The sequence below is a fragment of the Mizuhopecten yessoensis genome, unplaced genomic scaffold (assembly GCF_002113885.1).
Source record: "Mizuhopecten yessoensis strain PY_sf001 unplaced genomic scaffold, ASM211388v2 scaffold10765, whole genome shotgun sequence".
Classification (NCBI taxonomy): domain Eukaryota; kingdom Metazoa; phylum Mollusca; class Bivalvia; order Pectinida; family Pectinidae; genus Mizuhopecten; species Mizuhopecten yessoensis.
In genome coordinates this window covers 205,993-322,563 of record NW_018408710.1, presented here as the reverse complement: position 1 = coordinate 322,563, position 116,571 = coordinate 205,993, and the positions used below count along the sequence as shown (strand labels likewise).

The 116,571-nt window shown below is 36.4% G+C and overlaps 4 protein-coding genes across 7 annotated transcripts; 3 read left to right on the top strand and 1 right to left on the bottom strand.

The window, feature by feature from the left end:
- The first annotated feature begins 5,393 nt into the window (after window positions 1-5,393).
- Window positions 5,394-90,217, top strand: LOC110462259 (ankyrin repeat domain-containing protein 26-like). Of its 4 annotated transcripts, XM_021516157.1 has the most exons (54): window positions 5,394-5,702; window positions 10,780-10,894; window positions 15,603-15,776; window positions 16,227-16,336; window positions 16,783-16,877; window positions 17,321-17,539; window positions 18,521-18,630; window positions 19,202-19,225; window positions 21,329-21,373; window positions 22,903-22,987; window positions 23,513-23,551; window positions 25,477-25,673; window positions 26,615-26,707; window positions 27,282-27,360; window positions 28,355-28,384; window positions 30,035-30,052; window positions 31,517-31,764; window positions 32,107-32,163; window positions 32,901-32,966; window positions 35,698-35,757; window positions 36,013-36,273; window positions 43,250-43,420; window positions 43,715-44,086; window positions 44,373-44,459; window positions 45,965-46,021; window positions 50,055-50,281; window positions 60,199-60,408; window positions 63,896-64,080; window positions 64,404-64,536; window positions 64,668-64,847; window positions 65,367-65,451; window positions 65,626-65,766; window positions 66,442-66,537; window positions 66,927-67,166; window positions 67,437-67,516; window positions 68,191-68,332; window positions 68,976-69,095; window positions 69,792-69,838; window positions 70,259-70,400; window positions 70,773-70,961; window positions 71,915-72,130; window positions 73,723-73,842; window positions 74,454-74,525; window positions 76,460-76,477; window positions 77,631-77,729; window positions 78,302-78,352; window positions 78,819-78,892; window positions 79,242-79,311; window positions 80,850-80,948; window positions 81,317-81,487; window positions 83,923-84,126; window positions 84,743-84,921; window positions 86,730-86,905; window positions 87,431-90,217. In XM_021516157.1, the coding sequence occupies exons 1-54, from the start codon at window positions 5,482-5,484 to the stop codon at window positions 87,547-87,549; spliced, it is 6,918 nt and encodes a 2,305-aa protein (XP_021371832.1). In that variant the 5' UTR covers window positions 5,394-5,481; the 3' UTR covers window positions 87,550-90,217. The 4 variants fall into 4 exon arrangements, with proteins under 4 accessions (XP_021371832.1, XP_021371834.1, XP_021371833.1 ...); XM_021516159.1 differs by lacking the exon at window positions 21,329-21,373 and having other exon boundaries at window positions 5,395-5,702; XM_021516158.1 differs by lacking the exon at window positions 23,513-23,551 and having other exon boundaries at window positions 5,395-5,702.
- A 4,942-nt stretch (window positions 90,218-95,159) lies between these two features.
- Window positions 95,160-96,950, top strand: LOC110462232. The gene is made up of 3 exons (XM_021516107.1): window positions 95,160-95,208; window positions 95,698-95,996; window positions 96,393-96,950. The coding sequence occupies exons 1-3, from the start codon at window positions 95,160-95,162 to the stop codon at window positions 96,930-96,932; spliced, it is 888 nt and encodes a 295-aa protein (XP_021371782.1). The 3' UTR covers window positions 96,933-96,950.
- Window positions 96,951-99,375: 2,425 nt separating this feature from the next.
- On the bottom strand, window positions 99,376-108,233 carry LOC110462230 (ras-related protein Rab-7L1-like). The gene is made up of 6 exons (XM_021516104.1): window positions 108,097-108,233; window positions 102,812-103,119; window positions 101,260-101,331; window positions 100,738-100,919; window positions 99,854-99,975; window positions 99,376-99,532 (listed from the first exon to the last, which is right to left on the bottom strand). The coding sequence occupies exons 2-6, from the start codon at window positions 102,927-102,929 to the stop codon at window positions 99,391-99,393; spliced, it is 636 nt and encodes a 211-aa protein (XP_021371779.1). The 5' UTR covers window positions 102,930-103,119; window positions 108,097-108,233; the 3' UTR covers window positions 99,376-99,390.
- Window positions 108,234-109,983: 1,750 nt separating this feature from the next.
- On the top strand, window positions 109,984-115,907 carry LOC110462228 (transmembrane protein 115-like). Its single transcript, XM_021516102.1, has 3 exons — window positions 109,984-110,975; window positions 111,541-111,711; window positions 112,645-115,907. Exons 1-3 carry the CDS (start codon window positions 110,257-110,259, stop codon window positions 112,853-112,855), a joined length of 1,101 nt encoding a protein of 366 aa, XP_021371777.1. The 5' UTR covers window positions 109,984-110,256; the 3' UTR covers window positions 112,856-115,907.
- The last annotated feature ends 664 nt before the right edge of the window (window positions 115,908-116,571 follow it).

The window sequence follows — 116,571 nt, the reverse complement described above, 5'->3', positions numbered from 1 at the left end:
ATGGGATCATATATAGAGTACTAACAGACATAAAATTACATACTGGTCTCTGTCATTAACAATCAGATGGGTTCATCGCGTTATTTGGGTCCTAATTGGCCCATTTGGAAGTAAGGGAAAGATATTTATCATTTTTCATCCGGAATGTATAGCAATATATAATTATGAGATTTACATAAACGTCAGGGAATAACTGCCTTACGTAAAGTCTGTGTATACTGACGTAGTAGCACGGTCAAATCTAATTCCGTGGTAGTAGATATGTCTACCATATACTTTAGTAGCCATCACTTGATGACAAAATCCACTAAAACAGATATCTATAACTAAAAATATCTCGCAGATTAGTAAACAATAACGTTACAATGACCATATTTTACTGAGTATTCATACTGAACACCGCGTAGAAGGATGCGGTAATTAAATAGCTCTCTCGGTTACGTAATATATACATCAGGGTGCATATGAAGATACATTCTCATATTCACATTAACAAAAGTTCATAATTGTTAAAGATGTTTCAGGGTTGTAGCCTATGTACCAGGGAACGTGTTAGCCCAAAGACGTAAAATATAACAGCTAGGGGGTCACCCAGAGACGTCAAATATATATACCAGTGTGTTCACCCAGAGACGTATAATATATACCAGTGTGTTCACCCAGAGACGTATAATATATACCAGTGTGTTCATCAAGAGACGTATAATATATAGAGAATAATACATGTCTTTTTCCATATCACACCCAGTATCAACCCGAGACTGCAATATCAGCCCGCGAGGGCCGAAGGCCCGATGGCTGATATTGGTCGAGGGTTGATACTGGGTGTGATACGGAAAAGGGCATTTTTTTATTCTGTTTATTACATACTTACTAATAAAGGCTAGTTTCTTATGATCTATTTTTGTTTTGAAATATTGAAAAACGAAAAAAATCCAAAAGGGGTGTGATACGGGTTTTGCGGGCTGATACGGGTTTTGGTGTGTGATACGGCGGGGATTGATACGGGTTTTGGGATGTGATACGGCGAGGGCTGATATGGGTTAATATTTACATTCTGTATGCTTAGACCCATTGACAAAAATTACATTCATAAATGCATAACACAGGTGTTCATAGAATCTCAGCACGTGGGAACTGATAGTAACCTGATCACACTGCGTAGTAATACACTACAAAAACTACTCACTCGGAACGACCGACCTAGATGCTTAATTCTTACATCTTAAAATATTATTGAACTGTGCTTTGTGAAATATCCACGTATTCACGTGTCCTGTGCTACAAATAAACATTGAATATGGAACTACATTTTGTTGTGTTATTGTTGTTGACGGTTGCTAAGATCTCTCACGATAGTGTCACATTTCCCCGCGAAAAAACACTGTTCTCGCCACTGCGTTGCACCCGTGTATAAGCAGGAACAAACCCTGTTTATTTGTTTTATTCGTTGTTATATCGATCCACTGAAAGGATTCGTCAATGTAAATATAAGGAATGATATTTATTTTTTCAACATTTATGAGGTCATAACAACAATGGGTTTTTGGACATATTTTACATGAATCGCTAACGCGATTCATTCAATATGTCCATAAACCCATTGTTGTTATGACCTCATAAATGTTGAAAAAATAAAAATCATTCCTTAAATAATAACATTCTGTATGCTTAGACCCATTGACAAAAATTACATTCATAAATGCATAACACAGGTGTTCATAGAATCTCAGCACGTGGGAACTGATAGTAACCTGATCACACTGCGTAGTAATACACTACAAAAACTACTCACTCGGAACGACCGACCTAGATGCTTAATTCTTACATCTTAAAATATTATTGAACTGTGCTTTGTGAAATATCCACGTATTCACGTGTCCTGTGCTACAAATAAACATTGAATATGGAACTACATTTTGTTGTGTTATTGTTGTTGACGGTTGCTAAGATCTCTCACGATAGTGTCACATTTCCCCGCGAAAAAACACTGTTCTCGCCACTGCGTTGCACCCGTGTATAAGCAGGAACAAACCCTGTTTATTTGTTTTATTCGTTGTTATATCGATCCACTGAAAGGATTCGTCAATGTAAATATAAGGAATGATATTTATTTTTTCAACATTTATGAGGTCATAACAACAATGGGTTTTTGGACATATTTTACATGAATCGCTAACGCGATTCATTCAATATGTCCATAAACCCATTGTTGTTATGACCTCATAAATGTTGAAAAAATAAAAATCATTCCTTAAGAGCAATTGTGTCGTATCGCATATACAAAAAACACGTATTTATTGGTAAGTATGTAATAAGATACCAGGATGTTCACCCAGAGACGTATAATATATACCAGGGTATATGGCAAGCCAAGTTGTCATTTATTCATGGAGCAATGTCGATCCAGTACTTAACCAAATTATAATTATATAAGATATCTTATATAATTTGGTTAAGTACTGGATCAACATTGCTCCATGAATAAATGACAACTTGGCTTGCCATAAGGATATTCACCAAGAGACGGATAATATATACCATGGTGCTAGCCCAGAGAGTGTTCGTTAGTATAAAGTCATCTAATTATATAATATTTACCAATGTGCTACAGATCCTGTATCAACCATCACAAATCATACAGCATTACATTTAAAGGAACAATTTAGTTGGTTGGTTGGTTGGTTTACGTGTTTCGCGCCTACATGAATCCGCCCTTACGGGTTTCATCTCATTGACGGAAGTCAGTGTTCTGTCGGCGTGAGGAAGTTGCCTTCCCTCGGGGGGTGGTTTGGAGTCGCCTGTTCTATCCTATCTTTATCGTGTGATGTAATTTGGAGACGACTCCTTGGTCCGAAATGGCTTGTCGCGCCGGATGATGCAGCTTTGGTTGTTTGAGGGGGTTCGAAATTGGCCAATATGGCTTATATTAATGTATATATGTACATCAAAAAATAAAATTATTTGTGTATTTTGAAAGTGTATTTATTGCATATATTCCTGTTCTTATAGGGAGGTATATATATATTATATTTGTTATGTACCTCGGGTCTCTAACTGCCGGTTGTGCCCGACAATAGGGAAACGTCTCTGCTTCCGTTAGGTACAGTACTTTGTTTCCTTGTCAGGTTTGGTCGGAGTCTGAGATTATCCGAGGGGTCCCTATGATGTATGCGGATATTTACCCTTAATTCTTTGTTGTATGTCTATTTAAGAAAAGAAAAATAATTGTTTGTTAGTAGATGGTCTTATGGGGCGTCTATAAGTTGTTGAGCGTATAATATATGTATCTTATTGGGATTTTTATTATATATATAAAAAAGGGGAAATCACCGATCGTATCATATCATGGCGTTGGTCTAGGAGGAGGGCGTACCGTATCCAGGCTGTCCTTTACTAATATGTTCCTATATTTTGGAAGTCCGTCGAATCATCTAAAAATATGTTATCTAATCTAACCCTGTCCTCTGTGCCGGCGTTAACACGCCTACTCTTTCGACAATACACAGAGGGATTTTCGGCAGTTTCTAACTGCAGATGCATGCAAGATTTTGGTGCATTCATTTTTTACCTCTTGGTTGGATTATCTGACAAACTAGCTAGTCGTCTGCAGAGGATCCAGAACACTGCAGCACGGCTAGAGTTACTCGTGCTCGAAAGAGAGAGCACATCACACCTGCGCTTTATTCGTTGCACTGGTTACCTGTACGATACAGGTCGCAGTACAAAATTCTGGTATACACATACAAGGCACTGAATGGAACAGCTCCTCAGTACCTACAGGAGCTTGTTACCTTGTATCAGCCGTCAAGATCACTGCGGTCGGAGTCAGAATCTTTGTTGTGTGTCCCATAATCTCGTCCTGTGACCTACGGAAACAGATGCTTTGGGAAGGTATCGGCTACGTTGTGGAATAGCTTATTTAATTACCATCTGCTATTAGGAAGTCAAATACCCTGACCAAGTTCAAGAGGGACATAAAAACTCACCTCTTCACGTCTGTATTTTAGAATCTTTGCGAAGACGTCATGTAAATACCACCCTTTTATTTGTTCAATTATGTGCACATTGCTAGTTAAATGTATTAAAGTGATTGCAAGCCTTTGTTGTTTGTTTTCACAATTATAACCATTACTATCATCCATATGTCGTAAAGTGCCTTAGAGTTATTTTACAAATTATATAGGGCGCTATATAAATGTTGTATATTATTTATTATTATTTATTTATTATTATTATTGTTTATTACAGGTACAAAGTATACCTGGCTCTGGGTGATGTACAGGTTCCCCTAACTAACAGTTTATTGTTTATTACAGGTACAAAATATACCTGGCTCTGGGTGATGTACAGGTTCCCTAACTAACAGTTTATTGTTTATTACAGGTACAAAGTATACCTGGCTCTGGGTGATGTACAGATTTCCCTAAATAACAGTCCAATTACAAATATCTTATATATATTACGTGACTTGGGTTGTGTACAGGTTTCTTTAAATAACAACCCAATTACAAATATCTTATATAATACAGGTGTAAGTACAACCGGGCTTTGATGATATATAGGTAATGTTCCCTAACTAACACTCCATGCTCAACTAGGCTGTACAGTATACAAGTTCCTCTAACCACGGACTAACCAGAGTGTTATACTACTGGCTTTATATGTGTCTCTGGACTTACTAACTATCTCGCTTGTATACATCATGATCATCAAATGTCACCAACCGTTCTCTCCTCACTGTACAGTATGACAGAAACCGGGGGCGGGGGTCGAGCTCACTTGCCATTATTATTTTTAAATGCAGCTACGTACCTGACTACTCTTTATGACGTCGCGTGTCCCTCTCTGGATTGGAGTTCCCCTCTCTACAGTAATCCTTCTTTTTAAATTATCAATTGATAAACTTCATTGTACATTGTCAGCTGAAAGATTTCAAACCTGATCGGTAACTATTGAGAAATATTGTGGTTCAAAAGGATTCCAGTAGGTCAGAAAGTAAGTCTCTGAGTAGGTATAAATCCAGACACCGAAAAATATTTCGGACTGAAGTCTTGACTTTTTTCTGATGACAGTCAGATGCTATAGAAATGATCAATTTTATACACGTTTTTATGAATGCAGAGGTAAAAAAATAATCTCAATAGCCCCAGAGACGTATAAAGCGGTCTCTGATAGGCCTAAAAGTTGAAAACATAGCAAACAATAAACAGCGTAAGTGAGTATTTATAACCATTGTATAAAGCCCTGTTGTTGTTTGTTATAAATAACTAGATAAAAGATTACTTCTACAATCACGTATTCATGTTTATGTCTCAATTAATATCATATACAAATAACTTGACAAATATTGCGTGTGAAACTTTTTTACCAGAAGGAGTTATTTCCCTTGTATCATACCTGCCCGTATCAAACCGAGGCTGTCAAACCATGGCGGATGTTCGAACAAGTAACAGTCGATAGCGTTATTAGTTACCAACAATGAAGAAGTTTTTCAAGAAAATAACAAAAACTCCAAGCAGAGAAGCTGCTCCGCCTGGATCCCCAAGTTTAGGTGCTGGTGCTCAACCGATACCAGAGCTTGGATATGATGTTCGTGAAAAGGATTTACCAAAACTACACAAGGCAGCATGGACAGGGGACATAGCGAAAGTGAAGCAATATGTGAAAAAAGACTCCAGTGCTCCTGATAAGGAAAATAGGTATGAGCTTTTTACTTCCATTCGTTAAGCATTGTATGTAATAGTAAATTTATTTGTTTCTATGTTCATACTTTCTGTGGAATATCAACATTTCTAGGTTAGACACTGACAGCTCCTCGAATCATTCAGACATGACCTGACAGGTATGCTTATATGATCGTCCTTATGTTTTTGTTTACAAAATTTCCATGTGCATGCACTGCATATTTAGTAGAAGTAGACTATTCGAAATGTTTATGACAAGATGAATATTACTTTTATAAATGTAGATTTTGCATTTAAAATATGTAAACACTGCTGACATCGCTCACATTCCAGTCATGCATGATTGAGTAAATATTGATCAGTAACAGTACGGTAGGCGGCATTCTTGGTGTTTTATTATCATGTGTGTATAGGAAAACATCAATAAGTTATGGAAAGCATAAATAATCGATTAATAAATACTGGTTATCATAGAATGTTACTGGATTTTTTTCTTGATCGAGGCATCCATATGGTGTGGAAATACAATTTGTTTACATCTAACAGGGACATGTCTTCTCTATACTACATCAGCAAAACAGGTGCCAGGTTTGACACTCTGTGAGACCTTTGTGGAAACTGCTGAGGCTCCAATCTAAGGGTTGGTCGGAGTACTGGTGTAACTTTGAGTATACGTACTGCCCCATGGATATGTCCTTCTGTGACTGTGAAATTTGAGTTTCGAAATGTCTTAATTTGTAAGAAATTTACGTGTCCAGGTGAGATAATAAAACCTCTTGGAAGGCTTTAACGACAGTGTCCATGTGGCTGGATAAAGTCTCCTATATAAACCTTCCATGACCAGAATTATGTGCATGTTACTGCAACCGATGCGCTAGAAAATTGGCGCACCTTATTCCTACGTACTGTCGTATCCCCACGACAGTGCATGTGCCAACACTATGATTGGCTGATCAGATCTTACTGGGTCAACCTGTAATTCCACCCCTGACTTAAACTGCTGACAAGACAAATGATTTCCACTATTACTTCGAAACACAGGAATATTTTGATAAACATTACAGAACAGTACTAATATAGCTTTTAAATTGATACAATATGATGTATCACAACTGAACCTACTGATCATACCCTTTGTATCTCAATCTCCCAATGTAGAATGATATTCAAGGTTGGACAATTACTTGACAAAAACACTAGGCTGGTAGTCCTGGACTAGTACTACGGGTAGTAGATTTCAGCAAGGACTAGTGAATCACCTAACCTAACTGGTCCTTTTGACTTGTGAAAAATATAATTATAAAATAAGAATATTTCTTGTTAAAATTTAGATAACAGCTTATTAATATATATTGAACAATAATAATATATATTGCATGATCATTGTCAAAATTTTCCTGAAACTTCACCATATTTTAACGGCAGTAATTATTTTAAGTCCCCTACAGTCGATTGCTTTTGATGTTAGATGCTGCTATCAGGAAATCTTGGACTAGTTACAATGACGAAGGACTAGTAAATAATCTATTCAACTAGTCCTGTGGACTACCAAGCAGAAAAAGTTAGTGTCAAACCCTGGGTAAAATAAATGTTACTCTACATCTACTCTACCATATATATACCCAATATCAATTTTTGAACCATCTTTTTTTCTGCTATTTTGTTAACAACCAGGAAATGCACAGATCGTTCATTGTTAATTCAACTTCACAACAAGATAATTTGGAATTTGAATCTTCATCAATGATTTTTGTATATATATGTAAAAAATGTGCATTGATAAGGTTTGCCATACAAGCGTCAGCTGTAGGAAATTTACCTTTAACTTAGCGGTAGAGCATCGATCGGGCTGGATAGCCAAGGGTCGCAGGTTCGAGTCCCAGCGTGGGCACTTTCTATTTCGCCATTCCTTGTCCTACTACAAACTGGTGCCGTTGACCCTCTCCGTTCAAAGTAGGAGAATCCTTGACGGGGAGTCAAAGAACCTGGTTTGGTGTTTGATAAAAGAGGAAATAGTGTAAAAGATGTGCAATGATTAGGTTGTCTTACAAGCATCAGCTGTAGGGAATTTTCCTTTAACTCACAGCAGTAGAGCATTGGGCTGGATAGCCAAGGGTTGTGGGTTCGAGCCCCAGCAACGGCACTATCTTTATCACTATTCCTTGTCCTACTACATATTTATGTATATAAATTAATCGATCAAGTTTTTGTGAATAATGGGATTTGAATCTTCATCAACGATTTTTGTATATATATATATGTAAAAAATTTGCATTGATAAGGTTTGCCTTACAAGCGTCAGCTGTAGGTAATTAACCTTTAACTCGGCGGTAGAGCATCGATCGGGCTGGATAGTCAAGGGTCGCGGGTTCGAGTCCCATTTCCATTACCATTTCCCATATATGATGTTTATGAATTCCAAACTACCATGAAATGCAGATCAATAAAAAAGTAATGTCTATGAATGGAAATTTGTTTGAGGTTTTCTTATACCGGTACTATTTGTAATGAATTTGAAATGTTATTTATAATCTAGAATTATTAATAGATTTTGCTAGAACAACAAGTAATTAGCATTGTCATGTGCATGTTTTATCTGACGTGAAGATCAGGTTGTGTATTGTACAATCAAGAAGGAAGTTTATCAAATTCAATCCAACCCAAGTAAATTATCAAGTAGTTTGAGTGTTGTGAATTGGTGTTTAGCAATATCAACACTTAACACGTGATTTAAATGCCAAACATTCAAATCTTCTGCAGTATGATAGGCTTGGGATAGTGGTTTCATTAAGTTGATAGTAATACACCATTACCTGGGCATGTGACTGGGAGTGTATAGCACCCGATAAATCTTAAAATGGTATTCAGAGCATTTACTGAAATGTTACATACTGGTGTTAGATTAAATACTTGACCGAGTTGTGTATTACCTGTGTGTGGAACCAGGTGTAATGGAATTTGAAGCCCAATAGCTTTTCCAATCCATGCGTGTGTTTACACACCTTGCTGATCAATCTCAATGCACAGAGATTACCGACTATCAAAAGGCTGTTGGTATGCAGCCATTTGTCTGCCTGTTAATTGAGGAACCCATATAATGATATATTGGATATTTGTTTTTGGGTTTGTATGGCCCATTTAGTGTTCTAAAATTAACCTTTGGAGAGAACAATATAATTGAAACGTAAAGTTATGGTAAAGTTTGAATAGACAACTAAACAAAAAATAGATCTATAAGAATGTAGACACACAAAAAATATGGAACATTCTCTTGATTTATTGATTTTTCTGAATTGAATATAATGCCACAAGTGTTTTTGGCTATCGTTTCTATCGTATATAGCACCTATAGGACAATTGTGTCCACTGCCACTTCATATTTCTATTGTAGGTGAAGTCTTTGTGATCAACAGGTAGTTTCTGTTCGGGAAACAATAATTTTTGCATTATTAGGATACAAATCTATACTGAGAAAAGGCAGTTTGTTCTGGTAATTGTAAGGACAGTAAAAAATGAAGAAAAACGTCTTAGGAGTTAAGATATACATGTAATGAATTTCACAATGTAAATATCAAGAATATCTATTATTTCCCTTTCTTATGAAATGAATTAATAAAACAAGTGCAGAAGTTTTCATTTTAGCGATTCAGTGTGTCTATTGCGAGTTTAAAGGTTTGAGGAAAAGTTTGAATAAATTATGAAATACACACAAATTAAAGACCCAATAAATCACATTACAATCACTCTGCAAATATTTGTAAAAAGAGTGATATTTTTTGGTAAATATTTTTACTATCATCTGGTCTTCTATGTTGTTAATGTTATCTGAATTGTATGTCTGTTGTCTGCAATTGGATGATAATACAGGGGAGTTCTACACAAACATGTTGCATAGGTGTACTCACTTATCATTGCATAACTCTGTAGTCATGACAACAGGTTTTATATCATCTTTAAAACATCCACAGACTTATTTTAAGCGTAAGTATGATTGTACCCTGGGATTGTGGATGGTTTAAAGTGACATAAACACAACTTCCAACTACAATGCTAACAGGAACTTTGTTTCTTTGTAATGCGGTGTTTACACAGTTCCAATTATGGCTCTCGTTTGAGATCAGACAGCGCTACAACACGAAAAGCGAAAAAATAGAATTACTATCCTCAATGATCTGGAATGTCCTATCATTGTCTGAATGCAGTCGTATACGTTCGTAACAGAGTCCTACGGATCAGGATGGTCCGGAGAGGTCGGCCAAGCACTCCCGACAGTTAGGCGCGTCCCGTAACATTCGGGAAACTCAGCCGATTTTGTCTAGTCGGATTACAATCGTGACTATGTCGTGACAGATTCTGCTGTATCGGATCAAAATCGTAACACTGTCCTGTGGATCGGGACGCTGTCATGATGAACGGGCATGATTTGGAGAAATTGTTCTTTTCTGCTTATTGTCGATTGAGTCCAGATTGTGTCCATATCTTGCCGAATGCGTCGGTTCACTGTCCGGTCACTGTCTGATATCTGTCTGATCGCATTTGGGAGAATCCAGACGCTGTCGGGACAGTTAATGTTTATTTCAGGAAATAGATCATAGACATCACATGTAACATGACAGTTGACATACATATTACAGTACAACATACATATATTACTAAAAATATTAAACAGAATATCACAGGTTTTTGGAGCAGTCCAAGGAGCATGTGATTGGGCATCCCCTTCCTACAAGCTCTCCGGACGCTCAAATACTAATGAACCTACATGATTTGAATTATCGTCAGTAATAAAACATTGTATTATCTTAAAATATTATATATAAAACTAAAATATATGAAACAAGATACAAATCGGATCAGATTCGGATGGAGAACGGGAGAATCAGGACGCTTCCTGAACAATATCTGATTGTTGTCGTGGTTAAATAAATGTTTTTATAAATTTGTGGATTGTATGCCACGAACCACAGGATCTTGACCAGACTTTTGACAAATTTTGATCCTATCAAGGACGGCAGTAAAAATCCTGAATGTGTGACTGAGGCTTATATAGTATGCTTAGATCTAGATAATGTGAACTTGTTTGTATTTTCAGGACTGCTCTCCATTTGGCATGTGCACAGGGGCACTCTGGTGTAGTACAGGAATTGCTCGAATGGCATGCCAAGACCAACATAGGCGACAACGACACTAAAACCCCGCTCATCAAGGTACATGTATACACTGTAGTGTAGCTCTCCTGGACTGTTCTTCCTCACTTAATATATATGTGTGTCTTTATAGATCTATAGATTTAAGTCTTTTTAGGCCGAGGAACATGAAGGGCCTTTACTGTATTTTTACATCTGCAGCCACAGTTTCTGGGTTCCATATTTTCATATTTCTCCAAGACGCATGGATATTCATCATTAAAAATCTCTGGGACTACACCATATACTGGATGGACAACTTGTCTCCAATTCTCTTGGACCACGTTGTTGTTTCTCATATATATCCAACACATGTCCATTTCATCTGCTTGATGGGAAATATGTATATGTTTCTGTTCATGGTGTCTTCATGTGATATATGTACTTGTCAGGGCTTTTTCTGGGTGAATTGGGGAATCTAGGCCCCTGGTGTCAATTGTGAAAAAGTCATAGATGTATCTGCTCAATGTGTGTCATGCTGACATGTCACAAAAGATTACCACTTGTTGTGTTGCCTGCAACGCGAGGCGACATATACAGGTATTACAGTCGGCGGCGTCGGTGGCATCATCTGAATCAAGGGTTCTGTGCGATAACTTTAGTTCTCTTGGGTAGATTAAACTCAAACTTGGTACACATATTGCATATCAATATAACTCGAAAAAATTTGCTTTTCAGAAGTTTACGTTTATTTTTGGTGGAGTTATGTCCCTTTTACTGCCAAATAAGGGCATTATGTAGTAAATGCAAGAACTTTTTTTATTTTTTAATCAATTCCTTTCAAATTTTGTAAAGTTATGCTAGAAGCAATATTGTACGACGCATATTACGGGGTTTTCTGTCGAGTTTCAGCTTTCAGTGACACATCCCCTCCCGTGGAATTCTTGTTTTAAAAAATATTCAAAGTAAGCTGTATGGCCCTATTTAGATAATTTCTTTACAAAATATCACTAGAACACTAAGACATAATTCTAATATTACATTAAGTTATGACATATTGCATTCATAGCCATCTCAATACAAGAAAAAAAATTATTGAAAAAAAACCCAAACAAGATTGGCAAATTAAACAAAAATATGAAAGATAGCACATTTTCCATTGGGAACTGGACCTTATTTTTGCCCCAAAATTGCCTGAGAAACTGCCCTGCTTATAACTTTGATATGATCTGTCCAAGACACTAAGACATATATATTTGTTGATGAAGACCTGTATCATATTTTTAGCTCACCTGGCCCGAAGGGCCAAGTGAGCTTATGGCATGGTGCGCTTAATAATCGCAAGGCCTAGGGTGATGGTATTTGGCCAGAAGCAAACTGGGATGAAGGGCTAAAAAATTTGTTCAAATAAATGACCTTCACCTATTTTCAAGGTCACAGGGGTCAAATATGTGAAAAACTTTAAAAAACTTCTTCTGAATAACCAAAACGCCCAGGGTTATGATATTTGGCCAGTAGCATGCTTGGATAAAGGGCTACCAAGTTTGTTCAAAAGAATGGCCTTCATCCATTTTCAAGATCACAGGGGTCAATTGTCTTAAAAAACCTTTATTCAACTACCTCTGAATAACTAAGAGGCCTAGGATAATGATATTTGGCAAGTAACATGCTGGAATGAAGGGCTACCAAGTTTGTTCAAATGAATGACCTTGACTGATATTCCAGGTCACAGGGTTCAAATATGTTTAAAACCTTGAAACAACTTCCTCTCAATAACCACAAGTCCTAGGATAATGATATTTTGCCAGTAGCATGCTGGGATGAAGGGCTACCAAGTTTGTTCAAATGAATGACTTTGACAAATATTCAAGGTCACAGGGGTCAAATATGATTAAAACCTTTAAACAACTGTTCCTGAATAACCAAGAGGCATAGGATGATGATATTTGGCAAGTAGCATGCTGGGATAAAGGTCTACCAAGTTTGTTCAAATGAATGACCTTTACTTATATTCAAGGTCACAGGGGTCAAATATGTTAAAAACCTTTGAAAAACTTCTTCTCAATAACCAAAAGGCCTATGGTGATTATATTTTTCCAGTAGCATGCTGGGATGAAGGGCTACCAAGTTTGTTCAAATAAATGACTTTGACAAATATTTAAGGTCACAGGGGTCAAACATGTTTGAAACCTTTATACAACTTCTTCTAAATAACTAAGAGTCCTAGGTTTATGATATTTGGCAAGTAACATGCTGGGATGAAGGGCTACCAAGTTTGTTCAAATGAATGACCTTAACTTATATTCAAGGTCACAGGGGTCAAATATGTTTGAAACCTTTATACAACCTCTTCTTAATAACCAAGAGGCCTAGGGTTATGATATTTGTCAAGTAGCATGCTAGGATGAAGGGCTACCAAGTTTGTTCAAATGAATGACCTTAAAGTATATCCAATGTCACAGGGGTCAAATATGTTAAAAAAAATTTGAACGACTTCTCAATTAGCAAAAGGCCAAGGGTGATGATATTTGGCCATTAACAGTCTGGGATGAAGGGCTACCGAATTTTAGTCCACGTTTAAGATTACAAGTGTGAGATTAATACCAGGTGAGCGATTCAAGCCCATTGGGCCTCTTGTTTATTTTTGTGTGTAAAGCATCTGTTTCTGTGATCTATACTGTAATAACATTAAATTAATGTTGCAATGCCAATTTAATTGAAAAGGATGAAAAACTTGTACGGAACTTAGAAACGGGGAGTCACTATATAATCATATTGAAAAAAGAAAAATACAAATGCTGGATGAATATTACATGATAGCAGCAAAACCAATTGGCTAGAATGGCAGCACTTGCATATCTAAAACCCGATTACAGTATTGTTCACTGCTGATTACAGGTAAACCTGTGTTAACTACTGTACATGAAAACACCAGTAAGATTAACACAGCAAGTACATTTGTCATGAATCAGCATCGTTTGAAGACAATGTGGAAGGTTGGTTTTGAAAAGTTCTTTGTTAGAGAGATGTATCCGTGACTACGTAAAACTACCTTAAGATGTAAAATGGCACACACGCTACCTGTTAATTATGGCTCAGAATCACCTTAGTACCACAACATCCCCTGCTACATCTGTGATCTACAGATCAATATGTCTTCACAATCAGACCATCTGCTGCCCGGCATGAGGAGTTGTTTTCAAGTCTTAATTAAGAATAATATTGATCTTGGTCCATGCCATTGTATCTGATAAGGTCTATAGAACCGTTTGTTGTTTTCGACTTGTCTTCTATGTTCTCACATTTAATCAGAATACCCTGTATTGATTCCATAAGGGATATTTTCAACTATTGCAGTAAAAGATTGTATGTCATTAATTTCATAAAAATTAGGGCACAACTTGTATGTACATTAACATTTACAACTAAAAATAAATATCTTAATATTTCCTTTTTTTAGAGCACTTTTATATTTTTGAAAATAATTCTCAGGAATATTTCTTTTCATAAAAACATTTTAAATCTGATAATTGACATGAAATTAAAATTTATTTAAAAGTAAATGTTTATTTCTAATACAATACAATGCAGCTACCAACCAACCAAACTTGCCCATTACTGGGTACCCAGTATTTATTACTTGAAAACACTACAATATATTATGACTCATTTAAAATGTATCAACATAGGGCCAAAAAACAAGATACAATATGTGTGTATCAATCAGACATGTATGTAAAAATATATTTACAGCATCCCTTTTTTTTCACTGAATTTCTAGATTCTTTACTGATGTTTGTATGACAGATGTACAGTAGTTGTTGCTAGATGACTAAGCATAAAAATCTGTCCCCATTCATTATTTGTCCTAATGACATTATTGTTTGTCATTTCCTAAAACATCCAGACATTGTCAGTATCTTTTACTGACTAAATATTTAAATTTGTCCCCAGTCATTGTTTATTCAGATTCATGACAAAGTCCCAATTTTATTTTGTTGTCAAAACTGACACTGTTTGTCTTTCTTAAATTTAGCAACGTCTGCACTACATGTCAGACAAAGTAATAATTTATTGTTCTTGCTGACAAAATTCCCAATTGTTTTTTTATCTCTTTGTCCCGACAAATCTTTTGATCTTATGCTCACATGCATTCCTCAGGTTTTGTTTGTTTTAACTGAAAAATGTCTACAAAGAGAAATTTTTCGTTCCTACTGACCCTTCTAACAAAATCCCAAATGATTTTTTCGCTCTATGCTGTTATATACACTAATTTATCACCACTAACAAAGTTTCCAGTTCTTGTTTGTCCTACTGACAAAGTCCATGGTTTGTTTGTCCTACTGACAAAGTCCATGGTTTGATTGTCCTACTGACAAAGTCCATGGTTTGTTTGTCCTACTTACAAAGTCCATGGTTTGTTTGTCCTACTGACAAAGTCCATGGTTTGATTGTTCTACTGGCAAAGTCCATGGTTTGTTTGTCCTACTGACAAAGTCCATGGTTTGTTTGTCCTACTTACAAAGTCCATGGTTGGTTTGTCCTACTGCCAAAGTTCTGTATCATTGTGTGTCTTTGCTGAAAAAGTCCCAAATTGTCTTAAAATCTGGAGAGAAAAAAAATTCCAAATTTATATCTATCTCTATGTGACAATGAAAACATTTCATATTAATTGTACCAGGCCAACATTTATTGTACGTACTTACAAAGCCTTTATTTTTGTTTGTCTCTGCTGACAAAGACATTGTTTGGTGTCGCTATTGATGTCCTTATCATTGTTTGTCTGAAGGCGGTGGAGTGTAACCGAGAGGAATGTGTGATGCTGCTACTGGAGCACCGTGGCGACGTGGATGCTACAGACCGTGACGGTGACACAAGCCTCCATATTGCTGTCCGCAATGGCTACACCAACATCGTCAAGGTGCTCCTCCGCAATGGTGGAACTATCGACAAAAAGAACAAGGTTTGATCTTTCCTTCAAAAATAATAAATTCTTCAGAATTCAGCATTTTCAGACTGACTGAGTATTAAAATTAGTTCAGCTAAGAGTTTATTATAATGGTTTACGGGTTTGACTTTTGCCATCTTAACTGATTTGTAGTGAAGTTCTTAAATCATACAAAATAACAATATGAAAAATGTTTTTTTTGGCTTTCTTCTTTTGAATGAACACTGTCCCTTTTGCTGTAAAAATAAAAGATGAAACAAAATAACCCATTATCGGTATAATGTGACCAAATAGAATGTCATTACCATAACATCCTTCCAGGTAAGGACGTTTCAGATCAGAAGGATTTAAAAGTGGCCCCATCATCTGTAAGCACTATTTTATGAGTTTAGTTGTTATGAGGATGCAAAGCTCTATAAAGACATATCTACATAGGTACTAATGAGTCTTCTGTTTTGTCCACAGGAGGGCTGTACACCACTACACATCGCATGTAAGGGCAAGAAGCCAGAGATTATAAGGATACTACTGTTTGACAGCAAGGCTTCTGTAGATGTGTCGGACATCAATGGCAGGTAGGTATAGCACCACATACCTGGTACTGTACAGCATCTTTTGCAAATGTGGTAATTCCACTGACTTGCCTTTTTGCAATGATTAAATCTGGCAGCTGCTGAGAAATGATTGTTTGTGGTTTAATGTCAACGCAACAGCCAGGGTCATATGAGGACGGTACTGATAAGTGAAGGTTTCACAGGGGTTATTAAATGAAACCCAAGGAAAGTTATGTGTACTAAATCCTGAGTGAGTAATTATTTGAATGTCTTGGACAAGGAGCATGAACATTTACATCTTGCCAGAAAACCATTCAGAATAATTCCACAAACAAGTCTTCACAAACTCTCATCACTATGTGTGAATTGTTATTTCAAAAATGTGTATTAAAAGCCTGAAACCTCCCAAAGCTTGTCTGGTTATCCTTGTTTTGTGGCTTCCTGATTTAGCTGTTATGCTTTGACAGAACTCCCCTGATGCTGGCCAGCTATGAGGGATCTGTAACTGCTGTCCAGCTTCTCCTCCAGTGTAACGCCAACACCATGATCAAAGACACCAAAGGTATGCATTCTCTTGCTGAACATTAATTAACAAGTTTTATCAGGCGGCAAGCATAAATGCAATAAGGGTACTTCAGCAGAGATTGCATCTAACTAAAGATGCGTTAGGATCATCTGTCAATGTAATTTGCATACAACTAACGGTGCTGAGAGGATAAACTTTGTGTGATCAGTCAACCCTTAGGTTAGTTATTTAACCAATCTTTATGAGAAGTGAGTTGAATGAAAAGTCAGTTTTTCTATAATCTGTCAAAACATTTGTATTTAGTTGTAAGTTTTTTTCATCAGGCTTTATATTAATTTGCTTAAATTAGTTAATATTTTTTAGTGATAATTAATTGTTGCCTATTATTTACACATTGAATTATTTTGTTAAATTCAATTAATTGTTAAAACTTCAAAAAGAAATAAGGTTACTGTATTGTGTGGTTTTACTCTTGACAGGTTTCACAGCAGAAGACATCGCAATGATGACTGCCCAGCACGGATGTTCTCAGTTGATCCGAGACTATAACGTGAAGTTACGTCGATCTGTTAGCGGGGCCAGCAGCACCAACACTACCCCGCGCTCATCCATGGGCTTACCCACGAGTGCCACGCCCACACCGCGTGACAACACAATCACCCCCGACTTTGGACTACCAATACAGCAACAGTCTGATGGTACGTAGGGCTGATTGGCCTTTCATCAGATGTGTCAAGTTTTAATTTTAAAATGCTTAGCTCTAAGCAAATCTGGTGTTAGAGGTATGCAGTGTGGTTGGATCAATACTATAGACTCTATGCTGGGGTCAGGAATCAGTGGAGTATCTATTAGTGTGTGTAATTCATTAAGTATTAACACAGGGTAAGTTTGTGATGATCCCAACTCACAGTAATCAAAGCAAGGGAATGTTTTATGATCTCCATACACACACTATGACAAAGTGTAGAGTGGTCAGCTCAAGATGCAAACTTGTGAGTGGTACGTCACTCAGACATGAACTGGTATTGTCACTCGGGTGGTGTGGTCACTTATCTTGTATCTGGTTGGGGGTTACTCATGCATTAACTAGCTAGATGAAGATGTCACTCAGAAATCAACTGGTGGTGCGATCACTCAAGCATGAACTAGCATTGTCACTTAAATGTGAACAGGTGGTGTAGTCACTATAAATGAAATAGCCTTGTCACTCATTTGAACTGGTGATGCGGTCACTCATCCTGTGTCACTGGTGGCGTGGTCACTCGGGCATGAACTAGTGGGAGGTCACTCAGTTTTGAAATGGTGGTGAGGTCATTCAGGTGTGAACTGGTTAGATGTCAGACTTGAACTGGTAGAAGCACATTCAGATTGTAACTGGTGGAATATCACTCAGGCTCTTGTAACTTGTTGAAATCCAACACCCTCTGTGTTTGAGCTATGATTGGCACTATCATGAACTCAAAACATCAACCTTTTCAAAAAATCATTTCTTTTAAAATAACCTTTGTTAAATTCACCATTGTCTATGCAAAGATGTTATCATCGCAGGTTTATATTGACTGTGGGGGAGTTTTTGTTCTTTTGAGTATAACTTATAATGTAAACAAACTACTTGGTTGTAGATCTTTTCTTTTAAGTTTAAGGCATTGTATAACTATAAACGTACAATTTGGTTGTAGATGAATCGGGAGATGAGGACGTTAGCAAGCTGTCGACTGGTGGAGACTTTGATCACTCGTGGGGAGACGACACAGACATGAGCCTGTCTGTAGGGGACAAGAAAGGCAAGGTGAGTGTTTGACAGGTCCTATCAAGGCTTTACAAGGTGAGTATTTGACAGGTCCTATCAAGGCTTTACAAGGTACAGTTTACACGATTCATTATATATAGCCATTTACACTTGAATCTTGAGAACAGAAAATGTGCCCCCAAGGTAATTATTTATGGAGAAGCTCCTAATCAAGTCTGGGATGACCCACAAAGCTAGTTGTCTGGATGTCTGTATGGTGACCCAGGAACAGAGGAACTAAGTTGAAGGCAATTTGTGAACCTTTTTCTTACTGGTGTATGAAAACAATATAGATCAATATGTCAAAGAAGTTTGTATATTTTCGAAGTTAATTGTCATTTGTCAGGCAAAGTGGAGATTCCAGACATTGTATTATGAACTGAGAATTTAACAAGAGATGAATGAGCTGAAATGTTAGAAGTTAGGAACATAAATGTACATTGTATATAATATTTGACATCAATCACTTCCATTGAAATCCTACATTCCATTTAAGTGTTTGTATAAAGAAAAGAAAAAAACATGTTGAATAAGAGGTTAAATAAGGCACATTGGTTTATTTTCCGAGCAGGGATTGGCGGGCCAGCGGAAACTAGTAAGTTATATTCTGTGGCTGGTGTAACATTGCCAGAGATCTGTGTTTGCTAGCTTTCTACATGGTTTGTCAGAGGATTTCATTTTCACTAACCCTTATTCACACACAAACACATTTCCTTTTCAGAATTTATTCCTGTTGTGCCTGTCACTTCATTACATGATCACAGGTGATATCGTGTCACATGATCACTGGTGGTAATGTCACATGATCACTATATAGAGTTTTCATCACAGATGATGTTGTGTCACATGATCACTGGTGGTGTTGTATCCCATGATCACTGGTGTTACTGTCACATGATCACTATATAGAGTTTTCATATATTCTCAGATGATGTTGTGTCACATGATCACAGGTGGTGTTGCATCACATGACTATAGGTGGATTTGTGTCACATGATCACTGGTGATGGTATGTCACATGATCATGATATGAACATTTCAAAGGAATATTGAAATTTAAGGACAAAGATGTTCGCAGAAGCCATAATTGAGGATTATTTTTCAATCCTATGATGTAATGTTATGGTTTTTAATAGCAAGTTGTACATTGTTGTGAAAGTCTCTAGTGCTAACAAATGATTACTCTCTTTCATAGCAATGTACTGAGCTGATAATGTATTTACATAGTTGAAGACATTCTCCATATAATCATTTGCTTTAACCTAGGCTAAGTTTGATTGAAACTAATACAGATGTGCTGCCTAGTTATAGTACATGTATATATACGTACCAGGTATTAGCTAGGTTTTGTAATGATTGTTTGGCACTAAAAAGGTGCTAGTCTTTACCATCTGTTTTAATTTAATCATTTGTGTCACCATATAACATGGAAATACAAATTGTGAAACATTTGTGTCACACCTATCATCATCAACACCTGTCACACCTATTATCATCTGTATATATCTGTACACCTGCAGCATCCACATATATATATATATATATGTAACACTTGTAACATCTACATACAAATTAAAGCATTAGACATACATGTTTATCCGTGTGTATCAGGAGCGAAAAAATGCACGCTCAGTCCAGGGTTTGAACCCGCGACTCTCCGAACTCTAGACCGATGCTCTACCAGTTGAGCTACCTGGTCGCCGACAATTTACTCAGTCGAGTTCCGATACACATGTTTGGAAAATTGAAACAATATGCAACAGACTATGTGACTTGTATTACAAAAACATTAAATCACGATACATATAGCTAATTGTTAATATATTATGGTATGCTAGTAAATCTGTGTTAATCAGTTACCTGTAGATACCTTGAAGTGCCTATTTATGTAATCAGTTGTTGCTGTGTTATCAAAACATGTCTTTGGTATTATTGATATCTAAGCCTGGACACTGTGTTCTAGTACTCCTGGTACAATTAAGATGTCTTTGGTATTATTGATATCTAAGCCTGGACACTGTGTTCTGGTACTCCTGGTACAATTAAGATGTCTTTGGTTTATTGATATCTAAGCCTGGACACAGTGTTCTGGTACTCCTGGTACAATTAAGATGCATATATGCATTTATAGCATATTAATATTATAACAGTTCCCATGAATTGTGGGTAATTGCATACAATAAAGAGAGCAAGTGTTTATGACCATTATACCTGTTATATCATTAATTATGTTAATATCACACTATAACATTGGTGTGTGAAATATAAACCAAAATCTATTGTTAAAGATTTATAGATTTTCAGTACATATGTGGTTTGGTAGACTGGCCACCGTCTCTAGAATATTGAATAATTGAGAAAAAAAATAACTCTAATAATTTTGATCACTTGGATGTCTGATTCTAGGTTCTAAACTAGGGGGAGATAAGCTAGTAGTAAAATGCAGTCGAGAAATTCTTCATAAAAACTTAGGGGCTGGTGGCCAGTCTAGTGGTTTGGTAGTTACCTTCAATTTCACAAATAAATTACATTCATAAACATTCATAACTCGACCAGGATTAATTCACGTATGTTTATTGTTTAAGGCAGAATCCTTTCCAAGCAATATATAAATGATAAAGTGATTGAGATGATTGAGTGTTTGCAGGAGTAATTCATATAAGCCGTAGCCTGTCTATACAATCTGTTATCTATGTAGGACAGGGATGATTCTGACCTAGATGCTGACTCTGACATGGAGCAGGTGACTTAACATTGCGTGCTGTGTTTATGTAATACTTGTAGTGCCACCCCTAAGATGGCTGTTGTGATGTATACAAATCTCAGTATCTTAGCTCAAACATGAAATTTATTTGTGTTGACCCCCTTGGAATAAATGAGGGGTAGGTGGGGTGTGTGTGTGTGAATATATAGCAAATCATGCAGGATGTCTGTCCGTCTGTTTACATTTACAAAGATCAAGGTCACTGTTACTGAAAAGATTTTCACAGAACAACTGATCATGACTTGTCTGGATGCCAACTTCAAAATGAATGATAAACCCTGAAATGTTGATTGTCCTAGGGAATTAAGAGGACACTTCAGGTTTTCAGACAGTTGATAAGTCAAGGGTCAACGTCACTTGGGGGCGGGGGTTCTGTCAATGTGTTGCCCCCAGCTCTCTCATTGTATTTGGAGATAAGGTTCTCTTAAAACAACTTAAAAAAATGTGCTCTGCATCGATATCTTCAGCTGACTGGCTGTGCTTCAGAATTTGATCTGTGTTTCAGCTTTTAAATCTCAGCTTATCAGTATTATCTTTTGTTGTGATACATTTATTGTAAACTGACTCCTCACTTTTACAAATGAATCTCTTTTTTACTTTTCTTTGATATACTATCTCTATTTTCATTGATTGTGATAGATTTGTTTTTACTCTGCACTTACCAGGGTACGTACAGTAGTTAGATTAAATGTAGGGTCTGGTAAATCATGAAGCTTAACAGAAGATTGAACAAAAGATCTGTCTGACAGTTAAGCCATGAATTGTGACCATAGCCATTAAAGAAAAAAGAAATATGGTAAAACAAAATCTAGGTACCAGTTCTCATTGTACCTTTAAATTTATTCATACAAAGATTGGTTTCTGATTTCCGACACTCAATCAATGCTCCTACGTACAGTACCAGGGGGTATGTCTTTATTTAGCAGCACTTAACTGATACTCATAATGCTTTTCAACGGTTTATGTAGATAACCGTTTTTTAAGTATAAATATGTTTAAGTTGATACATTGTAGTTTTTATTAGAAGTGAGTGTTTAAAGCTTGTCTTTATGTATCCTGCTCGACCATCTCCAGATATCAGCCAAATTATAGTCGAACTGAAATCTTTCACTAAATTGAATATAAATGACAAATCTACGATCATAATTTGATCTAGATACTTAAAAAAGGTGACTTAATTTATCTAGATTCTTAAAAAATAGGTAACTTATTTTTGTTTATGCAGATAACGCCATACAAATTAAAAGATGTACTTGTATAGTATAGGGAAAGAAAAGGTATAAAATACACAATGCACTTTAAAACAATCTTAATTTAATTGATACTTTACGTTGTTTTAATAAAGTTAGTTTGGAAGTGAATCCTTTTATTGCAGCAATGTTTCAGCTTCTCTGGAGTTTTCCTATACGATTCTATTGTCCTACAGGATTATATGTTGGGAGGTTATTTCAGATGTAATTAGGTTGAATTAAGGATTTTGTAAACTAAAATTTATGTTGCCGTTTCAGGATCTGCCCAAGATAAACCTGGCTCAGGCTTTGACTAAGTCCGTACCACCGGACAATGTCAGCGATGATGGTGGAGGGGAGGATGGTAGGTTGGCCGATAGTCTGGAAAGCTTAACTCTATGTCTACACATATCAAAACTAGCTCTATATCTACTTCATTCAGTACATTTGTTGTGTGAATGGTATTTGACATGTAAATATGTTTTCTGTTCATTTCATTGAAAACATTTTTTGTGTGAAAAGCAATTTTTTTAAAATAAGAAATAGACAACACTTGGATGACAGGACTGCATGTTTGTGCCTAGGATTGGGTCGTAGAATGGATTTGGTATGGACATGCTATTGAATCCAATAAAAGCAAAAATAACCACAAACTGTTTTATACTAGAGGCATGACATTTCAATGCATTCTTGTATACATCTATTGTAAATCTGTGACATGTCTGGTAATACACTGTGGTTTGTGTATGGTGTATGTTTGTGTGTCTGTTGTAAGTCTGTATGAGTTTTAGCTTGACACTGCTGTTAATCTGTAATGCGTATCCATATGTCTGTTGTTAATGACACTCTGTTTTATATGTAATGTTCCTTGTTTCATCACTCTCAATAGAACTACGTTCCTGTCTAAAACAGTCAAGTTTGTATGCAGGTATTACCTCCCTTGAAGTGGTGCCACAGTTCTGGGTGTTCCCTCCTAGACTAGTACTCATGTCCCTGTGTTTGACCTGTAAAACACATGGACTATCTATTTCTAGACTCACATCTGTCACTGAAATTTAGGGATCACTTTGATAAAGTGTTGGTACATTATAACCATCAACTTGTCCATTTAATATTTAGCTGTGAATTATTTATATTGTGCATTTTAAAATTTGTGAGGAGGCTAGGGTTGACAGCAAAATCAAATACCTTACAAAAGTTAATGCAGGCAAATGTGAAAATAATTAATCAATAACTGTTTGTTTCATGAATTTTAAATTCCTAGAGTGCAACAGGAAAATAAATATTTCACTGTAATTAAGAATAGCACATGTTCGAGTCTGGTAAATAGTATATTCCTTGTATTTTCAGGTCTATTTTCATCCCTAAACTAATTTATTTTTCATGATCACATTGTCATCCAAATTTAACTGAGTTTTTTTCCAGCAAAATGTTTTCAGCTTTTTATGTGTTTGTAGTGGGTATGGTAAAAGTACTAAAACATGAGTAACTCTAAAATTAACCTGTCATTCCATGCTGATATCTAACCCATCTGGTAGGTTGGTTTGCTTCCAAAACAAAGTTTGGGGTGAACTTTACTAGTACATTGTAGCATGGCATATTTTGGGGGTCAGTATTAACTATTTAGTTGACCATGTGATACAGGAAAGCTTTTGGGGGACCATTCCTGATAATAACTCTAAATATATACAGAATAACATTTATCAGTTTGGTATGAATGATAAGGGCGAAGTTCATTATGAACACAAACAGGAATTGAAAACTTATCTTGCAAGCTTGCGAAAACATCCGTTTCCTTTGTCAAGCAAAGAGTGCAAATGACCGGTGTCTCCACTCTAAATTGCTGAAAACAGCTCACTAAGCCACAGATCACCGAATCAGTAAAGTCAGCTGTCAAAAATGATAGAGACATGTCGCCCAATAGCACTCTAATATTGCAGGCAGTCTGGGGGACAGGTAACATGTTTGCCCATTCTGCCCCTTAATGGATGTTTAAAATGGGGTCATAAAGACGACTCCTCCGGTGGCCCAGCGGTTGTTTCTGTTCATCGAATCCCCTTCCCTCCTAACCCAGATTCAACTGAGGGAACTGTTCTCTTGATAGTGTAATGGCCTGTTCCGAGGGAGCTGTACTTCTGGTAACTAATTATAACACTGTAGTGAACTGGCCTTTAACTCTTTTGACATCATGCAAATTATAAATCATAAGTCCCTATCAAGAAACATTGTCATCAATGAGATGTTCCTGGAGTCAAGAATAGCCTTTTGGAGTCAAGGGCACTGCAACTGTACTTAATAGAACTTCCAATGTTCACCAATCCTGATCCTGGAAATTAACATGTGATGTACTAAATTTCCAATAACATAAGTGGGTATATTTTGATTGTCAGTAGTGACTGTTTGGTTGACCTTGTAATACAGTTTGTGGTGGACATTTCCCTGTAAAGATGTCTCAATAATATGGTTATGATATAATTTCAATGTTGGAAGCCAGGTGGAATTGTTTGTCATACTCATTCATTGACTGTGTATTAACTCAAGATAATAATTATGTAAATTGTTCCTATATTGAATATTAACATTTGTTTTTAAACCATTCAGTATCTAAATTCTGTATTAAATATTATGATATGAACTTCTTCAAAGACAGAATGGAATGTCTTTGGAATAAATCAGAAAACAACTAATGGTCTAATGAATTTTGTTTCAAAGATTCTTTAAAATGTATTAATTCAATTTTGAGAATTTTAATCAAGAAAAACATGAGTTATATGTTTACAGTATATTTAGGAATGATTGGGATTAAATGAAGATCACTGGTGAAAGTGCTGATACTGTGATGTTTGTTTACAGAGGGTGGTGCCCGAGGCCGTCCATCGCCTCGCACTCCTGTGTCCAAACAGGACTCCAATAAGTCACTTCACTCCCAAACCTCCATTGAGGACAACTGGTCAGATGACGAGGAAATGTCACAAAACCTCAGTCGCAAATCAAACACTCCCCGCGTCACCTGGAAGGAGGGCAACCAGCTGTCAGAGATGCATGTGATTGTGAGTGACACATATAGGTGTTGGACAATGTACCGAGTCTCATAAAAGTTTGAAAATCCTGCTTTAGTCATTGTTTCTCTCCATAAATGTTTATATACAATCACACTGAACAACTTAATAAAGTCATATCTGTGTCTTCTGGCAAAAATTTGTCTCTGGAATATTGAACTGTAAAACGAATTATAGATCAATATCATTATAATTTATTATGTCTCCTTTGATTCAATATAAACTTCTATAGTTAAAGTGATAAAATGTACAGTTACTTCCAGTCATTTTCCCATGAAAAGCATCAGCATAATATTGGGTTGTCTGGCCTTGTCAGAATACGAGAATATGTGGTCTGGTCAGAATATCAGGATGTCTGGCCATGTCTGTGTATCAGAATATTGGGCCTCATAAGGATATCTGTAAATCTACATATCTGGCTTTGTCAATATATCTAGATTTGTGGCTTTGTCAGAGTATCCTATGTGGCCTTCTCTGTATATGAGGATATGTGGCTTTGTCAGAATATCATATGAGGCCTTGTCCGTATATGAGGATATCTGGCTTTGTCAGAATATCATGATATGTGGCTTTGTCAATATATCTAGATATGTGGCTTTATTTGTAAATCTAGATATCTGGCTTTGTCAGAATATCATGATATGTGGCTTTGTCAGAATATCATGATATGAAGCTTTGTCCATATATCTGGATATCTGGCTTTGTCAGAATATGAAGATGTCTGACCTTGTCAGAATATGAGGATATCTAGCTTTGTCAGAATATCAGAATATCCAGCTTCATCAAAATATCTTACCTCGTCATAATGTCAATGTCTGGCCAAATCATTATATCAGAATTTCTGGCCTTGTCATAACATCAGGATGTTTTTTGATGAAATATATGAAATGTATATTTTGGTTTGATATCTAATGATGCCTGTTTACTTACAGACAGGGGATGAGGCGGAGACAACAGATGATGACGACTACAAAACAATGGCAAAGCGTCAAAAGATGGACCAAGGTGGCCATGCACAAACACAGGTAAGCTGTGTTACATTTTCTGCTAAAGTAGCTTAGTTGGCTTTTTTTATTAATATTTAGTTGCATTATTATTGCGGGTTAACCTCGTAAGAACCGCAACAGAAATGAAAACTATAATGAGAAGTGGATGAAAAAATTATAACATGTTGTTTGTGGGGACAAAAAGAAAGTGTCTTCAAAGAGTGACACCATATGATCTAGAATGGCCCTTACACTTCATCAACATGATGTACAAAATTATACGTCATAGACTTTTGTACGTCATTTCCCCGTCCCATTCGAAGAAGCAAGATGGACGTTACTTGAATCCATCATTGACATGCGCCCTTGAAGAAGAAGATCAGAAGGGTGAAATATTGGGACCGAGAGTCACAATTGTTTGAAATCTATCTTTTTTTTCCCCTATGGAAATCAACTGTTGTTTATCATAAATTTTCTGTTGACAATTCTATGAAATTTCTGTACACTGCAAGTGACCCATCCAAATTGTATTTTCACTGCATATTGTTGCTATCATAATGCTTACTTCCCATATATATCACTAGTAAAAATGTAATGAAATTAAATTTTCCAGGATATGGGACAGGGGTACAGCCCCACAGTAATTGTGTCGGACAAACCCAGCGCGCCTATCACCCCAGAGCAGCACAAAGGTAGGTCCTCATTCAGTCAAGTAATGGGCATCTTGATTTGCATATTGCATCCTGCCTGTATGTAACCTGACAAACTGTATGTCTGTGGTCCATCGGTAGTAGTACACAAATAAATCTGTAACGTCATAACTGGGATGTTTCATGTATATTCTTGTGGTCATTAGCCCTAGCACTATATCCATATAATTGTCTTGAATGCCAATGGTCATAGTCGTGAAATTCCACTAGCCCAACACCCAGGGGTAGTAGATTTATGCTAGGGTTTGTGAAAATGTTCATTATTTACTATGAAATTATGGGTCAGGCTAGTAGAATTGTTCAGAATCTGCCTGTGGGTTAGTACTCTAAATATGACCCCCCCCCCCCCCCCCCCTGCATTCCATGAACAAATCATTGAGCTGGTTATTCCAATTGAATCCTTCTAACGTAGAAATAAGAACACACAAACCACTAACTTTACCTGTCCACAGTTGAGATATGACAAAGGAAAATTCCTATTAAAAAATCATTTTATTAATATCCACTTCCACCGTCTAGATAATAACATAGGATAATAAAATTAGTTTTCTTATGAAAGAATGATATGCATGCATTTACACAGCAAATAGATTTTACTAACAGTGTCATAGTGAAGGATAAGGTGTTTCCTCCATTATCTTGCAACATCAAATTGAAAGAAAAAAACAAAACAAACCCAACTCCAAAGTGCAGAACTGTTGGAATACTACCACAGGTGGACCATACAGACAATAGCGACCCAGAATCTTATCATGATTCAGCACTAGTACCAAATGGCATGTTACATACTATTTATTTCTTTTACAATACCCAAATACATTTGATATAATCTTAAATATGATTGGTTAATCAATAACAATGTATTAACTTGAATATTCCTCCTATTGGATATATACTTATTATGCATGTTTAGTGTCAGAAATTGGTAACCATGGTAACTAATGATTGCTTTGGTGTATTTGTTTGTCCTTTGAAGAAGCTGGAGACTTGAGAGCCTCGAAAGCGGGTAATTGTACTTTGTTTTTGCTGTTTATCTTTTGATTGCTTCCTTGCTGTTGATTTTTTTCTGGGCTAGATTTTTTTATTATTTAGAATCTTACACGTGTTCACTGTTCATCTAATAAGCCATTTGTCGTTTAAGAAAAAGTGTTGTTGTGCCTTGAGCATTTTTTATTAGCGAATTGGATAATTTTGAAAAACTTGAATGACTTACAAAAAATTGATGCATTTTCATGATACAGTACTTCATCTTGTGGAATTTCAATAAGTCAGCATGTTGTTTAAGATTTACCATCGCTATGTCGATGTTAGCTATCTGTACATTAAATAAAGTCTTCTGACAAGAGAGTTTCAATAATCATCCATTGTTTGTTGTCGTATTAGATGTACACAAGTGTGAGATTCTGCTTATCATATGATATCAACTTTTTTAGCTTTCTATTAAAAAGTCGACAAGAAAGAAAAAAAACACTTCAAAAGTTTGAGCTTTCATTTCCCTTACAAAAGATATAGCACAAATGTTTCGATTATTACAACTGTCTGGCCAGTAAAAAATTGTCTTGTAATTCATATACCAGATATAGATCGATGTTAAGTGTAACCTGAACTATTTCATATAAATGTATTAGCAGATATAAAAGTGTCATTTCAGGTAGAGATATTTAATGAAACTTGTAGATAATGAATAATAATGATGCAATAACGAAGAAATCATATGATAAACCTTTTTTTCTGTATGGTGCACTCGATCTACTTCAATTTTGCATTTTGACTTTTGACCTATGATGATGATGCAAAATTGAATCAGATCCAGTGTGTGTGTTGACCTTTTGTCGTCCATACTTCACTACTTCCTTTATAGTTACCCAACACTTCGAGTGTGTACTTGTTGTGTAACACGCTGTGACAGTGTTTACCTTATCCCAAAAACTGAAAATCACCGTTATTTCACATAGAACTTAGTACATCACAGTCACTACAATTAAGACATCATTTGACTTAAGGGGGCTTGTGTGTGCCATTTTTAAGGGAGAGGAACACTTGTTGGGATGAATGATATCTCATAAACATTTCACCTTGTAAATGAAGTGTATAAATGACTGTTCCTTTGGCTTTTGTAAATTTCAGATTCAAACTGTTAATTTACATTTTGTAACAGTGTTCAGTCTTTATGCCAATGTATGTTAAAAAGGGGGGGCTTAAGAGAGCTTAGCACTTGTTACATAGCTTTGGATGTTGTTACACTTTTCTGTGTAAATGAGTGATGAGTGTTTGATGGTTTGCTGTGTTATAACTAGACAAACTTATAAAGTAAGTTTTATACAAAGTGTCTTTACCAGGCACTGTATAGAAATAGATAATAATGATTTTTTTTGGACTAAATCACTGTCTTGGCACAGTATTATAAAAAATCATCATACATGCAAATAAAAAAAAAATCTGTTGAAATCCATTTCAACATTTGACAAGCCAAAACCTTGGACGAGTGTTGACAGTTTTGATATCTATTTCATATCCTGTATTTCTGATATACAGTCTTAATGTTTATACTAAAATATTTAAAGTTGAAATTGTTATTTTGGTGCATGAAAACTTTCTGCATTTACTGTTCTATAGCCTTCAATTTCACTGTTTTGCCTGCTGTGTTTGTTTTCAGTGCCTGAAGTCAAAGGGGGTAATTATGACCCTTCGTGGGTTGTCATCACTTTTGTCTCATTAGACTTTTAATACCAGTAGTTTTGCTGTCTTTGTTTAACTTTCAGTCCTGAGCTATACTCTTAGATTGTAGTAATATCAATAACATACCTGTTATATTTTCACCTGTGTCACCACAAAACACATACATTAGTGTTGCAGTAAGTCTTCGTTCATACAAATTCTTTTCACTAAAGGAATCATACATGATGACATGCTCTCTAGTTCATTCCGTATGCAGCCCTTTTGCAAATTCAGATGTTATTGCTCCTTTAAACTATTTGTCTTTCGGTAGGAAATATATTCTTCGAGCAGGTTTTCACTGTACAAATTAAACATTGAATTTAATTAAGTTTATTAAGATTCTCTCCAATAATAAGATTGTTACATTTAAAAAAATCTTTTTATTTTGTCTTTTCTCCAAGAAGAATCCTATGGGATTAACCTCAAGATTTAGAAGTACAATTTCAAATCTGAAAAAAAAAAAAAAAAAAAAGGGATAATTATGTGGTGCTATTTCTGTACAACATAACCTGTCACACAATTACAATTATTTGATTACAAGCTAAATATTAAACTGTTTTGAATATGTCAACAACAAAGTTAGATATTTTTCAAAGTGATACAACTTTCATTGTAATTAGTAAATACTGTTTGTATCAGTTTGAATATGAAATCAGTTATCTGTCAGAGCACAGAGTAATTGTACATAGGATTTCCTTCCATTAATTTACACAGACTAAGATATCTGTGGTGAGGTTTGTTGTAGCCTTACACCTCCAGCTGTATATCTGTATGGCCTCTTCATACACATTTTAAACATGTTAAATAGCCCTAAATATCAAAATACATGCATTGCTACCTTGTTTTTCTTTCCTGGGGTCATCACACTACAAACCAGTTGCTATATCTGTTAACAAAGTGGAATCTATCAAACTATTCTGTATAACTAAGCAGACGATTCTTCGATTATACCATAATTATACCTTATATCATTTTAGCTAGTATTCATAGCAGTGTAGAAATGTATTCAGTGAATTTGTATAGCTCTGATTTTCTGTCTGGACTAAAATTGAAGAAATATTAGAAAGGGAAAAATATTGTTTGGTAGTGTATTGATTCTGTTTTATTAACAGGAGTTAAACGTTTGTATAAATTGGAACTATTTTCAAAGGATTAATCATATTTTATTAAATGGTTTCCTCAGTACACCTAACTTGTTTTCTGAAAAGCAAATTTGCTAAGTGAACACTTTTCATCAGCAGTTCAGTTAGCTATGCATCTGTAATTATTTTTCATTTCATTTTTTTATTGAGTTGATGCATTTTGTAAGCTATTGTTATTGAGACATGGGATTACATTATTGAGGATTTATTACTTTAAAGTTGTTTGTACCAGCTAATTGAGGCCCTGAGTCTAATTGAAGTTTTCCTATTATTGGTAGCCCTGATGCAGGACCTGGGTCTGAGTGACGTGTCGGAGACAGACAGTGAGGATGACGTGGAGTTCCCCAGCGAGGTGTCAGACCATCTGATGGACAACAAAGTCACGACTCATCAGCAGGTGAAGGCCACACCTGTGAAACAGGCGGAGGTGGAGGAGGAGGAGGACGACGAGGAGGGGGAACCTGATTCCATGGCTAACTCAGAACACCTCACTCCTCGTCCAGGAATCTTGAAAAATTGGAAACAGGTTAGAATCTTAAACTAGATTACATATAGATAGTAAGTAAATTGGTCAGACTTGGTGCTTACAAGTCTCTATAATGCAAATGAATATTAGGTTCAATCAAGTTCTGCTCTGAAGAAAGTAATTTTAAAGAAAACCTTGGCTAACAATTTCTGTAAAGAGTAATGTTTTTGCCATTTTGTCCATGTTGAATTTGCCCTGTCATTCAAGGGCAGAAGTCGAGGAAAAAACCCCAATTTAATTTGATATAACAGTGATATTTTTTTACCTATTATTTCAAGTATATTGATGCAAATATATTAGATAATCGGGGTTAATAAATAAAAACTGTTTCGACCTACACAGCACAGTAAAGAACAGGTTGAGCAGAACAAGGCACAGTTGTCACAGAGGTCCGATGATGTAAGTACACCGGGCACTCAATGTTAGCTACCTAGTGCATCGCCTAATAGCTAGATAGTAAATCAATATATTACCAGGTATATTCCAATGTTATTTTTGTAACAATTTCTTGCACATATAAAATGGATAAGTGAACAATTTGTTGCAGTAATTAATTCAATTATTTGCTAGTGCTTCAGTATTTTACTTTGAATTTCAGAAAAGAAATGTCAGTTAAATTATATCTATAAGAAAAAAAATAGAAAAATGTTCAAAGTATTGAATATACTTTTGCACAAAAATTCTGTTACTGATACTTTAAAATTTGTAATGTCTAGTACATATTAGTATGTAGTTGTTTTAGTTGTGACTATGTGACCATGTTGTGTTTTGTTGGCTATCCAATTAGCTATTGTGCACTAGATTTTATAACATCTTACCAAATTCTTTATACTCTACTTTGATGAGCGCATTTAAAAGTGTTAACAATAAAAATCTAGTATGCATTGTCCTTTCAGCTATCTTTACTGCTAAGCTATGGTTACTTGACAAACATTTTTCTTTGCGATGCTTAAATTTCCTTTTTTTTTTTTTTTTTTTTTACCTTTTTCATTATTTTTCTTTTAATGGAGATTTTTTTATTTAAATGAAATACCCAAAGGTGGGTTTCTCCAGTCTGGTGGAAATTGATACCCAAAGGTGGGTTTCTCCAGTCTCGTGGAAATTGATAAAGTTGAGTGTTCTAACAATATCCACAGGTCTCGGAGTGGGACAGCGATTTGGAAAATGAATTGGACCCTGAAAAATCTATATCTGGAAACGAGGTAAAATGTAACATTACCTTAGAAAGCTTATATATGTTGCTGTCAAGGACAGACCTTGGATTAGTTTATAACAATTTTACATTGAATTGGCGTACCTTATGACTTTGATCAGAAAGAAACTGATGATGTCCAAATTATCTTGGATTGGACAGAGTTGAACAAATTATCTTGGATTAGACAGACTTGAACAAAATATCTTGGATTAGACAGACTTGAACAGATAATCTTTTATAGGACAGACTTGAACAAATTATCTTTGAATGGACAGACTTGAACAAATGATCTTTTATAGGACAGACTTGAACAAATTATTATGGATTGGACAGACTTGAGCAAATTATCTTGGATTAGACAGACTTTGACAAATAATCTTGGATTGGAGAAGGCAGTTTTCTTTGTTTTTATAAATGGCCATGGATGAGGTTAGCTGTAATCTTAGATCTTGTACCTGACGGACCATAAAGCTAACAGTAATCCATAACACTGATGTCATTCAGTCAGACCATATCAGGGACTGTTAACGTAAATAAAGGTGTACCCGGTTACAATTTCACTGACATGGACCTTTTCATGTAATTAATTAAGTAAGCTATTACATACAGATACTAGACAGATTGATTATTGACCGAGATCTGTAACGAAGGATACACAAGTAGAGCATGCCTGTAGAAGTAGTCACATTTATACAAACAAAAAAGAAAATTAATGCTTTATAACTTTAAATCTAACATAAGCTGCTTTATAGCCTGTAGTAATTGTAGATTGAGTAAAGAGCTGGCCACTTGAGGCTAATGATAAAACTAAAATTTTGACATGTATTGGTGATTGGTGTAGGAGTTAGACACTGTGGTGGAACCACAGCCGTCACAGAAACAGGAAGGGGAAGACATCCAGGAACAAACACACGGACATGTCATAGAGGATCAAAATACCTCTGGAAGTCCTGATGTGGATAGCCAGAGAGAGGAGGAAGTTGTTAGTGATGAAGAGGATGTTTTAGAGGTCAGGAGGGATGGTGTTTTGTTGAAGACTGGTGATTCTCCCAGACACATGGAATATATAGAGAGCTCAGACGAGGATAGGGAAGATTACAGCAATGGGGCAGAACAAGAAGGTTCTGGACCACTGGAGTCTGACATAGAAATGGAGGAGACAAATGAAGATATGGAGGAAGTAGAGGCTGAGGAGGAAGTCAAGCAAAGGTCTTTAGTCGACCTAGTACAGGGTCCTGATGATGACATTGATGATGATGAGATGACGGACCAAGAGGTGGCACGCGTTTTAGCTGTGGAGGAACACTCTGGCTCCTCGCGCATGTGCTCCTCCCGTGCGGAGAGCCAGGTCCAAGCGATGCTGCGCAGTGCGTCTGCTGATACACTGGAGATGCTGCGGTCAGACGAGGATGAGGTGCCTTGTTTGTAGATCTGTCCTCACCCACTGTCCCACCCTATCACCGTGTGCCGTGTCTAAGACACGTAACATTTCTTTTCAGCACCTTTGGTATCTTGCTTCTAAAATGTGAATCCACTGACTGCGTGAATGTGTGAACTTGTTAAAATGTTGGCTTGTAGAGTCGTAGTTATCACACATAATGATACACTTCCACACAGTCTCCCGCAACTTGTAGATTACACCACGTAAGAGTTTAGAGTTTTACTCTATGTAGTTCTCTGTTGGAATTCACAAAACTTTGTTTCGTTTTAGATAAGAACACACTCATTAGATACTTTCACAAAGATTCCTTTAACAACATGTTATTTACACACACTTTCAGGTTTACCTGGACAAGTTTTCTTTTTTACCTTGGCAGAAGGTGGGCTCCATTTGTCTCAGACTCAAACGGCACATTTTTGATTACACATAAATGTTGATCTAGAAATGTCACTAATGATTTTCCAAGCATTCTCTTTGTTTTTGCTTTTATCTTGTAAAATCTTTTTAACATTTCATTAATTATGTTAATAGTTAACTGTAAATATACTTGTGTTAGAACTATCTTTGATAAATGATTATGGTAAGGAAGACATTTGACATTTTTTATGTTAAAGATAAATATATTTGAAGTTTTGAACACAAAGCATTAGACTTGGTATAGTACATACCTGTACATTGAATATAGTGGACCATGTCAATGATATGGACTGTTTTAGATACAATTTAATTTGAGGGGCGGAGGCAGGGAGGCATTTGTAATTGATATAATATGAGTTTTTGGGTCTAAAATATTTTTTAGCATTTGTAAGGTTTATTTCTAGAACAGCCCAAGGTTCAGACTTTGTATTTGATACTAAGTATGTTTACAGTTATATAGTGTGTACATTTACTAAACAGTAATTTATTTGCATAGTTTGTGTATATGTAATTATTTGTATGAATATTATGCTGTTTGTTTTAAGAACAGTATTATAATTTTATCAATGTTTAGCTTGGTGTGTATACTATTGTGTGCTATCTTATCGCTATATCTCTATTTGTCAATGTATTGTTGATTGAGAACAAAAGCTGATGGCATCATCATTGTTATAATAGAAATAAATGATCAATGTAAACTGATCTTGACATGGAAGAGTCTAAGATTCATGATAAATGAAACTGAATTAACACTGTATTGATTTGACAATTTTTCTAATGGTGATCACTGTGTAAATCAGCAAATTGAACATATAAGACTGTCTGTGCAGGTTACCTACACAGTTTTGGTTTGTACTGTAATTTGTATGTGTTGTTGTAGGGCAGTAACTGGGACTCGTCAGCTGATGTCACCACACCTAGAAACCCTGTAATAGCCCAGGTATATCAATATTACTCAGTCAGTGCTTTCTGTCAATTGTTTGAAAAAATGTTGTAATTTTGTCATTGAAGAGAATTAGAAATGTATGTTTTCCATATGAAAGGTTGAGATATGTATCTGTATAATCAAAAGTATATTAGTGTGGTATAGCATTGGGTTTATAAACGAAGGAAGAGCCTGCCATACAAATAAGCATGCTTGTAATTATTCTCTTTCTTAAATGATAAATTACATCTGCTTTGCATGTTTCCTCAGACTGTAGCCAACTACCTTCCCCGTGGTGACGAGGATGATGAGGATGACGTTGAAGCAGTGGACTATGTGGAGGAGGTTCCCTTAGAGACGGTCAATGCAGCCATACAAGAGGCTGCTGCACTGGATGCTGTATCCGTGGGAACAGTGGACAGCAACCAATCAGCTGGCACCTCCGGGTCTAAACCAGAAACTGTTCGCGAGAACTTACAGGGAGCGGGACAAAACAAGGATCAAGATGATAACTCTGACTGGGATTCAGAGGTAGTGTACCAAATTGTCACACCTAACACTATACCTAACTGTAGTATATACAAACGTTTTGGATAGCCAGAGTTGTAGAGACTTTATTAACTTGTTTGTGATGTCAGCAGCCTTAGTTCTTGGGCATAATGTAAAAGTGCAAAATTATGCACTTCAGAGCAGTAGACAGCTGTGCTGTACACATTCATGTACCCTGTCTTTGTTCTGTGCCAATATTGAATGTAACATATATGCAGTGTTAAAACACAAACATGATCTACATTGTGTGTCATGATTTTGTATACTTACTCTGTCAGTATTTTTTTGTTAAGCAGTATGCTGTACTGTACCCATACCATGTCAGTATTATGTGCTGAGCAGTATGCTGTACTGTACCCATACCATGTCAGTATTATGTGCTGAGCAGTATGCTGTACTGTACCCATACCATGTCAGTATTATGTGCTGAGCAGTATGCTGTACTGTACCCATACCATGTCAGTATTATGTGCTGAGCAGTATGCTGTACTGTACCCATACCATGTCAGTATTATGTGCTGAGCAGTATGCTGTACTGTACCCATACCATGTCAGTATTATGTGCTGAGCAGTATGCTGTACTGTACCCATACCATGTCAGTATTATGTGCTGAGCAGTATGCTGTACTGTACCCATACCATGTCAGTATTATGTGCTGAGCAGTATGCTGTACTGTACCCATACCATGTCAGTATTATGTGCTGAGCAGTATGCTGTACTGTACCCATACCATGTCAGTATTATGTGCTGAGCAGTATGCTGTACTGTACCCATACCATGTCAGTATTATGTGCTGAGCAGTATGCTGTACTGTACACATACCATGTCAGTATTATGTGCTGAGCAGTATGCTGTACTGTACACATACCATGTCAGTATTATGTGCTGAGCAGTATGCTGTACTGTACACATACCATGTCAGTATTATGTGCTGAGCAGTATGCTGTACTGTACACATACCATGTCAGTATTATGTGCTGAGCAGTATGCTGTACTGTACACATACCATGTCAGTATTATGTGCTGAGCAGTATGCTGTACTGTACACATACCATGTCAGTATTATGTGCTGAGCAGTATGCTGTACTGTACACATACCATGTCAGTATTATGTGCTGAGCAGTATGCTGTACTGTACACATACCATGTCAGTATTATGTGCTGAGCAGTATGCTGTACTGTACACATACCATGTCAGTATTATGTGCTGAGCAGTATGCTGTACTGTACACATACCATGTCAGTATTATGTGCTGAGCAGTATGCTGTACTGTACACATACCATGTCAGTATTATGTGCTGAGCAGTATGCTGTACTGTACACATACCATGTCAGTATTATGTGCTGAGCAGTATGCTGTACTGTACACATACCATGTCAGTATTATGTGCTGAGCAGTATGCTGTACTGTACACATACCATGTCAGTATTATGTGCTGAGCAGTATGCTGTACTGTACACATACCATGTCAGTATTATGTGCTGAGCAGTATGCTGTACTGTACACATACCATGTCAGTATTATGTGCTGAGCAGTATGCTGTACTGTACACATACCATGTCAGTATTATGTGCTGAGCAGTATGCTGTACTGTACACATACCATGTCAGTATTATGTGCTGAGCAGTATGCTGTACTGTACACATACCATGTCAGTATTATGTGCTGAGCAGTATGCTGTACTGTACACATACCATGTCAGTATTATGTGCTGAGCAGTATGCTGTACTGTACACATACCATGTCAGTATTATGTGCTGAGCAGTATGCTGTACTGTACACATACCATGTCAGTATTATGTGCTGAGCAGTATGCTGTACTGTACACATACCATGTCAGTATTATGTGCTGAGCAGTATGCTGTACTGTACACATACCATGTCAGTATTATGTGCTGAGCAGTATGCTGTACTGTACACATACCATGTCAGTATTATGTGCTGAGCAGTATGCTGTACTGTACACATACCATGTCAGTATTATGTGCTGAGCAGTATGCTGTACTGTACACATACCATGTCAGTATTATGTGCTGAGCAGTATGCTGTACTGTACACATACCATGTCAGTATTATGTGCTGAGCAGTATGCTGTACTGTACACATACCATGTCAGTATTATGTGCTGAGCAGTATGCTGTACTGTACACATACCATGTCAGTATTATGTGCTGAGCAGTATGCTGTACTGTACACATACCATGTCAGTATTATGTGCTGAGCAGTATGCTGTACTGTACACATACCATGTCAGTATTATGTGCTGAGCAGTATGCTGTACTGTACACATACCATGTCAGTATTATGTGCTGAGCAGTATGCTGTACTGTACACATACCATGTCAGTATTATGTGCTGAGCAGTATGCTGTACTGTACACATACCATGTCAGTATTATGTGCTGAGCAGTATGCTGTACTGTACACATACCATGTCAGTATTATGTGCTGAGCAGTATGCTGTACTGTACACATACCATGTCAGTATTATGTGCTGAGCAGTATGCTGTACTGTACACATACCATGTCAGTATTATGTGCTGAGCAGTATGCTGTACTGTACACATACCATGTCAGTATTATGTGCTGAGCAGTATGCTGTACTGTACACATACCATGTCAGTATTATGTGCTGAGCAGTATGCTGTACTGTACACATACCATGTCAGTATTATGTGCTGAGCAGTATGCTGTACTGTACACATACCATGTCAGTATTATGTGCTGAGCAGTATGCTGTACTGTACACATACCATGTCAGTATTATGTGCTGAGCAGTATGCTGTACTGTACACATACCATGTCAGTATTATGTGCTGAGCAGTATGCTGTACTGTACACATACCATGTCAGTATTATGTGCTGAGCAGTATGCTGTACTGTACACATACCATGTCAGTATTATGTGCTGAGCAGTATGCTGTACTGTACACATACCATGTCAGTATTATGTGCTGAGCAGTATGCTGTACTGTACACATACCATGTCAGTATTATGTGCTGAGCAGTATGCTGTACTGTACACATACCATGTCAGTATTATGTGCTGAGCAGTATGCTGTACTGTACACATACCATGTCAGTATTATGTGCTGAGCAGTATGCTGTACTGTACACATACCATGTCAGTATTATGTGCTGAGCAGTATGCTGTACTGTACACATACCATGTCAGTATTATGTGCTGAGCAGTATGCTGTACTGTACACATACCATGTCAGTATTATGTGCTGAGCAGTATGCTGTACTGTACACATACCATGTCAGTATTATGTGCTGAGCAGTATGCTGTACTGTACACATACCATGTCAGTATTATGTGCTGAGCAGTATGCTGTACTGTACACATACCATGTCAGTATTATGTGCTGAGCAGTATGCTGTACTGTACACATACCATGTCAGTATTATGTGCTGAGCAGTATGCTGTACTGTACACATACCATGTCAGTATTATGTGCTGAGCAGTATGCTGTACTGTACACATACCATGTCAGTATTATGTGCTGAGCAGTATGCTGTACTGTACACATACCATGTCAGTATTATGTGCTGAGCAGTATGCTGTACTGTACACATACCATGTCAGTATTATGTGCTGAGCAGTATGCTGTACTGTACACATACCATGTCAGTATTATGTGCTGAGCAGTATGCTGTACTGTACACATACCATGTCAGTATTATGTGCTGAGCAGTATGCTGTACTGTACACATACCATGTCAGTATTATGTGCTGAGCAGTATGCTGTACTGTACACATACCATGTCAGTATTATGTGCTGAGCAGTATGCTGTACTGTACACATACCATGTCAGTATTATGTGCTGAGCAGTATGCTGTACTGTACACATACCATGTCAGTATTATGTGCTGAGCAGTATGCTGTACTGTACACATACCATGTCAGTATTATGTGCTGAGCAGTATGCTGTACTGTACACATACCATGTCAGTATTATGTGCTGAGCAGTATGCTGTACTGTACACATACCATGTCAGTATTATGTGCTGAGCAGTATGCTGTACTGTACACATACCATGTCAGTATTATGTGCTGAGCAGTATGCTGTACTGTACACATACCATGTCAGTATTATGTGCTGAGCAGTATGCTGTACTGTACACATACCATGTCAGTATTATGTGCTGAGCAGTATGCTGTACTGTACACATACCATGTCAGTATTATGTGCTGAGCAGTATGCTGTACTGTACACATACCATGTCAGTATTATGTGCTGAGCAGTATGCTGTACTGTACACATACCATGTCAGTATTATGTGCTGAGCAGTATGCTGTACTGTACACATACCATGTCAGTATTATGTGCTGAGCAGTATGCTGTACTGTACACATACCATGTCAGTATTATGTGCTGAGCAGTATGCTGTACTGTACACATACCATGTCAGTATTATGTGCTGAGCAGTATGCTGTACTGTACACATACCATGTCAGTATTATGTGCTGAGCAGTATGCTGTACTGTACACATACCATGTCAGTATTATGTGCTGAGCAGTATGCTGTACTGTACACATACCATGTCAGTATTATGTGCTGAGCAGTATGCTGTACTGTACACATACCATGTCAGTATTATGTGCTGAGCAGTATGCTGTACTGTACACATACCATGTCAGTATTATGTGCTGAGCAGTATGCTGTACTGTACACATACCATGTCAGTATTATGTGCTGAGCAGTATGCTGTACTGTACACATACCATGTCAGTATTATGTGCTGAGCAGTATGCTGTACTGTACACATACCATGTCAGTATTATGTGCTGAGCAGTATGCTGTACTGTACACATACCATGTCAGTATTATGTGCTGAGCAGTATGCTGTACTGTACACATACCATGTCAGTATTATGTGCTGAGCAGTATGCTGTACTGTACACATACCATGTCAGTATTATGTGCTGAGCAGTATGCTGTACTGTACACATACCATGTCAGTATTATGTGCTGAGCAGTATGCTGTACTGTACACATACCATGTCAGTATTATGTGCTGAGCAGTATGCTGTACTGTACACATACCATGTCAGTATTATGTGCTGAGCAGTATGCTGTACTGTACACATACCATGTCAGTATTATGTGCTGAGCAGTATGCTGTACTGTACACATACCATGTCAGTATTATGTGCTGAGCAGTATGCTGTACTGTACACATACCATGTCAGTATTATGTGCTGAGCAGTATGCTGTACTGTACACATACCATGTCAGTATTATGTGCTGAGCAGTATGCTGTACTGTACACATACCATGTCAGTATTATGTGCTGAGCAGTATGCTGTACTGTACACATACCATGTCAGTATTATGTGCTGAGCAGTATGCTGTACTGTACACATACCATGTCAGTATTATGTGCTGAGCAGTATGCTGTACTGTACACATACCATGTCAGTATTATGTGCTGAGCAGTATGCTGTACTGTACACATACCATGTCAGTATTATGTGCTGAGCAGTATGCTGTACTGTACACATACCATGTCAGTATTATGTGCTGAGCAGTATGCTGTACTGTACACATACCATGTCAGTATTATGTGCTGAGCAGTATGCTGTACTGTACACATACCATGTCAGTATTATGTGCTGAGCAGTATGCTGTACTGTACACATACCATGTCAGTATTATGTGCTGAGCAGTATGCTGTACTGTACACATACCATGTCAGTATTATGTGCTGAGCAGTATGCTGTACTGTACACATACCATGTCAGTATTATGTGCTGAGCAGTATGCTGTACTGTACACATACCATGTCAGTATTATGTGCTGAGCAGTATGCTGTACTGTACACATACCATGTCAGTATTATGTGCTGAGCAGTATGCTGTACTGTACACATACCATGTCAGTATTATGTGCTGAGCAGTATGCTGTACTGTACACATACCATGTCAGTATTATGTGCTGAGCAGTATGCTGTACTGTACACATACCATGTCAGTATTATGTGCTGAGCAGTATGCTGTACTGTACACATACCATGTCAGTATTATGTGCTGAGCAGTATGCTGTACTGTACACATACCATGTCAGTATTATGTGCTGAGCAGTATGCTGTACTGTACACATACCATGTCAGTATTATGTGCTGAGCAGTATGCTGTACTGTACACATACCATGTCAGTATTATGTGCTGAGCAGTATGCTGTACTGTACACATACCATGTCAGTATTATGTGCTGAGCAGTATGCTGTACTGTACACATACCATGTCAGTATTATGTGCTGAGCAGTATGCTGTACTGTACACATACCATGTCAGTATTATGTGCTGAGCAGTATGCTGTACTGTACACATACCATGTCAGTATTATGTGCTGAGCAGTATGCTGTACTGTACACATACCATGTCAGTATTATGTGCTGAGCAGTATGCTGTACTGTACACATACCATGTCAGTATTATGTGCTGAGCAGTATGCTGTACTGTACACATACCATGTCAGTATTATGTGCTGAGCAGTATGCTGTACTGTACACATACCATGTCAGTATTATGTGCTGAGCAGTATGCTGTACTGTACACATACCATGTCAGTATTATGTGCTGAGCAGTATGCTGTACTGTACACATACCATGTCAGTATTATGTGCTGAGCAGTATGCTGTACTGTACACATACCATGTCAGTATTATGTGCTGAGCAGTATGCTGTACTGTACACATACCATGTCAGTATTATGGGCTGAGCAGTATGCTGTACTATACACATACCATGTCATTATTATGTGCTGAGCAGTATGCTGTACTGTACCCATACCATGTCAGTATTATGTGCAGAGCAGTATGCTGTACTGTACACATACCATGTCAGTATTATGTGCTAAGCTGTATGCTGTATTCTGAAATCATTATTTGTCATTATAACTTTTTTTAGCTGTTGTGAAGTTATAATTTTGCTGCACTGGTTTGTAGGAGGAAATCATGTCAGACGAGGAGAACAACAAAACACCTGTGCAGGAACAGGCCCATCCCCTGCCTGACAATCCCATCTCTCCCCGAGCAGGCCACCATCTACAAGAGGACTCGGACGAGGAGGAAACCGAGGAAATCAGTGAATGGGAAATAGAGCGACAGAGGCAAAAGGTAGGAATCCTAATCTACAGATCATTACCTCAGTCATTGTAAAGTCAGGTCATAATTAATATTTTATTGTTAAAGTAAGTATACTATACCTTACCAGTGATCACTTTATGTTTGGTATCAATCTCTTGTTAAAAAGATTTTACACATGAGAGTCATATCTGGAAACAGGATTCTGAATGTGGGGTTAAATTTGAACAAACCAAATAAATCATTGGCCGTTTATTTCGTGCTCTTTAAAATATCCTGTTCAAAAACAATTTTTAAGGAAATTGTTGAATCTGTGATCAATTACAGGAAGAGCGTCAGAGATTGGAGGAAGAGGAGGAGCGAATGAAGGAAGAAGAAAGACAGAGACAACTGGAATGGGAGGAGGAAGAGAGGAGACGACAGGAGCATCAGAGGAAGCTGGCAGAGCAAGAGGAGGAGGAGTTTGAGATGAAGCTGGAGGAGGAAGAGCTAGAGGAACAATTAAGACAGGAAGAAGAAGAGGAAGAAAGAAGGATTCAGGAAGAGGAGGAGAAAGCAGCCGCAGAGGCCCTGCAGAGGGAGAGAACCTCTCCAGTGAGAGAGGTGGAACATACACAGATAGATCTACACCAGCTCAAACAGCTCCGCCTCAACCAGGAGGCTGAAAGGAGGCAGGAATACCTACAACAACTAGATGATGTATGTACTCCAAGAAATAAACGACTGGATTTTGTTGTTTGATGTCGCTAGACTGAAATGTCACTGTAAACTACCATAACATATTCACAGACAATCAATTTTGTGGAAATCCACCCACTGTATAGTCAATGACATACTAATTATATTATCTACAGCTATAACTTTCATTAGGTATTTAAGTTAATACTTTACAATATAGTGATGGTGTATAAATGATAGCATCAGTTGATACGCCAACTGATCAGACTACAGGGATGAATTTAAACGTTTTTGACATGTCTTACAGCTGAGTTCGGATGAGGAGTTTGTTGAAGATGACAAAAAAGTTAGCCCTGCCCTGGCACCTGCCCCCACTGTGACCTCCCCCAAACGGGTAAGTTCTCCCTCACTCCCATACTTTCATTGTGTGTATCTTGGATGATTGCCTAGTTTTTCAGCATGATCCTGTTTGTTGAGGTTTTCATCAGACAACAGTTTCGAGTCCAACCATTTTTGAGGAAAAATAATAAGGAAAAGATTACGTCCTCAGAAGATGGCCTAATGAATGTATAAAATATATTATCAATTTGAAGAAAATTTGCTAATATTAGAATAGTAACTTTCTTCCTACTGACGATCAAACATAAGTGGACTGTACCATCAGGCAGACATTTAGAACAGCTTTACAATAGATTTCATCCTTCTCCTAGTTAGCACCAATGCTAGGTTTGCACTTTTTGTTTCCTGGCAGGCATATCTTCCTCCCCGCCCCCCACATTAACATTTTTCAGATAAAGCTGAACTATAGTCATACTATACATACTGGTGTACTGGTGTAGATCTATCTGTGCTAGGAGTGGCAGAGCTGAAACTACCCTAATTTTAGAGTTTAGTTTGATCACGTGATACTCCAACCAATCTACATTTTTTAAGGATATTTAGTTGCAGACATTACTTTTTATTAGAAAGAGGAATTATAACATCTTTGAATAACCAATTATATATATAGGATCTTACATGAGTTTCTATTTCATATGAGATTTATGGAATGAGTCGGAAGAATTTTTCAATTTAGCGAGCCTCAGTCTCTGGCGAGCTAAAATGAAATATTTGTGACGAGTTTCATAAATTTCATATGAAATGAAAAAGAGTGTAAGATACTTTTTATCACATAATCAAAATTTGTGGCATTTATTCGTGTAAAACGACAATTTTCATACAATCTTGAAATGTAAAAAGCAACCATTTTGACTCCAGTGCGCAAGTCTGTGACGTCATGTAATTGACCTAGGCGAGACGTCACAATTGAAACAATCACAAGGCTGATAGGTCATTTCACATGGGTTCATATGCAAAAAAATATGACATGTGTATATTCAATGGATAACACAGTACATTATGTGATAACTATATATAATGTGGTAAGTATAGATATGCAGGTGAGCATCAGGAATTTTGGAATTTACTTTTTCAGGTGCATGCTCTACTATTATTTAGTCAAATGTCAAATCCTTGATTTAAACCTTTTAAAGTCACTATCATTCTTAATTAAAATGTTTTCTCCATCAAACTATTGTCATTTTGAGTGTCTGGTCGCACATGTATGAGCAATCTCGCACAAATCCACACAAAACGTGCTGAAATGGAATTTTATATTTGAGCAAAGCTCATGTTTATTTTTAAAAAATCTGTTGTTGAATGGATTATGTATAATATTGTAGAAAACAGGAGGATTAATCAGTAATTTCTGAATCATGTGATTTCGGTGACAACTTTTCTGGGCTGAGAAAGTTCATACAAGTGAGGCCCAGCGCCCTAGGTTGATTACCCGGCTTGTTTTGTTGGTTTCCACTTTAAATCACTAACTGTCTGTTTGTGGCTCTAATCTTTCTCACACAGGAATTGAAGACATGCAACTTTTTGAGTGTTCACAAATTTTTCAAGGATGAGAAAAAGGTATGACGTATTTATGAATACACATATACCTATATATATATATAGCCCATTTTAATCACTCTACAACAATATCGGACAGCATGCTGACTTGTTAGCATGGTAATTACTAAAAACATACTTACATCCATGTATGAACTTCCAAACTCGATGTAAAAACATTCAGTTATTACTATTTCCTGTAGTCAAATGTAAGCCAAGTACACCTCATTCAATATCTGTTAAATGACTTATTTTGAAGGTCAGTTGAAATTTTTTTTTTTAATGTGGCTAGCAAATTTACCCCAGGTATATAACTATTAAATTTTGGGACAGTATTTTTTGGTGTACAGAGAAATCTTTGGTTTACCAGGAAATCTCTGCAATATATATATATAATCTCATGTTACTACATATGTTTTTGCTTTACTAGTCAATCCTACTTCTATACGTACCCTTGCTTTACTAGTCAATCCTACTTCTATACGTACCCTTGCTTTACTAGTAAATTCTGCATCTATACGTACCCTTGCTTTATTAAGAAATCTCTCAACTATACCTTAGCTCTAACAGTAAACCTTTCAGCGATACCCTTGCTTTACAAGATAATCTTTCAACTATACCTTTGCTTTGCTTGGAAATCTGTCAGCCATATTTTTGCTTTACCAAAAAATGTTTCAGCTGTATTTTGCTTTATTGTGTCTACCCTTCGAATGAAGGGAGACATATTGTATTAGTACTGGTTCTTCTGGTTCTGGTTCTTCTAACATGATTTTGTCCAGGCCGTAACTTTTAAATCATTAAAGGGGATACATACATTTTTGTTCACAAAAAAAAATCTCTAGTTAAGAAATCTTTCAGACATAAACTTGTTTGAATAGTAAATATCTCAGCCATACCCTAGCTTTACCAGGAAATCTTTCAAGCACAACATGGCTTTATTGAGAAATATTTCAGCCATAGTCTTGTTTTAATAGTAATATTCACAGCCATATCCTTGCTTTACTGTGTGTGACATACGGTAAACCTTCGGTCAGTTCGAACAAAATTAAATAAATATTTATGAACCTGTTCGGATTATACAAAATTATGCTTCAGAAAATAAGCGTGAGTTCGAACTATCAACAAAAATTTTGGCAAAGTGCAAATCAAGTCACAAACATATACCCGACATATTTTCTTCACCGGAGTATACCTCTATATATCCAATGTAAGGTCGATACGTAACAACGACGGCCTGGCATAGAACAATGGCACATTTATAAATGGGTAAAATGATAGTATATTATTTAATTCAATGTTAATTGATCATTAAACTTTCTTCATTTCGTGATAATTATGATCGTTATTGCGAAGCAGAGGCCCTTGTGTAGGCCCCGGAACAGTACACGTTTCATTTGTGACACAAAAGTTAAGACTACCTAGCTTGTATCAGAGACCTAAATATTGAGTCTCTGCGTGGTTAGGTTTTATTTGAATCAGAAACTATTGTATATATTATTTCGTAATGAATGGTCCGTTTAATAAATTGAAAACACAGTCTACATAACCTGTTGCTTTTACAAAGCGCTACTGTACAGTAAATATAGGTCTACCGGTATGTGTTAGTAAAATTAGGTCAGAACATCAACATGTCATTATAAGTGATATAGTCCTAATACCTACCAAACTTATTTGACACCTTCAAAATTACCCATCACTAATTGGGACACCTGTGGATTGTTTGGACTTTGACATGAATGCTAATCACGTCACTCACCATGGCTGGGCGGCCGATTCCTACCGCGACATCGTGTCCTGCCCTACCTGGTGTAAGGGCACACGTTTACAGGTAATACCTTGATTGGCAATAATTAAGGGATGTCTGGTCGCAATATAATGATCAAAATGCTTAGTTAACACTGTATTTGACAACACACGGGCGATTTCTTATCGTATAGCCATACAGCGTGACATCAGTTTGTACTGATCGCATGTTATTTATACATTGTCGGGGCCTAAGTTGAAATTGGCTATCTCGTGCACGATGTGTTTTTCAAACAATGTAAAAAAAATGAATCAACGCTAAAATCTGTGTCATATATTTATGGTTTGTCTGTCAAAGCTGTACTGCTATGCTCACACATATAACCCATTACCCTAAACGTGTCTGTTGATCAAAGTAATAGCATTTTTCCAGGGCCGATCGCCGCAAACTGTCAATGGAGTTTGCCGAAAAAAATCTTACTTTACGTTTTTATTTGACAAGTTCGGACTATCCAAAATAGGGTCAATCAGAGTTTGAACTATCACTAGCTAGAAAATTATTGTTTTTATTGAAAAAAATATGTGTTCGAACTATCCGACGATTCGAACTGACCGGAGGTTTACCGTATCTTCTATACTATTTCACCTGGAGTAACCAGATTTGGTGTACAAGGACATCTTGGGATTTGGGATGGCGGAGGGCAAGAATTAGGTTACTTGTGACATATTATGACTTGACCATTGACCTTCACTTTTGAAATGTTTGTCCAGGGCATATCTTCTATACTATTTCACCTGGAGTAACCAGATTTAGTGTACATGGACATCTCCGGATGGGGGAGTGCAGAGTGCAAGAATTAGGTCACTGTGACCTATGACTTGACCTTTGACTTTTGAAAAAGTTTAACATAAGTTTATTGTTTGTTAAATATAGAAATCATTACCGGTGCAGAACTCTGGATTGCCTTGCAATACTTGGCCCAGTTAGGACATCTTTTAGCCTTAGTCTTGCTTTATTAGGAAATATCTCAATCATACCTTGCACAAAAAGGAAGTCACACAGCTGTATCTTTGCTTTACCAGTATATCTTTCAACCATACCCTTGCTTTGCTTTGAAATATTTCAGCCATACCTTTGCTTTGCTTTGAAATATTTCAGCCATACCTTTGCTTTGCTTTGAAATTTGACCAGTACTTTACTAGAGAATCTCTTGTCTATACTTTTACTTTGCTGAAAAATAATCTTCAAAATCTTACCCTTGCTTTATTATTGAATCTCTTGCTTATATATACCTTTTTAGTTGGAAGAATGTGGTTTTATTTTGTTTTTAGGGTACCAGTGTGCAATTGTATCCCCTCAAAGTAGGCCTGTAACTCTTTGATAGCTTAAAATGACATTATCATCTGAGTAATCTCAGTTATTTTGCTTAAAAGAAAAATCCAATTCTGATATTAACATCCATCAGCTGTCTGGTGAAAGACCATATAACAACTTGCCTTTGATCATTTCTTATCCATATGTGACCAGTTAGAGAGGCTGCAGTACTATTTCTCTTAGTACACCTATTTAACCATTTAAAAATATTTCAACAATATAACTGACTTTTTTTCAGCTATAAACTAAAATTGTTTACTCAGAAATTTCTTAAGGCTGAAAGTGACAAAATGAAAATGGACAGTAGAGAAACTTCCAGATTTTCAACACATGTTTTATACAATTTGCTCTGAAAAAAATATCCGCCTTTTAAAACACTGCCTGGATTATTAGAAAAACTGGTCATGAATTAGCAAGACTTGACTATGTGTTAATTATATCACCTACTGTAAAACACATTCCATCAAGATTTGATGAGAATGTTATGTGTGTGTGTGTTATATGGAATACATTTTGGTAGAGGTGGACTGTACATGTTCATATAGATGTGTGCTTTTTCTAGTACTGTAGTCAGTTGTACTGGACAGGGTTTAAGGAACTCTTTTCCCCATTGTCTGGTATACTGCACAAAGTATTCTGTAACTGTTTGGCTATTTGCAATAATGTAAAGTTAAATTAATCCATGAAAATATCATAAATATGATATTGTGTTAAATAATCTACTTCATTTAGTATTCAAAGAATTTAATTTCAATTTTGCTAAAAGAATGTAATTCTGCGAATATATTTCCAGGAATTGTTCTTGAAATAATATTAAATTAAGCTAGAGAATGAGTTCACTGTGACATATAATGCCATGTTTTGTGTTACTTTAGTATTTAAGATACGTAGCTTTTACCATCTTTCACTGTACCATTGTGACATCACTATTTACAGGAGACTCTGCCAACCTCCCATACTAGCCCTGCTGTTACTCCTACTGCTACCTACCAGGTCTCCTCTCAGTGGGGTGTACCGGAGAAACAGGAGGCAAAGAATGTCCAGAAGGTGGAGGGAGTCACAAAGGAAGTGGAGGAGGAGGTGATAGTACGGGCAGTGAAATCCCCTGGCCTCCGCTTCTCCCCAGTACCCACCCCAGCCATGGAAATGGCTCGCCAGAAGGGGTATGTACATTTTTACATACTCATAACCTTGACATAATTTGATGTTGACAACCAATTCTCACTTGTATTGTGACCTACACCTACCTTCACTCATGTTGTAACTTCTACTTAAAAACTAACCTTTACTTATATTGTGACATCAATAATTTGAAATTAATCCCAAACAAACCCCTTAATTCATTGTGGAACAGAAAACAACACCCAACATTTACAAATTCTTGTTACTTTTTCCTCTAAATTCTCAAGTAAAGGTTTGCAAATAGAGCCATATAAGAGAGATAACCGTTACATTAATAAGCCAATCACCCATCAGAATGGACCTAATTGTTTCTTACTAGCCAAGGAAATAAAATATAATGAAAAGAAAACAATTGATTTGTTTAGGGGACAGAATTATTAAAATAAAAAAGTTGTTGTATGGGGTTTAAAAAAAAAAAAGATAGGATTATTAATTGAACATTTTAAACTGTAAATTCTATCTCATTATATAGCTGTCCAACTGTGTCATCTAGTGTAAAACTATAAACGTCAAGTACTGTTGTCACGATGGATACCAGTAACCATTCAATACATAAACAAAGTAGGACTATGTATTAAATATAAGCTTTTTTGATTGAATGTAGTAGTATGAATTTTCTTCGCTCACATTTTCATTTCTGATTTGATGTTATTTCATTTGCGTTATTATCCATTTTCCTTTTCATATATATAAGTTTTTTTGTCTTGAGCTGTAAAGCCTTAAAACAGAAACAAAACAAATTGTCACTAGGTATCGATCAATCACCTCCAGGTTCCATGATGTCATCCCTGAATAAAGAACAAATTTAATGTAATTTTGACATGGTGAACACATGGTCAAATTCATACTCAGATCATGTTAGAAGTTGATAATGGTCAAAGTATACTAAATGATGTTGTAGCTGTTCCTAATGGTTGACATTAACAGAAGAAGATATTAAATACTGGTATATAATGACTTGTTTGATCAAGGGGGCACGCTAAATATTACTGGTATACAACCTGTGTGATCAAGGGGACATGCTAAATATTACTGATATACAACCTGTGTGATCAAGGGGACACACTAATATTACTGGTATACACTTAACTACCTGTGTGATCAAGGGGACATACCTGATATTACTGATATACAGTTACCTGTGTGATCAAGGGGCCACATATGATATTACTGGTTTACAGTTACCTGTGTGATCAGGGGGCCACACCTGATATTACTGGTATACAGTTACCTGTGTGATCAAGGGGACACACATGATATTACTGACATACAGTTACCTGTGTGATCAAGGGGACATACCTAATATTACTGATATACAACCTGTGTGATCAAGGGGACACACTAATATTACTGGTATACACTTAACTACCTGTGTGATCAAGGGGACATACCTGATATTTCTGATATACAGTTACCTGTGTGATCAAGGGGACACACATGATATTACTGATATCCAGTTACCTGTGTGATCAAGGGGATACACATGATATTACTGGTATACACTTAACTACCTGTGTGATCAAGGGGACATACCTGATATTTCTGATATACAATTACCTGTGTGATCAAGGGGACATACCTGATATTACTGATATACAACCTGTGTGATCAAGGGGACACACTAATATTACTGGTATACACTTAACTACCTGTGTGATCAAGGGGACATACCTGATATTTCTGATATACAGTTACCTGTGTGATCAAGGGGACACACATGATATTACTGATATACAGTTGCCTGTGTGATCAAGGGGACATACCTGATATTACTGATATCCAGTTACCTGTGTGATCAAGGGGATACACATGATATTACTGGTATACAGTTACCTGTGTGTTCAAGGGGACATACCTGATATTACTGATATACAGTGACCTGTGTGATCAAGGGGATACACATGATATTACTGGTATACAGTTACCTGTGTGATCAAGGGGCCACACCTGATACTACTGGTATACAGTTACCTGTGTGATCAAGGGGTCATACCTGATATTACTGATATACAGGTACCTGTGTGATCAAGGGGATACACATGATATTACTGGTATACAGTTACCTGTGTGTTCAAGGGGACATACCTGATATTACTGATATACAGTTACCTGTGTGATCAAGGGGCCACATATGATATTACTGGTTTACAGTTACCTGTGTGATCAAGGGGCCACACCTGATATTACTGGTATACAGTTACTTGTGTTATCAAGGGGACACACCTGATATTACTGGTATACAGTTACCTGTGTGATCAAGGGGCCACACCTGATATTACTGGTATACAGTTACATGTGTGATCAAGGGAACACAGTTCATAGTTTTACTATGGACAATGTTTGGTTTTGGCTGTGGGTCTTTTTAGCATGATAATAGGTTATTACTCTCCTTTACTGAAGTGATTTAAAATATTTACAGTTTAGTTGAAGATGTTTGCTTAAAGCTCAGGGACCATAAAATATCTCCATCCTCGTCGTCTATAGCAGAAGCCATGACTTATCACTCCCAATTATATTTTCAAAAATTGGCCTGCTTGTGGCTGACGTTTAGGAATCTACTCTGGTACAAGTTATTGTCATATGTGAGTTAGTGTAATAATTTATAAGTCAATGATTGTTTAAACATTTAGAGTGACGGAGTCGAAACCTTTCACAGCTTTTATTGCAATATGGTATTAAAAGTTATCAAGGTCAATCTTTACAACTTCATGTATTGTATAAACGGATCATGATGACAGTCAAGTCTACAAGAAAGATTTATCTGTCTTTGAACATTTTCTGTGTTTACAGTGAGATTTGAGCAACAATATTAACTGCATAATGAAGTAGTTTTCACTCAATCTCTAATTTCTGTACTTTTGTAACCCAAAGTTAAATTCCTTGCAAGTGCCACAGGTCAAGTAATGGAAGTTCACTGAATGGTATCGTATTAAACATCTGATCACCTCAAGATGTTTTTTACAAAACTTCATAGATGTATGCATCACAAATATCGGAGTTGGCATGTCATGTTGTACTCCCATTCATTCTCCAAACTCAATGTCAGTGAGCCCTAGAACCCTATGTCTTCTTCAATCTCAAGACAGTTCTTTTTATTATTTTCTAATAATGATTGCTGTAAAATGAGTTGGCCAGCTAGTGAGGAAATGTTCTAGATGGTATATTTGATGGTTGATATCTTATGTACAAACTCTTGGTAATTAATGAGGGCTGGGTAGGATGGTGGTGGGGGAACTATATATGGACTTGTGTGTAGGTTAAGGAGGCAGGCTACAGGTGTGGCTGTACAGGAATATACCCTGACAGATGGGTGTGGGTACCTCTGGGGATAGGCTATCTATTATGTATGGAGTTGGATCTATACCCACTCTTACACATAGCCAGTAGGGTAGTAGTGGGGTAGGTCTGGATTATCCTCAGCAGCAGGGGCCAAAACCAAAACATGAAGGTGCATTCCAGTGATGTGATGGAAGATGCCTAAAGATCGCAGGTATATTTTTGAAACTTATCTATCAAGGCATTACCTCAATTGGTCATCTTTGGGATACAACTCAGGTAAGTGTGGAATGGCACCTGAAGAGGAGCCTGTTTACCTGTAGAATGGAAGAGGTGCTGCCAAAGTTTTGGTTAAGGCTCTGTGATGTATAGCCGTGCTATGATAAACTGGCTATCTGAGGAAGCACTTGACTTCTAGTAACAGATTGCAGGTAGCCTTATTGATCGCATAGCCATATACATAATTGATTTGAAGGAATTCATTCAGTTTTTTGTGTTTGGTGGGTTGGAACTATCACTGGTTACTCACTACAATGGAGGGATGGTTCTATTTCAGACACTGCTGGTAGAACCGGCTCATTCACGGCCGACAATACAATGGTACGTCTAACTCACACTGTACTACAGTCTACCCGGTCTCAGACGTTCTTAACCTGTTAATTTACACAAGTCATTGATAGGCAACTATTATGTGAGAGACATGCATGGAGTTATTACTGGGTACTATCACTGCCTGAGTTTGTATATAGACATTGTAAGTGACACTATAGGCTAACACTGATTGAATGTTGGGGTAATTATATGGTATATATATGATTAGGCTCATCGCAAATAAAGTGTCCAACAGTGTACATGATCAGAAGATCAATGCATCCTTGAAAATGTGTCTGTAACTTGGTAGGAATATGTTCTGTAACAGACACTGGTGATATCAGTCAGAAGGTAAGTGATGACAGGTCCTTTAAAGGTTCTTCTTAGGTGCTGAATAACTTGCTTCTTTGAATAGCAGGTTCTTTAATTGTACAATGTTCACTAGTAGAAATGACAACTTTCGAAAGAAAATTTGTACAAGTAGCAAGGTGATGGAAATAACCAATGCTTTCTCCTCACTGGCGGTAGTGGTACTGTTTGGCTGTATCCAATAAAACAGTAGCCACTTTGACCTGTATTATTTACACTATAGTCACACCACACAGCTGACAGGGGTGTGCATTTAGACCCAAGGGAAATAATTCTGATCACTGATGTTGTCAGTATTATCTCATCATGAATACATGTATGACTAGTCAGTGACCACATGTGATACACTGTTTTAAACAATCTCCATAAAAAGAACAATTATACATAAATCAGCAATTTGTATTCTTTTCTAAAAAATTCTGAAATTATTGCTTAATGCTTAATATTTTTGACAGCAGAATTCAAGATGAAAGTGAAAAAGGTCAAGGTCATTTATTTGAAGCATAGTGAAAAAATCACTTTTCATATATATATATTATATAGTAAATGGAATCTTGGTTCACTGAAGATCAAGTTGTGTTGAAAATTTCCTGAATCATCAGAACAAGAGCATGATGGTCATGAAGTTTTTTTGCTTGTCTTTGTTGTTCAGACAATTGTCTTTTATAATCATACAATCAAAGGTGAAGGTCACAGCTTACCAACGTCAACTTTTAAGTTTCCAATACTCCCATGTCAAAGCTGTGTATTGAGGATGGAAATGGCTTGTGTATAGCTTTTATTAGTTGATGCTGGACTTGGCTATTGGTCAGTACAAGAGAGTCTTTGTTATACATATAACATATATATACTCAACTTGCTTCTGATGATGTTACACCAGATCCAAACAATGCCAAGTTTGTTGTTTAATTACCAATATTTGCAAGGGTTACAATCTTACCATTGTTAGAGAATCTCCTCCATTCATTGAAATTGTATTCTTCTGTTTGTCAGTAATGTTTCAGCATCTTCATTGATACTGTAATCAGGACCCATTTTGTCTGTGATGTTTAATCATCTTACATTTGCACTCTTATGGTGACTGTTACTTTGATGCAATGTTGGAGCAACTATGTAATGGCAACCCAATAATATACCCCTGTAAGCAAGGTTTGATGGTGTGTACTGAAATCACTATGTCTGTCCAACCGTTTATAGACATGTTAGGTGTCAGACCATAACTTGAATAGCTTTTTTCCTACAATGATCTAAACACAGAAAAAAAACATTTTTCATCCAAATGAAATTGCAAGCAAGGAGTTTGCCTTTGATGTAGCTAAATTAACAGCCATGTGGGGTGTAGGCTGAAAGTTGAAGCAGGTACAGTAACTTATTATTTCACCAGAAGTGCTGTAGCAGCTCGTACATTTTATGTGCACTTATTGCATAGCAGCTCCAATGGTGACCTATTATTTTGTTCGGTAAACATTGACACAGTTCCAGGTCAGCTTGTTCGACCAAGACAAGCGGTGAAGCAACATCAGTCGTATCATACTTTGCCAACCAGATATCAGGTCTATCTCCTGTTATTTCTGGTGATTCAAGATACACATCTCACGATTTTTGTGTCATCATTGTGTCAAAGTAGATATAGTGGTAGATTAAATATTTGAGTTTGTCATTCATTGGTCGTGTGTTCATTGAGGTTCACCGGTGCAGGTCTGTGTCAATACTTGTGGTATATATATAGCAGGTATTGCAGGGTGATATATCAAGTGAGGGGCAGGTATACGTACCGGGTCAGCTGTCACAACAGTTTGTACAGGAATAGAGCCCAGGCTGTGGGTGTGGGACCTAGGGGTTGTCAGAATCGACAGGGACAAATATGCTAGTACTGGGTGTAGTGTAAAGGAAACTGGGTCACCCCTTGTACATTTTTCATATGTTGTCGGTCGGGACTGACAAAATTCTGCAAGTGTTTTAGTGTAAAGAGTGGTTTGTCTTATCTGACCTATCAACTCAATACAAGAGCTTTAATTTCCTTTTCTTCTGATGAATATCTCTATGAATTGCAAAATAAGCAATTTCTACAACTTGTTTTGTAAAAGACTTAATTGTTATAGGGCAGGCATTGAGTTTGTGTTTTATATCATAGTATAACAAAAGAGGTAAGACGAAATGGTGTCCTACAGGGATTCAAACCTGGGACCTCCAATTCTTGACAGACACTTTAACCGATTGAGCTGGCAGTCACTTGGCTTAGTCTAGCTACACACCTCCTTCGTTTTCCCTAAATCTTAGCCCCTAAAGACAACACTATTTCCATCCCAGGTTCAGTATTCCCTTGCCAAGCTCACACACTACTTGAAACAATGCTTGGTCACAGGTACCTATGTAATAGGATAGGGAAAGTGCTTTTGGGTCAGACTCGGATTCAAACCCGGGACCTTCAAACTCTGGACAGAAGCTCTAACTAGTTGAGTTCCATGTTACAAGCAGCCGTCACTCGACTAAGTCCCGCTACAATAGTAATAGTTGTTGTCCTGTTGTAGACCATGCTATATCTGCTGCTGTTATGATGCAAAAAAAAAAGAACTTCAATATTGTATCTCACTTTAAACAGAAAAACAGACCCAATGCAAGATAGATGGAACCAGGTTTATAAAAAGTTTGGTAAGATGTTGAATAATAAAATATGATTTCTCAAATCAACACAATTTTACTGGATGAAGATATGGAGGTGTATTGATCATGCATGCAGATCAAAAGAATTCCAGAATCTCTGATTTTCATAACTTGCAATACTTTTTTTATCATATGGTTTGAAGGTCTGTAGGATACAGCTAGTCCATCCTTTGAGTGTCCAGAGAACTTCAGTAATGATTGAATAAAGTGTCAAGTGCTATCAGCCCTATATATAATACATATCTACTACAAAACATGCTGTCACTTGTGACGTGTATGTAGGTACAATGGACGGTACAACCAGGGATTAACTCTGATCTCGTCTGGTTCATTGGTCATACACACAGCCCATAGATAAACACAGCGGGGTGTTACCTGAGAAAAGTCTCCGCCTTATCAGTCCAAGTCCTATCACTGATTGCACTGCGCTTAATTGACTTAAGTGTACAGTTGTCAGCTTTCTGGAATAATGGTGGATATTTAGCATCTGTTTGGGGGTAGGTACTATTCAGTATTTGTGTTAGGCTAATTACTCTGGCATGTCCTTGTTATGTTGTAACACGGGACTGTTTGTCTATTCTATCGCTCTATTGTTAATTTGTTATTATAGCTTGGTCTAGAAATATTTGGTCAGCAGGGATCATTTGTATAAGTTAAGGTTAACGGGTGTATCAATATACCCTGAGAGAAGAATTTGTCTATTGGTTATTTATTTACTTGTTATATATAAAGAACGCACTTGACATCTTGGAATTTAAACAGCTTTTTGGTTATATTTATCTCAAGACAGAACAGTATAATGGTAATATTACAAAAAATATGGCTGCATCAGTGAGTTCCACTGAATGTTAACTCAGTCTGAGACACTGTTGAACCTTGGAGATGCTAGGGTGTACATTATAGTAGTGCAGAGGCAGCACTTTATAACTCGATGTGATTAAATCCTGAGATTTGTGATTTGGCTAGCTGTAATGTGTCATCATGGACATCCCTTGCATACATGGATATATTTTGGATGATATCTTTTGTAATGACACCTTGATTGCCAGGTTAGGTGAGCAAGCCACCAAAGAATGCTGATTCAGATATAGTACATACAGACATCTCGGGGATTATAGCTCAGCCTGAATGCAGATTATAGAGATATATAGGTTAACCATGGGATAGATTTAGTGATATTACAGATAATAATGATGACGGGGCTTTTTATTGCAGTTTAAGTGCAATGTTGAATATATCATTGTTATCAATACATGTACAATGTATATGGAAACTTTGCTTTAAACCATGAATGTAGAGACTAAAGTTGTTTGATGAAAATATTTTCTAATGTTGACCTAAACACTGAACATTGTATTTAGTTTTCTTTCGTATTTTCATGTTGTTTTGCTCAGTCACATTTCTGTTATTTTGTTTTGTTAATTTGATTTCTAAGTTTACAACTGAAATATTTGTCAATGTGCGCAGCAGCATGACGTCTTATATACCAAATGGCACCGGTGAATTAAGAAATTTAAATATTACTCACCTTGTCATTTTGTCACCTTGATTTTCAATTTTAAATACATTCAGAGGTTTAATATTAGGATTTAAGATTTGAAATTTCTCAAATTAAACTTTAGAAATGTCCTTCGTCAGTAATCTTGATCACTATAATCATTACATATAATACCTTGTCCTGTGTATTATAAATCTTAGGATTATAATATTAGTATGGTTTTAAAAAGTGGACTGCAAAACTTAAAAATCAGATGCAATTATTTTTAATGAACTTGAAATTTTGCTGGATTAGGTAGAAAAAGCATATTACTAGATCTGGGAAATGAAAAATTGAATGGACGGAGATCTCAACAAAACCCTTATATATTACGTAAGATAATTAACAACAATCCTCAATAAATGCTAAGTTTATTTTGAACACAAACAGTAATTGAAAACCTCATTAAATATTCCAACAATATTTTGTACTTAAGTACTTTAAATGTTCATAAACCAAATCAATGATTTAATTGAGCTATGACCGAATATCGTATGTAATGCAATGATTACTATACGCTTTGTGTATTCTTGCCCATGAAATGTCAGAGTTTAAAATTGATAATGATTAATAATTATACATATACATGACATAAAATACATGTGAAAAGTGAAATTGAATGCAGATTTAACATAATTGTGTAAGTCATAATTTTATGCTGTTAAAAATAATTTACTTAGATCAAACCTGTACTTAAAATTTATAATCAGTATACCTGCTTGTTCATGCTTAAAATAGTAACACTGCTTTGTAAGTAAAATGTATAAAAAAATAAAATGAAGAGTGTGTTTAATTGTTGTCACATATTACAAGTCTGAGCTTCATTTTTGGATATCGGGAACAACTTGTGTTTGTGTTCTGTTAGTGACTATAAGACAGTTGTATCTTAATATTTCTACCACTTATTAAATGTAAAACACGGGGTAAGAGAGATCACCCCGCAGAGTAACAGTGTATATATACCTCGGTAAATAGTTATAAGATTCCCATAGCTGTCAGTGTTATGTGGTGAATCTTCCATTTCTCCTGTCCTGTCTTACACACCTAAGTCTGCTTGTTTAGCCACCTTAAATTGAGCTTAGGATCAATCAAAAGAACACTGAAATTGACAAGGGATTTAAGGCAGTAGAATTTTATTGAATAACTCTGTTGTTGGAGGCCGTATGAACTAGAGGACATTCATAAAAAAGTAATCAATCTTTAAACCTAGACATGAATATCAAACCAGCTAAAGGTTTAAACAATATTTAAAAGACAACAGTTTACAGAACAAATTTTCCAGAAACAATTTTGTTGTATATTAAAATTCATGACTCCTTCAAAATATTGGTTCAATAGGATATGCCTTGATTGGTAAAAGTTGCCTAGTCACAAAACTAATGTTTTAACTTGTGTTTTCCAGCAGCCCTTCCTTATTTGTTGGTTTTTATCACTTGTATATGTGTTTTTGTTTTCCTGCAGACCTGAGGCGACCAAACCCCCTGAGATCCCTGCACATCCTCCCCCGCCCCAGTTCAGCACTGTGTCCCCTCCTACAAGGAGTGAAACACTCCCCCAGCACAAATCCCCCACCTCCCGACCCTCTCCCATCAACCCAACGCGCCTCAAAATGTCTCTGCAGAGTGATGGCAACAGCATGGACGATGAGGACAGTGATCTGGAGCAGGACAGGTAGGCCTTCTAGCTTATGAACATTTACAACACATAAAACAAAAGTATCTTGCTGTCACTAGATCTTTGTGTTATTTTAAACACTATCGAAACAGGATTTTTTTGTTGGCATGGAAGATTTTAATGTTTTCCACCTTGCTTGAGTTTTGCTGCTTAACAAAATGGTCATGTATTGGGTACATTTGATGTTTATGTACTAGATCAGGACACAGAATCTAATAGTTAAAAATAATTTACAACAGTGTTTGACTGGGCAGTTCTAGCCTTTATAAATGAACATTTCAAGAGAAGTACTCAAACTTCTGTTTTATTGTCATCAAATGAACCTCACCTATGTTGGATTGTGACGTCATCATCAATTGTTGACCATTTTGATGACGTCACAATTACTATGACGTCATCAATTGTGGAGCTCACAATCAGTGATGTCATCAACTTTGTGCTTCAAAATTGGTGACGTCATCAATATTTGTTTCCATTCAAACTTGTTGATACTTTTTCCCAAACATTTCTATGGATACATGTGTACACATTTTTGTGGAGAAAGAAAGATGGCGACTGCACAGGAGATGTGTATGGTCGGGTAGTGAAGCAGCTATCTGGAGGCTGCTGGTAAGTGTTGATATACTCTGATTGTGCTCAGGCTAAATGGATGGAAATGTTTTTAATCATCTAGGTGTTGAGAATGTACAGTCCCCTGCCAAATCAAAGGATATTATAATATTTGTGATATGTTATTTTGTGCTTTATCTTACCAACATTTTATAGTAATTCAGAAATGATCTTGTCATGTCTCAAAAACTGCTTACTAGAAAATTATGAAAGATATTTTGAGAGAAAATTTCAGATTTCTCTTTCATGCTAGATTTTTTTGTTTTGATAGTGCACAGGAGCCTGAAGTTCTGTCAATAATGAATAATAATAGTAATACAAAAAAAACCACCTATAATATGCTTAAAAAATTGGTATTTTTTTTGTATTACTATTATTATTCATTATTGACAGAACTTCAGGCTCCTGTGGATAGTGTTACAATTGACTTCATCAAAATTAAATGAAAAACTATAAAAATGCATGAAATATAGAAGAAAAAACCTTCTGATCCTAATTTGGCATGGGACTGTATGTGTACTCTTTGACATAACTAAATCTGAACGTGATCAGTACTTTTAGGTTGAGTTGAGAATATACATTGGTGGAGACTAGTTTTCCATAATTTATCCTGATTTTATAACAAAGTAAATTCTCCGAGTGCTATTCAGAACATCAAAAATTATCCTTAAAAATACCAATACTATAATAATTAACAGAGCAGTAACTGTCCTAATAATCTATTGTAGGAAGACAAAGGAATGCCTATTGTTATTATAGTATTATATATATAATCTGAAACAGACAATGTGATTGGTCAGGTGAACAAGTCTAATGGTACTATTTATAATATTCCTAATTATACAGCAGCAATTTAGCCTTTTCCAATATTGGCATAGCACATGTCAACAAAAATACAAAGAAAACATTGCAGCAATGTATTGAAATGTGTAGACAAACTGTCAGATTGTATATAAAGGGTTGAAATAATACCATAGGTACATGTACTACTAGGTTTAAGAAATTATATGTGAACGGTGAATGTGTAACATCAATCTTTTACTCTTTTTTAAGTGACAAAATTGTGTGACCTTTTAAAAAATGAAAAAAGCGATCGTTGCCAGACATTTCTTATTTGCGATAGGGAACCGAGAGATTCGGTATACAATTATTGTTAATTCTTTGTGTTAGAAAGGAATGGTATCTGTACCCCGAAATACAAGTTAGATTATATCTTAGTTAAGGCACTGATGTAGTAGCTGTATTATATTCTCGCATTCATTTGTTCAGCATCATGAAAAAACATTCCATTATACTTTAATGATATTAGCACCTGTGCCCGCACTAGTTAAGTATAACCTGTTTTACAATCGGACCAAATGTGTGTCAACAAGGGGATGCATGAAATATTCCAGTTAATGACTTCTAAAATCATATTGCCATGCAAATTGTCTATTAATTATTCAAAGTTGTATGGATTTTTGGTGAAAAGAGAAGTTTTGTAGATTTTAACTGGTGATGTTGCAGATTGGGATTCCTGTAGCATAACTAATCACTATTGATCAGTGTGATGTTGTTAATAGCTGATTGGTACGTTAATTTATAACTATAGCTGTGTAAAGTACCATCTACAGCCATAGCGTCACTCTGTAAGCTACCATCCCTGTGATCTGTGTTGTCACAATCAGGATGGAGAAAGATGATGCGTTGGAATGTATCGTTGGTCAGGAACGATGTCGTGATGAAATAACCTGCCTGATATCGTGTCTGGAACATGTCTAGTTGGCCGAGCAGCATACAATGGTTTCTAGGACTTGCAATGGAACTGTAACATATGAGCTTTGAAGGATATCATGTCTTTTGGATCTGTAAATATGTGATAGTTATTGCGTGGTTGGTGACAGTGAGAACTAAAATGGGACATGTTTAGCTTATTGACTAACAGCGAGACATGTTTGGTTTAGTGCTGTAAGATCATGTACCATGGAACGTATTACAGGAGACCCATGGTGTATGTGTACCACCCTCCTCCTATACTCTATTCTCGGCGGCGTTGGCTCCTCCCCGCCCCTTCCGTGCGGGAGCGGCTGGTGCGGAGGGCGTACAGCCCCCCTCCTCACACGGTGGAAGTCACACACTTAGTCGAAGATGAGTAAGTCGTGTATCTCAAGAAGTTACACTTTCCATGTTGGGCATTTTGCACAATACGGACATCCAAGTCAGGGGTCTTGTGTAGCACTGCAGTCATGTGCTCCATGTTTAATATATAACAGAGGTTAATTTAGCCATTGCCCTACTGGTCAAGACTTTCAGTTTTCCTGTTTGCCAGTTCATTTTGAAAGGAAAAACTTGTCTGCATGGGCCAGTGACAGAGTTTCAGTCAACATGGGGGTATGATCTCCTCAAATATCTTTTGACCCTCAAAAAATAGAGACTTTAAATATTTTTTTTATAAAGGGGTCAGAAATACTTTTATTTCTTGTAAAACACTGGGTGAGTTTTCCTTTGAAATGAACATCGAAACTCTGATAAGTACACCATCCTGAGAACTATTATCCTTTAAAATGGTTAAGAACATATCTGCTACAATCATTTCAGAATGTTTTATTAGGAAACTGGTTTTGCCACTTGACATCAGTTATCATTTACTCTTGCTTTGATTCCTGTTTGATGTCAAGTCAGTTGTCTTCTTTCTAAATGTACTGGATTTTGAGTCAGGTGTAGCATTGGATGTTAAGTAACACACTCTGTGTATATGTAAATTTAAATCCTGTTTTACCACATGGCAGAAAAGTCATACAAAGATTGCTTGTTTTAGTGTGTAGTGCTTTTCTAAGTCTACTTGTCAGGGTGGAGTAAATTTGTCATATTAAGAATTTGCATCTCCTATTTATAGGTCGGACATGGGGACGTACCTGAAGAATCTGCCAACATCCTACAGCTACGCCCCCTACAAAGGTCTCGACCTCCCCGACGACGACATGCTATCTTTCACCTCCACAGAGAATGGTGACAGCTCAACATATGCCAACACCAACCTGCCCTACGGCAAGGACGTCCTGGCCAACATGAATCTCAGTGGTGAGCACATTCTAAGTCTTCTGCTTGCAACCTTTTCATAACTGACAATAATTCTAAATGTCAAGACTGATAAAAACAACTTGAGAATGTCACTTTACATCAGAAACTTTGAGATATTTATCCCTACTTGTATATATATGCAGGGTATGCATGATCCCTCATAAATAGTGCTTAAATACAAAAGTTTCAGACCAAGACCAGGCAAGTTTTGATAAGTGCTTGTCATCAATGTTCTTCTGTTAGTTGCAGAATAAACATTGATTTACCTGTGATCTGCTTGATGTCCCCTTTTGTAAGGTATAATAGTGTAACGCCTGTTGTAGATCCCAATACTGTGATAAAGCTACAGGACCACCTGCGAGACCAGAGGAAGATGCTGGACCAGGAGCGCAACCAGAGACTCACTATGGAGAGCAAACATAAGTCTCTGTCCAAGGGTCGCAACGAAATGCAAAAGTAAGTATTCATGCTTTAATCAGTTTAACAGTAGGTAATATAGCATTTGTTGTGTGCTACCTTTAGATTGGTAAATACCTGGTACGTCTATCGTCATATGGAATCTAAATGTTGTTGCGCTGTCCTTGCAGGAAGATAGACACACTGAACCAGCAACGTACATCACTGGAGCAGGCCAAGCTCGACATGGAGCAGAGAATCAGGACTCTGGAGTACAACCTCAACGAGGAGATCGAGATGAGGAAGAATGCTGACATCCTCCTCAACAAGACAAAGGAGCAGCTGTCCCGCAAGGAGGAACAGTACACAAAGTAGGCATAGAAGGTTACAGTAGTAAGTTAAATGGAACAGTACACAAAGTAGGCATAGAATGTTACAGTAGTAAGTTAAATGGAACAGTACCAGAGGTCTTACCTCTTATTCTCTGTGACTCAATCAATGCCAATACAAGCCTTTTTGAAAGTTGGATCCTAGTTGTGCCATGATATAGATATCGCATAGAACTTTTTAATAGTTGGGGTCTCATGCGTTTGATTTTTGCTGAAATTTGATATGAGAATGGTACTGTATCGACATGATTGCTTGTAGCTGTTACATATTGTATTTGTATTAAAGTCAATGTGTTGTGATTTATAAAGTCTGGTAACAAAAGATTAAAGCTACTGACTATTAAATAGAGAACTCCAACTTGCTGGACCTTTATAAGGAGAAGATGAGATTAAGGTGCTGTACTTGCTTTGAAGGTTAATGTTTATAACAGTGTGGATGCCAAAGGAGCAAATTTTCAAGATTGTCTAAATAACAGTTGTTATACATGGTGTTCATTTCAGTGAGATGGAACGGCACCAGAAGGCCGAGCTCCAGATCAGGAACTTGCAGATGGAGATCAGAACTGCCACCAGTGCCATGAAACAGGTGAGACTGAAGTCAATTTAAATCAACGTCATAGGTAATGTAGCTAGTCTAGGAACCTATCTTGTCATTACACATACTGATGATGAAGACTGTATATATACATAGGTGTTTTTACCTTCACTGTCACTATACATACTACTGGTGACATAATAACACTGTGAACTGGTGTTTTAGCTCGAGGATGAGAAGGAGACCCTGACTCGTCAGTACCAACACGAAAAGAATGCCCGTCAGCTACAGGAACAGCTTAACGAGGAGCAACATAAACTGCAGCACCAGCTACACACAGAACAGGTCAAGGCTGCCACTCAAAAGGTCAGTCGTTTGTCAGGTCAAGGTCACTGATTATAGGTTATTATAAGGACTTTATTTGGTAATTAATGAGACATTAAGGCAAAATTGGAATTATGATATATCATGTAAAATTTGAATACTTACCAGAGGGTTGTGTAAAGATCACTGATGAAAGCTTAGATCAATGATAAATCTCTAGAACATTTGACATACATAAAATCAGACTGGTCAATGTAACTACGGACTGGTTGCACATAAAGGTTTACGATTTAACCACTAATCAATACCGAATCTATGATAGTAGTGCATATAGGGATTGAACGGCGGTTTTTAAATTTTCATGCCAGTGTGAACGCAAATCGGTTACATCAATATTAAACATGCAGCCCTAGCAGGCTTCATGCAATATGGATGTAACCCATTTGCATTCATACCGGCATGAACATTTTCACGTTGGTAATTTTTTTTTTATATACATCTGTACTTGAAGAAGTACTTTCATACTCAAATGAAATGCATTTCTGCTGGTAATGTTCATATAGTGGGTTGCAGCGCAAATGTAAACATAGTGTTATGGCCATGATGGTACAAATGAAATGGTTAACATATTCCCATGAATCATGATAAGGGATTTCACTAAATATCGAGTCCATATACTTTTGTAATACTTATTCTGTGTTGTGTATTTCCTGGCAGTCTGATGCTGAGAATCGTTTTGAAGTTGCCGATGAAGACAGGAAGTACACCCATGATCACTTGGAAAAAGCTCGGGCAGAACTTGGTGCTATGAAGGTGAGTGATCTCCACAGCTACACAAAGACCTTGTCTCTCTAGTCAGCAGTGGTCCTAACTTAGTACCCCATGATGCTTAATCAGTTACCTTGAGAAACATGTACAACTTATCGACAGCTTGATTAACTTGGTAAAATACTAACCCACAAGTGCATCAAATTGCAATTTTGATACAGTTAGTTACTGTTGCCTCTTAGAAATGTGCAAAGGTTAAAATGGGCAAATTGTTTTCTTAACAAAACTGCAAAGGTAGGAAATATAAGCGCAATTGTTATTTTTGTTCTTGTTGAATTAAGTAGCCTATTAAGTCTGACACATTTGTTTCTGGCATAGTTTGGGTATTTCCTGCCCCAGAAACATTCACCTTTATGATGTGTTCTTGTCTTCAGATGGAGCTGGACAGACAGAGGTCAAGGTTCAAGGACGAAAATGCCCTGCTTTCGTCAGAGAATGAGGAGCTGCAGCATAAGATAGAGGACCTGAAGACTGAGATTAAGCTGAATGAGGATGCCCTGGCTCACGCCACAGTCCAGTACAACCTCCAGATCAGCAACAGTCGCAGTGAGGTCAACGTCCTCAATGGTGTGGTGGAGCGTGAACGCCTTGCCAGGGAGAAAGGCGAGGCACAGGTTTGTACATATGAGACAAGTACACCCTTTTTCAGTGGTAGACTCCCTCTTTTATGTTAAAAATGAAAAACACTTGACCAAATACAGCCTAAGACTGTGATAATATTAACATATTGATGGATATTTTGTCACTGTTTGTGTGATGTTAGCCTGTCCATCAGACTCCTGAGCTACAATTTAACACCAGTTTTTTTGGGGTCTATTTCCTATCTTTTAGTGATATGAAAGGGAAATTCAGTCGTTGATTTCTTCCTGTGTTCTGTTTTCCAGTTGGAGTCAGCCAAAAACAGACTCCATTCGGCTGCTATGGAATTGGAGAAGAGTGAACAGGCCAGGAATGAACTGGAAAGGTATTATCTCTTTTTGCACTTTTTATCGATGCAGAATAATCAGCATAAAGGGGGAGGGGGATATACAAGTATTAATATGTACTATGTAAAGTGGTACTCATATCCCTGACAAGACATCTTGATTCAGTGACATTGCTCTAAGGCACTTTATTTCTTGATTGATTTTGATCAAACTGTATATCGAGGTGGAGTATGGAAATAAAAAACCACACTTTATTTTACAACAGTTTTGAAACCTGTCTTATCAACCTATGTTAATCATTATTATTGGCCCTGATAGAAGCACACTCAGGATCTTGATGTTGGAGGAAGCCGGAGTACCGAGAGAAAAATGTACCTGGTCACGCAGATGACCTCACACCTTTTCATGTGAAACCCTGGCCATATTGGTAAAAGGCAAATGTGCTATTCACTGCCCCAAGTATGAACATATTTCAAATGAGTTTGAGTTTCCTTGTTCCAGGGTCAAGTTCAAGGACAACTTTACTGTTTGTAAAATTGGAAAACAATGAGTCACTCTTTTTTTTAAGGGAGTAGGGGTGTTTTATGTCTTTAACATTTCTTGTGATTTCTTCTAGGGAACATAAATATGATAAGGAAATGGGAACTTGTGATCCAGTGGGAATGTAAAAGTTAAAGTAATATTTGAAACAAAATTAATTTGGTTGTTTCAGGCGATACCAGGATGACAAGGAGAACTGGGAGGTCACGAAGGATCAGAAACAACGAGAGCTACAGGACTTACAGGAACAGAACCAGACAGTGTTGAGGAGGAGCCATGCCATCGAGGCTAAGCTTACCTCTGTGGAAAATGAGGTGAGGCTCCTGAAAATGTGCTGGAAAACTGACCTTAATTGAATGCTAAGCAAATGATCTGTTCTATGGGTGGTACCCTGTTTCCTGTAAGAAATAGCCCTAATGGGGAAATATTGTAAAATAAAAATAAACTTCCTCCTGTCCATCCATCATTATGTGTGTATGTAATAGCTTAAATGTGCCTGTTTTAATATAGTTAACAACAAAATTAAAATGTTAACTTCTTTTCAGTGAATCTGTAATTTATATGTACATTTAATGACTTTAATAAGTCTATTTTAAATTATTTAGCATAAGGAAAAAGTGTTCAAGCTCTTAGCATGATAGCAGACCAATAGTATTTATATACCTGACTATAGAATGCATGTGTAAATGTTTGAGAAACATTTTGATAACAAAATTTTGTCTTTTTGATAAACAAGTTCGTATATTTCATAATGTTATAATGGAGTGTGTCTATTGCAAAGTGTGATAACAGAGTTTGTCTATTTCATAGTTTGATAATTGAGGTTATCTACGGTATATAAATTATAATGTTTGGAGTTTTATAATGAGTTTTGTCTATTTCATAGTTTGTTCATGGAATTTAGTTTATCTATTTCATACCTGCAGTTTGATATTGGAATAATTTTATTTTCAACAGTTCCATATTGTCAGTGCCAATTTGATGGAGAAATCCAACCTGTATAACCAGACAGCCAAGGATCTCCAGTATTACAAAAGTGCTCAGGAAAGCTACGACCAAAACTACCAGGTGGAAAAGGTGAGAACTGGGCTGAGTGTGTTTAACAATAATAGAAATACCTTAAACGAAAGGTAAAACAATTAGCTAGACAGGTAGTATCATTCATCTTGAGACAGGGAATTAGGTCAAAATTCTGAATTTATTTATATGAAACTGACTTCTTGAACTACTTTCACTTGCGGACCTGAGGTAACTGTTTTTTTCACACAGAAAGCTGAGCAGAAACAAGTAATGTGGTATAGGGACTGCACAGAAATATCTGAAAAAAACACCATTTCTATTTTCTATATCATGCATCTTTACATTTGAGCTCACAAGGTGATTGCCTCTGAGCTTCTGTGATTGTGCTATGTTTGTCTTCCATGCAACAATAATCTTTTTCTTGGAACAATTTCTGAATAAAGTGATATCAAGTTTCATTGTCACTGGAGAAAATTTATAAAAAAACAATAATAAAGTTTTTAGTCTGTACTGTTAGCTTGCTGAATACTGTCTCTTTAAAAAACAAAAGTTGCCTTTCAAATTTACCAGAGTTCACTTTGTAGCTATCTCAAAATAATCTAAGCATTATCAAAAGTTAATCCCTCAGTAAAAATGAAAATTGATTTCATATAAAAGAAGGAATTATAATAAAGCTGATAACAATAGCCTCAGTATAAACGACTAGTGTTTGTGGTTTCTTTCTGTGTCTAATATTGTTTTCATCCTCCACAGGAACACAATGTGAAACTTACAGTCAAGGTTGAAAATCTCCAAGAAAAGTAAGTAGATAAGTAAATTTGGTTTATTCTTTGTCCTAAATACTGTTGAGGAGAAGCTACGTCGTATCATTGTGTATTTGTAAGTTTTCTCTGAACCACTTTGTCATGATGTTATATTATCAGAAAGTGACCTCCTACTCCAAGTTTTCTAAAAAAAATGGGTATTCTAATGTGGGTTACACTGCTACTGATAAACAATACATATATATACTGGTGGATATTAGTAGACCCTAGAATGCATCTGCACATGGCTATTTAAATTTAAATGTGACTGCCCCTGTCCCTCCCATATATTTTAAAGTAAAAAAAATAAAGACACAACCTAAAGCAGAATTTCTTACTTATATTAAAATCTCACTGTTTTGCATGAGTACGTTTGTGTGAGACTGTTATCTAAGCTAAGGTTTCTTTGTTATGTAGGAATACAGGTCTACAGCATGACAATCTTAGTCTGAAGCAACAGTTGGAGACCTCCCAGCAGGTCTTGGCGGACCGTGCTGCAGACAATGGTCAGGAGAGGTTCACTGCTATCCTAGCTACCCTCAAGGCTGAACAAGACAAGGTAGAACACCACCAAACTCTCACTCTGTGTGAGGACCTAGATTATTTCAGGAATATTTTGTCCTGCAAGTTTAAATAACTTTCTAGTGCCCAGGCTGGACAGATTTGCTACCATCTTAAAGCCACATAGAACCATCTGCCTAGTGGTCAAGAAAATATTGATCAACAGTGAAATGAAATGCATTATCTGATTGTTTTCTCACATCAAAATGTATAATCTGCTATGTTTCATATAAATCAAAATTACCAGAAATGTTTTCAACAAGAAATAAAACAACTAAGCAAGAAATTAACAGAAAAAAGTCCCTTGTTATAAAATTTGATTAAAGTTGTTAGTTCCAGCATTCAATGATGATTGATATTCTTGTTGTAGTCTCGTTTGTCCGTGGAGGAGAGGAATTCATCCCTCACGGAAACATCATCACGCCTCAGGGAAGAGGTGCGTAACTCTGATGCCCGACGCTCACAGCTGGAACAGGAACTCAATCGAATGAATCGGGATTACAACGACCTCATCAGAAAACTTTCTGTGGCAGAGGCATCCCTAGAAATGGCACTAAAGGTTAGTCTGCACTTAAGGCTTCGTACCCAAACTATATAGTGTTAACACATCAGAAAACAGCTGGTTCTGTATTGTATTTAGTCCTATATATTGTAATACAATACAGAACATAGTCCAAATCTAGTGATGGATTCGGATCCAATCTGTGGAGGGGACACATTTATAGGATGTGAGGTTGGGGGTTGGGGAGTTTGGTAAATTTGGAAAATAAATTGTTAAACCCCAGACCTGTTGATGATGTCTTGGGTTAAGGATTGAAACATTGTGCAGATTTCAAGATTACAGAAGTATCTTCTTTGTCTCGCCACCGCAAAATAGTGGAAGCAAGACTGAGGTGTTGCTTTTCCATCAACGGTAGTGGCGTCAACATTTAGTTGTTTGTGTTTCACTGAAAGCATAATTGCTAGACCAACCAAACTTGAACCATAGATGTATCTTAGGTAGTACATCTCAACCCATGCATGAAATGCTTGATGTGGCCTACCTTTCATGGTCCATTGACTTTGTCAACATCTCCATCAACATGATGTTTTTGCTTTTAAGTTAGTTTTTCCGAAACTTTAAATGCTTGACTAACCAAACATGACATGTGCATTGATGGTCAAAGCGGGGTAAAGGCAAGACTTGTGTGTAGCTATACAGGTTTCTACTGTATATAGCCTGGTATAGACAGTTTTCATCATACACTGTACAGAAATACATCAATCCTTCACATATGTCTGTGTATAAGTTAGGAAATGATTGATGTATAAGGAAGAATAAGTCTGTATGAGCAACATATTAGGACCCCATGTAGGTACAAAAATGTAGGTTAAAGGTTATAAAGTTGAGAAAACTTTATTTAATATGTTCTTCCCCTAAAATTTCATAATGTACTATTCCAACCTTTGAACTGGAAGAGTTTAAATGTGTCTTCAGGGGTGAATGAGTTAATATATGCTTCCCCTTTGTAGTCCAAGGAATCCCTTGAGCATGACAAAGGTCAGCTGAAGCTGGAGGTGGACAGACTACATCAGAAATATGAGATGGCCCACGAAAAGTCCATTGAGTCCCAGGCCCGCATCACAGAGATGGTGGACAGGCTGGAGAGATCAGAACAGAACAACCTCTACAGCAGCCAGCAAATCATGAACAACTCTGCCAACATGGAAGCTTACACAAGGACGAAGGTATGTTATCTTGTCTTCAGTACGACTAAGTGTAAAATGTATGCTTTTCCAGGTACAAATGTATGCTTTTAAGGTCAATAGACGTTTTTATACCCTCAGCATCAAAGTTGGGGGGATATACTCTGGAATCACCCTGTTTGTCTGTCTGGATGTCTGTTGTCCTCAAAATCTTTTCCAAGCAAATCCTCCTAAACTCATGCACCGAAACTTTATAGATATTATAACTACCCCCTGATGTTATGCATCGGGGTATTATTTTTTCATTTTTTTTTGTGTTGAGTTATGGTCCTGTACAGTTCTAGTTCTATAAGAATATAAATTATACTTCTTAAGGTCAAAAGTAATATTTTTCAAGACTTACGCCTGCTTTTATTTCTTGAGATTATTCCGAAGGACCAAGGTGAGCTTATGCATATCAAACCGTAGCGTCCGTCATCTGTCCGTCAACAATTTCTTCAAACGACTTCTTCTTCTTTTTTAACCACTGATTGGAATTTAACTAAATTTGACTGGAAGCATTCCTAGGTGGTGGGGATTCAAAATTGTACAAATGGTGGGGCTTAATTACCCACTAGGGGGCTGAGGGGCGGGGCAAAAAGGGGGCAATTTGGCTAGATTGCTTTAAGCTACTTCTTCTCTGGAACTAAGAGATGAATATCAACCATATTTGACTGGAAGCATCCCTAGGTGGTGGAGATTCAAAATTTTACAAATGGTGGGGCTGACCCCCCAGGGTGCTGAGGGCAGGACCAAAAAAAGTTTATTACTTGGAAATGGTTGAGATCCCCACCATATAACCATATAAACGATTGCTGAGTATAAAGAGAAGAATGCACATTTGCTTCCAGGATGGCCCTAGGGTCTGGCCCACCCTTGGAGACGTAGTCCGTGGGCCATAACTTTAAAATGGTTGAGATCCCCACCCCAAAACTGTATATACAAATGCTGGGCATAAAGAGACGATTGCAGTCATGATATAAGAATAGATCCTGGGGTCTGACCGAACCCCTAGGGACCTAGTTTCTTAGTCACAGCTCAGAAACAGTTGAGATCCCCACCCTATAACCATACAAACCATTGCTGAGTATAAAGAGATGAATGAACATTTGCTTCCAGGATGGCCTTGGGGACTGCCCCACCCTTGGAGACTTAACCCCTGGGTCATAACTTTGAAACGATTGAGATTCCCACCCCAAAACTATATATAAAATTGCTTGGCATGAAAAATCTAATACAGATATGCTACAAGGATTGGCGTTGGGGTCTGGCATATTCGCTTAGATCTCATTTGGAGAATATTTTGCCATGATTGCTTAGATATCCAGGTGAGCGATACAGGCCCTCTGGGCCTCTTGTTTGTTTTAGCTTGCTTTTTGATTAAAGCTAATCCCTTATAGTATTATTAGTGATGAAGTTTTCCTCTGAAGACTTGATTGACAAGAGTAAAGTATACAACAAAACCTCTTTCTGTCAATGCTTTTGAAATGATGAAAATTAAAGTCCATTGAAAAAAAACAACAACACCATTTGTCATAAGATTGTGCTGATTATTATATGATTTCACTGTAATAAGTCTGCTTGTTTGGTTACAGGATGAGCTGGAGGAAAGCATGCAGAGGATACAAGTTGATAATATCAAACTTCAGGCTGAACTGACACATGAAAAGCAGCGTGCAGAGATGCTACAGAAGGACTTACAAGACTCACAAAGGGTATGTAAGGACAGCAAGGAACACGAAATGTCACTCGGTATCGACAGTTCACACAAATACACCAGTAAATATGTATTGTACATAAAGTACTGGTAGGTGATTTTGTTGCTGGTTACTGTAAACAGGCATATACTGTTAGACTGGGTGCAATTGGTGCATCCATTTCTGTGCCAAAGTATAATGTTCAAAAATGACGCTTCAACACTGTTTTTGTCTTGTCGCCACAAAGTAGCGGAAGCGAGACTAAGGTGTTGCTTTTCTGGCAACGTCGGCATCATCATTAAGTTTTTGCGTTTACGTTAGTTTCACAGAAAGTATAAATGCTAGACCAACAAACTTGCACCATAGATGCATCTCAGGTAGTACATCTCAACCCATGCTTCAAATGCTGGATGGGGTCTATCGTTCATGTTGCATTGACTTTGTCAGCATCTCCATCAACATCTAAGTTTTTGCATTTAAGTTAGTATCTCTGATATGTGCATTTATGGTCAAAGTGGGGCACAGGCGACATATCAATCTGAATGGCTTGTATTAGAGTAAAAGTTATATTTTATTGATCATAGTTAGAAATTCCATACAAATTCTCAATTGTTAACATGCTCTTACAGGTACGGAGCAGTCTAGAGGAGCTGTGTTCTAATCTCAAGTCTTCCAGGGCCCAGCTGGAGGACAAGCTTGGGGTAGGTTTTAATAGATCGATCATGGTATCCATTGTTTTATATGATTGGATAAATACGGGTTCTGAGGAAACATTACTTCATATATTCAAAAAGGATAAAGAGCTCGAGGCATCTCATATTTGTTTTAAAAGTTTCTTTTTTTGCATCTGGTCTATAGATATATTTGAAGTTTAATTTTTTGTATTACATTGCTTTTCATTTGAACGTTGTAAGTAAATTTAAAGTGTTAAGATAAACATTGTGGGTCGATGAATTATTATTATCCGAGGAAAAGTCAATAAATGTACAAATGTTGACATGAGGGTATGAATGTATGATGGGAATGTCACTGAGGTTCTGGTATGTATGTGATAAGCTTGTCACTGTGATGAATGGCGTTAGAGGACAGCATGGTCTGAGGGAGCATACTAATTGATTGTGGACATTTATTATGTCAGCACTGAGGCTGTGTACATTTTATAAATGGATCGCTGAGTATCCTATTTCCAAATGATCAATGCTACAGCACTTCTTGTTTTCAAATATGTAAACTATATATCAGGGTAACACTAAAACTCATAAAAGTATGAATATGTTGTATCACTGAGAGTCATGGGAGCCTTGAGCATATGTACCAGTGTACACTAAATCACTTACTGTATGTTGTATCACTAAAGAGTGAGGAGTGTTGAGCCTGGATACGATGGGTCACTGATGGGTTAAGACTTGAGCATGTTTACCAGTAAACACAAAGTCACTAACTTACAATATGTTGTATCAATGATTAATGATAAGCCTTGAGCCTGTGAACAATAAGTCACTAAGGGATAGGAGACCTAAGACTGTGTACCAGTACACACTAAGTCACTAACTTACTGTATGTTGTATCACTAAGGGATAGGAGACCTAAGACTGTGTACCAGTACACACTAAGTAACTAACTTACTGTATGTTGTATCACTAAGAGATAGGAGACCTAAGACTGTGTACCAGTACACACTAAGTCACTAACTTACTATATGTTGTATCCCTAAGGGATAGGAGATCTAAGACTGTGTACCCGTACACACTAAGTAATTAACTTACTGTATGTTTTATCTCTCAGGGCTAGGAGACTTAAGACTGTGTACCAGTCCACACTAAGTCACTACATTACTATATGTTGTATCCCTAAGGGATAGGAGACCGAAGACTGTGTACCAGTACACGCTAAGTCACTAACTTACAATATATTGTGTCACTAAGGGATAGGAACCCTAAGACTGAGAACAGTGAACACTAAGTCACTAATTTACTATATGTTGTATCCCTAAGGGATAGGAGACCGAAGACTGTGTACCAGTACTCACGAAGTCACTAACTTACTATAGGTTGTATCACTAAGGTATAGGAGACCTAAGACTTTGTACCAGTACACACTAAGTCACTAACTTACAATATGTCGTATCACTAAGGGATAGGAGACCTAAGACTGTGTACCAGTACACACTAAGTCACTAACTTACTATATGTTGTAACACTAAGGGATAGGAGACCTAAGACTGAGTACCAGTACACACTAAGTCACTAAATTACTATATGTTGTATCACTAAGGGATAGGAGACCTAAGACTGTGACCAGTGCACACTAAGTCACTAACTTACAATATATTGTATCACTAAGGGATAGGAGACTTAAGCCTGTATACCAGTATACAATAAATCACTAACTTACTATATGTTGTATCACTAAGGGATAGGAGACTTAAGCCTGTGTACCACTTAAGCATGTATACCAGTATACACTAAGTCACTAACTTACTATATGTTGTATCACTAAGGGATAGGAGACTTAAGCCTGTATACCAGTACACACTAAGTCACTAACTTACAATATGTTGTATCACTAAGCACCTTGAGCCTGTCAACAAGCATATGAATGGGTGTATATAGCATGACACTGTTTCTTGTTTCAGCATGAGCAGGGTATTGATGTAAGTGATGGGTGCACTGCCCGCTGTTATCTGTAGTTCTATGTGCATGGCTTATGTATTGTCTGTAGCTGTAGCCTGGTAGAATGAAGCTGGTACATCTCTCTTACTGCTTTAACTAATCTGCTTTTATTATATCCATGTAACTTTAACTTATTGGTGTTGGCAGTTTTAGATTGATTAGTGGAGTGTGTGGCATTCAGTTTTGAAAACGGAGATTGTGGCATGGGGAATCAACATTATGAAAATGCTTGTATTCATTTGGTAACATCTTTGGTGTATCTTATGGCCAACCTCTCCTCTTTAAAATTGAAGTCATGTTATAACCACTTGTGCTTAGCATGGTTCTTCATATTTATCTCGTCTTTTGAATCATGGAAGGTTTTAATAATACTTGCTTAAGTTGTCTTATTACTGTTACAACAAATCTTGTTGTCATTGACATTGGGTGCTTATAATTACTTACAGTGCTTCAGGTCAACCTGACAGAGCAGTATTACACCTATAGTATTGTAAATCAGATTATTCTTTCTACGGTCTTGTGTAACCACAAACTGGCCAATTATCATGTACTGCCCTCCCAATGAGAGACTTTCTGTTCTCATGTACTGCCCTCCCAATCATGTATACTGCCCTCTCAATCATGTATACTGCCCTCCCAATGAGAGACTTTCTGTTCTCATGTAGTCAGGTAGTAGCTATATCTACTGTGTATGTAAGTCCTTCTCTGTCAGGTAGTAGCTATATCTACTGCGTGTGTTAATCCTTCTCTGTCAGGTTACAGCTTTATCTACTGTGTGTTTGAGTCCTACTCTGTAAGGTAGTAGCTATATCTATATCTACATATCCTACATGTGTGCTGGTTATATTACACACAACTATTTTGATTTCATTTTTTGTGGATTTAGAAAAAAATTGTCAAAGGATGAAGTCTTTTGGTAAACTTAGTGTTGTGTGTATGACAACAGTGATGCACATAAAAAAATGAGGAAATATTCAAACATCTTAAGTTAATGATCATATAATCCTGCTGTCATACCTTAACCAATAAAGTCAGCTAAACCACAAAAAAGATATCAAAATAGTTGGTGCTATGTTGATGTCTAGTCATTCTGTCTTCATCGCCTTCATCTGTTAACTCCCTGTAACTCTGTAGATGGAGTCTGTTACTCGCAACATGATGTCACAGGAAGCGGAAAACAACAAGGAATTGTGGGAAACAGAGGTTGTTTCTCGCTCTAAACTTGGTCTGCGGGTGAGTGTGTAACACAACTGACACTTGTTTCAAAGTTGTAAACAGAGTATGGTGAAGTGAAATAGTGTTTTCATTGCTTCCTTACACTGTAACCTTGTAGTATTTGGCTTGTGTGAGTAACACACAGCTCTAACGTATCCCTGTAGACATAGAATACTAGAATGTAGCTCTTTGTTGTTTATGTTTAATTTCTATAGGATATTTATCATGTTAAATTGACCAGCTGTTAGCTGCTGGTTGAATTTGATCCTTAAATTCTGTATAAAATGATAATATTGTTTAAACTATAATAAAATGTCAAATTTTACTTCATATTATGTTACTTAAATTATTTTATTGTATAAAATATAATGTATGTGTTATATAACCTTGTTATGCGAATGAATTATGATAAATATATCAAGAAATCTTTTCTGGAAATAATTAAAATGTCAAGCTAACTTTCAGCAGCATTTAAGTTTATATCTGTGTTTAACAGACTTAATAGTATTAAGCAACAGTACTTTTATTATGAAATTGAAATATCCATTCATCTTTCAAATATTCAACTGTACCCCCTGACTATTGTGTAGATTGTTCAGTATGAGAGACAGAGACAGGAGGCTGTCAGCCAACTAGAAGAGGTTTGTACAACTGATTTTCATATGGTCATGCTCAGTAAAATCATTTTAGAAATATGTATTTATAAATATTTCTGAAAAATTAAGATTTAAATATCACATGGTTGTGATTCTGCATGTATGATTGTCAGCATAACTAGCAATATAGGAACAATTTACCAGAGTTATAACTGAACTGTTCTCAGAATATTTAGGAAACCAGAGTAATAAAGATGATGTTGCTGTTTTTATCTTTAAAAACTTTTTCTTGTGGCAATATACATGTATACATGTCAGTACAGAAAAATGTAAATTTGAAATCCTCTCTCAGATGTACAAAAAAAATTTCAATTATTCCTTGTAAATCTGTACATGTGTGCACAACAAGTAATCATTTTGATGTTTGACAGAATTGTTCATGGTTATTTGACACAAAAATGTATTCAATCTTACAGTTGCTGTTATGAATTACTTTCTTAAATATTTATAGGAGAAGAGAAAGTGCAGGAAAGCAATGGAACTGAAGAAAACATCAGAGGCCAAATATGAGGCTGAGCATGACAAGTAAGAGTTGTTGCCTTACAGTAGGTAATAAAGGCTCTTGCACAGGTTATTAGCTAGCTCAGTTAGTATGACAGGTTTATGACTAATTCAAGAGTCAATATTATAATGCGACAGATTTTTTTCCCTGTTCTTAAGAATGTAACAAAAGCTGTGTATCAGTTTTCAGTAATTGTTTTCATCATGCAAATCATTAATAATAGAATAATTTTGAGGTAATTGTATTTACAATTCTTGTTTTTCTTACTTTTATCAACCTGGTCTCTACTGATAAAATGTACTGCACAAAAAATGTTGTCATCTAAATTTCTGATTACACCACAAATATTACCATGTTAACTCTACTTTGCAGGAATGTCCAACTTCAAACGGAGATTGCTAGTCTAAAGGCGTATCTGAAGTCAGCTAAGAAGCGGTTAAAGGTGGGTATTGTTGGAGTTAGTGCTGAATGGGTCTTCTTAGTTAAGACTTTCATTGACTGTCCACTGGGGGGACACTCTCTATACGTAGTATGATAAGTGATGGAATGAATTGATTCTAATTCTGAGTCTGGTTTCGGTTTATTTAGAACAGTATTTAATTCAGCAGAAATTTCGCTGTCTTTTAAACTAGTCCCTATCATCCTGATGATTCAGGTTAATGCTGGTAACCACGATAGCAAAAACTTATACAATTTACACATCTGGAGAGCTTACACCTGTATGTTTATTGGGCATTACTTTAAAAGTGTTTAACATCATTGTATTTATGAGTTATGCTTGGTATGCTTCCTTTTGATATGACTCTTTCAGATGTTGAAGGCCTCTCACCTTGCTACAATTTTTTCTCAAACAATTTTCTCATGTTATATTTACTTACAAGGCAAATTACGACTGACATTTTCACTTGGTAGTTTTCTCATTTGGATAATAACGGATGTAACAAATCCGTACACTGTTCTAGTAGGGCTGTACTGATGTCCAATCTCTGACTTTTTAATGACTATGTTTGTGTGACTTTGAAACATTGCAGGATCCTTTAGATGATGTATGTATTGTATACAACAGCTGTTTTAGTGTGATAACTAGTATTTACTGCTAACCTTATAGATAGTTTTACTGAGTTCTCATATAGTCTAAACAGACGGGCCTACCTTCGTTAGCCTCGCATAATGATAATTATCAGGAATATGTGTTTAATAAACTTTGTTGCTTGCATCATGTGCTTTTCAGTGCTTAATTGAATTTTTTCACAACACAATGAATTACACACATGTTTAGATACAGCAGCACTGCTAGTTTGTAGATTTTAGATTTCCAGAAAGGAAAGGATACTAGGAAGCTTGATACTACAGTGTGAATTTGATGAGTTTAATTATAACGTTTAAAATTTGTTCTAAAGGATTGCAGTATCTAACCAAGATTTGAATTATTCAGATTTGAGTCTTAAAAAACAAGTATCAACAGAATTCATGATTTACTTTTATCATAGTCATGTTTCAGTCAATGTTGGCACTAATAGGTGTCTATAGTAGGACATCTGGGAATCAGTGTATACTTAGTCTACATTTTAACATTAAATCTTTTTATTTTAATATTTTTTTCTCCTTTTTATAATTATGTATTATCAATTCAATATCTAATTTATGGTCACACTTTCTGTTCAATCATTTAGACTCTAAATATCATACTTCTCTGCAATTATTAAGTCTTAAACTATCTCCAGTCAGTTAAATGTATCAGTTTTGTTTTATGTAACATTTCAAAATTTACTAATGCAATAATCAAGTCTTTGAATTAATTGGAGTATTTTCATTGTCTATTGGTACAATGTTGATACAAAAATGTACAAGGAATGGTGGCCCTAAAAATTCTTTTGAGGCCTACCATAAAACATTAAAAAAAATCTGTTAGTTCTGACTTTTCTCTTAGCTAACATTTCCTATTTGGTTCTGTTTCGCTTTCCTCATGGATGAGTTTAGACTGTAGACACCTCGGACAATCGCATTAATACTCTGCACTCAGACTTTGACCAGGAACGATTAGCAATGGAAGGAACTCTGTCTACAGTCAGGAGACAGGTAACAATGACACACCCACCATCCAGTGTGGACCACGCCCCTTTATCCAGTGTTGCCCCACCCCTCCCCCCAATGTCGGTGTAGAGTGGATGGATCTCTCTTACTCAGTAACTTATTTCATTTTAATCATATTTGCTGGTACAATTTCTCTTTAACTTGTGGATCATTTTCCATATTTCCTTTGCCTATGTTCTGTAGCCACAGGATCATCCTCCAATCCACCTTGTATATTTTTGGCCCTGTGGACCTATTGCAGCAGTTGTTTTAACTACCTTTGACATTCTGCAATTTCCTGCCGACCTCCATTTTATACCTTAATACATTGACATTTGACCTCCTTTATTAACCTCTGACCTTTGCCCTGCCAGCTAAGTGAGCTCCAACAGCAGGTTGAGGAGGAGGTGGACGGCAAGTCCAAGCTCCAGGCTAAGAACTTGCAGCTACAGAGTGAGCTTGGCTCGCTCAAGCGATTACAGAAGAGTGTAGAAAAACTGGAGCGCAGCAAAACAAAGATGGAGCAAGAGTATACATCATACAAGGTCAGCCCCTGCAGGTCACCAGGTCTCCATGGTGATCCGGCGTTAATTGTTGTACTGTTGGATACCCAGGCAGCATGAATTTGACTGGTTAACTTCCTGGCGGACAGCATGCTGTGTATTATGTTCTGTTCCAGTTACCTGTTGTATGACGTCAGGCCAACAGCATGCTGTGTATTATGTTCTGTTCCAATTACCTGTTGTATGACGTCAGGCCAACAGCATGCTGTGTATTATGTTCTGTTCCAATAACCTGTTGTATGACGTCAGGCCAACAGCATGCTGTGTATTATGTTCTGTTCCAATAACCTGTTGTATGACGTCAGGCCAACAGCATGCTGTGTATTATGTTCTGTTCCAATAACCTGTTGTATGACGTCAGGCCAACAGCATGCTGTGTATTATGTTTTGTTCCAATAACCTGTTGTATGACGTCAGGCCAACAGCATGCTGTGTATTGACCTGTCCCAGTAACCTGTTGTATGACATCAGGCCAACAGCATGCTGTGTATTGACTTCTATTGTCCCAGTAACCTATTGTATGACATCAGGCCTGCTTGTGTTTGGCTCACACACCAGTCCTTCTTAAATGAAATGTAGGGTAATATTTTAGAAGTTTATTTTAAACTATAGAATTATGATCACTTTGATGTTCAGACCAATTTTAATCTGAGTCCGGAAACATTTAAAGATAAGAAAAGAATATTTTTTTGATTTGCAATAATTCTTGCATTTCACAAATTATTATATTAGATAATTTGACTGTGTAAACAGCGTTTCACTTGTGTGTGGGCCTTTTGGCTTGTTGTTTGGTTGTTTTATGTTCATGTTCTGAAATATGTTTGTTCAGTGTTTTGTTCAAGTTCATGTTGCTGTTTTGCTGCATGAAAAATTTGATGGCACAACAATATTGTCCTATTATTATTGCGTTTCAGCAGTCTGTGTACATAGGACAGATGATTGTGGTCAAAATAAATCGTTGTATCCTTGTTGTAATACATAAATGGCTAACAGGTGTCAGAAGAATGCAAGCTTGGAGGCCTGCTTGGTCTATATTACAGTGGTTCGCTAACAGGTGTCAGAAGCCTGCAAGCTTGGAGGCCTGCTTGGTCTATATTACAGTGGTAAAGGCTTGTAGCACCCCAGTCCTTACTGGAGGACATCACCAAACATCCAAGTGTGCTTGAGGAAAACATCCGGAAACTTCTAGTCAGAACCTACAACACTACTCGTTACAAAGACACTTTACTTAGGTTTCTATAGAACATGTAGTTTAACTAACTCTGTCATTTGACCATTCCTATTGCACACCATTACTTCATACCTATGCTTGGTCATACTCAACTATATATTTTGCTCTGATATTAGAGTTTGCATTGTCGCAGTATCATAAGGATCACAAGGATACACTCTAGGTATTAGTAAAATCTGGGATGGATTAGTAAATATAGGTAGCAGAGAGAAATGGATGTTGAATGCATATCACATCGATTTGCTGTCAGACAATCACCTTGTGTTTTGGGAGCAATGGTTCCACATCATCCATATTGTGTAGTTTGTCTATAGATTTTGTCTTGAATGTCAACGTCTCACAACTGAACATGTTAGCATAGTCGTCAACCCTCCCTCATTAGGATAAAAAGGGAAAGATAAATTGAGCAAAGCCGTTTCAGTCGTGTTTCATGCACCTCCTCCGTCATCTCATTGGAGGTTTCAGAGGCTGACACCTGTGTCTTAGTTATACATAGTATGTCAAAAGTTCAGTATCTTAGTATTTTTTTCATTCTTTTCTTTTAGTGCATGATTGAAAATATAATAAATCTAACATTTTACTAACAGACCTGAATGTTTTGGGACATTTGCAACAACTATCTTTATGAGAGTAGATATTATTGTGCTGTACAATAACTTCAGTTTATTTCATTTCTCAATCATGTTTACCCTTGTTTGCCTGTACCAGAGAGAAACAAAGACCATTCTTCAATTGAACCAGAACATCTGGAAATGGATGAAAGAAAAATTTCAGAAATATCACTTTTATGTACATTCGTTGATAAATAATTCAACATTTGATTATTGAAAATGAAAATAAAGTTTTATGATGTTCATTGTTTTATGACATTTGCACATAGTGCTTTAGATTTGTGTCATAATATTTATTAAGATATATATGCATTAAATATCAGTTGAGTTTTTTCAGTCAGTGTTTGTAAAGTTGGATTCGAAACCGAGACTGTTAAAAATAGATCATTGGCTTTGCCTTGGTCAGCAATTTGGGCTAACAATAAATAGTGTATCGCCAAACAATGCAGTACACTACTAATAGTATACATGTATAGGAATATGATATTTTCAAGATTATTTTAAAAGAGTAAAAAAAAAAATCATGTAAAAAGTTATTTGATGATTTGTATGTAAATTGTGGTGCATCTCTTCAGAGTCGGGTGGAGAATGGCTATGTGGACAAGGAAGAGCTTGACCAAGTCAAGAAAGAATTGGAGGCACGCTACCGACTAGAGCTCAATCGCAAACTGGATGAGGTCAACAGTTACCTGGAGGACCAGGCCCGCTCTCGCGAAAAGCTGGACACCTCTCGGGATGAAACTGATTCCAAACTCAAACAAATCAACAGAAAATTACAGGTTAGAATTTTATAGTTCCTTTAAGTTAGTGCTTAAAACTGCTATAATATGTATACATGGTTATTTATGCTGGGTGAAAATTATGCAATCTAAAAGTCAAAACCATGCATGCAGGTGAATTTTGCAATGACTGTAGGCTAGCTGTTATACATAAGTATCATAGATGTCAATCCCCCAGGAATGTGCTGAGAAGTGATGGAAAATCTGTAAAATGTAGCCAAAACCCTGATTTGGTACATCTCAAGCATCGGGGTCAATTTAACCCCAGATTTAGGAAGTTATCTGTCATAAAACCCTGCAAAATCCCAAACTTCACAAAGTAATGAAAAACAGCCCAAAGACTGACCCCTTGTGATTACAACAGATGCCTAATAAAAGTCATAAATACTGATATTTTGCCTGTAGCTTTATTTTAGTCCACTTTTAAGGTTACCAGTATAAGATTAATACTAGTTTAGCTATGCAGGCCAATTGAGCCTCTTGTATTGTTCCATGACAATGCAATGGCTGTACAAATTGTCAAGTAAAGCTGGAAAATAATTAGGTATTCATTAATCAATTCACACTAATTTGAGAAGGTGAATCTTACTTTAATAACGTTTCCTGTTTTACAAAGGAGGAGACAACTTCATTAAGAATCAAGTATGAGCAGATTCTTGCCCAGAAGGACAGTAAAGAGATGGAAGCAAAACGTTTCCGTGACCTGTATGAGAGCGAGATGCAGTGGAGGATACGCCTGAGTGAGCAGCTGATGAAATCAACAGACCGTGCCTTCAACTACAAAACAAAGTTAGTGTAAGTGCCACCATGTGCGTATGTGGCTTACAGTTTGTAGTCTCAACATTTGCATGGTGGCTCACCGTACTTACTCTTATCCTGTAACAGTTGCATAGCTGGTATGTTGTGATTGTTGTCTATTAGCATGCAGACTGGAGAAGGTCGAGGGCCATACTTAAATCCTCCCAGTAATATTGTGTTAGTTTGCTGTATATGATTACACTATGGTATTTGTGTTTGAGTGATGAAATGCTTTATTTGTTGTCTCACTTAAAATACATAAAAGTTTGCACCCCCTGCAGCTAGCCAAAAGAGTACCTTGTGATTGTCAGGCCTCAGAGACATTTGCAATAAAAATCAACAAAACAGAAAATATGTAACTTGACTGAATTTCAGTCACTGATGATGACAAGAGGTATAGTAATTGTTTTCATACGTAAGACATCACGGGTAGAAATCAATTTGATTAAACACATATATAGGATCTTACATGAGTTTCTATTTCATATAAGATTTATGAAACGAGTCAAGAATTTTTTAAATGAAAAATTTGTGATGAAATTCATAAATTTCATATGAAATGAAAATGACTGTAGGATCCTTTTTATCACATAATTAAGATTTGTGGCATTTATTCATGTAAAATGAGAATTTTCATGCAACCTTGAAAAGTAAAAAGCTGCCATTTTGACTCCAAACGAAAGTTTGTGACGTCATGTACATGTCCTAGCTTGACATCACAATTTAAACAATCGAAACTTGCAACCAATCACAGGGCTGATAGGTCATATTACAGGGTTAATATGCCAAAAAATATGACATGGGTATATTCACTGGTTAACACAGTACATCATGTGATAAATATAAATATTTGATACCCATATAAACATTCACTGGTTAACACAGTACATTATGTGATAAATATAAATATTTGATACCCATATAAACATTCACTGGATTGGTATCAATTAAGACTAAGATAGGTGATGGTGGTCAGGTTATAGGATACAGATGTACATGCATTCTATTGGGAAAACATGATAATTTCAAAAATAGAAAAACAATCCTAATTTGTGATGTGTAAAGAAATGAAGCATGTATAGATGTTGACATACAGGCCACAATTTCAGTAAGTCACTTTTATGCTTGGACATTTACATGTATACTACAGCTTTGTAATAAAGCATGCCTAAACAATACTGCATGTCTACTATGTGTATACTCACTATCTCACACATGCTTAGTTAACACAAGTGTACAACAATGTACTTAAAGGGGGGATGTGTCCAATAACTCTAACATTTACTATATTGATTATATGTACCCTGTCCTTCCTCTGAAAAGATTACAAGAACATTGTAGTATTATCTCACCTGCTCATAACCAGTTGGAAATGATTGAGGTCCTAACAGGCCCGTGGACTGCTTGTTTAGGGTAGAAAGGTTGTTGAGGAGGGATGGTATAATTGAGGAATGAATTAGAATGCCCACCAGTTTTACCATTATAGAACTCCCATGTATAATTGTGTAGATGGCAGATGGGTAATGACAAAAGTTGTAATGACAAAAGTTAAAAAAAAAATAAAAAAATAGGCTAGGTGCTATATGGAAAAACCATTTGTGATTCAGTTTCAATGTTTTTGTCATTGTCGAGCAATAATATACACAGGATCCTCTTTTAATATGAGGTTCCCTGTTACTTTCAATCCACAGATATTTGATGATAAAAATGTAAAATGTTTGGTGATATGCCAAATGTATTGAAATCATGTGGTGTTTCAGTAAATATGCAGTACCAGTAATGTATTGTGTTATGGTGAATTTCAGTGCAGAAAGACAGAAATCTCGCCTGTTCAATAGTACCCCTGGTAACGTTTCATTTTCCGGGACATTGAACGGGCAGCTCCTGGATTCAACACGCTTCTCAGGAACTGCAGACGATATCTTAGGCAACAAACTAAAGGCGGAACTTGACCGCAGCATTGCCAAACATCTAGAAGCTGGTAAGATAAGCTATGGTTCATGTTTGCTAATATTTGGCCCAAAATACTTGTATTGCAAAAAAGAATGTCTGAAATACTGTAAAAATATATAATTTAGTGGTACTAAAGATACTTTTAGCCTATTTTTGTGCTTTAAATGTTAAGCTAAATTATTTTTGTGACAATTTAAGTTTCTGTATTGATTGGCTTCTATTGCATGTAATGGGTATGCCAATTTGTCAAGGTGTTTATAATTTATAAACTTTATAACGCACTAGAATCTGAGTGCACTTAGATGAAAGAAACAATGCAGTAGAAAAAGAAAATATGGCTTGATGGCCTCAATTACTAATAAAAAAACATCTATTTTATATTGGTCTCTATATATAGCAAATAATGATCAGTATCAGTAACTTAATGAAAGACAACTTGAATTCATTAAACTTGTTGTTCATATCACTGAATGTTGACAGTGGTGTCCTTTCAAATTGTGTCACTTCCTACTCTTTAGTATTGCATGTATTACTATCTTATGTCTACTTTCAGGTCCTCATGACAACATTAGGCCCTTAATCTCTAACTTTGACGATCATGCTGTCAACTCCTCGTTTGCCAAATCTAACTCTGACTATCTGGAGCTGCTGAAGAGGAAGTACTGTGTATAGCAGACTACTGCCGACAGACCTCACAGCTCGTGTCTATAAACCTGTACCCAGCATTACAGTGCCATGATGAGAGTTACTTTGTGATACATAATTGTACACAGCATCACTATTCAATTCTTCCGCTTCAATAGCAGTGGTGAACAAAATCACAAAATGTTCTTTCGCATTGCCAGCAGTAGTGGAACATGTATTGGAGAACATATTAAGAACAGTTCATTCCCATTGCTGACTTACCGAGAACAATAATTCCCATTGCTAGTACTGGAGGACTTACCGAGAACAATAATTCCCATTGCTAGTACTGTAGGACTTACCGAGAACAATAATTCCCATTGCTAGTCCTGGAGGACTTACCGAGAACAATAATTCCCATTGCTAGAACTGGAGGACTTACCGAGAACAATAATTCCCGTTGCTAGTACTGGAGGACTTACCGAGAACAATAATTCCAATTGCTAGTACTGGAGGACTTACCGAGAACAATAATTCCAATTGCTAGTACTGGAGGACTTACCGAGAACAATAATTCCCATTGCTAGTACCGGAGAACTTACCGAGAACAATAATTCCCATTGCTAATACTGAAGGACTTACCGAGAACAACAATTCCCATTGCTAGTACTGGAGGACACATCGAGAACAGTTTATTCCTATGGCCAATATTAGTAGACGTATAAAAACAGGCCAGCTATATTAGCCTGTGATATCTAGTTACAAACGTCCATCCACAGAGCATGTCATCAAAAGTTGTCGCTAGGTTGTGAGATGCCATCATAGAGTACAAAGCTGTCCGTGAGTGTGAGTGCCAGTTATGATGTTACAATGCATGATTGCAGCAGTTAATGACAGTAGCATACCGTAGTTATAAAGGTACATTAGTACAAGTCGTAGCTAACTATAAATCAGGGAGGGTTAGTCTGTATAGTAAAACAGATGGTATAGTTTATACTACATTACACAAAACTATAGTAGGTATACTGCTATGTAGGATAGTAGTCAAGGTTGATATTTAGACATTGCACAAAAATCATGCTCTGGAAAACCTCTTCATTTGATGATTTTACAAGGATGTAATCTAACTTACTGTCATCTCATCACGTTTTTGTGGAATCTTATTTTCAGTCACCAATATGAACCTTTCTTTTCTGTGTTTGTTTCTCATTTTCGCAAATTGTTAAAGGTTCTCTCAAATTTAGGGGTTTTCCTGTGGCATTACGAGGCAGACTGATTTATGGTGACGAGACCAGTGTGCACCATTGTACAGGAACTAAAGGTGTAGCTATTAACAGCATTTCACACGATAATCATGTGTCTTCTGGTATGCTACTATGCAATAGTACACTATATGCAATTCTTGTGATGGTACTCCTTTCACTCGCAATAATAAGCCCGAAACTAAAGATATTATTTCTGTGTTAAGTTTATGATATAATTAGTGCCAGTTTTCAGTTATTTTTTGTAACACACAGTTAACGGTTTTGTTGTGGTTTAACCGTCCGTCCACCGTTTTATCTCCTTAGTTACATTTTTAATGTGATCACAGTTGTGTGCGATGGTGTTACAGTACATGTCACATATCATTTTTTGAAAGAGTCGCTGAAAGGCATGGTCTGTTATGACCATGCATCTGAAGACATTCTGATGGGATTATGGTTGTTGTATTAGTTGAAATTTGATCACTTCCGTCCCCAGGCAAGCCACCATTTACACGACTCAGAGTTGTAGTTTTTATTGTGTGAAAGTATCAGGATTTCACCTTTGATAGATTTTTTCGAAGTGCAACTGCATCTTTTTCATTTTTTTTGCCGTCCAGAAATGACCTCACGTGAAGCAAAACTGAATATTTTGACTTCCAGGTTGAAATTCATTGGGTAGATGTAAAAGGATCGGCCAGTTTATTCATAAACATAACAAGCCCTAGGATGAATCTGCAGAGAGGCCATATAGTTGTTTTGTACAAATCACTTTCATTTCCTGCTCACTGTGATCATCAAACTAAACTGATTGTCTGATATAAAGTATAAATCTGTTCTTCTAATATGTATATATTTATTGAAATTGTAGATAGAGGTCGCTGATCGTGCTATGTCTCCAGGTTGTTATATATTATATATCCCCATGTGCAATATGTACTCAATACAGGTATACAAGGTTGAGAGTGTGTGGAACTGTTCTGTTATAGTGCAGGCTGTTAACATCCCAGCCGCTGGCACCAATTACTTGGTACCTTATATGTAGTTGATTGATTAGATTCTATAGATACTGGAGTATATGTTTTACCTGACTACAGATGCTGGGTTTTGAATGAAATCTCAGTTTACATTTACACTTTCTGGGTGAATTAACTTTAATCAAATACCTCTGAAATTTCATTTCTGCTGAAGTATGTGTTCTAAATTTATGAAGATTTTGCCTACCTCTGACTGCATTTCTTCCGTGATTGGGGAGTAAGGCTGCAAAGAACCTTTTTAGTGTATCATCTTAATTATTAAGTAACAGTTGGGGCACCTTGATCGATCTTAAATGAAGTGATGTGTTCATGAGTGGTTGTGTTGATCATTAAGATTGAATATCATTGTCTGCCTCTATCAATTTCATACACATCAAGTATTACTCTGTATAAGTCACATACTGGTTTAATGCCCATATTATGCATCTGATTATAGTCGAAAAGTAAAACATTACGGTACATTATATTATGCAACAAAAACTCCTAGCTTTGTTATGCTGACAGGACAGGAGGTTAAAGTCCCTGTATGGAGACCTTGTTAGATCTGAGAGACAGTCTGCACTTGCGTACCAATTACCATTTAGTAAAGAAGGGTGTCTATTTATTGATTACCAAAAAATTTAGTCGGATTGTCATTTGTTATGTAAATCCTTTTCATAGTATATAAATAAAAGGGAATTTGATGCAGTTGATCTTCAGAATTTGTATATCACCAAGTTTTATATTTAAAATGAGCTGTTGGATATTTCTTTTCGATTCTGTTCTTTGAGCAAAATTCTGCATTAAACTTGATTTATTTCACCTATACTTAATTAAATGCCAAGTGAGTGAGGAATGCCTGACGAAGGTCACCCAGACACATGGTCACGGAGTCTACTTAATATATACACTGATGCATGTTACTCCTCAGTATCCGTTGATGATGTAATACCATACCTAGCATACTAGTGTTAAAGTTCTATAACGGTACATGTAGTGTACCACTGATATATATATAATACAGTATGCATGTGTAATGACAGAGTAATAATATTACATTTAATACAATTTATGTACTTTTATAACAAACTTGAATTTGTGTATCCATTTTGTACACAAGAAATATACAAAATCAAACTATTTTAATAAAAAAAAAAAAAATACTTGAATATTTTGTCTTCATTTTACCTGTACATGAAGTGATATTTTATTTTGTGCTTGGTATTTAGAGCTACAATTAGAGGACAATGGTGGGGTATCCATCGTCCATCTGACCGGCCTCAACTGTTTAATTTAGATGACTTCTTCTTAGCAACCAAGAGGCCTTAGGTATGATATTTGGCCAGTTCCCGAGTAGCATGCTGGGATGATGGGCAATAAAATTTGTTCAAATGAATGGCCTTCATCCACATTCAAGGTCACAGGGGTTAAATGTGTTGAAAAATATTGAAATGACTTGTGAACAATCAAAAGATCTTAAGATTATGATATTTGGCCATTAGTGAGTATCATGCTCAGATACGTACAGAGCTGTCTGAAGAAGCTGTTATATATCTTGAACCATTTCTCAAAATGAATCAACATTTAATTACACATATCATATCATAATGCAATCCAATGAAAAATCTGGACAAATATGTTTTCTTTCCGTCTCAACCCTACCATAACACAACAGGTCACAAAAAGGCTATGGGTTTACACAGCCACGATAAGATATATATCACACCTGAAAAACTCAGATTACACCCCAAAATATATATATACATGTATATGCACTGCTATGATGAGTTATAACACCAGAAAAAAATCAAATTTCACTATACCTGGTACTTTAATATAGGGTTATACTAGAGCCACCAGTACTCACAAATAGAATCCCTCTTCATCTGTTATGTACTCAGAAAAACTAGAGATTGATACTCAGAAACAGAATCATAATATGGTACATCTGTTGGTACTCAAAAATACATTTGAGCTAAACATTGTGTTACTGTGTTACAAAAGATCACAGTTCATCACTATGTAGCTCTTTCACATTCTCTGCACTCGCAGAAAACAATGTAAACTTCAAACTTGGAACGCATGATTGAAGTATCTAATTTACAAAGATGTTTCAAAAATCAAAGCATTGAAAAGATTTAGGTAAATTTGTAATAACATGACATTCTTTACGACTGAATCTGGAGAAGATTATAGACTAGCAGCTGACAATTGTCTATCTAGGCTTATTGGATCCCGTACGATTGTAGAGCACCGACGGAATTAAGCAAGTGTTTTCGCTGCATATTTCAATGAAATCAACAAATAGAAAACCCTTGTCAGTTACAAACATTTTTACTAAACGATCTTCTTTGTTATACCATATCACTAGGACATTTAAATACGGTCACTTCTGGGTTTTGACATCCAAAAATGGTCAGAAAAACATGTTTTCCCTTTATGTCATGCTCCTGTTAATATCATGTTTTCATCTGACAAATGAGAAGTGATATTAAGCGAAATCTACTGTACTGGCAAATAGATTCTGCGTATACATAATGGTGACTGTATGGTGCTCTGCAAGGGGAAGTGCTTTGAAATCAGACTGGAGCACAGAGGAAGAAGAAGACGATATAACAGTGTACAAAGATAACAAGGACAGCTTTCATAAAAGATTAACAACCGTTTATTTTTAATACTTTTTTTTACATAAAAACACCTCACTGTAGGCAACATCTCACTATACGTTTTGATGTGTAATACCTAGCTATACAGTTTATCTATGAACATAAGTATATTCTACTACAAGTCCTGCAGTACCTCACCAACTTACAATTCACACATTCTGATTTTACCATGAAACCTTTCATCAACAAAATGGTTTTCTAAACATGAAACTATCAAAACAAGATCCCGGGGTATGTTTCATGTTTTACGGATTGTCAGACTGATGATAATATAAAAACTATGCAAGATTTTCTAAAGATGTTGCATTATAAAGCAATCTAATACTCAATTTAAATAGCATTGTTTCAGGAGAGATTTCCCCGATTTTTACACACGCACTATATATAAATGGTAATATTTAGTCTGCAGAGACAATCCCTCAATGACCATTGTTCCCACAAACTGGAGTTATCATCTCATAACCTGACTACAGAAGGTGACGAAGACTCATGACGTTTATAATATTAAATATGGGTGGATCGATGCCAAATTTTTGCCAATGCGACACATTTGTGTGACGTCATCAACAGTAGATGTAGACTTATGCAAATTTCAGGTTGTTACTCTTAATTAACTGATCACACATAACCAAGTGTTTGAAATAAAATCTGTCTGCTGATCAGTTTAATGATTAAAATAGTTATAAATGTATAGAACCATTCACAGAAAATTACTAAATATGAGAAACAGTTGTCTATTTCAGTCAGGTTATGAGCTGACAACTGACAAGTTGAGCCTGAGGAAATTTATCAGATGGCTTTAACTCATTTACCCCTGAAGACACATTTGAACTCTTCCAATTCAAAGGTTGGAATAGTTCATTATGAAATTTCAGGGGTGAATGAGTTAATCATGTAATACATGTACATGCATTTGAAAAACAGCTATGGGGGAAATAATCAGGCTATTTTTCAAATTGATATTTATCAATAAGCCCAAATCTAGATAAGAAATTTTATGAATTATCTATACAGATTTGTCAACATTTAATCAGCGTCTTGATATTTTCTTAAGACATGCATGTAATAAATCACCATGGTAACGGTAGCAACCATTACAATGTTTGTCAGTGCTTCTCCACAGCACCATGCTTCAGTGCTTTCAAATTTTTCACAGGTAAACCATGAGGCAAAAAGTCCAAAGAGTTTACACTTACAATGACCTCTATTGGACAATAGCACTGTAAAATATCAGTTTGCACTAAAAAATGTGAGGAGTTCTTCTTATTTAAAAATTCAAAATTAGTGTGAACAATTTTGGAGTCTCTGCACAAAATAGGAATAGTNGGGGGGGTGCAGTGTTGACTGCATCACACAATTCTGGTGAACTAAAAAAAAAATGTGATTCCAATGCAGGTTTTCCATATTGGGTTGTTAATGAGATGCCTGTATTCCTCTCCGAAAGTCAAAATGATATACATGTACACGTTTACATATATATCAAGTATATGTGAAAAATCAGTCTCTGTTACAGGAATGAGGTCAATACAATTATTTATCAACCTTTGAAATATCATGCTTCCCTCGACTTCCAACCTCAGAATATATTACGCAATTTATGAATTATTCTATTAACCTCAAAAGTTGTTATTAATTGCTTATATGACACTAAACATACAAAATCAAATACGAAGAATCTGAGCTCAATCCATTGGCCGAATAGAATTTTTATGAGGTGAAGAAATCAAGTTAATTCTCCTCCCAGCTTAAGCTGATGACAGTGTTATAAGTTAACTTATATTGTTTGAAGAAAGCTCTTGGGGAAAAATAAAACATTGCAAAATAAAAACCAATTAAAAAATATTTATTTTTTTGATAAATGGACTCCCTAGAAAATCCCTGTTTGAGCTATTTTTATATACATACCCATTAGTGGTTACTCATGCTGATGTAACGTTTTATCAACTTCCCTGTGTCCTGCTCAGGTCACACAGCAGGTTTCAGTTGATAAGATTGCAGAATCAGGAAGTCATGTAATAAACATGTATAATACATCATTAATCGATTAATCATCAGTTGTTGTCAAAAGAATGCTTCACATGATACGGTCTCAAAACCGGTCAAAGCTAACAGTAACAACATGTTTTCCAATATAAAGGTCAACTTCAAGTTAGACCAATGATTTAAGACATTGAGAGCATTCATTAAGGACTTATTATTTCCTTTAGCTTGGTCGTTATAAGTACATTATAATGCAAATATTAAATCTATATACGTGTTAACAATTCGAAAATATGTCGCAAAATACAACAAGATTTTAATCTAAGTAGCACTTAAAATTACCTCTTTGTGACATAATAGTGTAAAATGTCATAGCTGAAATCTACTCTGTAATTAATGGAATTTGAGCAAAAAGTAATATGTAGGAGATGTTTCTGATATCAGAGTCAAAAATGAGGGTAATCTAAACATCAAGATATGACAACTAAACAAGTATATATATGCTAGTATGCGAGTTATGATTGACTTGCTTAAGTAGGTAGGCCTTAATAAAAAGGGTTTGGCTGGTGTGAATGGCCACCATTTAATCTGGCAAATATTTGATAAATACCTGATATGATACACCAGATAGACCAGAGCATAAATATATTTTACTATAACTGTGTTTTATATCTTAATCTACTCTGTGATATAAAATATGATTGATGTTGAATTTTATGACCGGTGATACGAATAGAAGACAAACTCACATCCAAATGTTCGAGGGGGAGGGAGAGGGGGAGGTGGGAATATCATTCTTATCAAGTAAACAGTGCAACATGACTGAAATAAGACTTTCATAGTGATGAATACCATGATTTGTATAACTGTTGTAACGGCTAAGAAAGTTGAGGGGAGAATACTGCCTTACTGTCAAGCTACAGCTTTTAAAACAATGTGGTATAACCCGGGGACTGGCTCACTAGTTCAGCAACGTCGAGCGTGGTCAGTAGCTAGACGAGTGAGCGCCCGCACATTACACTGTTTTCTAGATTATGACAAAAACTAAACTTCTGGATCAACATAAACCTGAAGAGGTTCTAACTTTTCACTGACATCGGGATCACAGTGACAAGATTAAACTTTAATATTTATGTCTGCAGTGATCCATCTTAGAGAAAAATCAGGTATTTGGCTAAGGATTCTAGCTTCAGAAAGTCAGGAAAATTAATTCTTGAAGGAAATCTAAGGTGGAAAATTCTATCTTGCAGAAAGTCTAAGGTTTTGAGGATTCTTTTTTACAGGAAGTATAAGGTGGGAAAATTCCATCTAATGATCTTACAGGTAATAGGAAGCTAAATGTGGAGGATACTATCCTACATGAAGTCCTATGGCAGGAGGACACTATCCTACAGGAAGTCCTATGGCAGGAGGACACTATCTTACAGGAAGTCCTATGGCAGGAGGACACAATCCTACAGGAAGTCCTATGGCAGGAGGACACTATCCTACAGGAAGTCCTATGGCAGGAGGATACTATCCTACAGGAAGTCCCATGGCAGGAGGACACTATCCTACAGGAAGTACTAGGGCAGGAGGATTCTATCCTACAGGAAGTCCAAGGGCAGGAGGACACTATCCTACAGGAAGTACTATGGCAGGAGGGCACTATCCTACAGGAAGTCCTATGGCAGGGGGGTTCTATCCTACAGGAAGTCCTATGGCAGGGGGATACTATCCTACAGAAAGTCCTATGGTGGGAGGATTTTATCCTACAGGAAGTCCTATGGCAGGAGGATTTTCTCCTACAGGAAGTCCTATGGTTGGAGGATTTTATCCTACAGGAAGTCCTATGGTGGGAGGATTTTATCCTACAGGAAGTCCTATGGCAGGAGGACCCTATCTTACAGGAAGTCCTATGGCAGGAGGACACAATCCTACAGGAAGTCCTATGGCAGGAGGACACTATCTTACAGGAAGTCCTATGGCAGGGGGACACAATCCTACAGGAAGTCCTATGGCAGGAGGACACTATCCTACAGGTAGTCCTATGGCAGGAGGATACTATCCTACAGGAAGTCCTATGGCAGGGGGATACTATCCTACAGAAAGTCCTATGGTGGGAGGATTCTATCCTACAGAAAGTCCTATGGTGGGAGGATACTATCCTACAGGAAGTCCTATGGCAGGAGAATAATATCCTTCAGGAAGTCCTATGGCAGGAGGATTCTATCCTACAGGAAGTCCTATGGTGGGAGGATTCTATCCTACAGGAAGTCCTATGGTGGGAGGATTCTATCCTACAGGAAGTCCTATGGTGGGAGGATTTTATCCTACATGAAGTACTATGGCAGGAAGATTCTATCCTACAGGAAGTCCTATGGCAGGAAGACAATATCCTACAGGAAGTACTATGGCAGGAGGACACTATCCTACAGGAAGTCCTATGGCAGGAGGATTTTCTCCTACAGGAAGTCCTATGGTTGGAGGATTTTATCCTACAGGAAGTCCTATGGCAGGAGGACACTATCCTACAGGAAGTCCTATGATGGGAGGATTCTATCCTACAGGAAGTCCTTTGGTGGGAGAATTATATCCTACAGGAAGTCCTATGGCAGGAGGATACTATCCTACAGGAAGTCCTATGGTGGGTGGATTCTATCCTACAGGAAGTCCTATGGTGGGAGGATTCTATCCTACAGGAAGTACTATGGAAAGATTACAAAATGAGAATACAAAGAAGGTAAATAATAACTAAATCTATCAGTTCCTTGAGTTAAATATAGGACAAACAATGCAACTGGAATAAGCTATTACATATACATGTATACTGTTTAAATCTTTGGTTTTACTCAATGTTGGTTTTTGGGAGGAAAGTATGCTAGGTCTGTTAAGTATACGTATGGGTGTTTTAATTGATTAGATATGTCAACTAATAAAAGAGAAACCTACTACATTCACAGGTTCATTAAATATTACATAAATATTACAAAAAACAATGATGTATACCATACCTACATAGCATACAAGTATAATCAACAAAACAGAAACACATCTAAACAGAGCATAACATGTATACAGTGCATTACAATAGTTACCCTCAGTTAAGTTTCAACAAAGCAATCTGAAAATTAAAAAATATACTCGTTTTTTTTTAAATTTCAGCATAACTTCCAAAATTACAATCATTCTTTCTTTGGATTTCTGGTTGGAGACATTTTCTATATGTACTGAATAAAAGGAAGTATAAATTAATAAATTAATTTTACAACAAATGTGACATAAGTAGGTTTTTTCAACTGCTATTGATTACAATTGTTGACCCAGAATTAAAGGCACAGAGTGTTTTAATGAGGTAAGTAACTGGAGTACCAAAAGAAAACCCAAATGGTCACAAAGGAGACCTTAATAAACAGAGGCCATCTTGGTGAAGAGCAAGTCACATGTCCTTTGTGCACCAGACCCCGGAAGTTCTGAACTTTATTTGTTTGTGTTTTACATCCTTATTAACAGCCTTGATCAATTAAGGATGTGCCAGGTTTTGGTGGTGGGAGAAAGCCAGAGTTCCTGGGAAAAACCACCGACCAATGGCCAGTGCCTGACGACTGCCCCACATAGGTCTTGAACCTGTAACCCAGCGGTGGAGGGCTTTTTTTCCTGACAATTCTGTTGAATTCTGATGTTGATGAATTGCATAAGCCATAGGCTGGTTGTTAGATCCCTTTCATCGATGATTAATTAATTGCAAGATCGGTGGGAAACATTGTAAAATATAAATACTGGCTCTATACTCAACCTAACAACATGCATGTAAAAAATCCTATTTTGAGTACAATGTATCACATTTCTTAGTGAGCTGTTAAAGTTTCTATTTACAATGAAAACTATCTTAAGCAAACTCTTTAAAGACATGACAGGTGTTTTGGTCAGAGTCGACAGAACAGTTAAATAGGCATTGATCAATTTATAATTACATAGTAATATACACAGTGTGGCTAGTTTACAAGCTTCTAGGTGATTCAGATTTCAGGTAAGACAGGCTACTCAAAATCACTTTACCAGGGTAAGTTTATCTTCCCTAAAATTAAAACATAGTGCTTGATGAATAAAACCAGCGCTGAAAAGTAATAACAATGACTGAATTACTGAATTGTTTCAGAATGGAGGTAATGGCCTCGCATGCACACCCTTTCACACACTGATGTTATCATATAAGTCATTCTTCTTGTATTTTCATATAACATAATCAACCGTCGAAGTATCTTGAAGGTGTAATACCCAAACTGTAACAGGTTTTGGTAAAAAAAACAGACTCTGGACTCCAGAAGGCCACACTATGGACACATACACATGTCAGTTTAGCGGTTACCAGTGATCAGCACAGTTCAGACTTGTTACATTTTCCCCTCCTTAATATTTAATATTGGTCACTACCATACACATGCACCTATACAAGCTTGCTTCTGTGCATAAAACTCCAAATTAGAATTTGAACCAAAGTCTCTTAGAGGCGTCCTTGATTATGAGATTTGAGAGCAGAGTCACCATGTCTTTGTACATGTGTTAAAACAACGCTTAGTGTTCTTACCTTTTCTCACCAATACTCTAGTAACGTTGTGCAATGGAATGTGACAAGCAAATTGTAACACTTAATCTCAAAACCCAGTGATACAGAATAATTCCGAGAAGGTCTGATTTTATAGAATGATAAATACAGTCTCCATTTCATTTTCATTGTAGCAACAATTGACTTGAGCAGTGATACCATTTGGGTGCTTAAATCCCTTACAGCTTAACGGTGGTATAGTTCGAGGATTTTGACCTTACAACACAACACTCATCCTCGATTTCCAGGGGTTACGATCACCTACACTCTCTACACAGCTGCTACAATTCAGCATTCTTCACATATCCCCTTGTCATATTGTTGCAGCACTTATATATTGGTATTGTTCATAGACAAGGCTCCACCATCAATGACCTTAGTGACCCCTAATTGAGCCAGGGTCAGCAGCCGCAGCGAGACTCTTCATTCATATGTACAGTCTGAGACTTGAGATGGACTGTACCTGGACTGACAGACTGTTTCATCGACTCTGAGAATCCGTCCAACTCAGAATGTTTGGCCATCATCTCCTCCATCAGAAACCTGCAATGTTCATCATTAAATCACTGATAGGAATGTTTTTATTTTCTATATTCGCCCAGCTAGAAACAAAAGACTTTAACGATAATTAAGTAATTTTGAAATAAATGATAAATAAATTCAATAAAATCGGGCAGAAATTATTTCATGCATAATAATTTGATCTACACATGTACAATCAACAGTCACATAAACTGTTACTACAGATGTCCTAGTATGGGCAATTACCCATGGGACTCTTTTTAGTGTGAATGTTGATGTGGTTGGAATACACAGTTTCCAAGTAACGTATTAATTGCTGTGTGAGTCTGTGTTGGTGTTTACCTCATGGATTCCTCTATCATAAGGCCCTCCTTGACCGAAGTTTCTGTCCATCCCACAAAATCATGTTCCTTACACATGTCCTCAATCTCATTCTGCTCGACCTCTCTGTGGCTCAGGTCACACTGAAAGGTCAAACAAGGTTACACAAGGTCAAACATATTCTATTACATAATGTTCATTAAACATTTTATTTTATGGTATAATTAAATATATTTACTACATGGTATTATAAAACATATCCTATTATGCAGTAACACATTTTAAAGCATGGTATAATTAAACTTATTATTTTTTCATATTATTCCCGACAAGTGATTGGCCAGAAGTGAATCACGTGTCCACCGATAAAAACCGATATTGACTTATATTGAGCGCATGATTTTTGTTGAAGGACTGTGTGTTTCTAAAAATAGAATAATGACGTGTCTCCAAACGAACCTATCGTCCCGCTTACGTTGCTTTTTGCTGTGTTTTTTTTCAGATTGCTAACATAACTGTTTTGAAAACAATAAAACAATTGTAGCCTTTGACTTTGGTCAATACCTGGATTTATCGACCCGAGAAAAGATATATTGACCTCGGACTGCGTCCTCTGTCAATATATCTTTTCTCGGGTCGATAAATCAAGGTATCGACCTCAGTCAAAGGCTATAATTGAATATCATTGTGTAACACAGTGCATATATCATTACATGGTATAATTTCTGTTTCCACTTGATCATATCTTTATTTTCATTTTTAATATTGGAAAAATTACACATTTTGACAATAATATTTTAGGTAAACATATGTATTTTGCAAAATTCCTTTGATTTTGAAAAAGATTCTTCAGAATAAGGGTATCAATCTGATCTCTGCCTATGCTGGAATTACATATTATTTACCTTGTTAGCCAGAAGTAAGCATGGCACAGTGGAACCATCAGGCAGTGAACATTTGGCATCAAGGTCTTTTTTCCATTTGACAGCATTTTGAAATGTTGACTTTTGTGTGAGGTCAAACATTATAATACAGGCATGGGCATCTTTGTAATACACTCTGGTCATTGAAGTAAATCTCTCCTGCCCTGCAAATTTCAATCATTTTGAAGGAATAACTAGATTCAATCCATTATAAACTGCATGTATCACAACTTCCAACAATGTATTTGTATGTCTGTATATCTTTATTCTTCACCGTTCTGCTAACTGGTTAACACCCAATTTCTTTTACAGTAATAATTATAGAGCTCCTTGTTTTACCTGCAGCTAATCAGAATTCAATACTACAACAGGTAACAGATTACTTAAAACATAAGGTGATCCTGCATTATCTCAAATTCTACAAAAACTTAAAACACAGTGTTTTAAATCATATACTCAATAAAATCATTAAAACATAGTCCAATAAACTATATATGTATATACCTGCTATATCCCATATCTGTAGCTTGATCGTTTGTGTATCTGACCACTTCACGACCTTCAGGGCAAAGTCAACTGGAAATACAAGCACATTGTTTTATACATGTATCTCTTACAGAATCAAACTAGTTTGTCTTTTCTATAAAGCACTCCTAGGAAAAGCTGTTGTGTGCAGTTGATATAACTCAACTAAACTTGGGTTGAAAAATAAGTATTAGACTCGGGCTTAACTGGCCAGATTGCTCACTTGTTATTTAATGCTGTTGGCAAGCACAACTCCTATCTGTGACCTTCAAAGTAGGTCAAGGACAAATTTATTTTCATAAGTGAATATAAAGCAAGCTAACACTACAGGTTTATAATGTTTTCACATATTTCATACCTGCCAATTCTTTTTTAGATTTCCATGGGGGAGGTTACGTATATATATGTACTTGTGTTCAGAATTTAATGCATAAATAAAATGCGTGTATGTACACTCTAGGGAAAAATAACACTTTTAAATTGCATTGTTTGAGCTGTTCCTTCAGTTAAAATCATGAGATCCTAAAAAATAGGACTGCCCGGGGGCCTGCTGTTTAGAAAATTCACTGGTTGAAAAGGGAATGCTCAATTTAAGGGTCCAAAATCAGGAGTCATTTAACCTCTACCATGTTGAAAGTGAGTAAATGTTATTGATTGAGCAAACTGACAATAGAACTTCATTCTACTGTACTACTGCCAATTAGACAGCCACAGGTCAGCATTATAATACAGGCCCACCATATGCCTAACTATACCCCCACATTCTATTTGCGGTAACAGTAACCTTGACCTTAGAAACTGTTTTAACTCCTACATATCACAGCTTATCACCACATCAGATTTCAAAAACAAATTCCAAAACTAGTTTTTTAGATTACAATATATAGTTACAGTAAACGAAAGTGTGGATGGACAGACAGGCAAGCAGAATGACAGACAGATACTGTAATTACTTCACAACACCTGCTTCTCATTCAGACAATCATTAAAATGTTTCACTTTTAGCACATTTGAATCATGCAACTTTGAAAATGGCTCAAGGTTATTCATTAGAACAAACATGATAGTCATCCATCATAGCTATTGCCTATTACTAAGGTAATAATATGATAACCTTTTGCCCCTTGGTTTTTCAGAAGAAGTTGTTTAAAAATTAAAGAATATTTGACCCCTAAGCCTGTAATAGAGGCCCAGGTAATTCTTTTCATTCATATTGATAACTCTTAATTGCAATATACTGGCAAAACAACATCACCATATGGCGTTTGGTTATTTAAAAGAACTTATTTAAAGAAAAATAGTTGACGTCGAGTGACGAATGCTGCAACATAGCATAAGCAGTTAAATTTCAGTCCTTGTGAACAGAGTTTAACAATAAAACCCGGCCCCTTGTTGCGTTGAAACAGCCATTAACTCATTCATCCCTGAAGACACATTTTAACTCTTCCAATTCAACTGTTGGAATAGTTCATTATGAAATTTCAGGGCTGAATGAGTTGAGGGCTTCTATATAATGGTACTTAGTGCTTACCTCCAATGGTCATCTTGTAGTCCCGACGGTAGGAATCGTTGACGTACCGCTGTACAAACGAGGTCTTCCCCACCGTTGGGTCGCCTATGATAATTATCTTGAACAGAATCTCAGTCATGACTGTTGCTACTTTTACATTTATGTTGTACTTTGGTTCAACATTGACTTGTCAACATAAGGTCTCACTTCCTTTGTAAAAACATGTATCGCACTGCTAAATTAGTTTTAACTAAATAGTTCATTATTTCATCCAAGAAATCTAAGGACTAGTCGTCGGTATGTCAGCTTGGTTTAATAATTCCCAGATTCTGAAATGAAAAAAAGATAAATCGTTAAAGAATTACATAACATTATCCATGACACCCAAGAACAGTAGTATTTGAAGTGTAGTATGCTAAACACACCATTGTTTTCGCCAGTACAGAAATATTCTGGATCCAAATCTTTTGTAGGTAATAAAATCAATGCTAATTCCAACCTCATGATCATGCAAAAGTATGACCATTCAAAAATTTGATTCTGTTTCTATAATTAGAGTCTGCACTGACTAACATTTTTGACAATCATTGTTCCTACCATCACCTGATTTACCACAAAACGTGATATATGTTCCCGTGACATGAACCAAAATATTTACATATGGGTTAGATAAAAAACGTTTTTTTTCTCCAAAAATGTGACTGTCACACATTTGTGTGATATCAATAAAGATATAAATGAGTAGAATAACCCAAGTAAACCATGTGTCCTCAAAATCCACGCCATTACAGTGTAAACCAACCAAGCATTAACATTTTTCTGATATGATCATGATACGTCCAACGATACAAAAACCTTCATAATGATTACCTTTCTATTTTGGAGAGAACTCATGTTTAGACTAGTATGGTGAATGGATTTTTTTTGTTATCAGATTGGAAATTTATATATGCTCCACAGAGGATGATTAACATAGAAAACCTTTCAACAGAATAGTAATTTATGGCTTGTGTAGTTACTTGTACAGAATATTCATGATCAGCGAACATTATTTTTATATCTTACATTCATATTTGTATGGAGTATTTATTTCAAGATATATTTATTAACAAAAGCAGGATAAGGTAAAGGGCAGATGACCGGATGGACACATTTGAAAAGATGCTTCTTTTTACTCCCAATTCTCTTTGATTTCTGATAAATCAATGGTAATTTTGAACGTGTTAAAAGATGTAAAATAACAATCTAAGCAGTGTAACAGGAAAGAGAATAGTGTGCTTCCACCAGAGAACGAACCTGTGATCTCCAGATTCCTAGTCGGAAAAGGGAAATTCCCTCTAGCTTGAAGCTAGAAGGCGACCTTAATCCTAGGTACAATTTAAAATTTGCCACAAGCAGTTATAGTTCTGATGCAAGATGCTTCATCCTTCTTCTTTAGACTGAATTTCAGGAGTAGCTGCTGGTAACAGTACTGGTGTGGGAGTTATTGGAAACTTCACTGGCTCAGTTCACTTGGACCGGAGTTGTGGGAGTTATTGGAAACTTCACTGGCTCAGTTCACTTGGACCGGAGTTGTGGGAGTTATTGGAAACTTCACTGGCTCAGTTCACTTGGACTGGATTTATGGGAGTTATTGGAAACTTCACTGGCTCAGTTCACTTGGACCGGATTTGTGGGAGTTATTGGAAACTTCACTGGCTCAGTTCACTTGGACCGGATTTGGCCGAGTGGCTTAACAATCGAGTCCTTCCATGCAAACGTTCAACTTTCAATCCCTGCAGTCCTTGTGTGATGGACTTTCAAAGAGAGATTTTCCCTCTTCTCCATGAATCTTCCATATCGCAGATAGAGTATAAAACGTCTGAGGTGGGTGCTACAGTGTCTGTGCTGATACATTCAAGTGATGTGACACTTTGGAAAAATGATGCCCGGCCGTTTGAAGCACATTCCCACCAGAAAACAGACCCTTTTTTATATGCCTCCAGCACACAAGCACATGCACAAAACAAACCTAGACCGAGTTTCCTCTGGCTCTGACACCAGACTTAGACATTTTGAGCCACACCAGAATCTATCTGTCAAAATGTCTGAGCCTGCCAGGTGTCGAGGTCAGAGAAAACTCTGGCTAATAACAAACCAAAGAAACTCAACACACGATACCATGTCATGTACATCAGGGTATCAGTGCCATGAGTGTCTGTCCATTCATCTACCCATTAGATTAACCTTATCCTGCCTTCATTAAAAATAAATGTATCTTGATAAAAACTGAGAGAAATACTACAAGCAAATTTAACTTGAATGTTACTGTTTTATACCATACATGGATTAATTGATACTCTCCGCTCAAACATCGAGTCCAACTGATTGTCCTCAATCTAATTAGAAGTCTATACCATAGCGGAACTGAGTTTGTTAATGACTTAATGAATATTATATTTTTCTTTCTTTCTCTGGAGTATAATGGAATCTAAATACTTAGAAATACCATCAATAATAGGCATAATGCTTAATATTCTGATGAAAAAGGGAAATATTACCAAACAGTGTCCATCTTTGATGCATATGGTAATTGTTATTTTAATGTTGTTCAACAAAATGTATTTATGGACAATGGACTGAATTATAAGTTGTCTAAAACTGAGGAATAATATTTGAATATTTCTTTTACAAAGTTACAATTATTCAACGACAGATGTATTTCATCATGTACTGAATCTGATCATGAATATACTTTTCTTATCATGCTAGCTCATGTATGCATAACCCTTTTTTAACAATGGTCATGGATTTCCTGGTCATATCAGTATACTGATAATAGCTTTAACCTAAAATATCTTATCATGATAGCATTGTCAGTAGTAAATATTAAATGATTGACTTTCATTAAAAAAAATTTTTTTTTTGATAATGCATGTAGTTTTTACAAAAAAATTGAATATATCCAGAGATTGAGTGAAACAGAACAAATTAAATATATAATCACCTCGTTGCTATGTTGATACTTCATCGCTGTTCGGTATGAAAAATAAACTCCCACAAACAACCTTTTTAATGCTAAAATGCAGCATAATCCTTGAGGGGGCCATTGATCCCTCAAAACTGAAATTGGCCCCTCCATGTTCCAATTTTCTTTAAATTTTACATAGAATGACCCCTCTTAATTTTGATATTGACTAAAAATTGCTGAAAATGGCCTACTGCATGCTCTCAAAGTCCAGGATTTTCCAAGAGCGTGACTAATTAAAAATCAAACCCTTGATATGTAAGTCCCCAAAGTATCCCTAACGGGTATAATTGATGATTTGGAGAGGCTGTTACGACACAGGCTTCACATAAGATCATGCCAGCAGTGATATTGTTTATTTGTTTAAACATATTTTATTGCCAAAAAATGCAAGAGGATTGGGCACAAGTTACATGAACATTATTAACGCCCTTTCCTTATAAGATAAACAATTGTATATACACATCATAAGATGGCTTTCATAGTTTAAATCACTAAGTGATATTGTATTTGCCTCATTATATTTTTTTAGTCACATGGCTTTCTACTATGATGTTTTAATAGTTATTTTGGTGGCTCTTATGTTGGTTATTTGGTTACTTATTAATATCACAACAAAGGTTTAAGTTTATAATAAAATTTAAGAAGTATTGTATATATACATTTGTGTACAAAATTCTAAATCAATTTATTTCAGGGTACTAAAATCACTGGAACCCTATGGGCTTAATAGGCTAATAGCAGGTGCTTAGGCAAATATATTTTATTGACAGCAAATTTTCTGGTCCTGTGTCATTTATCATTCCTGTTGATAATGTTTTGGTTATGTAGTATACTTAGTAGATTTATTTTTTATACGACACAATGATGTCAGATCGTAATAAATTATATTCTTAAACCAAACAAATGTGTCTCAGGGACAGACCCACTGAGGTGGTTCATGAATGCATGAACCAATGTCTGCATGTAGTGCATCAACCTCTATCTATGGGACCTTGAAAATCATTTCTCCTTGAGATTCCAAATTCATACAAACCTCTTTTTGCAAATTAAAGAAATAATTTTGAAAACATTTTGAATTTACTACAATTAAAGAGCATCAGTCATTATCAGTGACATTCGACAAACAGCTCAAATTTAGCGAACATGTGTCTGCAGCCGTCTTCAAAGGAAACAGGATGTTAGGAATTATTTTTAGAACATTTACATTTCTAAATCAATCAACATTCCTATTACTATATAAATCACTTGTCAGACCTCATATTGAGTACTGCTCCACAATATGGTCACCCCTCCTAAAGAAAGACATACATTCACTGGAAAGCATACAGCGATGGGCAACTAAAAGACTAATTACACTGCAAGACTTACCTTACCCAGATTGACTAAAACGACTAGGACTGCCCACACTTGAATATAGAAGACTACAGTCTGATATGATTCAAGTGTACAAAATTCTGAGTGGTGTGGACGATGCAGACAAGTCTAAATTATTTACAGAATCCACCTATCCGGCAACTAGAGGTCACCAGTTAAAGCTCTTTAAGAAACAATGCCGCCTAAACACCACCAAGAACATTTTCAGCAATCGTGTAGTGACAAACTGGAACTATTTATCAGCTGAAGTGGTTAATGTCATTAGTTTGAATAGTTTTAAAAATAGGTAAACGTGCACTGGAAAGATCATGCACACAAATTGTATCCGTCCTTAATCTACGATGTGTAAATAATAATTAATACTATTGTGAAAATTAGACTACACTAGACGTCTAGATATATTTAATGTCATACAATGTATGCCATTCTTCGCGCACTCCATCATTAACCAATCAATTAATGAAATGCAGATAAATAACATCATCACAAGCCATAGGCTTTCCATTGATGTCCTACCTATGAGATATCATTCTGAGTCATGCTGTTAGGAAGGCCCATGACAATGGCATTATAATTTAGCAAATCTAAATACAAATTCAAAATACAGGTCCTTTCACAAAATTATCTTGTCAAAATAACTTAATTTAGTCTCATTAGATCCGATGTAGCTGAATATAATACAAAGTTGAAACCCACAACACTCTTGCACCAGTAAAGAAGCAGACTGTGTCAATCATTTTAACGTTATGCTAGGAAGAGTAGAGTTACAAATCCATAATTATCAGTTCATAGATCCTATATCTGTATATTAAAACATCTTTACCTTTTTTATAGCACTAACGAACGTTACATCGTCGTTCTAATTCACCTATAGTTGTTTACGTCCTTGTTTCAAATCTTCTGTTAGTACCTACATACTTACATCACACTGTAAGTTAAGAGTGCAAGAGATGACAGCCGCACCGCCGGATCATCGGTTCACATAAAAAAAACAGTACTGTAAGTAGCACGAAGCAGGTCACATGTGATAGCCATCATAAACAAATTTCACGTGTCACATGATTTGTTTTTGGTCATGTGATAAAGCCGGAAGTAACAAATGCCGAGTCGCGTTCGATTAGATCGTCTATTTTTCTAATCGGTAAACCTCGGTTGACTCACACTACGCTACGCTCCATCACACATTTGCAAGGTTGCCTCTTCACCCGCACCGCTTACCAAAAGATGAACGACAGAAAGTGCACAACTTTGGTTACAAGACTTAAAAGAGTTGTATACAAAACGGGACACTTCCAAGCGGAAAAAAAGAAAATGACATATTTTTTTTTTCGTGCATTTAATTTTCATTTCATGATACATTTTAATATGACAATTAAATTGTATATTTGCTTTATTGGCCGCTGATCGTGGTTACACGGTCGGTAGGGGAGAGCGGGTTCGGTTGTAATAATCTTTCTTTATTTTGGTTATATCAGAGACACATAAAGTAGTATATATACGTATATCTGTACATCTCTGGTTATATTGAAGAGATAACAGACGCCATCGGATTGTCATAGTATCTCTCTCGGTACAGCCACGGAATGTTAGATTATGTATACGTTAATTCATATGGTATGATAATGACTATCCAAGACGTATGCGTTAATTACTGACGTTAAACGCCCCTGATGTATCTATAAGTCCACGATAGGGCCGGGAGACCGGGGCAACTTCGGCCCATTTTTTTTTTTATTAAAGTCCATACCAAAAACATATTCCCCAAGCGATAAATAAATATGCTTGGGGGGAAAAATTCAATCAGACCAGAATGAAAGGTACCAGAACCGTGGTGTCGTATCAGCACTTAATGTTGATTCTTCTAGAAATAAGCTAGATAATAACTGGAAAAATAAAGAACGTTTCTTCAATTACAAATTAAGCAACAATCAAATCATAGACATTAATGTACATCACGTATACCGGTTGGAAGTATATTTAACAAATTTAATGGCATTTGTCAGTGAAATTCATGTGTATATATTGGAAGAGAAATTCCATGCCTTACAGAAAATTATAACAAAATGGCAAACATGCACGTCCGTATTTGAAGAATTATTCAACTTTTTTCTGTCGGAAGATTAGATGGCCGAACGACCTCCGCCATTGGACAAGCCTGTAAGGTAAGTTCGACCCGCGCTGGAATCATCATAATTATGACGTCTTAAAAGCATGCAACATCTGTTACAATTGGGAAAAAAACTCTTGGAGAAAAATTTAAATGGTCTGAGTCTCCATATGGTTACAACATTAGCCGCTTAATTCCTGCGGGTTCTTCTTTGGGTTACAGGGGAGAGCGACAGATCACAGACTCTTACAGTCTTTTTTAATTATGTGGTATAGTAAAGACAAGTAAATCTTTGCAGAGGAACTGAAAAAATATATTCTCTGCCTAGATACGTATATTACACTGTAATATATAAACCTATAGACTCTGCTCTATTACAATAAATATATTATAGCATAAAGCAGAAAAAAATATCGTTACATTTCAATAATAACAAAAAGAAAGAGAAAACTGCAATATTTTAATCATTATGGTGGAATATATAACTAGGGGTTAACAAATGTTGGAAATTATTAACTCGCGCGAAACAGCATTTGCAGTACGTTTATTCAGGGATGTGTAGTGGTCCACTACACATCCCTGGTTTATTTCTTCCATCATAATTATTTTCTCATCCTAGTTATTCATGTATCGCCTCTATGTTTATGTTTATTTTTTAAGGTCTTCCGCCAGCAGTCTGAATGTAGGATCATCACAATAACAGTATATGCACAGGGTTATGTCTCATTATTTGGAAAAATAAGTATAAAATTATCCGTTCGGAGGCATATTTTGTCCACGGAATTAGATTAAGTTATCTAAGTCCGTGGTCTTACTTACTCCAAAATGCTCTTCCCAGCGTTTCTTAACATAACTGATAAATATGCCTTTTAACCTGTCGCCTCTCAGTTTTTTTCAACCAATATCACCAAAACCCTGTGTATCAAGGGGCCACGTGGATTTGTTGATGTGTGTGCTGTCAAGGTGTGACGTCATATGACTTCCGTCAAGATGGCGACGTCCATGGCGCAGACTAACTTGTCGCTTTTGCGACAGCATCTTTCGATTGCTGTGGGAAACAGCAGTGTCGTTGTTAAAGCCGTAGGAGTCGCAGTAACATGTGGATACTTTTTAACTTTTGCTCAGTCAGTCATACCTTATGTAGCAGTAACACCGGGTTACGTTATTCCACCGAACTTCTGGTTTTGGACATTCTTGACACACGCCTTTATTGAAGTCCATTTCTGGGATGTTCTCGTAGATATTGCTGTGGTTATTCTATGTGGCAAACTGTTAGAACCGTTATGGGGTGCTCTAGACATGCTTTTGTTCTTCTTGATCGTAAATACAGGAGTAGCGGTTGTCACAGCGTTTTCATACTTAGCATTTTACCTTGTGTCAAAAAATGAAGAGTTTTTGTTTGAAACGTACATCCACGGACTCGCTGGGTACATTGCAGGGTTCGCAGTGGCTGTGAAACAAGTCATGCCAGACCATGTGCTCGTTACATCTCCTTTTGGAAAACTCCGAAACACGCACATCCCCTTACTACTGTTGTTTGTGGTGGTTACACTGCGCCTGGCTGGGTTGCTTGATGGACCATATCCCTTCATGTTTGGGTATGGCATCCTTATCAGCTGGATCTACTTGAGATTCTATCAGAAACATACGAATGGAAATAGAGGAGACATGGCAGATAATTTTGGTTTTCCAAGGTAAATTAACAGACAGGTGTAAACATTTATCATACTTCAACAATTCATAGTGTATGTATTCCACCATTTGCTCCATAAGGACAAGTTTTCCATATCAGAATAGTTGACAACCATCCAATAAAAGTTGTTGAAGTGTGTGTACCATCGTGGAATTAGCATGGAAACTTTAAAAGAAAATGTATTCCTGAGATCTCAGATTAATAATTTGAATTCAGATAAAAGTGAATCATGTCATTTCAAAACTGTAAAATTGATTGGCATTGATCTTGGAGTAGCTCTTTTATAACGTTGAAAGTACAGACACCACTGCATATCAGCCTTGAGATTGGTCAGTTTTTGAACCAGTCAAATAGGGAACTGTTAGCCTTGTTAGTTTATGAGTGTTACAAAGAACGACTCACTGCTTTCCGGAAATTTGATCTTAGAAATTACTTACTTTGTGAAAATGTAGATATAACACTGATATGGGCCGTGTCCTGAGTCAACACATATACATTTTTCTCAGGTTAAATTAATATCATAAACTTATATGCATAAATGTACAGTTACTCCTCTTCTGTTTCAGCTTCTTCCCAGGTCAGCTTCAACCCTTTGTTGCTATGTTTTCAAACACTGTTTTCCTGGCCCTTGTGAAGGTAAAGATTTGTAAAAAGCCACAGAGAAAGTATGATGTCAGCTCCCCCTCCACCATCACCATCACCTTACCTGGAACTGACCAGGATGCTGATCGTAGGAGGTAAGTCACACATGCAGATCAGGACAACAAAATACATTATGTATTGTTAACTCATTAACCCCTGAAGAGTGAAGACCCATTTGAACCCTTCCAATTCAAAAGTTGGATTAGTTCATTATGAAATTCAAGGGGTGAATAAGTTAAGCATGCAGACACGAAACACTAATGGTAAGTCAAACATGCACACATCCTTTCACATATCTAGATAGGACACTGGAAAAGGGTTGCATGTAGCACACAGTCTGGCACCAGACAGGACTCGCACACCCACAGCCTCGCACACACACAGCCTCGCACACCCACAGCCTTGCACACCCACAGCCTCGCACACCCACAGCCTCGCACAGATCAGGAAGTGGGATGCAGATGGTACAAGTATTACAAGAGCTTTGAACAGACAGGACCTGATCAGAGACTGTGAGAAACACACAGCCTTGTAAATTAAAAAATAACACAGATTTTTAGTCATTTATATCCAATGTCTGACATGAACAGAATACTAAATAGAGATGGTTATTCACACCAACATAGTCTAGCATAGACATGGACTGAAGATAGTAAGTCACACTCACAAAATGGCACAAGAACATTGCTCAGGTCACTAAACATAAATGATTCAACCCTATTTTTTGTTTTGAATAAAAAAGATTTTATAATTTTTATTGTTTACTTCCAGTATAAGAGAACCATTTCTTGAGTATTAAAATAATTTAAGTCTGTAAAATATCAGATTAATGAGGGGGAATGCTAGCTTATCTCCCCTTGTCAGATTTAGTCCATACTGGTTTTCAAAGCATTAAGTAAATCATTCATTAGCTGTATTTAGTATGCTGTCATTGGTGAAATTGTTAATAAATAGCAATTGAAGATCATGGCAATGAGCTTGTTTATTTTCAATATTTATATTGCTGATATAATATGACATTGTTACAGACAAGTGGCACTCAAGGCTCTGAACGAGAGAATGAACAAGTCGGAACAGCCTGCCAGCTGGCCATCTTTGGTAGATGAGGATGGCAAGGCTTCTCCAGAGAGTAGTGCCTCCCCAGCAAAAGAAAGTCTTGGGAAACCTATTGCCAAACTACCAGACACACAACAAGAACAGAAGCAGGTAGCACAGCCATCCACCAACACAGAAAGCTGAGGGACACAGCAAAATGTCAGCTTGTGTTGGGAAATACTATTACTATCATTAGTGGTTGAACCTTATTTCTCACTTAAATGTAATATACAAAGTGAAACCTTGATTTCTGTAAACTTTGTCTGTGTTTGACATTTTTTTATGAAGACTTAAAATCCAGCAAAAATTTGACGTTTTAGGGACAATGTGACTTTATCACAAATGTTTTACTTTTACTGTAAATTCATAAAACCCACAATTTTTGAAAATTTGAACCAGAAATAGATACATATAATATTGCATGTTGTGGTTCGATTCTATTCCATATAATCCATTGCTATTCCCTGTGTTAAACAGTGTTACACAGATGATGGAAAACTTGGTGTGGCTTATGAAGCCAAACATTGATGGATAGATTATTTAATGTTTATAAAGGAGATTTAACTTTATTTATTTAAGTGTTATGTTTGTATAAAAATGGAATTAATTATGTGATAATTTATGTTGACTATGAAATTTTGGATTTTTCTCTTTATTTAAGACAGCAGAAATGAAAACTTTATAAAACAAATGACCAAAAATGTTCTTCACTAGGCTATAAGGAGGTGTTTTAACAGTTTTTCAGCCTTTAACAACATGGCATAGTTTGAATGTTTCAGGAAAGTTAAGTTATCTTCCTTGCCATTGAAATATAACAAACTACGTTTGTACTTCACAACTGTACCTAGGTAGTCCCACATCCTGTACACCAGACCTGCTATCAGGGTTAGACACCTAACTATTTTCACTTGGTAGTCCACAGGACTAGTTGAATAGATTATTTACTAGTCCTATACATCAATGTAACTAGTCCAAAATTTCCTCAAGGAAATATCTCCAGCATAAAACACAAAAAGACATAAACTGCAGGAGACTCAAAATAACTACTGCCATGAGGTCATGGTGATGTTTTAGAAAAAAATTGACAATGTCATGCAGTATACCTGTATTTTAAGCAGTTTTTCCAAAGGAATTGTTTTTGTTTTATAATCTACCCTATCTATCAAATAATATTGCAATAAAATATTTGTTCACAAGGCCATATAGGAATAGTTAAGTTTGTTGATTCACAAGTCCTTGAAGAAATCTACTTGTCGGATTAGAACACTAGTGTTGGTGTCGAACCCTGGGCTTTGCAGACTAGCGCTACTAAGTTGCATGTATGATAGCAATGTTGCAATTGGTTATTATATGGTTTGTATAAGTGTATAATATTGTATCTAGAATTGCTTGACCGTGGTCAGTGATCAAACTAGACTAGTGTTTTTCTGGAATATTTTTCTATATATTTTCTGTCGAAAACAGAGTAATATTTCACACAAAAATACAGGCCCCAGTTTTATGAATCGTTATTTGGTTTAAGGAAACCTCCATAGGAAAATATTGATTGATATAAAGAAAAACAAGTTAAGGAAATTTCCTTTACTTCAAAAATGCTGTCCAATGGAAAGACTTCAGTTAAGGAATTTCTTCACATTCGTTTAAACTGTGGCCGGTTACCTCCCTTGGCATGACAATATTCCTGATAATGTTCCCTGGTTTCTATTTTTGTGAAATCCTGGCTTGTAATTACACTACATGTAATACTTTCAATACTCAAAACACTATTTAATCATAACATAATACATTACAGATTATTGATCATTTGAGGTTTTTATTTTATATATTTTCCGTCAGGTAAATTTTCTTTGCCATGGTTACTGTATTAAGCATTGTATGCTGTATATAGCTTGTCTGCATATGCATGTACAGGTATGGGCTAATACAATAGTGGTTTATCTGGAGTGTATCCAGTTTTAATTTTTTCATATGATCTTTTGAAAAAGGGAAAGTCATGAATTTCTTTTATAAATAAGTTGATACAATTTACATCCAGTTAAAATCAAGTGAGTCCACTGCCCAGTACTATTACATGTTAGTAAAATTCACTTTGTGTATGTATTATGTAACTCAATTTTTTCGTCATACAGTCCACGTTTTGTGAAAGGTATACATTCATCCAATGAAATAGCATGTAAGCACAAACATGGTAATGAGGATGTACAAAACCTTGAATAGAGGGTGTATAAAGTATTGGAGGTTAAGGTACTGCATGTAGGTACATGTACAGATCATATACTGAAAGACTAAAGTAAGCAGTAAGTCATCAGCCAAAATAGGATGTGGTCAAGCTTGTGATTTTGTTTGCTTTTCTTATAGTATTTTTACCTATTTATCTGTAGTCATTAAGTCTGGTGCTAGCCAGCTTTATCTTTACCTGTCCCTGCATTTGTTGATACCTTAAATTGCATACTTAAGATTTTGGGGCCAAAACTGATTGTGTTTTGACATGGTACAAAAGAACCTATAAAAAGAAAGAAATCGATTAGCTAAATGTAAAGATTCAGTAAAAGAGAGTGTTAATGTGTGAAAAATCATGGCCAGAGGACATGGGCTTCTAAGTCAGTAGTTATTGTAAGGGTATGCGTTGTACATACAGATTTATATGGAGGGCCTTCTGTACTACATATATTTAATTGCATTTATAATTAATCCAGATATTGAGTAGTGTATAACTAAGTTGTAGAATTGCTCTCAGCGGGATGAAAGGTTAGGGATGTCACAGTATTTTGGTAAACTGTTATCTAGTAATACACTGTAATACTGCATTGCATTGCAATATAAAAATGATATATTTCTGTATCTCAATATTTTAGAAAAGTTTATTTTCATGTTTTGTTCATTTTTCAAAATACTACACAATTAAGGAGGAGAAGGACACAAGAGGCAAACAAAAATCTAGTCAATGATTTTTTTTTAATTTCGCATATATTGTTCTTTGGGGTGTACCTAACAAAATATTTAAATTTGAGAATAGGTTTCTGAGCTATTGTTAAAAATATTCTTTGAAAGAGTTACCTCCCGTTGAAGTCCGAAAACTGGAAAAAAAAAAGCCCTTTTTAAGTCCTCAAGGTACCCGCAAAAAAATGCATATAATTTTTTTTTGAATTTATCTGAGAACGATATGATAATGAATATTTTAGACATAATATTTAAAAAAAAATAAAAATGAAAATGACTACCCTTTTTTGCAATAAAAAAAATAAATATGTTTCCAGGGAAAACAAAAAGTTTGTGGGGTTAGAACGACACCCTGTGATACACCCTTTTATGCAGATTTCATGAAAAATGTTAAAATTTCTCTTCTTTTTCAACTCTTTTAACTAAAGGTGCGATTGATTCTTAAATTTGCATTGGTTTTGCAGCAGCCATGTTTTTGTAATATTATTTTATCCTTTCAGATAACCTTCTTTAGATTTAAAGGAGGTTGCATCTCAATAATCAGACATAAGACTTGGAAAGGATATATGTCTTATTTCAATCAACAATAATGATTAAAAGCAATATTTATTTGTGACCTTGGTTTTTGACCTCATGTTAAAAGGAATGTCCAACCAATTTATATATCTTTACAGTGTATTGAGTGTTTGGTCATGTGATACCTGTCCGTCTCTTCCTTAATAACCAAATATTATTAGTGGTGGGGTTCAATTAAAATTTCATAATCAAAGATGATGATAATTCTTTGAGAAATACATTTGGTCTATATGACTCATATGACTCAATTTGACAACATCTTGAAAACACATTCCTCTGAAATTGAGCACAGCTTTTTGAAAAAAAAGCAACCTTTTCCTGACACAGTATATCAGGATGTTTAT

Excerpts from the sequence above, each read along its gene's own strand:
- LOC110462230 (XM_021516104.1), bottom strand. The coding sequence starts at position 102,929 with ATGACTGAGATTCTGTTCAAGATAATTATCATAGGCGACCCAACGGTG. Across the intron at positions 100,920-101,259 it reads ACAGATATGGGATATAGCAG|GGCAGGAGAGATTTACTTCA; the intron begins GTATATACATAT and ends TGAAATTTGCAG. Across the intron at positions 99,976-100,737 it reads GCTTACTTCTGGCTAACAAG|TGTGACCTGAGCCACAGAGA; the intron begins GTAAATAATATG and ends TTGACCTTTCAG.
- LOC110462232 (XM_021516107.1), top strand. The coding sequence starts at position 95,160 with ATGTTCGAGGGGGAGGGAGAGGGGGAGGTGGGAATATCATTCTTATCA. Across the intron at positions 95,209-95,697 it reads GGGAATATCATTCTTATCAA|GTGGGAAAATTCCATCTAAT; the intron begins GTAAACAGTGCA and ends AGGAAGTATAAG. Across the intron at positions 95,997-96,392 it reads AGGAGGATTCTATCCTACAG|GAAGTCCTATGGCAGGAGGA; the intron begins GAAGTCCAAGGG and ends ACAATCCTACAG.
- LOC110462259 (XM_021516157.1), top strand. The coding sequence starts at position 5,482 with ATGAAGAAGTTTTTCAAGAAAATAACAAAAACTCCAAGCAGAGAAGCT. Across the intron at positions 36,274-43,249 it reads ACTCTGACTGGGATTCAGAG|GAGGAAATCATGTCAGACGA; the intron begins GTAGTGTACCAA and ends ACTGGTTTGTAG. Across the intron at positions 44,460-45,964 it reads CTGTGACCTCCCCCAAACGG|GAATTGAAGACATGCAACTT; the intron begins GTAAGTTCTCCC and ends TTTCTCACACAG.
- LOC110462228 (XM_021516102.1), top strand. The coding sequence starts at position 110,257 with ATGACTTCCGTCAAGATGGCGACGTCCATGGCGCAGACTAACTTGTCG. Across the intron at positions 110,976-111,540 it reads GATAATTTTGGTTTTCCAAG|CTTCTTCCCAGGTCAGCTTC; the intron begins GTAAATTAACAG and ends CTTCTGTTTCAG. Across the intron at positions 111,712-112,644 it reads CAGGATGCTGATCGTAGGAG|ACAAGTGGCACTCAAGGCTC; the intron begins GTAAGTCACACA and ends ACATTGTTACAG.